General features: G+C 44.9%; 2 protein-coding genes across 5 annotated transcripts; one reads left to right on the top strand and one right to left on the bottom strand.

The window, feature by feature from the left end:
* Positions 1-49,873: 49,873 nt before the first annotated feature.
* CDCA8 (cell division cycle associated 8) lies at positions 49,874-104,957 on the bottom strand. Of its 4 annotated transcripts, none has more exons than XM_040421911.1 (13): positions 104,889-104,957; positions 102,724-102,793; positions 101,573-101,681; positions 99,115-99,243; positions 93,507-93,547; positions 90,875-90,941; positions 89,739-89,818; positions 88,567-88,640; positions 75,137-75,235; positions 55,320-55,446; positions 55,006-55,092; positions 50,604-50,754; positions 49,874-50,024 (listed from the first exon to the last, which is right to left on the bottom strand). In XM_040421911.1, exons 3-12 carry the CDS (start codon positions 101,664-101,666, stop codon positions 50,719-50,721), a joined length of 834 nt encoding a protein of 277 aa, XP_040277845.1. In that variant the 5' UTR covers positions 101,667-101,681; positions 102,724-102,793; positions 104,889-104,957; the 3' UTR covers positions 49,874-50,024; positions 50,604-50,718. The 4 variants fall into 4 exon arrangements, with proteins under 4 accessions (XP_040277845.1, XP_040277847.1, XP_040277848.1 ...); XM_040421913.1 differs by lacking the exon at positions 104,889-104,957 and adding an exon at positions 104,868-104,885; XM_040421914.1 differs by lacking the exon at positions 102,724-102,793 and having other exon boundaries at positions 104,889-104,948.
* A 212-nt stretch (positions 104,958-105,169) lies between these two features.
* DNALI1 (dynein axonemal light intermediate chain 1) lies at positions 105,170-137,044 on the top strand. The gene is made up of 6 exons (XM_040421910.1): positions 105,170-105,459; positions 108,501-108,634; positions 109,325-109,494; positions 111,719-111,897; positions 124,708-124,872; positions 136,642-137,044. The coding sequence occupies exons 1-6, from the start codon at positions 105,379-105,381 to the stop codon at positions 136,675-136,677; spliced, it is 765 nt and encodes a 254-aa protein (XP_040277844.1). The 5' UTR covers positions 105,170-105,378; the 3' UTR covers positions 136,678-137,044.
* Positions 137,045-144,179: the final 7,135 nt, after the last annotated feature.

Genomic DNA, 144,179 nt, shown 5'->3' with positions numbered 1-144,179 from the left:
CAGCACACCTAGCCTGCTACATCTATACACATGACAGCTGCCCAGCACATTCAGCTCTACTATATATATATGACAGCTGCCCCAGCACACTCAGCTCTGCTATATCTCTATATATGATAGCTTCCCCAGCACACTCAGCTTTGCTACATCTATACGCATGACAGCTGCCCAGCACACTCAGCTCTGCTATATCTCTATATATGATATATTGAGGGGTGGAGATGGCACTATGATACTGGCACATGGGAGGGGAGGAGAGAGGCACTTGATACTAGCACATGGGGGGAGATGGCACTATGATACTGGCACATGTGGGGGGGGGGAGAGGCACTTAATACTGGCACATTGGGGGGGAGATGGCACATTGGGGGGGAGATGGCACTATGATACTGGCACATGGAGGGGTGGGAAGGAGAGAGGCACTTGATACTTTCACATTAGGGGGGGAGATGGCACTATGATACTGGCACATGTGGGGGGGGGGGGGGGGGGGGAAGGAGAGAGGCACTTAATACTGGCACATTGGGGGGGAGATGGCACTATGATACTGGCACATGGAGGAGTGGGAAGGAGAGAGGCACTTGATACTGGCACATGGGGGGGAGATGGCACTATGATACTGGCACATTGGAGGGAGATGGCACTATGCTACTGGCACATAAGGGGGACTACTGGCACATAAGGGGGGCTACTGGCACATAAGGGGGCTGCTGGCCCATAAGGGGGGCTACTGGCACATGATATGGGGGAGTACTGGCACATAAGGGGGCTACTGGCACATAAGGGGGACTACTGGCACATGATAGGGGGGGCTACTGGCACATAAGGGGGGCTGCTGGCACATAAGGGGGACTACTGGCGCATAAGGGGGGCTACTGGCACATGATAGGGGGGGCAATCTGGCTACTGGCACATGATGGTGGGGGGGCTCTTATTACTGGCACATGATTGGGGGGCATCTATGGGGGCACATCTTACTGGCACATGAATAGGGGGCATCTATGGGGGCACATCTTACTGGCTCATGATTAGGGGGCATCTATGGGGGCACATCTTACTGGCACATTATTGGGGGGCATCTATTGGGGCACTTATTACTGGCACATTATTGGGTGGCACTATAGGGGCATCTACTGAGGCAAAAAAGAAGGGGTATTTTATATGGGGGGCTCTGTATAGGGGCATTTTATACTGGGACACATTATGGTGGGTACCATGGGGAAGGGGGGAGAGGAGCACTATGGGGTCATCTACGGGGGCACTGAGAAGGGGTATTTTATATTGGCACATTATGGGAACATTAGCTCAACTGGGGGCATTACAAGGGGGTATAATTTGCACATTATAAGGAGAATTATTTCTACTGGGGGGGCATTATGGTGGGCTTTATTACTTCCCCATGGTATGACCCCCTAGTAGCAGCACCAGCCTCTCCCTGCTCTGCTATCCCTCTGCCCTTTCTCCAAATCCTTATTATGAAATCTTTCTCCTTAGGATAAAGCACATCAGCTCCACCGAGCCCCCGGTGTTGAAGTGTTGAAGTGGTGTCCGAGATCCTAAGGGCCAAGCCAAGTAACTGTAAGTTTTCATGTTGAGTATGTTTATGTTATACACATATAGCCTGCACTGTGCCACACAATATACAGTATACCTCTACACTGTGTAGGGGTTATACTGTTTATTGTACAGAATGGCACTGAGGTTATTTTGTCCGGCATGGTGTAACCTCCATACATTTTATGTACAGTATACAGTAATCCGCCTTGCCATCTATGCTTTGAATCTGGTTTTATATGTTACTTGGTTTTTGTACATTTACTTGCGTGTGCTAGTTGAGACCTGCTGTGATTGGGTTTTAGTTAGTTATTAAATGCTAACATGACAATTTTTTGGTTTTGCACATTATTGATGATTGTATTTCATGACTACTCTTCTAAGGGTATTGCCTTCCTTTATACTGCAGTTCTCCTGTACCACTCTGCCTGCGACTTTTATCAGTTTATCAGTAATTTTCTTTTGCTCTCAATAAATCTTGTGTTAAGCAAAAAAAATATAAAAATATATGGTGAGACGGTTGCAAGTACTCTTCTGATATGATTTCATCGAGCAGTTTTAATGGGGGGGGGGGGGGGAGTTTTTTTGAGAGAAATTTTACCTAGAAACTGCACTGTTTAAGACCACTTGAAAAATGGCAAAAAATCATCTTTAGCATGGTTGGATCTTAACAAGGTTCCAAGTAGAGCTTCAACATGCAACAAGAAGAAATTGGAGTGAGACAAAACATTTTTTGAGAATTCAATTTAATAAAAACAACGAATAAACTGAAACAGGCTGTTTTTCAGCTGATCAAAAGTTTAGGACCACACCTCCAAAAAAAACCTAAACCCCCCCAAAACAGAAATCCAACTTCCAAACATGAACTCAGTAATGAGTAGCTCCGCCGTTATTGTTTATCACTTCAAAAATTCGTTTCGGCATGCTTGATGCAAGCGTTTCAATGAGGTGAGTGGGAACATTTCTCCAAGTGGTGAAGACGGCCGCACGAAGGCCATCTACTGTCTGGAACTGTTGTCCATTTTTGTAAACTTCCCTTGCCATCCATCCCCAAAGGTTCTCAATTGGATTTAGATCAGGGGAACACGCAGGATGGGCCAAAAGAGTAAGGTTATTCTCCTGGAAGAAGTCCCTCTTCCTGCGGGCATTGTGTACTGTAGCGTTGTCCTGTTGAAAAACCCAGTCGTTACCACACAGACAAGGGCCCTCAGTCATGAGGAATGCTCTCTGCAACATCTGGACATAGCCAGTGGCCGTTTGACGCCCCTGCACTTCCTGAAGCTCCATTGTTCCACTGAAGGAAAAAGCACCCCAGACCATTATGACGCCCCCTCCACTGTGGCGCATAGAAAACATCTCAGATGGGATCTGCTTGTCATGCCAGTAACGTCGGAAACCATCAGGACCATCAAGGTAAAAGAAATTCTCATCGGAGAATAAAACTTTCTTCCACCTTTGAATGTCCCATGTTTGGTGCTCTCTTGCAACGTCCAAACGAGCAGTTCTGTGGCGTTCAAGGAGACAAGGTCTTTGAAGACGTTTTTTGAAGCCCTTCAGTCTCAGATGCCGTCTGATGGTTATGGGGCTGCAGTCAGCACCAGTAAGGGCCTTAATTTGGGTCGAGGATCGTCCAGTGTCTTGACGGACAGCCAATTGGATCCTCCGGCTCAGTGCTGATTAAATTTTTTTGGGTCTTCCACTTGACTTTTTTGTTCCATAAATCCTCAGGATCATTTAAGAAATTCCAAATGACTGTCTTACTGCGCCCCATCTCAGCAGCGATGGCGCGCTGTGAGACACTGCTTATGCAATTCAACAACCCGATAACGTTCAAAAAGGGAGAGGTTTTTTTGCCTTTGCCATCACAACGTGTGACTACCTGACAGAAAATGACAATGAATCCACATCTTTGCACAGATTTGGCCTTTTAAAGGCATGTGGTCCTAAAATTTGGATCAGCTAAAAAACAGCCTGTTTCAGTTTAATCGTTATTTTCAATTAATTGAATGCTCAAAAAATGTTTTGTCTCACTCTCATTTCTTCTTGTTGCTTGTTGAAGCTCTACTTGGAACCTTGTTAAGATCCAACAATGTAAAATATGATTTTTTGCCATTTTTCAAATGGTCTTAAACCTTTGATCAGGACTGTACAAGGTGGAGTACCAGCGCGTCGGGCTGTCACAAATCAGATGTCTCACGGACAGGTGATGTCGCCACTGAACGTCAGCAAGGCGAGCCATGGCTGTGTAAGATCTTCTAAAATGGCCAGAGATTTTCCTAGCCTGCCGCAAGACGTTCTGGACCCCGGGGTATTTGGCAACGAATCACTGCACGACTAAGTTCAGTACGTGTGCCATGCACGGCACGTGTGTCATTTTGCCCTGTTTCAGAGCATTCAGCAGATTGGCACCATTGTCGCAGACCACTTTACCAACTGTCAAATTGAGCGGGGTTAGCCACTAATCGGCCTGTGACTGCAGAGCTGAAAGGAGTGCAGGACCGGTGTGGCTCTTGGCTTCCAGGCACAGCAGCCACAGCACAGCTGGGCAATGTCTCACCTGGCACGTCGAATAGGTTCTGGGGAGCTTTGGGGGCGCAGCAGAAGAGGTGGTAGCAGTGGAAAAGAAGGAGTCAGCCGAGAAGGAGACGGAGGATGGAGTAGGAGGAAGAGAAGAAGAGGCAAGACTGCATGCAATGCGTGGCGGTAACACCAAATCCACACGGGAGCCATGGATTACATGCTTGACGGCCGTCATAAGGTTAACCCAGTGTTCAGTAAAAGTTATGTACCTTCCCTGCCCGTGTTTGCTAGACCACGTGTCTGTAGTCAGATGTATCTTGGCACCGACACTGTGTGCCAGAGATATATTTACTTGCCGCTGAACGTGGCCATATAGCTCTGGGATGCCCTTTTGGGAGAAATATTTCCTTCTGGGGACCTTCTATTGCGGTGTGTCAATGGCCACACATTTTCTAAAGACCTCTGAGTCCACCAGTTTATATGGCAGTAGTTGGCGGACTAGCAGTTCTGACAAGCCAGCGGTCAGCCGTTGGGGAAGAGGGTTACCCTGCGTCAACTTTTTTTCCCCGAACATTTGGGCCACGGAAGCCTGCCTACTGCCAGATGAACACAACGACGCCACGGTGGAAGGTGGATAAATGGAAGGAGAGAGGAGAAGGAGAAGAGTCAGGACGTGGAGCACCAGGAATGTAGCTTTGTGGGTTCTGACGGCTTTGCTCTCACTGGCCTCGGTGATGGGAGGCCAGGTGCCTTCTTAAGTCGGTCGTCCCTAAGTGAGTCTTGGGCTTACCACGACTTATGCGTTGACAGCACAGGCTGCAGATGGCAACACTATTGTCAGCAGCTGACACGTTAAAAAAAGCCCACACTGCGGAGCCATGTGCCAGCGTCCTGGGAGCGCCAGAAGTGACTGTGCATGGTGGATGGCTTGCTCCAGCTACATTTGCAGTCTGCTTTTTGCCTCCTGTGCCCTGCGAGCTCTGCCTGCTTCTCCTCCCTCTCTGCTTATCCGTCTTTCCCACTGAACTCCCCTCCTCTTCTTATCTTGTGGGCACTCACGTGACATCCATTGATACGTCATCATCGTCACCTTCACCACCACTGACATTTGAGATCTCGGAGTAGGCAGCAACAGCGGGGACCTCCCTCCTTGGGCTGATCTGGGTACTGTGGTCAGACCTCTGAGTGGCGGCCGTTGCTACCTCCTCTTCCTCATCCGATGTCAAGAATGGCTGCGCATCGGTAAGGTCTGGGAATGGATGGGAAAATAATTCCTCTGACTCGAGTGGAGGGACTATGGTGTTGTGGTGGTGATGGTGTCTTTGGCCTCATTCAATATTTTGAGGAAGCAGGTATATCAAACCCCTTAATCAGTTATTTGTGGAAGCAGGTATATCGCAGGCCTCAATCAATATTTTGTGGAAGCAGGTATATCAATCCCCTTAATCAGTTATTTGTGGAAGCAGGTATATCGCAGCCCTCAATCAGTATTTTGTGGAAGCAGGTATATCAATCCCCTTAGTCAATATTTTGTGGAAGCAGGTATATCGCAGGCCTCAATCAGTATTTTGTGGAAACAGGTATATCAATCCCCTTAATCAGTATTTTGTGGAAGCAGGTATCTCGCAGGCCTCAATCAATATTCGGTGGAAGCAGGTATCTCATTCCCTTTAATCAGTATTTTGTGGAAGTAGGTATATCGCAGCCCTCAATCAGTATTTTGTAGAAGAAGGTATATTAGTCCCCTTAATCTGTATTTTGTGGAAGATGGTATATCGCAGACCATAATCTTTTTATTTGCCAGAACAGTTATATCACACCACCCTGTTTATTTGGGGCAACAGGTATATCACAGCCCTCAATCAGTATTTTGTGGAAGATGGTATATCACACCCCTCAATCACCCGTTGCAAATAGTTGTTCCAATAGCGCTTGTCCCTCTATATAGCTGCGGTATCGCAGCAGAACCGCACACAACTGCTACACAATTCAAATGCACTATATACTTTCTATGTTAGAAAGTATATTATAGGTATATCACACCCCTCAATCATTTTTTTGGGCGCAACAGGTATATCACACCCATTGCAATTAGTTGTTCCAATAGCGTTTGTCCCTCTGTATAGCTGCGGTATTGCAGCAGAACCGCACACAACTGCTGCACAATACAAAAGCACTATAATATACTTTCTATGTTAGAAAGTATATTATAAGTATATCACACCTATAGATAGCACACTTATACCAGTCCTTAAAAGGACTTTTGTGGCCCTATTAGCTTGCGTTTGGTGTCCCTAACAGCCTGTCCCTGCTCCAAAAAGCAACATCTTCCTACACTGGCAAAACACAGAATGTAAAATGGCTGCCAGATCGGGTTCTGTGATAGGGTGGGGGGGTGTCCATGTGCTGAAACGTCTCAATTGGCTGTCCTGTCCTACCTGGTGGATGTGTTATGGGTCGAAGTTCGGCGCAATGCAAAGGAATATGGCGCTGGCGGACATCGCCGTATGTTTGCGAGTTCGGCGAATCGCAAATGTGCAAAGTTCGCTACGAAACGACCTCCGGGCGAACCGCAAGGCCATCTCTAATGACAAAGTCCCATCTCGATGGAATACTTCTGAGATTGCCAGGTACAACAATACGAACTTGACTTGCTTTTAAAAATGTCTTGCGACACTTTTTTACCTCAGCTGAGCAGTTGTTGAATAGGAGCACACAATGGAATCTTAATTACAGTCCATTATTTGCCTGCTTGTAAGATGGCTGTTTCGTGGAGTAGTCTAAATTTTTATCCATAACTTCCCTGGGTCTCTGGCGACAGAACTTTGGAGGGTGACTTGTTTGAGGTTCTTCCATGATGCTTGTAGGTTGGGGCCAACTCTGTGTGCTCTTTCACCTTTGCCTCTTCCTGCTGTCCTGAGCGCTTCAAGCAGGTCGCATTCAGTTAAAGTTGCAAGGTCTTGTGAGAAAGATTCCGCCAACCAGTGGCGTAACTACCGGGGAAGCAGGGGAAGTGGCTGCTTCGGGGTCCAGGCTGACAAGGGGCCCGGCGCCCGGCATTGTGTCAGTCATATTATTTAAAGAGGACCTTTCATGGGTCTGGACTTTGTTAGCTAAGTAGCAGGACATGTAGAGCAGCGCCCAGGGATCTTCCTGCACTTGCTATTATATCCCCGTTACCGTCTCCCGCGCTGTATGATAATTACTACTCTCAGAGCAGGGAGGAGGAGACTGCCCTTTTTCTCAATGGGCGTTTCTTCTCCCTGGCCGTAGCGCTGTCCAATCAGAGCGTAGAGCGTCACAGCCAGGGAGAAGGAACGCCCATTGAGAAAAAGGCCAGTCTCCTCCTCCCTGCTCTGATAGTAGTAATTACCATACAGCACGGGAGACGGTAACGGGGGCCACAGCGGGCGAACGGATATAATAGCAAGTGCAGGGAGATCCCTGGGCGCCGCTCTACATGTCCTGCTACTTAGTTAAAGGGGTTGTCCGAGTTATGAAAAAAAATAATATAGCACTGAAAATCTGATATATAACTGAGCTAAGCAAGTTTTATGCAAAAAAATATATATTTTTCCTCATTTCCCTGGTTCATTTCTGGCCCTTTGTTTACATGCAATAAAAACCATCTCTGCCCCTCCCCCTGCTCTGCTAAGTGAGTGAATACAAGAGCTGCCCTGAGTGACATGTCTGCCCCTCCCCCTGCTCTGCTAAGGTGACTGAATACAAGAGCTGCCTTGATCGACATGTCTGCCTGCTGCAGCATGTTGACAGACAGACTCTGCAGCATGTTGTATGTGTAGGGCTACAAGTACCAGCTGTACAATGACACTGCTAAGGGAGTGGATACAAGTGCTGCCCTGAGTGACATGTCTGCCTGCTGGGAGACTCTGCAGCATGTTGTACAGTACAGACCAAAAGTTTGGACACACCTTCTCATTCAAAGAGTTTTCTTTATTTTCATGACTATGAAGGCATCAAAACTATGAATTAACACATGTGGAATTATATACATAACAAACAAGTGTGAAACAACTGAAAATATGTAATATTCTAGGTTCTTCAAAGTAGCCACTTTTTGCTTTGATTACTGCTTTGCACACTCTTGGCATTCTCTTGAGGAGCTTCATAAGGTAGTCCCCTGAAATGTTTTTCACTTCACCGGTGTGCCCTGTCAGGTTTAATAAGTGGGATTTTTTGCCTTATAAATGGGGTTGGGACCATCAGTTGTGTTGAGGAGAAGTCAGGAGGATACACAGCTGATAGTCCTACTGAATAGTCTGTTAGAATTTGTATTATGGCAAGAAAAAAGCAGCTAAGAAAAACGAGTAGAAAATTGGGAAAACTTTGAAAGTAAGGGCTATTTGACCATGAAGGAGAGTGATGGGGTGCTGCGCCAGATGACCTGGCCTTCACAGTCACCGGACCTGAACCCAATCGAGATGGTTTGGGGTGAGCTGGACCGCAGAGTGAAGGCAAAAGGGCCAACAAGTGCTAAGCATCTCTGGGAACTCCTTCAAGACTGTTGGAAGACCATTTCAGGGGACTACCTCTTGAAGCTCATCAAGAGAATGCCAAGAGTGTGCAAAGCAGTAATCAAAGCAAAAGGTGGCTACTTTGAAGAACCTAGAATATGACATATTTTCAGTTGTTTCACACTTGTTTGTTATGTATATAATTCCACATGTGTTAATTCATAGTTTTGATGCCTTCGTAGTCATGAAAATAAAGAAAACTCTTTGAATGAGGTGTGTCCAAACTTTTGGTCTGTACTGTATATTCTTTTCAACTTTTCTTTTGTACAATTATACAATTGCACAATTATGAACCAATAAAGTGATGGTTTCAATATTATTGTTTTCCTCTGTAAAGTTTTCCGAGACTTTACTATTGATGACCTATTCTCTAGACGGGTCATCAGTATCTGATCATGGGGGTCTGACACCTAGGACCCCTGTCGTTCAGCTATTTGAGAAGGCACCAGCGCTCACAGTAGGGCTGAGGCCCTCTCACAGTTTTGATTAGGCCAAGTGAAGTCACATTAATCCATCACATGGCCTAGCATTAGCTCAGCCCCATTGAAGTGAATGGAGCTGAACTGCAACACCAAGCACAGCCACTATCAAATGCATGATGCTGTGCTTGGTGAGCTGAGAGAATGCCACTGCGAGCACCGGAGCCTTCTGAAACTGTTGATTGGTGGGGGTCCCGGATCATGGCCCCCTACCAATCAGATACTGATTCTTTTTGGGTGATATAATCATGTTGACAAGGGGCTAAGCAGTATGAAGTAAACTCCTAAGCTCCCCCTAATGGTGGTTACAGACAGCTAGAGTTGTATAATTAAAATTTTTCCTCATTTACATCAACTTTGGAAATCACTACTAAATAAATGCATATGTAGCTCCTTGATCATTTTCTAGAATTACATACATGCCTGCTTTTTTCCTTTTTTATTTTTTAAGCATGGTGATACTGCTTTTTTCTGCTGCACCACTACTATGTGCAAGGACAGATTTACCTAAGCATATGCCAAACATATTATCTGCCCGTATTAGTGGTGTGTGTAATGGCCCAACAGTGCATTTAACTGACTCGAACTCACAGCATCATAGGAATCAATGATGCTGTGAGTTCAGGTCAGTTACATCTGCAATGAAGCCAGCATAAGCTTGTGTGAACCTTGCTTTACCCCAATGAAAAATAACAGCCCAAGAAATACAATGTGAAAAAGGAATTTCTGTGACCTTAGGGACATCAAAGCACTGTGTTAAAATCCTGAAACCGGCAATGCAATAAGCCCTGTGTGAACTTGTCTTTAGAACGTTTTGATTCACCTTCTTTAGAAATTGTAATAAAAAAAACTAGCAGGGTACCTAGTCATTAAGTCCTGATTTAAAGATGAAAAATACATGAACAACTCTAGGTAAAACTAGAAATGACATCCCCAAACAGGCACACAGCACGTGCATTTCTTCACAGCATAACACCTGTACGAAATATTCCTGCCAATTACAGAAGATAAATCTCCTTGTACTGAAGCATCTGGGAGAACAGTGTTTGAGCACTTATCTAGTTTTCAGGCGATGCACTGGTAGTCCCTAGAGTAACACATGGGATATGCTCGGTAACCTCCTCTGGGCACTCAAATTCATCAAAATCTGTCCACTATCTGTATTGATGAGATATTCCCAGTGCTTTCTCCATATCTTTTCAGCAATCAACGCCGTATTGAAGGAAGAGATAATGAAGTGTCTTGTTTTGCCTTTCTTCTGGGATACAAACATTTCGTTCCAAAAGCAGAGAACATAATTTAAGGTGGCGAGATCTATAGTACAGATGTCTTATATCAATGACATTTACAACCCTGGGACAAAATGAGGCAGATTGAATCTCCTTTATTCTCCAACCTTTCAAGACTCAACCCCCTGAAGGCTCAGTGGACGTGAGACAAGCTGCCCTTGTCAGATAGGAATTCAGGTAAATGCTTCTTGTCCTTGGGAAGCGAGGAGTCCATGGGTCTTTCTGAGAACAAAGAGCTTCTCAGTTTTCTAGTGAGTCACAGCATGTCTTAAATAATTTCTCTCATGGGAAAGGGCATAAGACTAATGTGGTAGAGCACTAGATTACGATTGATAATGTATTTGATGCTTTTTTTTTTATAATGTATGTTTTATTTAGTTACAATGTGGCATTTCTGAGGGACTCTAAAAAGGTTGCACTTTGGAGAGTCTGATGCACTTTGGGCCTCATCCGTGAAAGTAAATGCAGACAAGAACTGAAGGTGTTGCCCACCACAGCAATAAATGGGATTTCAGCTCTAATCAGGTTGGAAAATCAAAGCAGTTATCAGATTTGAGGCAATGGAAGGTGTTCATGATGTCTTGCTTGCTGCATATACAGTGGATATCAAAAGTCTACACACCCCTGTTAAAATGTCAGGTTTCTGTGATGCAAAAAAATTAGACAAAGATAAATCATTTCAGAACTTTTTCCACCTTTAATGTGACCTATAAACTGTACAACTCAATTGAAAAACAAACTGAAATCTTTTAGGTAGAGGGAAGAAAAATATAAAAACAAAATAATATGGTTGCATAAGTGTGCATACCCATAAACTAATACTTTGTTGAAGGACCTTTTGATTTTATTACAGCACTCAGTCTTTTTGGGTATGAGTCTATCAGCATGGCACATTTCGACTCGGCAAGATTTGCCCACTCTTCTTTGCAAAAACACTCTAAATCTGTCAGATTGCGAGGGCATCTCCTGTGCACAGCCCTCTTCAGATCACCCCACAGATTTTCAATCACATTCAGGTCTAGGCCATTCCAAAACTTTAATCTTCTTCAGGTGAAGCCATTCCTTTGTTGATTTGGATGTATGCTTTGGGTCGTTGTCATGCTGAAAGATGAAGTTCCTCTTCATGTTCAGCTTTCTAGCAGAAGCCTGAAGGTTTTGTGCCAATATTGACTGGTATTTGGAACTGTTCATAATTTCCTCTAGCTTAACTAAGGCCCCAGTTCCAGCTGAAGAAAAACAGCCCTAAAGCATGATACTGCCACCACCATGCTTCACTGTGGGTATGGTGTTCTTTTGGTGATGTGCAGTGTTGTTTTTGTGCCAAACATATCTTTTGGAATTATGGCCAAAAACTTCAACCTTGGTTTCATCAGACCATAACACCTTTTCCCATATGCTTTTGGGAGACTTCAGATGTGTTTTTGAAAAATATAGCCAGGTTTGGATGTTTTTCTTAGTAAGAAAAGGCTTTCGTCTTGCCACTTTACCCCATAGCCCAGACATATGAAGAATACGGGAGATTGTTGTCACATGTACCACTCAGCCAGTACTTGCCAGATATTCCTGCAGCTCCTTTAATGTTGCTGTAGGCCTCTTGGTAGCCTCCCAGACCAGTTTTCTTCTAGTCTTTTCATCAATTTTTGAGGGACGTCCAGTTCTTGCTAATGTCACTGTTGTGCCATATTTTCTCCACTATGATGATGACTGTCTTCACTGTGTTCCATGTTAGATCTAATGCCTTGGAAATTCTTTTGTACCCTTCTCCTGACTGATACCTTTTAACAATGAGATCGATCCCTCTGATGGTTTGGAAGATCTCTGTGGACCATGGCTTTTGCTGTAGGATGCGACTAAGAAAATTTCAGGAAAGACCAACTAGAGCAGCTGAACTTTATTTGGGGTTAATCAGATGCACTTTAAATGATGGCAGGTGTATGCTGACTCCTTTTTAACATGATTTTGAATGTGATTGCTTAATTCTGAACACAGCTACATCCCCAGTTATAAGAGGGTGTGCACACTTATGCAACCACATAGTAACATAGTACATAAGGCCAAAAAAAAGACATTTGTCCATCCAGTTCGGCCTGTCATCCTGCAAGTTGATCCAGAGGAAGGCAAAAAAAACCCTGTGAGGTAGAAGCCAATTTTCCTCACTTTAGGGGAACAAAAAATTCCTTCCCGACTCCAATCAGGCAATCAGAATAACTCCCTGGATCAACGACCCCTCTCTAGTAGCTATAGCCTGTAATATTATTACACTCCAGAAATACATCCAGGCCCCTCTTGAATTCCTTTATTGTACTCACCATCACCACCTCCTCAGGCAGAGAGTTCCATAGTCTCACTGCTCTTACCGTAAAGAACCCTTTTCTATGTTTGTGTACAAACCTTCTTTCCTCCAAACGCAGAGGATGTCCCCTCGTCACAGTCACAGTCCTGGGGATAAATAGATGATGGGATAGATCTCTGTACTGCCCCCTGATATATTTATACATAGTAATTAGATCTCCCCTCAGTCGTCTTTTTTCTAACGTGAATAACCCTAATTTTGATAATCTTTCAGGGTACTGTAGTTGCCCCATTCCAGTTATTACTTTAGTTGCCCTCCTCTGGACCCTCTCCAGCTCTGCTATGTCTGCCTTGTTCACAGGAGCCCAGAACTGTACACAGTACTCCATGTGTGGTCTGACCAGTGATTTGTAAAGTAGTAGGAATATGTTCTCATCACGGGCATCTATGCCCCTTTTGATGCAACCCATTATCTTATTGGCCTTGGCAGCAGCTGCCTGACACTGTTTTTTGCAGCTTAGTTTGCTGTTTATTAAAATTCCTAGATCCTTTTCCATGTCAGTGTTACCGAGTGTTTTACCATTTAGTATGTATGGGTGACTTGCATTATTCCTTCCCATGTGCATAACTTTACATTTGTCAGTGTTAAACCTCATCTGCCACTTATCTGCCCAAGCCTGCAATCTATCCAGATCCCTCTGTAGTAGTATACTGTCCTCTTCAGTGTTAATTACTTTACACAGTTTAGTGTCATCTGCGAAAAGTGATACTTTACTATGCAAGCCTTCTACAAGATCATTAATAAATATATTGAAGAGAATAGGGCCCAATACTGACCCCTGAGGTACTCCACTAGTGACAGTGACCCAATCTGAGTATGTACCGTTAATAACCACCCTCTGTTTTCTATCATTGAGCCAGTTACTTACCCACTTAGACGTTTTCTCCGAGTCCGAGCATTCTCATTTTATATACTAACCTTTTATGAGGTACAGTGTCAAATGCTTTGGAGAAGTCCAGATACACGACATCCATTGATTCGCCGCTGTCAAGTCTAGAACTTACCTCCTCATAGAAACTGATTAAATTAGTTTGACATGACATTATTTAAGTTTTCTGTTTTCTTCCCTCCACCTAAAATATTTCAATTTGTTTTTCAATTGAGTGCTACAGTTTATAGGTCACATTAAAGGTGGAAAAAGTTCTGAAATGATTTATCTTTGTCTCATTTTTTTACAGCACAGAAACCTGACATTTTAATAGGGGTGTGTAGACTTTTTATATCCACTGTATAATCCTTTTTGGGGGAGGCAAAGTAAGTTAGTTAGCATCCCCTTCAAACTGAAATAAATGTGTACATCTGCTGTGACTGCAATACAAATGCAAACATTGAATATATTGATCATTTGAAATTGCTTTATCGAGTATATATACTTTTAAATGTAAGGTCCTTCATGCACATTTTGATCAACTAGAACTAGATCAAATAGCACCCAAATGGACATTGGAGCAGCAGGGTACATGTTCGCATACCACTTAGTGGTCTTGGTGATTTATCATCCAGCATCAGACACTGTGATAAATTTGGTGCATCTTTAGGCTGTCTAGTCTAAGGGGGTAATGAATAAAGTTTGCTGCACTAGAAAAGTGGAGTGATTGTGTTTGTTTTGTCAGTGGAGTAGGCATTTGCACCATTTTAGGGTGCTTTGCTCCATGCCTGGCAGTTTGCTTTTACTAAGGGGCGGCCACATGTTTTTTTTTTTTGGTGCGGAGCTACATTTTTAGCCGGAGTTAAAACTGTGATTTTTGCAAAAAGTCGCAAAAATAATGGCAAACATACTCCAGGTCCCCTGAGTGTGATGCAGCTTTTGTAACACATATGACAAGAATTTAGAGTGAAAAATCTCCAGGTATAATTTTAAAAAAAGACGTCCAACATTTTGTAAATTTATCACAAAAACTAGTTTAAACCAATCAGACACCCCAAAGAGCAAAAAGTCTCAAATTGATACATTACGCCGAAGTATACAGTATCTAAAAATTAGGATTAGTAAATCTGTCCCTATGTTAACTGTTTAATGTGTGTGCGCACATGTATGGTATATGTAAATGTAAGCAGGTATATGTGTATGTGTGTGCAAGATTAGTGTACCACAGGTTTTTAATAAAAAAATGCCAGCTCCAGATGTTTAAATTTTGGAATTCTATGAGAAATATGAAATGCATCCCAATTGTTATATTTCATCCCACATGCTTTATTCAGATCTACTGTATACTGCTCAGTACTTATTTGTAATGTCCTATATGCTGCTTCTGAGTGTTTCAGAGTGAGTGAGAAAGAGTTGGGGTGCAGAACTTGCTGTCTCCATGTGTATTCCATGGGGAGACATGATAAGCAGCTAGTCTCCACCCACCAGCTCAGAGACAACTAAGAATTAGAGATGTAGCATGCAAAGGAGAAAAATGCCAGATACAAGTAATATAATGGGCAGATACAGTGCTATCATTCATGTTATATACATATCAGCTTATTCTGTAACATCATCTGAAATGAAATTGTAATTTATTAGAGGTCTGTAGCCAATTCTGCAGGACCTTACTCCAGTGTAACTGTAGTACCTGAGACCTGGGGGGCACTACTATTGTGTTCTTGATTGCTGCATTTTACATGTTTCTTATGCAATCTGTTGTGAATTTCAGGTGTACCATGTCATTTTATGCAGCAGGGGAGATACTGGTTAACCCCCCCCCCGTTGCACCCCTCCTGTTAAGAGTGGGCTGGTTCGAGTTCTTGCCAGTAGGGGAAGTCTAAAGTAGTGGGTGAGTCAAGGGAAGTGCTTGGCGGAGAAGAGAAATGTGAGTAGGAGAGGTGGGAAGTAGCTTGTAGAGCACTCAATCCTGGGAACTGTATCTCGGTTGAGTATCGAGTTGAGAAGTAGCTTGTAGAACACCCACTTAAGAATCATGCTGAAGACACTGCTGTGAGGCTATGAACTTTAGCCAAGCCATCCGTCATCAATCAATCATTAAGCTAGTATCATCTAACTGCAGCAATTCAACCTCCCACCATACCTTATCCTCTGGTGGCAGAGAAGAATTGTACTTAAAACCTGCTGCTACTGTATGTATTTCAAGTTCTACATTGCACTTAGTCAAAAAAGAACTTTGTTATGTTCAACTCTGGCCTCATTCTTCCGTACTATAATTTCACTGCAACGGATCTGAGGGAGCTACGGCATAAGATAAAAAAAACTTGACACAACAGCACTACATCACAGCCACTACCACTCCCATCCTTTACCCCAGCTCACTGCACAACCAGTATTGTCATCTGCCAGCCTACATTGCTGTGTATTGAGGAGACACCATCACTTCCACACCTATGATTTTGCAGCTGAAGATAGCATTGCATACACATGGTTTTAAGAGCCTTTTTTTTCTTGTTTTTCCTTTTGTACAAGTGATTTAGAAATATGCTATTTAAAGGACTCACAAGAAACATTTTGTTTCCCTGCTGGATGTTTTTCTTTGATGTCACATTCATCTTGCAGTTTAACATTCTGTAAACTCTACATGTGGTATATTTCATACTTGCATCTCAGAAACGAAAAATATTGAAAATAAGAACAGTATGTTTTTTTAAAATCTGGGATCCATTGGTCCTAAGATTCTAAAACTCTAGTGATTCTTTCTAGCACAGAACTGCAATATACAATCTCAGTTTTCTGCACTTAGGTTTCCTGAGGCCTCTTTCCACGCGGGTGCAATACGTGAGGTGAACACATTGCACCCGCACTAAATCCGGACCCATTCATTTCTATGGGGCTGTGCACATGAGCAGTGATTTTCACGCATCACTTGTGCGTTGAAAATCACAGCATGCTCTATATTGTGCATTTTTCACGCAACGCAGGGCCCATAGAAGTGAATGGTGCTGCGTGAAAATTGCAAGCATCCGCAAGCAAGTGCGGATGCGGTGCGATTTTCACGCATGGTTGCTAGGTGACGATCGGAATGGGGACCCGATCATTATTATTTACCCTTATAACATGGTTATAAGGGAAAATAATGGCATTCTTAATATAGAATGCAAAGTAAATTAGGGATGGAGGGGTTAAAAAATAAAAATAAAAAATGAAACTCACCTCATCCACTTGTTTGCGCTGCCTGGCTCGTCTTGAGTTTAATTATTTATTTATTATTTTTAACCCCTCCAGCCCTATTTTACTATGCAGTCTGTATTAAGAATGCTATTATTTTCCCTTATAACCATGTTATAAGGGAACATGATAAAATTTACACAACACCGATACTAAAGAAGTCCGGCTTCGGGTCTGGGTACCAAACACGCTGATTTTTCTCACGCAAGTGCAAAACGTATTAAAACGCTTTGCACTCGCGGGGGGAAAAAAAAAAATCCCACATTTTCCCACACGTCACACGAAACGTGTGACGTGTGGGAAAATTTGCGGAAAAATGTGGGATTTTTTTTCAACCAGTACTCTTTAACTGGCCCGTGTGAAAGAGGCCTAAGGGTGAGTTCACACAGTTTCATTGTGGTTTTTTTCTGCACTTTTGCATTTGTTAATTTTTTTTGTTGCAAAACTCCAAATGTTAGTTGAAAGTCTATAGGGAATATGAAGCCGTATTTTTGCTTTAGAAGACGCACCTGATAAGATGCACCCCAGGTTTTAGAGGAGAAAAAAAAATAATAATCTTTTACATCAGATCCTGATATCAGATCCCCAAATCAGGAACTCACATCAGACCTCCATTTCAGAGCTCACATCAGACTTCCATGCCAGAGCCCTATCAGACCTTAGATCAGAATTCCATACCAGACCCCAGATCAGAGATAAAATAAAGAATTTTACTTACCTCTCCTGCTCCTCCAGTTGCACTCCCTTTTCTTCTCCGGCCCGCGCTGCACTGTCACCTGACTGTGTGCAGCGTCTGGTCATAGTGCATGCACTACGTCCTGATGCTGTCTATATGCGCTAGAGACTCAAGCAATGCATTTGGAAAGTCTTCAAACCCTTTCACTTTTTTCACACTTTATGTTGCGATCTTGTGCTCAAATAAAAAAAAAAATTCAAGTTTTCCCCCATCACTCTAGACTCAATACCACATAATGAAAAAGTGAAAACAGAAATTGAGAAATGTTAGCAAATTTATTAAAAAAGAAAAACATTTTGCATGGTTATAAGTATTCAGACCCTTTGTTATGACACTTGAAATTTAGCTCTGAGGGCCTCCCAATTATCTTGATCATCTGAGAAGTTTCTACACCTCGTCTGGAGTTCACCTGTGGTAAATTCAGTTGATTGGACATGATTTGGATAGATACAACCCTGTCTATATAAGGTCTCACAGCTGACAATGCATATCAGAGCAAAAAACCCAAGTCATGAGGAGGAAAGAACTGCCTGTAGAGCTCAGAGACATGATTGTGTGGAGGCACAGATCTGGAGAAGAGTACAAAAAAAAATTCTGCCTTAGGCCTCATGCACACGGCCATTTTGGTCCGCATCCGAGCCATAGTTTTGGTGGCTCGGTTGAAGACCCATTCACTTCAATGGGGCCGCAAAAGATGCTGACAGCACTCCGTGTGCTGTCCGCATCCGTTGCTCCATTCCGTAGCCCCGCAAAAAAAAATATAACCGGTCCTATTCTTGTCCACGCTTTGCAGACAAGAATAGGCAGTTATATTAAAGGCTGTCCGTGCCATTCCGCAAATTGCGGAATGCACACAGACACCATCTGTGTTTTGCGGACCGCAAAACACACAACGGTCGTGTGCATGAGATGAGGCCTTACTGAAAGTTCCCAAGAGCACAGTGGCCTCCATAATTCTTAAATTGAAGAAGATTGGAACAACCAGTACTCTTTAACTGGCTGCCCAGTAAGTAATCGGGGGGAAGGGCCAATGTAAGAGATGTGACCAAGAATCCAATGGTTACTATGGCTGAGCTCCAAAGATTCTGTGTGCAGATGGGAGAATCTTCCAGAAGGTCAACACCGATCTGGGCTTTACGGCAGAGTGGCCTGAAAGAAGCCTCTCTCCTCAGTAACAGACACATGAAAGCTCATCTGGAGTTCACAAAAAATTCCTAAAGGATTCTTAGACTGAGAAACAAGATTATCAGGTCTGATGAAACCAAGATTGATCTGCAGAGAGGAATGGCAGCAAATCCTTAAACCCATGTGTGCAAACCTTGCAGCATCATACCCAAAAAGAGTGGAGGTTGTGATCGCTGCTGAACATGCTTCCATTAAGTACTGAGTAAAGGGTCTGAATACCTATCTCAATGCAAGATTTGAGTTTTTCCTTTTCAATATATTAGCTAAGCTTTTAACAGTCCGTTTTCACTTTGTCATTATGGAGTATTGAGTGCAGAAAAACTTGATTATTTTTAGCAAAAGGCAACAACATAAAATCAGAAAAAAGTTAAAGGGTATTGTGATTTTCAGAATGTATTGTATTATTACATGTATGGCTGCCATATATCATATTCCTCCTACAGTGACTGCAATAGGGGGAATGTTGCCCAATCCCTCCCTTCTGTATAATCCGTTTATTACTGGGGGTTCAGGAGCTGGATCCATGACTATTGTGAGACAACCCCTTTAATGCTTTACTCCAGGAATTGTACTATATTAACCACAGGACCAAGCTGTTATTTATCAGAGTTCTTATGTGTTTTTGTTGAGGATTTTATGTGTATGTTAACAACCCCACTGACGTCTATGGATAAACCCACTCTACAGAAGGTGCAGAATCTCACAAACAATTTACATGCTGCGGCTTTTAAAATCCCCACACAGGTCAATTTCTGCACAGAAGAAAAAAAAAAGTGCACATGAAATTTGTCAAATCTCATTCACTTTGCTGGTACTGTATTAGGCTACATTTACACAAACCCATTTGGTTTCCGTGTCCGTTCCATTTTTTTGCGGATAGGATGCGGGCCCATTAATTTCAATGGGTTCGCAAAAAATGCGGACAGCACACAGTGTGCTATCCGCATCAGTATGTTCGTTACGTTGCCCAGCAATAAAAAAATGTATCATGTCCTATTCTTGTCCGTTTTGCGGACAAGGCTAGGCTTTTTTTTTTACAATCGATCCGCAAAAAATAAAATAAATTAAATAAAAAAAGTCATAAAGACGTCATCCATATTTTTTTGCAGATCCACATTTTGCACACCGCAAAATACATACGGTCGTGTGAATTTAGCCTTATGCTGCATTTTTTTCTGCATGAAAATCCACACTGATAAACCTCACTTAGGCTACATTCACACGTCCGTGGTGTGTTGCGGACCCGCAAATTGCAGGTCCGCAACACACCAGCCCATCACCCCCATTGAAATGCCTATTCTTGTCCGCAAGCTGCGGACAAGAATAGGACATGCTCTATCTTTTTGCGGAGCTGCGGACCCAAAATCGGGGCCGCGCTCCGCAATTGCGGCTGCAGACAGCACACTGTGTGCTGTCCGCATCCATTCCGTCCCCATAGAGAATGAATGGGTCCGCACCCGTTCCACAAAATTGCGGAAAGGATGCGGACCCATTTTGCGGACGTGTGAATGGAGCCTTACCCTAGAGCTGTAAACCATGTACTGTAACACATGCCACATACTCCAAACAGCCCTGCCCTCTGCATAACAGAGGTAGGTCTAGGGGGTCAGCAACCTCCGGCACTCCAGGTGTTGTGAAACTACATCTCCCATCATGCACACTTAGGCTACTTTCACACTAGCGTTCGGAGCGGATCCGTCTGATGTTTCATCAGACGGATCCGCTCCGATAATGCAGACGTTTGCATCCGTTCAGAACGGATCCGTCTGCATTATTACTTAGAAAATTTTCTAAGTCTGAAAGTAGCCTGAGCTGATCCGTTCAGACTTTACATTGAAAGTCAATGGGGAACGGATCCGCTTGAAGATTGAGCCATATGGTGTCATCTTCAAGCGGATCCGTCCCCATTGACTTCCATTATAAGTCTGGACGGATCCGCTCGCCTCCGCACGGCCAGGCGGACACCCGAACGCTGCAAGCAGCGTTCAGGTGTCCGCTCACTGAGCGGAGCGGAGGCTGAGCGCTGGCAGGCGGATGCATTCTCAGTGGATCCGCCTCCACTGAGAATGCATTGGGGCCGGACGGCTGCGTTCAGGACCGCTCGTGAGCCCCTTCAAACGGAGCTCACGAGCGGACACCTGAACGCAGGTGTGAAAGTAGCCTTACTTGGCTGCTCTCTGAACCCCCACGCAAGTGGAAAGAGCATGCTGGGAGTTGTAGTTTCACAACAGCTAGAGTGCAGAAGGTTGCTGATCCCTGGTGTAGAGCATTTTGCTCATTTGCCGTAATAGAGCCATGGACCATGATTGTCATAGTTTTATCACACCAGTCACTAAATTATAAAGGTTACCCGTAAGTGATAAATACTCAAACTACTTTTGTGGATGTTCTTTGAGCAGGCATAATAAAGTCTAAATCAAGCGTACAATACCATATTTAATTATGAAGGTCCATTTCATTAGGACAGTTAGGCTTCTGCCTGGATCACTGACTTGCACCTTTGCTTATTATTACTACATGCTAGGTCAACAGTAACTATTTTCTTGTTGATTTCTGAAAGCAGTGTGGAACGCAAAAAGTAAAGAGGTAGAATAAACAGAGATAGTTTGCCAACAGCTCCCCCTGCAGGAAAAATTGTGGAATTTCTCCAGAATCACTAGTTTTAGCAGTAAACGGACACAAATGTTATAAAATGAGGATCTGTTAGAAATATTTTTGAGGCTTCAAAAACTACCATGCATGTAAGATGGTCATCACAAATCTGCTACACCTTGCAAGAAAGCTAAAAGTGAACTATGTTTGATGTGAATTACTTTATATCAGGGATGCTGAACCTGCAGCCCTCCAGCTGTTGCGAAACAAACTCCCAGCATAGACATGCTACTCCCAGCATAGCCTACAGCTATTAGGGCATGCTGGGAGTTATAGTTTTGCAACAGCTGGAGGGGCGCAGGTTGAGCAGCCCTGCTTTATATCTTCAGGCAGCTGAAAAGTACAGCCACATGCAGTGATCAGGGCTTTCACATAGCTTGTTAACGGATCACAAGATTTTGCAGATAATACTGGAGTTTTCCCGCAAAAGATTTTTGTTCAAGATTATGGATCCCTATAGACCAGGGATGCTCAACCTGCGGCTCTCCAGCTGTTGTAAAACTACAACTCCCACCAAACCCTGCTGTAGGCTGTCCGGGCATGCTGAGAGTTGTCGTTTTTCAACATCTGGAGGGCCGCAGGCTGGGCATGCCTGCTATAGACTTTGGGTCAGTGAAAACAACAACGTACTAGTCGGAACCGAAGCAGAGTTCAGTTTCAAGTTTTAAAGTGTTTTTCTGATGTTATTCCCCTAAAGTGAGGAAAATTGGCTTCTACCTCACAGTTTTTTTTTGCCTTCCTCTGGATCAACTTGCAGGATGACAGGCCGAACTGGATGGACAGATGTCTTTTTTCGGCCTTATGTACTATGTTACTATGTTATTCAACAAAGTGACATGCAATTTTCTGAATAACTTAGGTTCATCAGAGCCCATACATTTTAATACTGTACGGAGATCTCCTTACAGTATTAATCCGAAGTGACTTCGGACATAGCATCCAAAGCTAGCTTCGCTCAACACTAATTGGCACCAATGCTGATCACAGACTTTTAACCCCTTAGGTGCTGTGGTCACAAATGACCACGCCAGCTAAGGGGTTAAAAGTCAGTGATCGGCATTATCCGAATGGTCTTTCCCCGGGAAGGCTTCACTCTTGGTGCCTGAATGTCTACCCTGTGCAGATATCGAGATAGCCGTTCACTTGCTGTGGCAGCCTTCTGACCTTCTGACCAGCCTGCTACAGCAATGTTTTTATGGAGCCCTTTCGGAACATAATGAAACACCCATAGGCTACAATGGTAAATCATTGCAGTCTTTAACCACTTAAGGACCACAGGTTTATACCCCCCTAAAGACCAGGCCCTTTTTTACAAATCGGCACTCCACAACTTTAGCGGTTTATTGCTCAGTCATGCAACTTACCACCCAAATGAATTTTACCTCCTTTTCTTCTTACTAATAGAGCTTTTATTTGGTGGTATTTCATTGCTGCTGTCATTTTTACTTTTTTTGTTATTAATCGAAATTTAACGACTTTTTTGCAAAAAATGACATTTTTCACTTTCAGTTGTAAAATTTTGCAAAAAAAACGACATCCATATATAAATTTTGCTCTAAATTTATTGTTCTACATGTCTTTGATAAAAAAAAATGGTTTGGGTAAAAGTTATAGCGTTTACAAACTATGGTACAAAAATGTGAATTTCCGCTTTTTGAAGCAGCTCTGACTTTCTGAGCACCTGTCATGTTTCCTGAGGTCCTACAATGCCCAGACAGTAGAAAACCCCCACAAATGACCCCATTTCTGAAAGTAGACACCCTAAGGTATTCGCTGATGGGCATAGTGAGTTCATAGAACTTTTTATTTTTTGTCACAAGTTAGAGGAAAATGATGATTTATTTTTTTTCTTTTTTTCTTACAAAGTCTCATATTCCACTAACTTGTGACAAAAAATAAAAACTTCCATGAACTCACTATGCCCATCATGAAATACCTTGGGGTGTCTTCTTTCCAAAATGGGGTCACTTGTGGGGTAGTTATACTGCCCTGGCATTTTAGGGGCCCAAATGCGTGCGAAGTAGTTTGAAATCAAATTCTGTAAAAAATGGCCGGTGAAATCCGAAAGGTGCTCTTTGGAATGTGGGCCCCTTTGCCCACCTAGGCTGCAAAAAAGTGTCACACATCTGGTATCTCCGTACTCAGGAGAAGTTGGGCAATGTGTTTTAGGGTGTCATTTTACATATACCCATGCTGGGTGAGCTAAATATCTTGGTCAAATGCCAACTTTGTATAAAAAATGGGAAAAGTTGTCTTTTGCCAAGATATTTCTCTCACCCAGCATGGGTATATGTAAAAAGACACCCCAAAACACATTGCCCAACTTCTCCTGAGTACGGGGATACCCGATGTGTGACACTTTTTTGCACAATAGGTGGGCAAAGGGGCCCACATTTCAAAGAGCACCTTTCAGATTTCACCGGCCATTTTTTACAGATTTTGATTTCAAACCACTTCTCACGCATTCGGCCCCTAAAATGCCAGGGCAGTATAACTACCCCACAAGTGACCCCATTTTGGAAAGAAGACACCCCCAGGTATTTCGTGATGGGCATAGTGAGTTCATGGAAGTTTTTATTTTTTGTCACAAGTTAGTGGAATATGAGACTTTGTAAGAAAAAAAAAAAAAAGAATCATCATTTTCCGCTAACTTGTGACAAAAAATAAAAAATTCTAGGAACTCGCCATGCCCCTCACGGAATACCTTGGGGTGTCTTCTTTCCAAAATGGGGTCACTTGTGGGGTAGTTATACTGCCCTGGCATTCTAGGGGCCCTAATGTGTGGTAAGTAGATAAATGACCTGTGAAATCCGAAAGGTGCTCTTTGGAATGTGGGCCCCTTTGCCCATCTAGGCTGCAAAAAAGTGTCACACATGTGGTATCGCCGTATTCAGGAGAAGTTGGGCAATGTGTTTTGGGGTGTCTTTTTACATATACCCATGCTGGGTGAGAGAAATATCTTGGCAAAAGACAACTTTTCCCATTTTTTATACAAAGTTGGCATTTGACCAAGATATTTATCTCACCCAGCATGGGTATATGTAAAATGACACCCCAAAACACATTGCCCAACTTCTCCTGAGTACGGCGGTACCAGATGTGTGACACTTTTTTGCAGCCTAGATGCGCAAAGGGGCCCACATTCCTTTTATGAGGGCATTTTCAGACATTTGGATCCCAGACTTCTTCTCACGCTTTAGGGCCCCTAAAATGCCAGGGCAGTATAAATACCCCACATGTGACCCCATTTTGGAAAGAAAGCACCCCAAGGTATTCAATGAGGGGCATGGCGAGTTCATAGAATTTTATTTTTTTTTGGCACAAGTTAGCGGAAATTGATTTTATTTTTTTTTCTCACAAAGTCTCCCTTTCCGCTAACTTGGGACAAAAATTTCAATCTTTCATGGACTCAATATGCCCCTCAGCGAATACCTTGGGGTGTCTTCTTTCCGAAATGGGGTCACATGTGGGGTATTTATACTGCCCTGGCATTCTAGGGGCCCTAAACCGTGAGAAGAAGTCTGGAATATAAATGTCTAAAAGATTTTACGCATTTGGATTCCGTGAGGGGTATGGTGAGTTCATGTGAGATTTTATTTTTTGACACAAGTTAGTGGAATATGAGACTTTGTAAGAAAAAAAAAATATTTCCGCTAACTTGGGCCAAAAAAATGTCTGAATGGAGCCTTACAGGGGAGTGATCAATGACAGGGGGGTGATCAGGGAGTCTATATGGGGTGATCACCCCCCTGTCATTGATCCCCCCCTGTAAGGCTCCATTCAGATGTCCGTATGTGTTTTGCGGATCCGATCCATGTATCCGTGGATCCGTAAAAATCATACGGACATCTAAATGCAGCCTTACAGGGGGGTGATCAATGACAGGGGGGTGATCAATGACAGGGGGGTGATCAGGGAGTCTATATGGGGTGATCACCCCCCTGTCATTGATCACCCCCCTATAAGGCTCCATTCAGATGTCCGTATGTGTTTTGCGGATCCGATCCATGTATCCGTGGATCCGTAAAAATCATACGGACATCTGAATACAGCCTTACAGGGGGGTGATCAATGACAGGGGGGTGATCAGGGAGTCTATATGAAGTGATCACCCCCCTGTAAGGCTCCATTCAGACGTCTGTATGTGTTTTGCGGATCCGATCCATGTATCCGTGGATCCGTAAAAATCATACGGACATCTGAATGCAGCCTTACAGGGGGGTGATCAATGACAGGGGGGTGATCAGGGAGTCTTTATGGGGTGATCACCCCCGTCATTGATCACTCCCCTGTAAGGCTCCATTCAGATGTCCGTATGTGTTTTGCGGATCCGATCCATGTATCAGTGGATCCGTAAAAATCATACGGACATCTGAATGCAGCCTTACAGGGGGGTGATCAATGACAGGGGGGTGATCAGGGAGTCTATATGGGGTGATCACCCCCGTCATTGATACGCCCCTGTAAGGCTCCATTCAGACATCCGTATGCGTTTTGCGGATCCGATCTATCTATCAGTGGATCCGTAAAAATCATGCGGACGTCTGAATGGAGCTTTACAGGGGGGTGATCAATGACAGGGGGGTAATCAATGACAGGGGGGTGATCAGGGAGTCTATATGGGGTGATCAGGGGCTAATAAGGGGTTAATAAGTGACGGGGGGGGGGGGGTGTAGTGTAGTGTGGTGCTTCATATTGCTGAGCTGCCTGTGTCCTCTGGTGGTCGATCCAAACAAAAGGGACCACCAGAGGACCAGGTATATTAGACGCTGTTATCAAAACAGCGTCTAATATACCTGTTAGGGGTTAAAAAAATCACATCTCCAGCCTGCCAGCGAACGATCGCCGCTGGCAGGCTGGAGATCCACTCGCTTACCTTCCGATCCTGTGAACGCGTGCGCCTGTGTGCGCGCGTTCACAGGAAATCTCGGCTCACGCGAGATGACGCCAATCGGCGTTAGCGTAGCCTGGGAGAGCCGCCGCGATGACGCCTTTCGGCGTTAGCGTAGCGGCAAGTGGTTAAGAAAAGTGATCAGATGATTGCATGTCCCTTGGGGGAGAAAGTGTAAAAAAAAAAGGTTAAAAATATAAATCTAAAAATTCTAAATCACCCCCGTTCCCCATATTAAAAATAAACAATAAAAAATAAAGATTATAGGCAAGTCTGATAGTGCAGGTTCCATCTGTTGGAAGCCACCTTGTCGTAGGTAGATGGGCCAGACACAATTTGATCAAAAATGCGCGCAAAGAGCTTCTTATTTTCATATAGTAAGTATAGCAGTAAGGATAAGCGAATCGCTTCTACCGGATTGAGATTCATTCCAAATTTCTCAAAAAGTTCAGATTCACATGAAGCCAAATTGTGGAACAGAGGATGTTTCGTATAGTATTTGTTTGCACATTTTCCACGTAACCAATTAATATGGCATCACTGGCCTAGGAAGGGGGTCTAAGAGTTCAAGGTAGCTCTGTTGCCTCTTCAAACAATTGATTGTGGAACCCCAGCGTTCTGATATTGATATAGGTCATCAACATTTTATTCCAAGAAAACCCCCTCTTGCAACTTTTTGAAGCCAGAATTCTGTAGTGCAGTTCTTCATACATTCCCCTCGTTGTTCACAGGCATGTGATCAAATCTCAATCAGTGCCAGGACCTTAACCCTTAGGCTTCTTTCACACTTTTTTTCCCCGTTTTCCCGTTTTTTGCGTTCCGTATATGGAGCCATTCATTTCAATAGTTCCGCAAAAAAACAACAAAAAAAAAAAAACGCAATGTACTTCGTATGCATTCCGTTTTCGTATTTCCGTTCCATTGAAAGATAGAACATGTCCTATTATTGCCTGCAAATAACGTTCCGTAGCTCCATTCAAATCAATGGGTCCGCAAAAAAAAAAAATGGAACACCTACGGAAATGCATCCATATGTCCTTCCGTATCCGTTCCGTTTTTGCGGAACCATGTATTGAAAATGTTATGCCCAGCACAATTTTTTCTATGTAATTAATGTATACTGTATATGCTATATGGAAAAACGGAAAGGATCCGTAAAAAACGGACCGCAAAACACTGAAAGCCATACGGTCGTGTGAAAGAGGTCTTAAAGTAGATGGGAAGGACTGGCCATATTGGCAATCAGTTTTTTCAACAATGGTTACTTGAAACTAACATTTTCCTGGAGTGAATAAAGAATCTTGCTCTAGATACAGTCCATTGTATTAATGTATACACCTATATATTAGCAGTAGGGTTGAGTGAACCCGAACTGTAAAGTAAAAGTTCGGGTTCGGTGATTTCTTAGCGCTTTTTAAAAGGCTGCAGAGCAGCCAATCAACAAGCGTTTAAAGGGAACCTGTCACCTGGACTTTGGGTATAAAGCTGAGGACATGGGTTGCCAGGTGGCCGCTAGCACATCCGCAATACCTAGTCCCCATGGCTCTGTGTGCCTTTATTGTGTAAAAAAAAAAAATGATTTGATGCATATGCAAATTAACCTGAGATGAGTCCTGTACGTGAGATGAGTCAAATATTTTTTACACAATAAAAGCACACAGAGCTATGGGGACTGGATGTTGCAGTTGTGCTAGCGGCCATCTAGCAACCCATGTCCTCAGCTCTATACACAAAATCCCGGTGACAGGTTCCCTTTAACTGTCTGATCTTAGAAGCCATCACAGCCATGCCTAATGGCATGGCTGTGATTGGCCAGTGTAGCATGTGACCCAGCCTCTATATAAGCTGGAGTCACGTAGCGCCGCACGTCACTCTGCTGTTACTAGTGTAGAGAGAGGATGCTGCTGGTGATTTCAGGGAGAGAATAGGAGAGAATCTGTGATCAGAACTCAAATCTAACTCAGCGATCTACATACATTTAGTTGTGTAAGTGCAGGGCACAATCTTTTTACCTTGCCCTGAGCCTACTGACAGAAAAAAATAACTTCTATCCGTCTGTTAGGCGGGCGGCGGCGGCCATTTTATGCAAGCTCAGTGCACCAGCTCTGCATCTGAGCTTTTGTGACATTCAAATTCAAGCTTGAAATACTGCACTAATAATCTGTTTTTTTTTTTAAAATAACCCTTTTTTGGCAATATACGACATCTGGTGCATTTGCAGGATTAGTCAGTGTGCAATTTAAGCTGGAAATACAGCCATAATTTTCAGGGTTTTTAAAAACACACTTTTTTGGCAAAATCCACTTATACTGTCCTCATACACGTTAGCACGGTGTGTAATCTGACATGTAGCTAAACCTTCTGTCCTCTGAGGGAAAAAGAGACTGTTCAGCTTTAAGGTTCTCTTTATTGCTCGTAGACTGACAGGAAAGGTGAAACTACAGAATAAACAGTAGTATTTTAGAACATAAATATCCATGGTACATGGCATAAGACACAGAATAATCTGCTATACATTCAGTATATGAGATAATACAATGATAGTGAGCTATCAGATACAATAAACATAATAAACTGCATTAAATGACACATAGATAGTGCTCTTACCGACTATGCTCAAAAACAGGCTGAATAACAGATGATGTGGCAGGAAAACCAGTGAGAGTGTATGGCTCCTGAGACATAAGATGGTGGCTGCTTGCTGTACCAGCACAAGACTAGCAAGAACCAGGAACTACCCACAATGCTCTGGGACTCCCATAATGCATAGAGAAAAACAGGCTAGATGAAATACCTAAACTCATCAATAGATGGTGCTGTTACCACACAATGTAATGCAAATGAATTACAACACAGTTAAATGCATTGTCAATTGCTAAACAGACAGAAACAACTGGATCTTTATCTGGGGACAGAACACTCCCCGCTTGACGTCAACCGACGTCACTATTGTATTTGTTTGGTGGAAACCGTAGAACGAGTTCTCCTACTGTAAATGGGATACAGCGGCTCACCCCTATCACGTATGGATAGGTGCTCACCCTCTAGTCCTACCCTCAGGACCACAAAGAGTGCAAAATGTATAAAGAAAATGAGGGGGCACACACACCAGGGAAACACTAGATGGATGAATAATGTGGTTTTTTTTATTTATTTAATACTCTAAAAGCAAACCCCTAAAATCACATAAAACGTACATTAAATAACTACAATAGCAGCCTATGTAACATGTACATATAACACCACAGATATCTGTACTGTGCAGTCGGTGTAGTGGTGTAGCACTACTGTGGGTAATATATATAGAAGTTCAATGAATAGCAGTTCATCCGAACAGTGTCCCAAATCATACAATGCTGCACAGAATAACCAATTGATGGTAGTATAGGAAGTCCTGGAGATAGCCTCAACAAGTGTATCGGACGAGGCAATGAAAATGACACAATGTCAATGTCCGGTAATGGAAATAAGTGCAGAGATGCGTACGGGTAAAGCGCACAGGCACTGGCCTTCAGATTACTTACAATGTCCAGCCGCTTTCGGTCTCCCGGTCTCACTCCTCCTTGCTGCCTAGCCGCAGCACGATTTCCCAGGTGGCCGAACACGGCCGTCTGTGGCGTCCCACGTGACCTGGTGCTCTTGGGTTCCGGGTAGACGCTTAGATGACGTCACTGTTTTGCGGCGGTAATTTTGAATCTGAATCTGGATCCCTTGCGCTTTCAATTTGAAGTATAGTGTCTTTATCCTTTATCCTTTATCTTCTCCTTGAATCCACGCTCACTCTGTATGCCAGACGCGTTTCAGGGTCTTGCGCCCCTTCCTCAGTGGCCACCGAGTGAGTGGATTCTCACTCCTTATATATGGTATTAGCCCACCCTCAATTGTGCTTTGTTCAGCTTGTTGCAATATGTGGGATGGATTTAATTACTGCTGCATTTCTACTAACACTTAAAATTCAAATTAAAAGGCATAATATATAATACTCCCCTTTAATACATACAACATTAAAAAATGTTAAAAAATGTTAAAAAATGTTCTTGGTATAGGACTGCAGGGTCAAAAACTGCATTATGGGGAAAATCGCATTAGAAACGCTTCAAAGACGCAACAGTGTGAATTGCGTCTTCACTGCGGTTTTTGTATTTTTATATTGTATAAAGTGGGACGACCCCACCTAAAAGATTCGGACCATAATTGTCAGTATAGCCTTCACATAAACAGATGTAGGGCAATGGTCTTCATCAGAAATCATATATTGCAGGGGTAGTTCATAATTGTATTGTTGTATATGTAGGGAGTCGTCCGGTGGGGAGGTGAATCACAGTGTCAATAGCTGACCCTCCTGTGATATCTCATCCCCACCGGACAGCCCCCCCCAAGGATATTTACAGGAACCCGAACACCTCCATCTCAGCATTGAGACCCCTCGGCATAATGGTGTCATATTCAAAAATTCTACGGGATTCCTGTCGTGACATGTGGGCAATATGATTCCCTCCTCTCCACATTTTTTTGACCCTTTCTATGGCAGTGAATTTTAAGCCAGTTGGGTCACTATTATGTTGAATTTTAAAATGTTTAGATAGGGAGTGTGTTTCTAGACCTTTTTTAATATTCGCCACGTGTTCGGCTACCCTCTTTTTAAGTGTCCTTTTAGTCCTGCCTATGTATTGTTTCCTACATCCACATTCCAGTAGGTATATGACATCAGTGGAATCGCACGTAAGGCACTCTTGTATTTCTACACTAAAAGAATTTGTAGTAGATTTCACCCTAGTTGTTTTTTTGGGAAAACTGGTGATTTTACAATTCGTGCATCTACCACATTTAAAAAAGCCATTGGTTGTTAGCCAATTTTTTCTTTGTTGTTGTTGGCTATCCTTTTTAGCTTTAACGGTTGGGGCTATTTTACCTGCCAGATTATTTGCCCTTGTATAGGTTATTTTTGGGACATCACTCAAAAGTGGGCCAATTATTTTATCATCTAACAGGTGTGCCCAATGTTTTCGAATGCTCCGTTCCATTATTCTGTATTGTGAGCTAAAAGGGAGAATAATTCTCAACGTTTCTTCTAGCGGTTGTGATGGGCCTATCTCAAAGAAGCCTTTTCGTTCCATCTTTTTCACTTTCTCCAGTGATTTATCAATTATCTGGACGGGGTAGTCTCTCTCCAGCAGTTGTTGTTTCAAGTGTGCAGCCTCTTCATCAAACTTGCTATCTACCGTACAGTTTCGCTTTAGTCGGCGAAACTGACTGGTAGGTATATTAATTAGCCACCGCGGAAGGTGGCAGCTAGCGAATCTGATGAAGCTATTTTTGGCTACAGGCTTGAAAAACGTGTTGCATTGTAGCTGGTTGCCCCTAATCCATATCTCCAGGTCTAAGAACTCTACTTTTTCTTGACTGACAACTGGACTGAATACTAAATTTTTATCATTTTTGTTGAGGCTATTGAGGAACAAGTGTAAAGATTCAGTAGTGTCACGCCAAATGAACAAAATGTCATCAATGTACCGCCGCCACAGCACCAGATCCGTCCCCAGCCTGGGTAGGATAGTATCTCTCTCCCATTGAGCCAAAAAAAGGTTGGCATAGCTGGGGGCGAATCTGGTGCCCATGGCGGTTCCGGTACACTGCAGATAGAACTCCTGCTCGAAAGAGAAATAATTATGAGTTAAAATGTATCTCACTCCCTCCAGCAGGAACTCTAATTGTTCCACAGGCAATCCGGCAGCTCCTGACAGTTGCTCATATAGTGCCTGTATTCCCCTGCTATGTTCAATAACTGTGTAGAGTGATCCAACATCCAGTGTCCCCAAGATCCACCCATCTACCCACTTGACTTCCTCCAATGTCTTAATAATGTCAGTGGTGTCACGAATATACGATGGCACCTGCTTGACATACGGTTGAAGCCATTGATCGATGTACTTGGATAGGTTACATGATATAGATTGGATACCTGACACTATCGGACGACCTGGAGGTGCTTCCAGGTTTTTATGGATCTTGGGGACACAGTAGAACATTGGTATTCTTCTCTCAGTGTCCAAAATGAACTTGGCTTCCTGATCGGTGAGAAAATCTGCTTTTATCCCCTTTGCACAGTAATCTTTCAAGATATTATAATATTCCTGTGTCGGGTCTCCCTTTAATTTTTGATAGGTGTTCTCTGATCTTAATTGCCTATAGCATTCCTCTATATAATTTGTTGTATTGAGAATAACTATGGCGCCGCCCTTGTCCGCTGGCCTAATTACAATATTGTTTTCCTCCTGTAGAGATTTTATGGCCTTGATCTCTTCTCTACTTAAATTTGCATTGACCCTACGGCTTTTTATTCTTCTCAAGTCTCGTTCAACATTGTTCTTAAAGGTGGCCATTTCACTGCTTATCTCCTGTCTAGGTAATTTTTTCGATCTAACTTTGAGATCTGTGTGTGTGTATTTCTTTGCATTAATTCCCATGTCTATCTCCCTATTGATGGGATTTTTAAGAAAATATTTTTTCAGACATAGGCGTCTGATGAATTTCTCTACTCCTATGTATGTGGCAAATTTGTCCATAGGATTAGTAGGGGCAAACTTTAAACCTTTATTCAGGAGCTGCACCTGAGTTTCTGAAAGTGTAATATCACTGATGTTTATAACATTGGTGGTTGGTGTTTTTAATTTTTGTGTTTTCTCCTTTTGTGCATGTCGTCCTCTCCGTATTCTTCGTTGTGATGGTGCCTTTGTGACCTGTTGGTTGTTGGTGTATAATGATGTGTCGTGTTCTGGTAATGTCTGTGCTCCTGTCTGTGTGACTGATAGTGCCCTCTGCCCTGTGGATATTCCCTCGGACGCTCCCTCAGGTTGTAGTCGTGCACATATCCCTGTGTTTTGTGACCGTGTTTCTTTATCTCTTGGCGTGGTGGGGTGGGGGTGCGTGTGCTTCTTATTCGTGTTTGGTGATGTGGCGGTGTAAAATCTAAAAAATGTGGTGTAGCCAATACTTCATACCTGTTTGAGATTTTAACATTCTCAAACTGTGTATTGACGTGTTCAACCTCCCTTTGTTCATAAGCCTCAGTGCTTTCTTTCCTGTCCATGTATTGTAATTTCTTGGATTTTTTCCCTATTATTTCCCTTTCTAGTATATCTAGATTTTTGCAGATCCTCTCGTGCCATTTATGAACTGCATCATTGTTTGGGAATGTTTCCATTTCTTTTTTTAGGGTATCAATTTGCCCTGACATTTCTTCTATCATTTGTGTCCTCCTTTTAATGATCATTTGGACAAGGGCCTCTGACTGTGATCTCAGAAATCCATCCCATTCCTTTTTGAATCTGTCATTCACCAGATCAGAAGCAGGTGTCTTGGTGAGTGTCAGACCCTTAGGGATGTAGCCCCTGTCCAAATATTGCGTAAGTGATCTAATCTCCCATTTATTGCGTAATTGACGCTGCAAAGTCCTCTCAAGAACTTTAAAAACATCATCCATAGGCCTTGTCACTTCTGTTGATGCTTCCCCTTCTATATTGAAGGTGAAAGCCTCAATCTTTTTGTACTTATTATCTAAGTGTTCCCAGATGTCCATATCGGTACAGGAGGAGCTCAGCTGTTGAGGGTACAGAGTAAAAAATTGTAAATGGGATACAGCGGCTCACCCCTATCACGTATGGATAGGTGCTCACCCTCTAGTCCTACCCTCAGGACCACAAAGAGTGCAAAATGTATAAAGAAAATGAGGGGGCACACACACCAGGGAAACACTAGATGGATGAATAATGTGTTTTTTTATTTATTTATTTAATACTCTAAAAGCAAACCCCTAAAATCACATAAAACGTACATTAAATAACTACAATAGCAGCCTATGTAACATGTACATATAACACCACAGATATCTGTACTGTGCAGTCGGTGTAGTGGTGTAGCACTACTGTGGGTAATATATATAGAAGTTCAATGAATAGCAGTTCATCCGAACAGTGTCCCAAATCATACAATGCTGCACAGAATAAACCAATTGATGGTAGTATAGGAAGTCCTGGAGATAGCCTCAACAAGTGTATCGGACGAGGCAATGAAAATGACACAATGTCAATGTCCGGTAATGGAAATAAGTGCAGAGATGCGTACGGGTAAAGCGCACAGGCACTGGCCTTCAGATTACTTACAATGTCCAGCCGCTTTCGGTCTCCCGGTCTCACTCCTCCTTGCTGCCTAGCCGCAGCACGATTTCCCAGGTGGCCGAACACGGCCGTCTGTGGCGTCCCACGTGACCTGGTGCTCTTGGGTTCCGGGTAGACGCTTAGATGACGTCACTGTTTTGCGGCGGTAATTTTGAATCTGAATCTGGATCCCTTGCGCTTTCAATTTGAAGTATAGTGTCTTTATCCTTTATCCTTTATCTTCTCCTTGAATCCACGCTCACTCTGTATGCCAGACGCGTTTCAGGGTCTTGCGCCCCTTCCTCAGTGGCCACCGAGTGAGTGGATTCTCACTCCTTATATATGGTATTAGCCCACCCTCAATTGTGCTTTGTTCAGCTTGTTGCAATATGTGGGATGGATTTAATTACTGCTGCATTTCTACTAACACTTAAAATTCAAATTAAAAGGCATAATATATAATACTCCCCTTTAATACATACAACATTAAAAAATGTTAAAAAATGTTAAAAAATGTTCTTGGTATAGGACTGCAGGGTCAAAAACTGCATTATGGGGAAAATCGCATTAGAAACGCTTCAAAGACGCAACAGTGTGAATTGCGTCTTCACTGCGGTTTTTGTGTTTTTATATTGTATAAAGTGGGACGACCCCACCTAAAAGATTCGGACCATAATTGTCAGTATAGCCTTCACATAAACAGATGTAGGGCAATGGTCTTCATCAGAAATCATATATTGCAGGGGTAGTTCATAATTGTATTGTTGTATATGTAGGGAGTCGTCCGGTGGGGAGGTGAATCACAGTGTCAATAGCTGACCCTCCTGTGATATCTCATCCCCACCGGACAGCCCCCCTGCATTCCCTGGATTTTATGTGGCTGTCATGGCCCATGAACAGGTAGGAACAAGAGTTAGGGACCACTCATGAGACAGCCTTGACGCGGTGAGTGGCTTACTATGCTTTGGTCTCTTCCCTGTCTATGTATTTTCAATTCTACTTTGCATATAATTCCGTCCTTACTTTGGAATGTCTTAGTCACAAGACCTAACGGCCACTCGTTTCTTCGTGACTGGTAGTCTTTCATTAGGACTACATCGCCGGTCTGGAGGTTAGGCTTGCTGGTTTGGCACTTTCTCCTCGGTTGCAGAGTGGGAATGTATTGCTTTTTCCACTTGTCCCAGAGTTTGAGAGACTCTGTACTTGTCTCCATCGATTCTTGTAAAGATCTTTGGAATTAAATTCTCCGGGTGGAGCACAAATTTGTTCAGTCTTTAGGGTAAGCAGTGTGGCGGGTGTGAGAACTGTTGGGTCATCAGGATCGCTAGAAATCTGAGTTAGCGGTCTGGCATTTATGATTGCCGATACTTCCGCCATGAATGTAGTCAGGCTTTCATGAGTCAGCTTTGAAGATCCTTCTTGTAAGAAGATTGAGTCGAGGATTCTCCGTGTGATGCCTATCATCCTCTCCCAAGCACCTCCCATGTGAGAAGAGTGTGGTGGGTTGAAGGTCCAAGTGCATCCTCGTTCACTGAGGTATCTTTCTATGTTGTTAACATCCAAGTTGGAAGAGAGTTGTAGTTCTCTCGCTGCTCCGACGAAGTTTGTGCCTCGGTCAGAACGAATGTGTTTGACAGGTCCTCTAATGGCATTGAAACGTCGGAAAGCATTAATGAAACAGGAAGTATCCATAGATTCAATTACTTCAATATGGACAGCTCTGATGGACAGACAGGTGAACATAATCGCCCAACATTTACCGCGTGCACGGCCTCCCCTGGTTTGCCGCACAACCACAGGCCAACATTGGTGAAGGGTGGATCCATACTTAGTCAGTCATACGGGAGGTTTGCCATCTTCGGTGCCTGTGACATACCACAAAGTTTCCGACAGGTAACACATTTAAATATGAATCTGCATACACATCTTTTAGCTCCAACTATCCACAGTCCAGCTGTTCTTAGAGCTCCTTCAGTAAACAGACAACCTTGGTGCTTTGTCTGTTCATGGTCATGTTGCACGAGCAGAGTAGCTATATGATGGTGTCCAGGAACTATCACAGGATGTTTCTCTGCTAGGTCTACATTGGCTTCCATAAGGCGTCCACCTACCCTTAAAGTATAACTGTCGTATTATTTTTTTTTGGAGTATTGGATTGTGGTGATTAATATCTCCTTGGTGGCCCTATTTCAACTTTTCACTGTGTGTTCAATTACCCCTTAATTCCACAGTTTTGTTCCCTGTACTGCCTACTTTTACCTGTGCTTAAAATAGGGTTGCTAGGCATGTTCCGTCCTTCTGTTGCGCAGCGTGCAAGGTCAGATTACTGACAGCCAGGGACTGTAAGTAAATGATTAAAGCCAGATCCTCCCCAGCAGCTGATAACAATGCCTGGGCTGTGTGCACTTCTCCCTGTCCTTGCACTTGGCAGACGCTCCCTCACTCAGCACAGCTGGAGAATGCAGAGTTGAATCAGCGCAGACCAGGGAAGGGAGATCTGCCGTCTGCTCAGTGTATAAATGAAAGCAACATGTGGTAAGAGGACCCCTTTGTGCTGCAGGAGATTAACCCTTTAGGGTGAGGGCTCTGGTTACTGACACTTTTGGGGGCTATTGTTACTGGCTAGTGAGGGCAGGCGGGATTAGCCTCAGGGTGAGGGCAGTGGCGGCCATCTTAACTGAATAGTGAAATTGCAGTTTTATGCAGACTGGTTGCTAAGGGCTAAATCTTATTAAATATGGGGTAAGTCAGTCTAATAGTAACCGATTCTGGAATATCATGTTATTAGTAACTACATATATGAAAATTGAAATTAGGGTCTAAGTGTGACAGTTATCCTTTAAGAGCCCATCTTCATCGATCGCTGGGTCAAGTTTCCTTAAAATACTACCTTTGGGCACGGGTCTTTGGCTGACTACACAGTCGATTTAGGTTTCATGCTGTACAGCCTGGATAATTACATTTTTTGACCGCTCTAGATCGAGAGCTGTGTAGACATGTTTACAATGATAAAGACACAAATGCAATAGCACTCTGCAACCAGCATTCTGCCCTGCCTCTATGCTGGATGAGGCATTGGTGTACATTTTGGCCAAAGCGTAATAAGCCACTCACCACGTCAAGGTCGCCTCTATGGAGTGGTCCCTAACACTAGTTCCTACCTGTTTATGGGCCATGACAGCCACACAAAGTCCAGGGAATGCCGGTGCACCATACACGCCAAGCACACTCTGCTTTTAACCCCGTCCGGTGCCATTACAGCTTTCATCGGATCCAGGGATGCAAGTACCAACATGCATGCTGAGCCCACTATATACTTCTCCTGGAGCCAAATGGCTACTGGTAGGTGCTATATAAGCAGACTCAGTTTTATACTGACTTTAAAACCAGCCTCCAGGACAGATTGACTGGTCAGGTGTGCATGACTGCATGGAGATCGCCACGCCTCCAATATATACTACAAAGATAAAATGTGGGGGATTCAATCAGCACAACCCTATATGCAGGTGCACATCGCTATGGCGAAATACATACAGGGAGTGCAGAATTATTAGGCAAGTTGTATTTTTGAGGATTAATTTTATTATTGAACAACAACCATGTTCTCAATGAACCCAAAAAACTCATTAATATCAAAGCTGAATATTTTTGGAAGTAGTTTTTAGTTTGTTTTTAGTTTTAGCTATTTTAGGGGGATATCTGTGTGTGCAGGTGACTATTACTGTGCATAATTATTAGGCACCTTAACAAAAAACAAATATATACCCATTTCAATTATTTATTTTTACCAGTGAAACCAATATAACATCTCAACATTCACAAATATACATTTCTGACATTCAAAAACAAAACAAAAACAAATCAGTGACCAATATAGCCACCTTTCTTTGCAAGGACACTCAAAAGCCTGCCATCCATGGATTCTGTCAGTGTTTTGATCTGTTCACCATCAACATTGCGTGCAGCAGCAACCACAGCCTCCCAGACACTGTTCAGAGAGGTGTACTGTTTTCCCTCCTTGTAAATCTCACATTTGATGATGGACCACAGGTTCTCAATGGGGTTCAGATCAGGTGAACAAGGAGGCCATGTCATTAGATTTTCTTCTTTTATACCCTTTCTTGCCAGCCACGCTGTGGAGTACTTGGATGCGTGTGATGGAGCATTGTCCTGCATGAAAATCATGTTTTTCTTGAAGGATGCAGACTTCTTCCCGTACCACTGCTTGAAGAAGGTGTCTTCCAGAAACTGGCAGTAGGACTGGGAGTTGAGCTTGGCTCCATCCTCAACCCGAAAAGGCCCCACAAGCTCATCTTTGATGATACCAGCCCAAACCAGTACTCCACCTCCACCTTGCTGGCGTCTGAGTCGGACTGGAGCTCTCTGCCCTTTACCAATCCAGCCACGGGCCCATCCATCTGGCCCATCAAGACTCACTCTCATTTCATCAGTCCATAAAACCTTCGAAAAATCAGTCTTGAGATATTTCTTGGCCCAGTCTTGACGTTTCAGCTTGTGTATCTTGTTCAGTGGTGGTCGTCTTTCAGCCTTTCTTACCTTGGCCATGTCTCTGAGTATTGCACACCTTGTGCTTTTGGGCACTCCAGTGATGTTGCAGCTCTGAAATATGGCCAAACTGGTGGCAAGTGGCATCTTGGCGGCTGCACGCTTGACTTTTCTCAGTTCATGGGCAGTTATTTTGCGCCTTGGTTTTTCCACACGCTTCTTGCGACCCTGTTGACTATTTTGAATGAAACGCTTGATTGTTCGATGATCACGCTTCAGAAGCTTTGCAATTTTAAGAGTGCTGCATCCCTCTGCAAGATATCTCACTATTTTTGAATTTTCTGAGCCTGTCAAGTCCTTCTTTTGACCCATTTTGCCAAAGGAAAGGAAGTTGCCTAATAATTATGCACACCTAATATAGGGTGTTGGTCATTAGACCACACCCCTTCTCATTACAGAGATGCACATCACCTAATATGCTTAATTGGTAGTAGGCTTTCGAGCCTATACAGCTTAGAGTAAGACAACATGCATAAAGAGGATGATGTGGTCAAAATACTCATTTGCCTAATAATTCTGCACGCAGTGTATACAAAGAAAGACACAAATGCAATAGCACTCTGCAACCAGCGATGTGCACCTGCATATAGGGTTGTGCTGATTGAATCCCCCACATGTTTACAATGATGCCAACCTCTACAGATATCTTTATCTGCCGATGAGGTTGCTTTGTACGACCGAGCAATGTGGGTCAGGCAAGTGATGGCACGGACAAGAGATCTCCAAGTAGAGAACCTACTGAATCTGTGAGATTTCAGGTGGTGGTCCAGAGTCTCCGTATGTAACACAGATACCCGAGGACGTATCTCAACATCAGCATGTGGTCTACTAGTTCAAACATAGCAGTTTCTGTTGTGTTGGGCGTCGGTTTATACAAAAAGGTGGGGCCTGTAAACCAAATCGTATCCTTGAGTCAGCAGCGACGGATATGGTTGCTTGGTCTGCAGGGTTGAGATGAGTAGGTACATATTTCCATTGTTCAGGAGAGGTAGGTCTTCTGATCCTTAGAACTCGGTTGTTGACGTAGACATAGAACAGATATATCCCAGTACTGTCTTGCTATCTGTATAGAACTCAGAGTCTTTAATCTCCAGGTCCATTTCTGCAGCGTTGAGTTCGGCTAACTCCACCGCGGCACATAATTCCAGGCGTGGTATTGTGTGTTCCTGGAGTGGCGTTATTTTCGCTTTACTCATGACGAACCCTACATGGCATTGTCTGCTGGTATCTAACGTCTTCAAGTAAGCTACAGCCGCAATTGCTTTGACTGAAGCATCGCAGAAAACACAGTTTTTGTGTCTCAACCTTGGTAGTTGGTACAGAAACATATGGACGAGCTATGTCAAGATCCGATAAGGCTGTAAGGGAATTCTTCCAGGCCATCCACGTGGTTCTTTCCTTCATGGGAAGGGGAGTGTCCCAGTTCGACCCTTCTCTGGTGAAGTCTCTTAACATAGCTTTACCTTCGATGAGTATAGGAGCTGCAAATCCCAGTGGGTCATATAAACTGCTTATGGCCGACAGTACTCCTCTGCGAGTAAAGGGTTTTTCTTCTCCGCTAACCCGTAAAGTGAAAGTATCAGCTTTTATGTCCCATAGTAGGCCAAGGCTCCGTTGCATCGGAGGCGAGTCAAAGCCTAGGTCTAAATCCTTCAAGTCTTCTGAATGGTCCTGAGAAGGAAAGGCTTCCAATTTCCGGCTGTTAGAAGCGATCTTGTGTAGCCTCAGGTTAGACAGAGAGAGCATCTCTTGGGTTCTTTTAAGAAGACTGATTGCAGTATCATCTGAGGGCATTGATTTCAGACAGTCATCCACATAGAAGTCCTTCTCTACAAAGAGTCTAAAATCTGCTCCGTACTTTACTTCTACTTTCTGAGCTGCGCGTCTTAATCCATAGATGGCGACTGCAGGAGAAGGACTATTGCCGAAGATGTGAACTTTCATACGATACTCTAACATCTTTAGAGGGATCGTTGTCCTTGAACCATAGGAATCTCAAGAAATTTCTATGTTCCGTCTTAACTAGGAAGCAATAGAACATCTGTTGGATATCAGCTGTGAATGCAACGGAGTCTCTGCGAAAACGGAGAAGCACTCCTATGAGCTTGTTGTTTAGATCCGGGCCTGACAGCAAAACGTCGTTCAATGATACGCCTTCACACTTGGCACTTGAGTCAAACACTACTCTGATCTGACCTGGCTTCTTCGGGTGATACACTCCAAACATGGGCAGATACCAGCGCTCTTCCAAGTCTCAAAGTACAGGTGCTAGCTCTGCATGACTGTTCCGGAATATCTTTTCCATGAAGGTACAGAAGTGATCTCTCATCTCAGGTTTGCTTCGTAGGTAGTGCCTGAGAGAGACAAATCGCTTGAAAACTTGCTCTCTATTGTTGGGTAAGCGTCTTTGAGGCTTAAAGGGTAGAGGTGCAACCCAGCTTCTTGTTTTGTCCTGCACCATTCCCTGCTCCATTATATCTAGGAACAGTCTATCTTCGAATGACACCGCTATACGATTGTCGTCTTTAGTCTTTCGGAAGACTGTGGATCCTAGGTGGTCTTGATTGGCATCCCAGACGAAGTCATCGTAGGTGGGACCTGCAAAGGTACCTGGTGATTAAGTGCTTTGAGGCAGTTCCTTGATGAAGAAGTGATTTGGTTGGAGAAGAGATGGGCGTCCATTCTCAAGTGTACTGGTAAGCATGCTGTAGACAGTTGTTGGTTTGTGTACACCACCCAAACAGACTTTTTTCCTACAATGACCCATCCTAGGTTAAGTCTTTGGGCGTATGGAGCGTTGTGAGGTCCATTAATCTGCTGTCTAACCTTGTGGACCTGTAGGATATCCCTCCCGAGGAGTAATACTATCTGAGCTTCAGGATCAAGGTTCGGGATCAGGTGTCTTATACGCTTCAGGTGAGGCTGATGCGCTGCTACTTCTGGCATGGGTATCTCGGACCTGTTGTCAGGAATCTGGTTACATTCCAGTATAGTTGGTAAAGGCAGACGCACTTGACCATCGCTGGACTCAACTATGTAGCCGCTTGCCTTCCTTTCGGTGGCTTCCACAGTACCAGCACAAGTTCTTAGAGAGTAGGGGGCACCGGGTCCTTTGATGTCGAAGCTATCAAAGAAGGCAGACTTCGCTAACGACCTGTTGCTTTGATCGTCAAGAATTGCATACACTTTGATGGCTTTGCTTCGGTCGTCTGCTGGGTAAACCTTCACTAGGGAGATTTTAGAGCAGGATCTGCCTCCCCTGAGGTCTCTGCAAACCTCCGTACATTTAGAAGTAACTGCCAAAGTGTCAGTATTTGTGTCCTTCAGCTCCCCGCTATGCTCTTGGGTTTTGGGTGAAGCCCACGATGGTGGCCCAGGGTGTAGAAATGTGTTATCGTTTGTGCTGTCACATTCGGCACACTTTGCACTAACCTCACAGTCCCTGGCGAAGTGCGAAGTTGAAGAGCAGCATTTAAAACAGATGTTGTTCTCCTTGAGGAAGGTCTTGCGGTCTTCCAATGACTTTTCTCTGAAGGTTCTGCACTTAAGTATAGAATGAGGCTTCCTGTGTAAGGGACACTGTCTGGTCGGGTCCTTGGGTTTGTCTCCTCCTTGATAGGAGCTGAACTCTTTATGGACTGAACCTGTGGAAGAAACGTTAATTTTGTGGACCTCCACCATTGCCCTTTGAGGTTTACTGACTGAGGTGGTGGCACATGACATCAAAGCTAGGATCATTTCTGATTTTTGCTTGTTCAGAGACAAAATCTACAAACACATTAAATGGAGGAAATGGTACATTGTAAGTCTGTTTATACCGAGAACTATATATGACCCACTTCTCTTGCAGGTTGTATGGGAGCTTCTGAACTATGGGATTCACACCTCTAGCAGTGTCAAGGAATGTCAATCCCACCAGATCCCCTTCTGCCTTTGCTACACTCAACTCCATTAATAAGTCAATTAACTCTCTAAGCTTTGAATAGCCTTTGTTCGCTATTTTAGGAAAGTCCTCAATTCTCTTAAATAAGGTGCTTTCTATGACCTCTGCTGCGCCATAAACCTCATCAAGTCTATCCCAGATCCTTTTTAGACCAATGTCTGGATAATTTACATTGATGTCTCTAATCCTTCTAGCGTGTTCGGCGGACTCACTTCCCAGCCATTTTACCAGGAGATCCAGTTCCTCACTACATGACAGACCTAAGTCTCTGATGGCATTTTGGAAGGAAGCTCGCCAAGCTCGATAGTTCTCAGCACAGTCGCTGAACTTTACAAGTCCCTTGGTGACCAGCTCACGTCGAGCAAGGAACCTGGCAAAGTCCATTGTGGCTTGATTGGCGCTGGAACCGGCTGGTGGTGTGTTGTCAGAGTGAATGTGTGGTGCATGGCCATACCAGTTGGAAGTCTCTGGTTTAATCCGGTCTGTGTAATACCGTTCTGAAGCAAAGGGCATCTCTCTTAGCAGGGGCAGATTTCTGATTCTCTGTTCTGGAGAGAAGTTGTTGTAGGCAGTTTCACTCTGATGTGTATTCTCTAGTCTGCTGCAAGGAGACTGATAGTCGACTTTCTGATGATCCAAATAAGCAGGTTGGCTTGGCTTGTCAACAAACCGCTTTGCATTAAGCTGTGGATCTGGGTCGTCGTCTGACTTGGAATGTTGATAGACGTATTGTAAGGTACACTGTTCTGGATCTTGGCATTCAACTTCTGGATGGACAATGCTGCGATGACTCTTTGTTTCTTGAAGTTCCGTGGCTTCTAGAAATTCTGCTTCTGCTATGGCAGTTGCTGTCTCTCTACCTGCGGCGAGTTTTTCTAGAGTCGCTTCGAGTTGCGCTTTCTCCAGCTTTATCTGCATCTCTTGTACTGTGAAGCTGGCTTTTGCCTTTGCAGCTTCTGCGCGGGCAATGGCGGCAGCTTCTCTGATCGATGTCCTATTAAAGCCACTTATCTGAGACCTTGTCTTAATGGAAGATGCTCGACTATTAGACATGTTGTGACGGTTAGGAGACTGCTGCGATATCCGTAAGTAGGCTCTGCGTGGATAATGGCGGGCTCCGTATAGTCAGATATTCGGTGCGACTGTTAGGAGACTGTTGCGACATCCGTATGCAGGATCCGCGTGGATAATAGCGGCTCAGTCCGTCTGATCTTCAGAGTTTGTTCTCAGCAGTCGTTTCACTGCTGTCTTTGGCAGTTATTCACTGAGCTTGTCCTCAGCAGTCATTTCACTATACTGTCCTCATACACGTTAGCACGGTGTGTAATCTGACATGTAGCTAAACCTTTTGTCCTCTGAGGAAGAGAGACTGTTTAGCTTTAAGGTTCTCTTTATTGCTCGTAGACTGACAGGAAAGGTGAAACTACAGAATAAAACAGTAGTATTTTAGAACATAAATATCCATGGTACATGGCATAAGACAGAATAATCTGCTATACATTCAGTATATGAGATAATACAATGATAGTGAGCTATCAGATACAATAAACATAATAAACTGCATTAAATGACACAGTGCTCTTACCGACTATGCTCAAAAACAGGCTGAACAGATGATGTGGCATCTTTACATACTGTCGTTCTATTCTGCTATTTAACACCCATTTAGGGCAAGATCCTAAATTTGAGAAATATGAGGAGAGCGTCAAATAAGGGACGTGGTGCTGCTGGTGGAGCTCCTGTTGCAGGGAGAGGACGTGGTCGATCTGTGCCAGCTACACACACAAGTGAAACCCCTTCCTCAGGTGCGAGTAGGCGACAGAACCTGCAGCGGTATTTGGTCTGGCCTAATGCAGCTCTACGAATGGTGAGGCCAAAACAAGTACAGGCGATAGTAGATTGGGTGGGAGACAATGTGAAGGAACTGGGTGCACTGTCAGCAACCCAGTCTCCTGCTGAAAGAAAGATCAGAAAGAGTTGGCACCTGCAGCCGATGTCCATCAGTCTTTCACCTCACCCCCTTGCAAATCAGCCAAGCAGTCTGAGCCCGAAGTCATGCAGCAGTCTCTTCTGCTTTTTGATGACTATGTAAGCAGGGTTTTCCAGGGCCATCCTCCTATCCATGCCCCAGAAGTAAGAGATTGAGTGCACCGATGCCCAACCACTTATGTTTCAAGATGAGTACATGGGAGGATCATCGCAGCACGTCTCGGATGATGACGAAACAAAAGGTGCCAACTGCTGGGGCTTTCGAAAGTGTGCAGACTGACAAGGAGTGCAGGAGTGAAGACTGGGTGGAAGATGATGTGGAGGACATTGAGGTCCTCGACCCCACATGGAATCAAGGTCATGAGAGTGACCGATTTAGTTCGGATGAAGAAGCGGTGGTCGCACAGAGCCACCAGCACAGCAGAAGAGTGAGCAGGGTGCAAAAGCGGAGCGGCCGTCCCCTAGACAGTACGCCTGCTACTGCCCACCGCAGCAAGGGACCGAGCACACCAAAGCCAGCTCCAAGGAGTTCCCTGGGGTGGCAGTTCTTCAGACAATGCGCTGACGACAAGACACGAGTGGTTTGCACGCTGTGCAATCAGAGCCTGAAGTGAGGCATAAACGTTCTAAACCTGAGCACAACCTGCATGACCAGGCATTTAAGTGCAAAAGCACGAGCTGCAGTGGAGTAGACAACTCAAAGACCAAGAGAGGTCTCTGGCTCCTCCTGCAGTCTCAGCCTCTTCATCCACCTCTGGAGTGACAGTGCCACCTGCCAACCCCGCAAACAGAGGATCTGCCAGCAACACCACCACCTGGGTCACCAAGCATCTCCACAATGTCCCACGGAAGCGTTCAGCTCTCCATCTCCCAAACACTGGAGCGGAAGAGGAAGTACCCCCCTACCCACCCACGATCCCTAGCCCTGAATGCCAGCATTTCAAAATTACTGGCCTTTGAAATGCTGTCATTCCGTCTGGTGGAGACGGAGAGTTTTAAAGGCCTTATGGCGGTGGCTGATCCACAGTACGTCGTGCCCAGCCGCCACTACTTTTCCAGGCGTGCCATCCCTTCCCTGCACAACCAAGTGGGGGACAAAATCAGGTGTGCACTGCGCAACGCCATCTGTGGGAAGGTGCACCTCACTACGGATACGTGGACCAGTAAGCACGGTAAGGGACGTTATATCTCCATAACAGCACACTGGGTAAATGCAGTGGTGGCTGGGCATGAGGCGGATAGCAGTTTGGTGCATGTCCTTCCACCATCGAGGATTGCAGGGCGCTTCAGTTTGCCTCCTGTTGCTTCCTCCTCCTACTCTGCTTCCTTATCCTCTACCAGCTCCTCATCCGGTCAGCGTAACACCTTCACCACCAACTTCACATGCTGGCCAGACTGTGCGAGCAGCAGCAGGCGATGGTGGAGTTTCAGCTGCAGCACGCACGGGTGAGTCGCTCCGCGGAACAGCACCACTTCACCACCAATGACTGGGCCTCCATGCGAGACCTGTGTTCCTTGTTGCGCTGTTTCGAGTACTCCACCAACATGGGCAGTGCTGATAACGCCGTTCTCAGCGTACCTATCCCACTTCTATGTCTCCTTGAAAAAACGCTGCTGGTGATGATGATGGAAGAGGATGTGGCACAGGAGGAGGAAGAGGGATCATTTGTAGGGTTTCCGGCCAGTCATTTGCAAGTGGCTCCGAGGGTGGGTTCCTGCACTCAAAAACGCCAGGTACACAAATGTCCAACCAGGGCACAGTTCTGGAGGATGAGGAAATGGAGGAGGAGGAGGAGGAGGAGGAGGAACCATGTTCAGAGCAGGGTGGCACCCAGACCAGCTCATGGCCATCACTGGTGCGTGGCTGGGGGGATACAGCGGACACAGACGATACACCTCTCAGAGGACAGCTTTTCGTTGCCTCTGGGCAGCCTGGCCCACATAAGCGATTACATGCTGCAGTGTCTCCACAAAAACCGCTGAGTTGCCCACATTCTAACTTGTGATTATTACTGGGTGGCCACGCTGCTGGATCCCCGTTACAAGGACAACGCACAGTCCTTAATTCCCTCACTGGAGCGTGATCGTAAGATGCGCGAGTACAAGCGCACGCTAGTAGACTCTCTGCTGGTGGCATTCCCAACTGACAGCGGGGGCACAGTGGAAGCACAAGGTGAAGGCAGAGGAGGAGGAAGAGGTCGCCAAAGCAGCTGGGGCACCGCCAGCACCTCAGAAGGCAGGGTTACCATGGCCAAAATGTGGAAAAGCTTTGTCAGCACGCCACAACAACCAGCACCACTGGCTGATATGGAACGTCTTAGCAGGAGACAGCATTTCACCAACATGGTGGAGCAGTATGTGTGCACACGCCTACATGTACTGAATGACGGGTCTGCCCCCTTCTACTTCTGGGCCTCCAAATTGGGCAAATGGCCTGAGCTTGCCCTTTACGCCTTGGAGGTGCTGGCCTGCCCTGCAGCCAGTGTATTGTCTGAACGTGTGTTTAGCACGGCAGGGGGCGTCACAGACAAGCGCAGCCGCCTGTCCACAGCCAATGTCATTAAAATAAACCAGCATGGATCCCACAGGACTTGTCCGTACCTTGTGCAGAATAGACATGTGTACCAGCACTAACCAGCCATTGTTATACTGCAGCGCAATTGCTCATTCTTGTATTTTGGATCTCTCACTCTTTTGGAGTGTACCCTAATTAAAAAAATAAAATAAAACCAAAAACCAGTGTTGGCTACCTCGTCCTCCTCCACCGCCTCCTCAAACTCCATATGGAACTCCACCTCATAAATCAAATATATATATATTTTTTTATTTGTACAAAGTTTTTTTATTTTACGTCATTTCACTACTTTGTTACATTTTTCGGTGAGATTCACCAATTTTTGGGTGTGATGTACCACTGCTATACCTAGTAGACAGCTTAATAAATTTCAATAGTATTTTCGGGTGACAAACAATTTTTTTCTGTCATAGACCCCTGCTCTACCAAGTAGACAGGTTAATAAATTTCTGTAATTTTTCAGTTACATTCTTGGGTTGACATTTTACAATTTTAGACGTGAATAAACCCCTGCTCTGCATAGGGGACGGAATAAAATTTCTGAAATTCTTCTTTAATTGATGCGCGCCACCTCCTTTCATTCAATGAATAAAGGGAACCTGTCATGTGGATATTTGATTATAATAGAACTATTTATATACAATCATTAACTACTAAAAAGTACCTTAGATGTATTCACTTACTGGTGTGACAGATGGTTACCTCATAATATACACACAAAGATGCCACATGCTAATGAGCTGATTTGAGTTCAGCGTGATGTCATTGAGTCCAGCGTTTTTTTTAATTCAGAGCTATAGCCACTCCCCTGCCCACCTGCTGCTGATTCATATGGAAAATAACCAATCAGCAGCAGGTAGGCAGGAAGAGTCAGGAGATCATGAATATTCAGGACTCATTATGAGCTGGAGCTTTTCAATACAAGATGTTGTCAGATTGACTGGGTCAATTAAAGAAAGTGACCCAGCATTTTGCTAAGAGAATCAGTCACTTATTTATGTTGCCCTTAGTTAGGACACCATAAAACTGGTGACAGGTTTCCTTTTAACGTTAACAAGTTGTCCCACATTTGCGCTTTACTCATTTGTCCCACATTTGCGCTTTACTCATTTTTACAACATTCGTGCTTTAACAGCTTTTCCCACATTTTCGCTCGATCCCAAAAAAAAAAAATGTAATCCATTTATCTCCCTTGGATGTGGTGTCTTTCTCACGCTCCCTCTCCGGCGTGAAACCCTGATTCGCCGATAACCGTGATCAACATGGTAGGCACAGAAAAGAACATTGAAAGTTGATAAAGATATCCAAATGGATGGTGGACTTCACACTATTGTTATTTATCGTCACTACCTCCCAGAGTCGGGAGTGGGTAATTGCCGCGCGCCCCCTCCTTAACTTGGAAGCTTATGCTTCAATACTTTGTCCTTGCATGTGGTATCCTTTTATCAGGGTCCCTCTCCGGCCTGGAACCCCAATTCCCCGCCACCCGTGATCACCATGGTAAGCGCATAAAAGAACATCGAAAGTTGATAGAGCAGATATCAAATTGGATCGTGAAAATCACGGGGACGTGCGACATGGTGGGGCAGTAAGTGTGCACACAAATTGACTGAAAGGGGTCAGCCCCTGCAACATCTGAGTCTCCAAATTGGGCACACGGCCTGAGCTTGCCCTTTACCCCTTGGAGGTGCTAGCCTGCTCTGCAGCCAGTGTATTGTCTGAACGTGTGTTGAGCACGGCTGGAGGGGGTTATCACAGGTTATATTTCCCAGTGTTTTGGAGTGTACCCTAATTTAAAAAAATACAAATAAATTTTAAACCAAAAAGCAGTTTTGGCTACCTCCTCCACCGCCGCCTCAACCTCCTACTCCATATGGACCTCGTCCTCCTAGGTCAAGATTATTCTTTTTTTTTTTTTTACGTATTTTATGTTATTTAAAGTCATTTCCCTAGCCACATTTGTTTGCAGAGCACTTGCCATGCTCAACCAAATTTTGATGCCATTTGCAGCCCTCTAGCCCTTTCCATGACATTTTTACAGCCATTTTAGTGCTCAAAAGTTCGGGTCCCCATTGATTTCAATGGGGTTCGGGGTCAAGTTCGGGTCCCGAACTCAAACTTTTTTTCTGAAGTTTGGCCGAACCCGAACATCCAGGTGTCCGCTCAACTCTAATTAGGAGCTTTCAGGGGATGGTAAAGAGCTGTGCGGTTACAGAGCTAGACATGATTACATACACTTTACCTTTGCACATGGCAAATCGTGCAGTGCCAATTCTAGAAGTTAAAAAGCTTAGCATTGAACTATACATAACTAGGTATTACATGAAAACACAGACAAAATAGTTCTTTTAAAACCAGTCATTTTATATACATCATACAAGGTATCCAGTGAATTACAATAAAACTGTTGCCCAGGTGATATGTGGGCTTATTGGTTTACAAGTATTAAGACCTAAAGCAAAACAGTTAATACAAAATGTATTTTTCCATCTGCAAAAGTAGCTTAAAGGGAACCTGTCACCGGGATTTGATGTATAGAGCTGAGGACATGGGTTGTTAGATGGCCGCTAGCACATTCGCAATACCCAGTCCCCATAGCTCTGTGTGCTTTTATTGAGGGGAAAAAACGATTTGATCCATATGCAAATTACCCTGAGATGTGTCCTGTACGTGAGAGGAGTCCAGCGTGAAGGAGCGCAGCACCGCCCTGTATCCTCAGAATCTCCTCCTTGCTCCCAGACAGCCAGAGCGCCGTAGTCTCGCAATGCGCGAGCGCTGTTCCTTCCCTGAGGCCAGCACAGGGAAGGAACACTATGAGGACACTGCGCATGCGCTAGCTCGCGCATCGCGAGATTACGGCGCTCTGGCTGTCTGACGTCTGCGGAGCAAGGAGGAGATTCTGAGGATGCGGGCGGTGCTGCGCTCCTTCACGCTGGACTCATCTCAGGGTAATTTGCATATGGATCAAATTGTTTTTTTTCCACAATAAAAGCACAGAGCGATGGGAACTGGGTATAGCGGATGTGCTAGCGACCATCTAGCAACCCATGTCCTCAGCTCTATACATCAAATCCCAGTGACAGGTTCCCTTTAATGCAATAGTTCTACAGTAATAAACCGGGAATAGAAGTATTTACAGCAGTACTCAAAACACTACAAAAAAAGCTGTAACAAAAATAAAATAAAAGGGATTCAGTTATTTTAGTGTCTTACAGATTTTTTCCAGGCGACTCTAAAAAGAAAAAAAAAAAAGAAAAAAGATTACTTTTTTGCTTATACATGTAAAATGCAATAGTTTATTTCACATTTACACTAAAACCTCTCCAAAAGACCACCTCCTTGAAAAGACAGACACTCATCTAGAACAGAGTCCTTGTGACAGATTCATTTCCACCATATATGCCATCTTTGAGAGGAGCACCCCCTTGGAGACCACTTTCCAATACAACTTAGTATGAACATCTCAACAAGGTTTCACTGTAATATCTATCCATCGTAAAGGTGCCTTGATGGAATACATATACTCTTCATGATCCAACTTAAAATATTGGGGGTGGGGGCATAATCCAGCAGACAGGGTTCTGGAAGGTTTTAATAAAGTAATGTGTTTTTGATGTATACACCAATAGCTCCAATACAACATCAAGTCAGCACTACTCACTGAGTAATCCCAGACAATCCAATACGTGGCGGTTTCCCACAGTGTCAAGTCCCGGCCTCCGGGTCTCCTCACAAAACCATAAGATGAATAAAACCACAGCACTCCAATGATTCCAAAATTTCAAGGATTTATTCTTCACTGAATGCAGCAATTGCTGCTTGAAATTTTGGAATCGTTGGAGTGCTGCAGTTTTATTCATCTTACACCAATAGCTGTAACTGCTGAGGCACTGCTTCTCACTCTGCATCTCATCTCCCTACATGTACTATCAAACTGTTCTCCATAGCAACCAATCGGAGCACAGTTTTCAATCTGCGTGTGGGGCGTCAGAAAATAAGGTCTTTTGTCTTGTCTAAAAGACAGTTTGTTGCTCATAGCAATTTCTTACAATATTGAAGACCTATGTATTCCAACCTGTGGCACAAATACAACTCCCATAATGCCCTGCAGTTGTGCAACAGCTGGTGAGCCACAGGTTGGTAAACCTAAATCTTCAGTATTGTAAGAAGCGCTGTAGTAAAAAAGAAAGCTTTGCTGTGATTAGTTAGTATGGGCAAAAATTAAAGTTTTCATATAAATCATTGCTATGGGCAACAAACTGTCTTTTAGACAGTACATGCAGGGAGATGAGAGGCAATCTGAAATGCAGGGGAGATGAGGGGCAGAATAAGAAGTGTCTCAGCAGTTACATTAGTGTATAAAATGTGCACTGCATCATTGGTTGCGATAGGCAACAGTTTGTCTTTTAGACAGCACGTGTTGGGAGGCTACCACTATGAATCAAAGTGATGCTGGCTGTGCCTGAAATAACTTTTAACAAATCTCCTCCCAGCAAGGATCTTTGTTATTGGTTGGGTATTGGCGAGCCAGAGAAATACAGGTTGGGTCAGGCAGGAAATGCCGGCGGGAGCTGGAAGGAGGAGGGGCCGGCTCCCGGGGGTGGCTGTAGTAAGGAGAGCAGGGCGTGCTGCCCAAGGACCCTGGAAACCATGACAGGGCCACTGGAGAGCTAAGGAGCCGCGGACTCGTGTGACTGGTCTGACCCCCCTGGCAGTGTTGTGGCAGTGAAAAGCCCAGCCTGTCAGTCTTAAAGTGATTCCCCCCTCCCCCAATTATGGTTCCGTCCAGTCTCCGAGTTCTCTGCTCCCCCCTCCTCCTGTCACCCCACTAGTGACCCTGCTCCCCCCCCCCCCTCCTCCTTACTAGTGACCCTGCTTTTGTCTGGTCTTTCAACAGAATCTGCAACAGAGGCGCCAAACGCAACCTCCGACGCAGATGTGAGTGAGTGCAGGCCTATGTATTATGTATTTTAATTACCAATACTTTCCTACTCCTCAGGTAAAAATATTCCTCAAAAATGGTCAGGGGAGTATTTTTACTCTTCTGGGAAAAAAACGGTGTGCGACCTCTAATTGTATGCCATACTAAAATTGTGGCATTAGAAAGTACAACTTGTCCCGCAAAAAATAAGCCCTCAAAGCTATGTGAACTGCAAATTTAAAAAAGTTATGGCTCAAGGAAGATGGGGAAGAAAAATGGAAACGCAAAAAACCTCCAGTACCCTAAGGGTTAAAGTTACAATCAAATGTTATATGACAAATACAAATTTTACATCAGTATCTTTGGTTTTGTCATTTCTGGTTTTAAGTTAGGTTGTAGTATATTAGTAAATAATAGGAAATGTGAAGAATAATTTCTCATTATAGTTCAATATATGAATATGTAATTGATAGAAATAAACAAATTATTAGATATATAAAAAAATAAAATAAGGACCTTATTTTCTGCCAACATGCAGGGAGAGGCAGATTGAGAACTGCTGTAATAAAATTAATGCTGTGCTGTGATTGGTTGCTACAGGCAAAAATGAAAGCTGTACTGTGATTGGTTGCAATGGGAAACAGTGTGTCTTTTAGACAGTACATGTAGGGAGAGGAGGCAGACTGAAATGCAGGGGAGACGCAAGATCCAACAGCCTATGGAAAGGCACATTCCCAAAACAGGTGGAAAGATGGGCAGTGGTAGAGTTTGCAGGAATAAAGTGTTGTTCACCAAGGGCGGCCACACACATTCAATAGCTGTTGGCCAAACGATCCGTTACATCTCCCGACTGCCTCCCAGCTCCCCCATACACAAAAAATATATAAATATATTTAAAGGGAATCTGTCACCTCCTTTTACGATTTTAAGCTGGCACCATCGCTATGTTGACTAAAGTACCTTATTTCCAGGACTCTTCTTTTTACTTTATTTCGTTTAGTAGTTTTGATGAAAAAACGATTTTTATGTTATGCTAATTAGGGTCCAAGGTGCCCAGAGGGGCGTTTTTCTCACTCTCCGATGCCCAGTGACGCCACCCTGCAGTGCCCAAGAACGCCTCCTGATCATCAAAACACCTCCCACAGCCCGGCAAACGGTTCCGCCCCCTCCGCACATCATAATCTACCTTATAGATATGCCCCGTTCTCCTTCCTGGCTGCAGCCAGAAAACTCGCGCAGGCGCAGTACCGCCTGCGCGATCATCAACCTCCTGAGGGCAACAGCCTCAAAAGTCTCACTGGGCATGTGCCGAGCCCAGTGATGTGACCTGAGCGCTGTTGCTCTCAGGACGTTGATGATCGCGCAGGCGGTACTGCGCCTGCGCAAGTTTTCTGGCTGCAGACAGGAAGGAGGACGGGGCATATCTATAAGGTAGATTATGACGTGCGGAGGGGGCGGAACCGTTTGCCGGGCTGTGGGAGGTGTTTTGATGATCAGGAGGCGTTCTTGGGCACTGCAGGGTGGCGTCACTGGGCATCGGAGAGTGAGAAAAACGCCCCTCTGGGCACCTTGGACCCTAATTAGCATAACATAAAAATCGCTTTTACATCAAAACTACTAAACGAAATAAAGTAAAAAGAAGAGTCCTGGAAATAAGGTACTTTAGTCAACATAGCGATGGTGCCAGCTTAAAATCGTAAAAGGAGGTGACAGAATCCCTTTAAAGAAATAAGATTTAAAAAATGGGCATTTTCTTTAACTCTAATTGGGTCAAAACAAGGAACTGCCTGAGAAAATATTTATATAGATATACACCCAGGGAACACTGGGCATATATGCTAGTACAAATTAAAGGGAGTCTCTCTCCTAAAATAATTATAGAACACTAACTTCAGGGTCTCCATTACATTCCCCATATTAGAATGCTACCTTCCATATTGCTGTCGATCGACAATTTTCTCAGAAAAACACTTTTATTCAATGTTAATTAGCTTCTATAGGTGCCCTGGGGCAGCGTTCATGCGGCCGGTGCCAACTCCCCTCGATGCTTTTCCTATGAAACCCCTCCCCTTTTACCCCTCTGGCCTGCCCTAGGTTTTTCTGATTACGTCCTCCTCCTCTTAGTGAGAAATCCAGCGCCCTTCAACAGACTCACCGTGCCTGCGCACTTCATTCCCCATTATGGGCAGAAGCACAAGAGCGTTTAATGCACATGTGCCGGCCTGGCGAATCTGTTGAACGGCGCTAGATTTCTCACTAAGAGGAGGACGTAATCAGAAGAACCTAGGGCGGGCCAGATGGGTGAAAGGGGAGGGGTTTTCGTATGAAAAGCAATGAGGGGCCTGGGCAATGGCTGCATGAACGCTGCCGCTGGGCACCTTCAGAAGCTAATTAACACATTGAATAAAAGTTTTTCTGAGAAAATACTCGATGGACAGCAATATGGAAGGTAGCATTTTAATATGGGGAATGTAATGGAGATCCTGAAGTTAGTGTTCTATAATGGTGATTTTAGGTGAAAGGCTCCCTTTAAAACACTAAATTACAGGACACGATACTTACTGATAAAAGTTTAATATTTTCAAATGCTTTCCGGTCAAGATTGCGCAAGTCTATACCATCCATGTCATTAGCAGTCAGTCGAATATTCTATGAGAAAATAAAATAAATATTGTATTAAGCCAAATCCATTGATATGAACTTTGAGATCGATATAAAAATAAACACTGACATTTTTACTCCCGCTGGACCCAGTTATAGTCAATACGCGTTTTCTCGGCATATGCCTAACCCAGAGAGCTCCAGTAGGCTGTTCTCTACCACAGCAGCCTGCCAAAACTCAAAGTGAACGTGAAAGAAGCCTAAGAGAACGTTACCTTTCCATTGTCTGTTGGCAGGTTAATGAACAAATCATCCATTCCTGCTAATGGACTGCCGTTGGCTGAGAAAGTATAGACTGGCTCTCGCATTGCTGGTGTCCTAAGTGCTGGAGTTTTAAATACCCTTTAAAAAAAAAAAAAAAAAAAAAAATGTTAATCACAACATATGTAAACAATACTAAGATTGCACTAGTGGCAATACGTTTTTCATGAGCCCATGAAAGTATCTGTGAAATCATCTCCCATACAGACAGGAAACACAAACCTCCAAGATAGCTTTAACAGGACTACCAGTCTTCTAATCATCAGTCTGTAGTAAGATCCATAGCCCTATAAGGGTGGGTTCACACTAGTGTTAAGGATTCCATTATGGCTTTCAGTTATAGTCCTGTAGACAGGACTTTGTTTTCTGTCTTGCATAACGGGACCTAGACGGATCGGTTATGCTTTACCATAGACTTCTATTAGGACAGAAAGCAAACTAAATGCCTTTTAAAGGCTTCCGTTTTGCATTCTGTCTGGGCATTCGTTTTTTTCTGTAATAACGAAATGCCATAATGGAATCCCTAACGCTAGTGTGAACCCACCCTTCGTGCTCCAGACTAAAAAAATATTAAGGAGCCATTAGCTCCTAACCTGAAAAATTTAGCAGCCAAATGAAATTAGCTGCCAAATTTAAAATACATATAATCTAGCTGGGATGCTTAGGGGCATGGGGTTTTCTAAGCCAGTGGTCCCCAACCTTTTTTGCACCAAGGACCAGTTTCATGTAAGACAATTTTTCCAGGGACCGGGTGGGGCTTAGGGGATGGGCGGGGTTTATGGGGGTACTGGTCGGCGCTGACTGATTCCCACGCACGACAAAACACAAGGTGCATATTAAAATATATAACACTATATAACGATTACATTTATTATTTAAATGTGACTCCAAAAAAAAGTATTGCAACACCAATTCGATACCATGAAAAAAAAAAAATACTCACACGTTAACCACATGTTGCATGGGGTTAACGTGTGAGTATTTTTTTATTTTTACTTTTTGCAAAGTATCAATTGCCCATTATGTGAGGAAGTACTTGATGGGGTCACTTACTATTAATGTGAAGCAAATAGAGGTCCAAATTGTTAAAGCCATGTGCCTCATATTAATAGTAACACCAGCAAGTACTTCCTGACATAATGGACATTGAGCAGCATGGGGTTAATGTGTAGGCTGGTGTTGGGTACTACAGTATGATAAGGTTACTGGCTATTAATATGAGGCACATGAAGTCTAAATTGATGAAAATATGTGCCACATATTAATAGCAACCTCGTCAAGTACCCCGCTTAACATAATGGACAACATGGGGTTAATGGCATCAGGTACATGCTGCTAATATGAGGCACATTGTTTTATCAATTTGGACCTGCATGTGCCTCACATTAATAGTAAGAAACCTCATTATGTGTACAGTGGGGGAAATAATTATTTGACCCCTCACTGATTTTGTAAGTTTGTCCAATGACAAAGAAATGAAAAGTCTCAGAACAGTATCATTTCAATGGTAGGTTTATTGTAACAGTGGCAGATAGCACATCAAAAGGAAAATTGAAAAAAAAACTTTAAATAAAAGATAGCAACTGATTTGCATTTCATTGAGTGAAATAAGTATTTGAACCCCTACCAACCATTAAGAGTTCTGGCTCCCACAGAGTGGTTAGACACTTCTACTCAATTAGTCACCCTCATTAAGGACACCTGTCTTAACTAGTCACCTGTATAAAAGACACCTGTCCACAGAATCAATCAATCAAGCAGACTCCAAACTCTCCAACATGGGAAAGACCAAAGAGCTGTCCAAGGATGTCCGAGACAAAATTGTAGACCTGCACAAGGCTGGAATGGGCTACAAAACCATTAGCAAGAAGCTGGGAGAGAAGGTGACAACTGTTGGTGCGATTGTTCGAAAATGGAAGGAGCACAAAATGACCATCAATCGACCTCGCTCTGGGGCTCCACGCAAGATCTCACCTCGTGGGGTGTCAATGGTTCTGAGAAAGGTGAAAAAGCATCCTAGAACTACACGGGAGGAGTTAGTTAATGACCTCAAATTAGCAGGGACCACAGTCACCAAGAAAACCATTGGAAACACATTACACCGCAATGGATTAAAATCCTGCAGGGCTCGCAAGGTCCCCCTGCTCAGGAAGGCACATGTGCAGGCCCGTCTGAAGTTTGCCAATGAACACCTGAATGATTCAGAGAGTGACTGGGAGAAGGTGCTGTGGTCTGATGAGACCAAAATAGAGCTCTTTGGCATTAACTCAACTCGCTGTGTTTGGAGGAAGAAAAATGCTGCCTATGACCCCCAAAACACCGTCCCCACCGTCAAGCATGGGGGTGAAAACATTTTGCTTTGGGGGTGTTTTTCTGCTAAGGGCACAGGACAACTTATTCGCATAAACGGGAAAATGGACGGAGCCATGTATCGTGAAATCCTGAGCGACAACCTCCTTCCCTCTGCCAGGAAACTGAAAATGGGTCGTGGATGGGTGTTCCAGCACGACAATGACCCAAAACATACAGCAAAGGCAACAAAGGAGTGGCTCAAGAAGAAGCACATTAAGGTCATGGAGTGGCCTAGTCAGTCTCCGGACCTTAATCCAATCGAAAACCTATGGAGGGAGCTCAAGCTCAGAGTTGCACAGAGACAGCCTCGAAACCTTAGGGATTTAGAGATGATCTGCAAAGAGGAGTGGACCAACATTCCTCCTAAAATGTGCGCAAACTTGGTCATCAATTACAAGAAACGTTTGACCTCTGTGCTTGCAAACAAGGGTTTTTCCACCAAGTATTAAGTCTTTTTTTGTTAGAGGGTTCAAAAATTTATTTCACTCAATGAAATGCAAATCAGTTGCTATCTTTTATTTAAAGTTATTTTTTCGATTTTCCTTTTGATGTGCTATCTGCCACTGTTACAATAAACCTACCATTGAAATGATACTGTTCTGAGACTTTATTTCTTTGTCATTGGACAAACTTACAAAATCAGTGAGGGGTCAAATAATTATTTCCCCCACTGTACCTCATATTAATGGTTAACCCAATGTTGCCCATTATTTGATGAGGTACATGGGGGTACTGAAGGAGGAGAAGGAGGAGAAGGAGAAGGAGGAGAAGGAGGAGAAGGAGAAGGAGGAGAAGGAGAAGGAGGAGAAGGAGGAGAAGAAGGAGAAGGAGAAGGAGGAGAAGGAGAAGGAGGAGGAGAAGGAGGAGACTGCTGCCGTTTGCCGAGCACACTAGCTGAGACGGTGCAGCGGTAAACCCTCCCCCGTCCCTCCTCCTACTTTGATATTAGACATATTCATTGGTGGCAGTGGTGCGGCGCCTCAGAGCCCGCTCATTGTATTGGGCTCTGCAGCGGCCGCGACATGGGAGGGATTCCCTCCATCTCCACTAATGTTGGCAACATGTAAGCGTCGGGCGTGCATGCGCCTGGCGTCTGCGCTCCTCTCTCCTCTGCGGCCCGGCAACATATCTCCCAGGGCCCAGTCTTGGGCCGCGGTCCGGCGGTTGGGGACCGCTGTTCTAAGCTACAGCCCACAGAGTTAGAGTTTAGCACTCATTTCCATGACCTGTTAGAATAGCCCGATTTGCGTTGGTAATCCCTAGGTGCTGGGTCCTGGCTCATTCACTTCCAGGCATCCACTGCATATCTTGGGTTTCTCCATGAAAACATTTGGCTGCAGTGGCATCAAGACAATCACTGGCCACAGTGGAGATCTGCTTCCCTTGCATCACATGACCATTTAACATAATGCAAGGGAAACAAACAGGAGACCAAGGGTGCAGCCACTGGCATCTAATGTGTATGAGGACCTTAGTCCTGAAGAGGGGCGTCACCCGATATAGCGACTGTGACCGGACTATCAGACAGAACGGCTATGGCTGTGACCGGCCTATCAGATACAGCAGAGGGCGGAGCTATGGCTGTCACCGGACTATCGCGGGGCTGACCGTCACCAGGTTCCCAAACACAGCGAACACTCCTGACAGAACGTCACCTCCGCCCCACTGCCCGTATCCTGCACAGTAGGGGTAGTCAGAGGCACCAATCAGAAAACTCCAGTGGGACACTTAACCTAGCACTGTGACCCTTGGGTCTATGGACTGGTGGGGGCCCCAGTGTGAGAAAACACCCTTCATTGCTGTAAAACATGGCCGTTATGATGTAGGAACCCAGGATTGTAAAGGGGTACTCCAACCTGGAACATAAAACTAGAAGACGCCATAAACGTCCGACAGCGGCGGGTTCTGGAATCTCCAAAATAGGGGCTGCCGAAGGAAAAGCAGCTTCCCCCCCGTTCATTTACTGCTATGGGAGCCTAGAAAATACAATGCTGGCTATTGCCGGCAGTAACATATCCCTGAACGGAGGCGCCACCAAGTGTGTCTGGAGTTTTCCGACCCCATAGGAGTATCCTAGAGGCACTCCTATAGCGTCAGTGTCTTAATGACGTCATGGGGGAATAATTATATAATATATACACATACATTACTATATCTATCTAAAAATATAGTAAAATAAAAAAAAAAAGTTACATCTCCAGGAGAGCAGAATTATATAAAAAAAAAGTGTGGTTATCATTAACACCATTGAAGTCTCCATCTCCCGAGCAGCCTCTGAAGTACCTGATCCTGCGGCCATCAGGTCGAACACAGGACCCAGGAGCTCCCCATGTCTGCAGTGCACACCGGCACAGGCGGCTCTGCCGAATCAGTGGAAGGAGCTCTCCTCACTGACCAGACAGGCAGATTGTGGTTCGCGGGTTAGACCCGGCAGCCAATGGCAAAGCGTGTAGGCGGGGTTTTCTCCTGACGCCCGTTTTTTCTTCCGTGGTCCCTTTTACTTTAAAGGAAGTGCTGTCATGGGTTCATGGAAACGGGTAAGTGTAATCTTAGCATTTCCATTACACCCATGACAGCACTGCTTAGAGAATAAACTAGATTAACAATGAATTCTGATGAACTATATTGTGACCGCATATTGCATTACTGGTATTATCATATTATTGCTATTTAGGCGTACACTGTATTGTATTAGATTTTTATGGTAGAATAAATAAATAGTTTTATTGTCCATTTAGCCAAATAGCGAGTACCCCCCTTTTTTTATATTTTTAGATCAACTAGGGTGGGACCACTGCCTAAAAATAACTTTTCTGCCAAAAGACAAGTTGACACTAGATTGAACCTCTAGCCTGTAAGGTCTATAAACAAAACATCAGGAAACCTCCAAGTGGCTGCTCTACAGATCTGGTCAATTAAGGGACAGTCTCTCTGAGCCCCACAATTCCCCTATGGACAGGAAACTGAAAATGAGAGGAGCAGTAGTCCTATTAACCCCTTAAGGACCGGGCCATTTTTCACCTTAAGGATCAGACTGATTTTTGCAAATCTGACCAGTGTCACTTTATGTGGTGATAATTTTAAAACGCTTTTACTTATTCAAGCCATTCTGAGATTGTTTTCTCATCACATTGTACTTATGTGGTTAATGTGAATCAAAATATATATTTTTATTTATAAAAATAAAAAAAATACCAAAAATTTGGAAATACTTGCAACTTTCCAAATTTCAATTTCTCTGCTTTTAAAACAGATAGTGATACCTCATATATAGTTATTACTTTACATTTCCCATATGTCTACTTCATGTTTGGATCATTTTGTGAATGCCATTTTATTTTTTGGGGATGTTAGAAGGCTTAGAAGTAAATCTTGATATTTTTGAGAAAAATTCCAAAACCCACTTGTAAAGGACCAGTTTAGGTCTGAAGTCACTTTGTGAGGCTTAAATGATAGAAACCACCCAAAAATGACCCCATTTTAGAAACTACACCCCTCAAGGTATTAAACTGATTTTACAAACGTTAACCTTTTAGGTGTTCCACAAGAATTAATAGAAAATGGAGATGAAATTTCACAATCACTTTTGCAGATTTTCCATTTTAATAATTTTTTTTCCGCTACAGTAACAAAGCAATGGTTAACAGCCAAACTAAACTCAATATTTATTGCCCTGATTCTGTAGTTTACAGAAACACCCCATATGTGGTCGTAAACTGCTGTACGGGCATAAGGCAGGGCGTAGAAGAAAAGGAACGCCATATGGTTTTTGAAGGGCAGATTTCACTGGGATAATTTTAACTTGCCATGTCACATTTGAAGACCCTAGAAACTACCAAAAAGTGACCACATTTTAGAAAATACGTGATAAGGTGACAGTTTTATTGGTACTATTTTAGGGTACAGATGATTTTTGGTTGCTCTATAATACACTGAGGCAAGGTAACAAAAAAATTGCTGTTTTGGCACTGTTTTTAGGTTTTGTTATTTACAACATTCATCTGACAGGTTAGATCATGAGCTATTTTTATAGAGCAGGTTGTTACGGATGCGACACCACCAAATATGCCTACTTTTTTGGTTGTTTGTTTCAGTTTTACATAATATAGCATTTTTGAAAAAAAAAGATTTTTTTGTGTCACCATAGTCTGAGAGCCATGTTTTTTTTTTGGGGCGATTCACTTAGGTAGGGTATCATTTTTGTGGGATGAGATGACTGTTTGGTACAATTTTGGGGTGCATATGACTTTTTGATCGCTTGGTGTTGCACTTTTAGTGATGTAAGGTGACAAAAATGGCTTTGACAGTTTATTTTTTATGGTGTCTATCGGACAGGGTGGATCATGTGATATTTATAGAGCCGGTCGTTACAGACACGGTGATACCAAATAGGTGCGTTTGTCTTTTTTTTCTTCAATTTTTTATTATAAAATCAGGGGAAAGGAGATTCTCTTTTTTACTTGAAACTTTATTTTTTACTCAAAACACTTTTTTAAACTTTTTTTGTTTATCTTTATCCTACTCTGGGACTTCAACTTTTGGGGGTCTGATCCCCTCTGCAATGCATTACAATACATCTGTATTGTAATGCATTGCCTGTTAGTGTATGACACTGAGTCATACACTAACAGGTTGCCTAGGAGACCCAGCTGGATCTCCTCGGCACCGGTAGAAGGCAGGTCCCGATGCCGTGCAAGGCATTGGGCATCCTCTGCACAGCATCGGGCTGCCTTCTGAGAGAGTCCCTGCCACAGCAGCGCGGGGACTCGATGCGCTCCCTCACCCGCCAGAAACAACTTCTATGTTGCGGTCAGCGGCATAGAAGGGGTTAATCCGCCAGCATAGCTGTAAACAGCTTTGTCGGCGGATACAGCAGGTGCCCGGCTACCAGGGACTGCCGTGCCCCTGCAGTGATCGGGCGCGCACTGCTCCGGTGCCCGCCCGATCAGCCCGCCGTGCATGTACGGCGGAATGCATTCTGGCAATGCATCACCGCTGTACATGCATGGCGTTTTGCGTTAAGGGGTTAAAGCTATCTTGGAGGTCCCTTTTTCTGTCCTGATAGGGGATGGTCCCTTCACAGGTGCTGTCATGTTGCATAATGGAAAACTAGGTTTGAAAGGCCTTTTTTTTACCTTAACCACCTCCGGACCGCTGTACGCACAGACGCGTCCTGGAGGTGGTTGATTCATTCCTCCTGGACGCGCCGGCGCGTCCTCTTGCGAGACGCGAGATTTCCTGTGAACGCGCGCACACAGGCGCGCGCGCTCACAGGAACGGAAGGTAAGAGAGTTGATCTCCAGCCTGCCAGCGGCGATCGTTCGCTGGCAGGCTGGAGATGTGTTTTTTTTTAACCCCTAACAGGTATATTAGACGCTGTTTTGATAACAGCGTCTAATATACCTGCTACCTGGTCCTCTGGTGGTCCCCTTTGTTTGGATCGACCACCAGAGGACACAGGTAGCTCAGTAAAGTAGCACCAAGCACCACTACACTACACCCCCCCCCCCCCGTCACTTATTAACCCCTTATTAGCCCCTGATCACCCCATATAGACTCCCTGATCACCCCCCTGTCATTGATTACAGGGGGTTGATCAATGACAGGGGGGTAAAGCTCCATTCAGACGTCCGCATGATTTTTACGGATCCACTGATAGATGGATCGGATCCGCAAAACGCATCCGGACGTCTGAATGAAGCCTTACAGGGGCATGATCAATGACTGTGGTTATCACCCCATATAGACTCCCTGATCACCCCCCTGTCATTGATCACCCCCCCTGTCATTGATCACCCCCCCTGTCATTGATCACCCCTCTGTAAGGCTCCATTCAGACATTTTTTTGGCCCAAGTTAGCGGAATTTTTTCTTTTTTTTCTTACAAAGTCTCATATTCCACTAACTTGTGTCAAAAAATAAAATCTCACATGAAGTCACCATACCCCTCACGGAATCCAAATGCGTAAAATTTTTTAGACATTTATATTCCAGACTTCTTCTCACGCTTTAGGGCCCCTAGAATGCCAGGGCAGTATAAATACCCCACATGTGACCCCATTTCGGAAAGAAGACACCCCCAGGTATTCCGTGAGGGGCATATTGAGTCCATGAAAGATTGAAATTTTTGTCCCAAGTTAGCGGAACGGGAGACTTTGTGAGAAAAAAAATTAAAAATATCAATTTCCGCTAACTTGTGCCAAAAAAAAAAAATTTCGATGAACTCGCCATGCCCCTCATTGAATACCTTGGGGTGTCTTCTTTCCAAAATGAGGTCACATGTGGGGTATTTATACTGCCCTGGCATTCTAGGGGCCCCAAAGCGTGAGAAGAAGTCTGGTATCCAAATGTCTAAAAATGCCCTCCTAAAAGGAATTTGGGCACCTTTGCGCATCTAGGCTGCAAAAAAGTGTCACACATCTGGTATCGCCGTACTCAGGAGAAGTTGGGGAATGTGTTTTGGGGTGTCATTTTACATATACCCATGCTGGGTGAGAGAAATATCTTGGTCAAATGCCAACTTTGTATAAAAAAATGGGAAAAGTTGTCTTTTGTCAAGATATTTCTCTCACCCAGCAAGGGTATATGTAAAATGACACCCCAAAACACATTCCCCAACTTCTCCTGAATACGGCGATACCACATGTGTGACACTTTTTTGCAGCCTAGGTGGGCAAAGGGGCCCATATTCCAAAGAGCACCTTTAGGATTTCACAGGTCATTTACCTACTTACCACACATTAGGGCCCCTGGAAAATGCCAGGGCAGTATAACTACCCCACAAGTGACCCCATTTTGGAAAGAAGACACCCCAAGGTATTCCGTGAGGGGCATGGCGAGTTCCTAGAATTTTTTATTTTTTGTCACAAGTTAGTGGAAAATGATGATTTTTTTTTTTTTTTTTTTTTTTTTTCATACAAAGTCTCATATTCCACTAACTTGTGACAAAAAATAAAAACTTCCATAAACTCACTATGCCCATCAGCGAATACCTTGGGGTCTCTTCTTTCCAAAATGGGGTCACTTGTGGGGTAGTTATACTGCCCTAGCATTCTAGGGGCCCAAATGTGTGGTAAGGAGTTTGAAATCAAATTCTGTAAAAAATGACCTGTGAAATCCGAAAGGTGCTCTTTGGAATATGGGCCCCTTTGCCCACCTAGGCTGCAAAAAAGTGTCACACATCTGGTATCTCCGTACTCAGGAGAAGTTGGGGAATGTGTTTTGGGGTGTCATTTTACATATACCCATGCTGGGTGAGAGAAATATCTTGGCAAAAGACAACTTTTCCCATTTTTTTATACAAAGTTGGCATTTGACCAAGATATTTCTCTCACCCAGCATGGGTATATATAGAATGACACCCCAAAACACATTCCCCACCTTCTCCTGAGTACGGAGATACCAGATGTGACACTTTTTTGCAGCCTAGGTGGGCAAAGGGGCCCATATTCCAAAGAGCACCTTTCGGATTTCACAGGTCATTTTTTACAGAATTTGATTTCAAACTCCTTACCACACATTTGGGCCCCTAGAATGCCAGGGCAGTATAACCACCCCACAAGTGACCCCATTTTGGAAAGAAGAGACCCCAAGGTATTCGCTGATGGGCATAGTGAGTTCATAGAAGTTTTTATTTTTTGTCACAAGTTAGTGGAATATGAGACTTTGTAAGAAAAGAAAAAAAAAAAAAAAAAATCATCATTTTCCACTAACTTGTGACAAAAAATAAAAAGTTCTATGAACTCACTATGCCCATCAGCGAATACCTTAGGGTGTGTACTTTCCGAAATGGGGTCATTTGTGGGGTGTTTGTACTGTCTGGCCATTGTAGAACCTCAGGAAACATGACAGGTGCTCAGAAAGTCAGAGCTGCTTCAAAAAGCGGAAATTCACATTTTTGTACCATAGTTTGTAAACGCTATAACTTACCCAAACCATTTTTTTTTTTACCCAAACATTTTTTTTTTAATCAAAGACATGTAGAACAATAAATTTAGAGCAAAATTTATATATGGATCTCGTTTTTTTTGCAAAATTTTACAACTGAAAGTGAAAAATGTCATTATTTTGCAAAAAAATCGTTAAATTTCGATTAATAACAAAAAAAGTAAAAATGTCAGCAGCAATGAAATACCACCAAATGAAAGCTCTATTAGTGAGAAGAAAAGGAGGTAAAATTCATTTGGGTGGTAAGTTGCATGACCGAGCAATAAACGGTGAAAGTAGTGTAGGTCAGAAGTGTAAAAAGTGGCCTGGTCTTTCAGGGTGTTTAAGCACTGGGGGCTGAGGTGGTTAAAGGGCTTCTGTCACCCCACTAAAGTGTTTTTTTTTTTTGCTACTTATCCCTATACTGCGATATATCAATAGATAATGTTAATCATTTTCGTTCAGTAGATAATTCAAAAAACGGACTTTTATCATATGCAAATTACCTGTCTACCAGCAAGTAGGGCGGCTACTTGTTGTGCTGGTAGCAGCCGCATCCTCCTCTCATACGTACCTTCAGTCGGCGCAGGCGCACTGAGGGGAGGACGCTCGCTCGGCCGCTCCTTCCTCAGTGCGCCTGCGCCGGGTGTAGATGTAACGTCACCGGCGCATTGAGGATGGAGCGGTACATTAGAGTTTTTGATCATTCATTATTACACTTATGGGGCAAGGTGACCAAAAAATTGGTTGTTTTAGCAGTTTTTATTTATTTTTACAGCGTGTTAGGTCATGTGAAATTTTTATAGAGCAGATTGTTACGGACGTGGCAATATGTATATTTTTCTTATTTATTTAAGTTTTACACAATAGCAGCATTTTTGAAACCCAAAAAATTATGTTTTAGTGTCTCCATAGTTGAGAGCCATAGCTTTTTTATTTTTTGACCGATTGTCAGTTAGGCCCTAATTTTTTTGCGGGACGAGGTGACTGTACTATTTTAGCGGTAATACGCCTTTTTAAATCGCTTGGCGTTGCACTTTATGTGATGTTAGGTGACAAAAAATAGCTTTTTTGGCGCTGTTTTTATAATGTTCATCTAAGAGGTTTGGTCAGGTGATATTTTTTCATAGAGCTGGTTGTTACGGACGCAGCAATTCTTTAAAGGTCTACCTTTTTTTTTTTTTATTTCACTTTAACAGCATTTTTTAAACAAAAAATGCTCTGAGAGCTAAAGTTTTATTTGAGCGATTTTCTTATGCAAGGCCTCATTTTTTGTGGATGAGGTGACGGTTTTATTGGTACCATTTTGTGGGACATATGCCTTTTTGATCACTTGGTGTTGCACTTTTTGTGATGTAAGGTGACAAAAATGTTTTTTTTTTTTTTTACATAGTTTCTATTTTTTTATGGTGTTTATCGGACGGGGAGGATCATGTGATATTTATAGAGCTGGTCGTTACAGAGGCGGCGATACCCAATATGTGCGTTTTTCTTTTTGGCTTATACTAAGGATAGGACATTGAAATCAAAATCCTGGATAACCTCTAATCCTCTGCCTTCTAAGAGCCATAACTTTTTTACTTTTGAATTGACAAAGCCGTATGATGACTTGTTTAGTGTGAGACATGTATTTTCATAACAAAAAACAGCGATGGAATTGCTTTTTTTCAGAGTTTTGTTTTAGGCCTATTGCACACGACCGTATGGCTTTTTCAGTGTTTTGCGGTCCGTTTTTTCACAGATCCGTTGTTCCGTTGTGTTCCGTTTTTCTGTATGGCATATACAGTATACAGTAATTACATAGATAAAATTGGGCTGGGCATAACATTTTCAATAGATGGTTCAGCAAAAAACAGAACGGAAAACATACGGATGCATTTCCGTATGTGTTCCTTTTTTTGCGGACCCATTGACTTGAATGGAGCCACAGAGCGTGATTTGCGGGCAATAATAGGACATGTTCTATGTTGGAACGGAAAAACTGAAATACGGAAACGGAATGCATACGGAGTACATTCCGTTTTTTTTGCGGAACCATTGAAATGAATGGTTCCGTATACGGACCGTAAACGGAAGGCAAAAAACAGCCAGTAAACGGGGGAAAAAAACGGCCGTGTGCAGGGGGCCTTACAGTGTTCAATATGCAAAAATGACATGACTACCTTATTCTCTGGGACAATACAATTACAATGATACCAAATTTGTATAGTTTATGTTTTACTACTTATAAAAAAAAAAACTATGGATATCAGAATATTTTAAATTTTTATCGACAGAGCTGGTTGTGCAGTAGTTTTTATTTGTACCATTTTTTAGTAGGTACGACTTTTTGTTCACTTATTACTTTTTTTCGGGGGCGAGGTGACCAATAGACAGCAATCTAGGCATTCTGATTGGTTTTCATATGTACAGGTTAAATATTTTTATAATTCAACACCGACGGTGTAGACATACCAATCGTGTATTTTATTCTTTTTTTTAGATGTAAAATTGGAAAACAAGGGATTACATTTCTTTTTCTATTAAAAAAAATGTTTTTTTTAGTCCACCTAAAAAACTTCAAAATACAATTATGTATACTACAGAATGCAATAGTATACTTACTACTTTTTTTTTCTTCACAGGCTTCTTGCACCAGGAATTAATAGGCAGTTTACTAAGGCAAGACTAGGAGCCATCACAAAATTCCAGGCCTCACCACCCCATGATATTGTTGCATGGGTGCCAATCAGAGGGAACCCCGTCCCTCTTACTAACCGCTCAGATGCTGTGGATGGTATTGACTGCAGCATCTGACCAGGATTAGAGTTCTCCAATCCTAGTCATGTTGGATGAGTTTCAGCTGTTTTGCACCGCTGGCAACCTCGCATTCGGAGTGAGCTCAGCTCCATAGACTCCCTCTAGCACCAATGATTCATCATTACAAAGACTGGTCATGAAAGGGTTAAGGACTAAACTAATTTCTCGCCCATTTTTCTTGGGGGACACAGGAAACCATGGGTATAGCTCTGCTCCCTAGGAGGCGTGACACTAAGTGAAAGCTGTAAGCCCCTCCTCCATCAGCTATACCCTCAGCCTGGAGAGAGAGACTGCCAGTTTTTGCTTAGTGTCCAAGGAGGCAAGACACTCCCTGCTTAGGCAGGGTCGCTTTCCTATAATTTTTTATTTTTTGCGTTATTTGTTGTTTTTAATTCGGTTTTTTTCTACTTGCAGGGACAACAGAGGCGCACTAGACCCCTCTGTTTCTCCCGGGGTTGAGTTGCGCCAGTGCCGGTAATTCCGCACTGCCGCCTCCCCCACAGAAGACAAGGTGGACCAGGACAGCCTCGCTCCCCTGCGTCCCGCCAGCTCAAGGGTCGCCCGCACGCCAAGTCCCTCCCCCGGCTTCCTGCCACTGCGGTGCCAGTAGCTGAAGGGGCGACCCTGCTGGATGGATTGAGGGTGAAGACAGCGGATGGTGAGAGTGGCTGCTCCAGCCTCCCCCTTTCCCTCCCACCGCTGCTACGACCCACAAGCGTTTTCCATCCATCATCATCCTCCCCCCAACCCCCCCCCTCTCCTCTCCCTTTCAGGGGCACATTTTCATTGGGGGCACCTTAATGGTGAGGGGGAACTTCAGTTAGACCGCCTCCCCACATTCCCTACCATCCCAGCTGGGAGGTTCGGTGCCCCTTTTCAGGGACACTTTTTCTCTTGGGGGCTCTTATGGGCATAACAGGGCCGGCAACTTACCGGGCATCCTTTGGGGGGGACTTCGGTCTTCTCCAGCGGCAGGGCATCAGGGGGACGGCTGTGGGCAGGAGGTCGCCTGCCTCATCCAGGCGCGGCGGGGGCCGCGTACTTGGTGCGAACTGCGCCATTTTAGCTTGGCCGGCACTTCATCTTTTTTGGGGGTTAAATCATTTTGCCGCGCGCGGCTCTGCCTTCTCCTTCAGCGCGGCGGGGGGGGCGGAGCTTCCCCACATGCGCTCCACTGCTTCCTGCTTCGTCGGGCAGCACATCTCTAGTGCTGCGTGGAATCCTCTGCTGCCGTCCGATCCTGAAGCTCTTCATCTTTCCTCAGGAGTCACCCTCCGTGCCTGCTGCCACTCCTCCACAGCCTCCTTCAGTCTGCTGCCCTTACTACTGCCGCTTGAGCTGTCCGCGGGTCTGGTAGGACTGTTAACCCCCTCCGTGCCACCAGTGCTGCTGCCTGAGTAATCCCTGTTCCGTTTTTTCTCTGGGGTCTCCCCCTTTAAGTGCAACATTTTTTTCACCATGTCAGACCCTTCTGCAGCCGCCAAGCCTTGGTACCATGCCTGTACCGCTTGTAGGGAACCTTTTCCCCGGGGGCAGTCTGATCCGCACTGTCCTGCATGCCGGGCTCCACCGCAGCCTCAGTCGCCTGCTGTGTCGCTCCCTGCTTCCTCTGACCCGCCTGACTGGGCTAGATCCCTGTCCCAGGCCGTGGAAAGCCTCACCCATGTCGTGGGCCGCCTAATAGACAGGCCACCTACCCCGCAGGATGCAACTCTTACTGTCGCACCCTCCGGGTCCACCGCTTCTGCCGCTGCGGCGGGTTCACCCTCTCTTAGTGACCCTTCCCGAGCTAGGCACTCTCAGAAGCGTTTTAGAGTAGAGCGCGCCTCCTCCTCGGATGCCTCTCTCTCCGCCACGCGTGCGCACTCAGACGGGCCTCTCCTCTCCAAAGGTTTCCCCCTCTGAAGGTGAATTGGCGGCTTCGGATTTGGAAATGGACTCGGCCCTGCCGTCCAAGCTAGCCTCAGCGATGGGTCAACTCATCTCTGATATTCGTGACACCTTTAAAGTGCAAGATGACCCCCCTAGCTCTGACGCAGCTAGAGTCTCCTTTATCAGAACCAAGCAGGCCTCCAAAGTCTTTCCAATCCACTCTGATTTCTCTTCCGTGGTGTCTAAGGCTTGGGCTCGCCCGGACGCCCGTTTTGTCAATCCCAAGAAGCTGGATATTTGCTATCCTTTTCCAGCCGATGTCGTGGCCACCTGGTCGTTCCCACCCAAAGTGGACCCCCCTGTGGCCCGTCTGTCAAAGACCACGGCCATTCCTGTTCCCGACGGGTCCTCTCTTCAGTCAGCGGAGGACCGTCGTATGGAGTCCCTTTCCAAGGGCATTTTTGCTGCCTCCGGTTCTGCCCTCAGACCGGTTTTTGCCTCTGCCTGGGCGGGTAAAGCAATCTCTGCTTGGGGTATGCAGCTGGAGCAGGAGTTGGACTCGGACGTCCCCATCCAGGACCTACGTTCCTTGGCCCAGCTTATTGTTCGGGCTGGAAATTTTGTTTGTGAGGCCTCCCTTGATGCGGGAGCCCTTATAGCACGCTCCTCCGCCCTGGCCGTTTCCGTCAGGAGGGAACTCTGGCTGAAGGTTTGGAAAGCGGACGCTGCCTCCAAACGTTCCTTGGCGGGGCTACCTTTTGCGGGTTCCCGCCTTTTCGGGGCCCGCCTAGACAAGCTTATTTCGGAAGCCACGGGTGGTAAAAGCACCCATCTTCCTCAACCCCAAGCCAGGGGCGCCCCCCGTGGACGCCCTGGTGCGTCTCGTTTTCGGTCCTCCCGCAGGACCTCTGGGGCTCGCCCCGCAGCTGCCGCTTCGGCCCCTCCCCAGGATAAGCGTAGGAAGCCGTTTTTTCGGGCGCAGCCCTCCTGGCGCAGGCCGCAGGCTGCCCGCACACCCGCAGCAAAGCAGTCCTCTGCCTGAAGGTGCGCCCCCACCCACCCGGGTGGGGGGCCGGCTCCTCCTTTTCAGGGACGTCTGGATGGCTCACGTCTCCGACGCCTGGGCTCTCGAAATTGTGTCTTCCGGATACAAAATCGAATTCGCGTCCTTCCCTCCAGATCGGTTCTTTCGCTCCCGCCCTCCGCGGGACCCGAAAAGCGCGGCCGCGTTCTGCGCGGCTGTTCAAGCCTTACTGGACAGGGGGGTGATTACCCCCGTTCCTCTAGAGGAAAGGTTCCAAGGGTTCTATTCGAACCTCTTTGTAGTTCCCAAGAAGGGAGGTTCGGTGCGGCCCATTTTGGACCTCAAAAGGCTCAACCGTTTTCTCCTCCTTCGACGGTTTCGGATGGAGTCCCTCCGTTCCGCGGTGGCTTCCCTGGAGCGGGGAGATTTCATGTCTTCCATCGATATACAGGATGCCTACCTCCATGTTCCGGTAGCCCGGTGTCACCATCGCTTCCTCCGATTCGCCGTGGGGGACCTTCACTTCCAATTTGTCGCCCTTCCCTTTGGGCTGGCGACAGCCCCCCGGGTGTTCACCAAGGTCCTGGCCCCGGTTTTGGCCTTACTCCGCTCTAGGGGTGTTTTTCTGCTGCCGTACTTGGACGATATCCTCATCAAGGCTCCTTCCCTTTCTCAAGCGGCTGCCAGCGCGGATCTCACTCTAGAGACCCTGGCGAGGTTCGGTTGGGTCATCAACTTCCCCATGTCCTCCCTTCCCCCCTCCAGACATCTGGTCTTCCTGGGAATGCTTTTAGACACGGGAGCGGCGGAGGTACGTCTTCCCTCGGAAAAACGTCTGACCCTCCGTCGGGCGATTCGGGGTCTCCTTCTCCACCGTCGACCGTCCTTCCGCTTCTGCATGCGGGTCTTGGGGCAGATGGTTGCCTGCTTCGAGGCGATCCCATTTGCGCAGTTTCACTCCCGCCCTCTCCAACGGGCGATCCTCTCCTCCTGGGACAAATCGCCGGAGTCTCTGGACCATCCCTTCCGTCTATCGCCTCCGGTGCGGTCATCTCTCCGCTGGTGGTTACAGGCCCCTCTTCTGGGCAAGTCCTTTCTGCCGCTCAACTGGCTGGTGGTTACAACCGATGCCAGTCTCTTAGGCTGGGGAGGCTTGTTTCCTCCCCGATCCGTCCAGGGCATTTGGTCTCCATCGGAGTCCAAACTCTCGATCAATGTCCTGGAGCCGAGAGCGGCCCTTCTGTCTCTGCGACACTGGACTCATCTGCTGCGGGGTCATCCAGTTCATGTGCAATCGGACAACGCCACGGCCGTGGCGTACATAAACCACCAGGGGGGCACTCGCAGCGCAGCAGCGATGCGGGAGGTCACCAGCATTCTCCTTTGGGCGGAAGCCCACGTCCCGGCTCTATCTGCAATTTTTATTCCAGGGGTGGACAATTGGGCGGCGGACTTCCTCAGTCGCACCACCGTCGACCCCGGCGAGTGGTCTCTTCACCCGGAGGTGTTCGAGGCCATTTGCCTTCGTTGGGGCATGCCGGACGTGGACCTCATGGCCTCCAAGTTCAATCACAAGGTCCCCGCCTATCTGTCCAGGGCCAGGGATCCGGGAGCTTGCGGAGCCGACGCCCTCGTTCTTCCTTGGCGAGGCTTCGCACGTCCATACATATTCCCCCCCCATCCCACTCCTGCCCAAGGTCCTTCGGAAGATCGCGGCGGAAGGAGTCTCAGTGATTCTGGTCGCTCCGGACTGGCCCCGCCGGTCTTGGTACGCAGACCTCATGCTGCTCCTGGCAGACGCGCCCTGGCCGCTGCCCGCCAGGGAACATCTTCTCTCTCAGGGACCGATCTTCCACCCGCGTTTAAGGTCCCTACGTTTGACGGCGTGGCTGTTGAGACCACCGTCCTGACGCGTAGGGGTTTTTCTGCGGACGTCGTCCGCACCATGATCCGCGCTCGTAAGCCGTCCTCTTCTAGGATCTATTATAGGACCTGGAGGACCTATTTGGGGTTCTGTGCCGATCTGGGGATTCCTTCGCTCCGCTTTTCTCTCCCCACCGTTTTGTCTTTCCTTCAGAGTGGCCTTGCCCAAGGTCTGGGTCTTAGTTCTTTGAAGGGTCAGGTGTCTGCGCTGTCCATTTTGTTTCAGCGCCCACTGGCCCCCCTTGGTCCTGTCAAGACTTTCCTTCAGGGCGTGGCTCACGCGGTTCCTCCGTACCGCCCTGGGACCTGAACCTGGTTCTCTCTGCGCTCCAGGCTTCTCCTTTCGAGCCTCTGCGGACTGTTTCCTTGCGGCTTCTGTCCTGCAAGGTTATTTTCCTTGTAGCCGTCACCTCTCTTCGGAGGGTGTCCGAATTGGCTGCACTCTCCTGTCTGGAACCTTTCCTAGTGTTCCACCAGGACAAGGTGGTTCTTCGTCCGGTCCCTTCCTTCCTTCCTAAGGTGGTCTCCACCTTTCATCTGAACGAGGACATCGTTCTCCCCTCCTTGTGTCCTTCCCCTTCCCACCCCCGGGAGAGGAAGCTTCATCGCCTGGACGTTGTCAGGGCGCTGAAGGTTTATCTGGAGGTAACCAGCTCTTTCAGGCGTACTGACTCGCTCTTTGTGGTTCCGGAAGGGTCGCGCAGAGGGATGGCGGCGTCCAAAGTTGCTATCGCCCGTTTTGTCAAGACGGCTGTTACTGAGGCTTATCTCGCCAAGGGCAAGGTTCCGCCCCTTGGTGTTACCGCTCACTCCACTAGAGCGGTCGGGGCTTCCTGGGCTCAGAGGAATCGGGCTTCTACGGAGCAGATTTGCAAGGCGGCCACTTGGTCCTCCTTGCACACCTTCACCAAATTCTACAGGGTGCATACTCATGCGTCGGCTGACGCTGCTTTAGGCCGTCTGGTGTTGCAGGCGGCAGTTGATTGATGCCTCTGGGTGTTGGTCTGGTTGTTCTGGTCCCTCCCTTCTGGGACTGCTCTGGAACGTCCCATGGTTTCCTGTGTCCCCCAAGGAAAATGGGCGAGAAAAGGAGACTTTTGTATAACTTACCAGTAAAGTCTCTTTCTCGCTCTTCCTTGGGGGACACAGCACCCGCCCTTCATTTGAGTTTACAGTTGTGGTTCCGGCTTGGTTGCCCCCGTTGGGGCTTGACAATTGTTTTTTTCCGGTTGGTGGTTATCTTTCACTACTTGGACACGCAACTGGCAGTCTCTCTCTCCAGGCTGAGGGTATAGCTGATGGAGGAGGGGCTTACAGCTTTCACTTAGTGTCACGCCTCCTAGGGAGCAGAGCTATACCCATGGTTTCCTGTGTCCCCCAAGGAAGAGCGAGAAAGAGACTTTACTGGTAAGTTATACAAAAGTCTCCTTTTTCATACATGATTTTAAATAGCCATAACTTTTTTTTTTCCATTTGTAGTAGCAACATGAGGGCTTATTCTGTGCATGAGTTTTTATTGGCACCAATTAATGCTCCATAAAATGTGTTTGGAAACTAAAAAAAAACATTTGTAGTGTGGAATGGGAAAAATTGCAATACTTCTTTATTTATTAGAATAGATTCAATGTGAAAGACAGTTTGGATCTATATTGTTTGTCTTGGCAGCTGTACCACCCAGCAAGCCACTTAAGTTCCTCCATGCCCACTATAAGATCAGTTTGGGGAATACAACTACAGCAATACTTTACCTATGCTATAGAGGGGGTGTAGGTGTTCACAATAATGGCTGAAATGTTGCCACCTTCTACAGCTCATTGGCATGTTGGTTATCCTGTGTTTGTTTCAAGTTTACTAACTTTTCATACTTGTTAATTACCTGGTATCAATTTTAGGTGTGATCATAGGAGTGTATCCCACCATTGAAGAGTCTGCAAATCTGCTGTTGGAGGGCGTTGCACGTGTCCTTTTACTTGTTCTGCAATAGACAGACCTTGCATTATTTCAAATAGTAAGTATTAAATACTTTGACATTCCAAGGTGAAATTGACCTAAAATGAATAGATATCAGACACTACTGAACAATATACAGCACACTGAAATTTGAATGCACCACCTTTAGGCTACATTCACATGTCCGTGGTGTGTTGCGGACCCGCAAATTGCGGGTCCGCAACACACCAGCCCGTCAACCCCATAGAAATGCCTATTCTTGTCCGCAAGCTGCGGACAAGAATAGGACATGCTCCATCTTTTTGCGGAGCTGCGGACCCAAAATCGGGGCCGCGCTCCGCAATTGCGGCTGCAGACAGCACACTGTGTGCTGTCCGCATCCATTCCGTCCTCATAGAAAATGAATGGGTCCGCACCCATTCCGCAAAATTGCGGAAAGGATGCGGACCCATTTTGCGGACGTGTGAATGGAGCCTTAGTCTCATGTTTAATAATTCATCCATTTACGACCATAACTGAAAATATACACCCACAGTTGCAAAGTTGTTGGATGGAAATATTGGATTACACTTAACAGTAATCTGTTTTCTTTGAGCCTATGACAACACCCCTGGAGAGTGAGCCCTAAACCAGGAGGGCGGAACAACTCCCTTAGAAGAGTAGGCTAAGGAAATGGCTTGTCTAATCCACCTAGCAATAGATGGAGAAGAAGCTGCAGATCCCTTCTTAGCTCCTTGAAATAAAAGCAATCAGCAGACGTGAGGACGACCTCCAAGGGTGTGACCTGTAGATATTGCAAAATACTCCTAACATCTAAACAGAATTCTGATTCCTTCTTATTTTTAGGGGAAGCACAAAAGGAAGGTAACACCATCTCCTGAGAACTGTGAAAAAGTGAAGAGACTTTTGGTAAAAAAAGAAGGATCAGGAGAATCACCATCCGATCCTTCAAGATTACCAAGTAGGGAGGGTCAACCGAGAAAGCAGAGATCTCATTAACCCTTCTAGCCGAAGTAATGGCCAGAAGGAATGCAAGTTTAAGGGAGAGCATCTTTGGGGAGATCAATAGGCTCGAAGAAGGGGTCTGAAGTGAAAGTAGAGCGGACCAAATTTAAATCTCCAGGGAGGAAATTTATTTTTACAGACCGAAGATAACTTGGACACTGCTGTCACAAACCTCTTAACCCAAGGATGTTCCGCTAACAAACTCAAAGTGCTTAAAGCTGAAATTTTGACCTTCATAGTGCTAGGCCTAAGGTTTTTCTTCCATCCCTCTTGAAGGAAATCTAATACGAGTGGGATGTCAGGAACTTCTAGCACATCCACAGGTTTTTTGGTGAATCTGAAAAAGGCCCTCCAAACTCTCAGATAGATATCAGAAGTGACCTTCTTCCGACTGGCCAACAGTGTTCGTGTCGCTATTGACATCTTGCGGAGCCAGGAAAACCACATCCATCTCGACCAAAAAGGAGCTAAAACTATCACCGTGACTCCCTCCAATCGGATTTTCCTGAGAACCCTTGGTAATGACTTTAGGGGGGGGGGGGGGCCATAAAGAAGGCCGTGCTGCCATGATTGGGCCAATGTGTCCACTGCTCTCGGATGCTCCCGCAGAATCTGAAGGAGCCTTGAATGATACTGGGCCCATTCTACTCGCGGAAAAGCGGCTGTCATGAGAGCCAGCACAGACATGGCCTCTCTTAGGGTGACTGATGGATGCTGAACCCTTAAATCTGATAAGTAAAGCTTTTTGAAGAGGTAACAGGCACATCTGGGAACTGGATTCCAAAATCATTCCTAGGAGGCTGCATCTCTGGCTCAGGCATAAACTGGATTTTTCTAGGTTTATCTCCCATTTCAGTTTCTCTAGAACCTCCCTCAACCAGGCAATCTGTCCCTGAAGAATCTGACTTGACCGGGCCATTAGCAGAAAATCGTCCAGGTATGGTATAATGACGATCTCCTTCTCCCTCACATGGGCCATCATCTCAAACAATCTTCGTGAAGTCCCTCGGAGCCTGTGAGAGCCCAAAGTGTAAGGCCTGGAACTGAAGATGCAGAACATCTCTCTAACTGGACTGCTACCCTCAGAAACATCTGGTGGCTGGGATAGAGAGGGACATGATAGTACACATCCCTCAGGTCTACTGTGGCAATAAAGCAGTCTGGGAAAAGATTTTTAACAGCTGACCTGATGGACTCCATATGAAATCTCTTGTACAGCAGATACCGGTGCAAACACTAAGTTTATTATTGCCCGAAACAAGACATTTGGTTTTTTGACAACAAAAAGGGTTGAATAAAACCCCTTTGTCATTTCCTGCTCTGGAACTCTTACCAACACCTTTTTCTCTATTAGGGAAAAAAAAAGCTCTGAGATGATGTCCGACTGCTTTGTGGGATCTGAACGGTAATCTGTAAATCACAAATCTCCCTTCTGGAATGCTCAGAAAATTTAAGCTTTAGGCCCTCCCTTATGACAGGTTGTTGGAGATCTTCTGCCATTGAAGAGAAGGAAGAAAAGAAAAAAAAAAAAAAAAAAAACAGACAACCTCCGACAGGGGCCCTGGCATAATTGGGACTGCTTTTTTGAGGCATCTGATCCGGGGGAAAAAGAAATCCCTTATTTTTCCTACCAGCACCTGTAAACTGCTTTGCTCTTTCCTTTCCCTTAAAGCTCTCTTTATTAAATCTGGGACGGAAAGACCTCCTGGGGGGCTGACTAACAGAGGGGAAAGCCTTTTTTCTTGTCCGAGGCCTTTTCGAGTAAATAGTCAATGACCTGCCCAAACAAAAACTCACCCTGACAAGGAATAGCACAAAGTTTAGCCTTGGAACTACCATCCCCATTCCAGACTACAGAGTTAGGCAGAGTTAGATAAGGCGGAAGCCCTAGCGGAAAAATCTTAAGGAGTCTGCAGAGGAGTCTGCTAAGAAATCTAAGGCATTATTTATAGTAGGTTAGAAACCCTCTTAATGTGAGCCCCTAACTCCCCCATCCACACTTGGGGACCTAGCAACAGACGTAGGGGCAATAGCAGGTTTAAAAGCCGCCGCAGGGGCTTCCCAGTTCTTTTTAAAATAATCCCCTGCCGTCTTGTCCATCGGGTCGTTAAGTGAACCAATATCTTCAAACGGGAGTGCAGCTTTTCTGGACATTTTCGCCACAGGAGCTTTAGGGCCCTATCCCACGGAGCGGAGATCTCTCTAACGGAAACTGCCGCTTCACAGAAGGAACAAAACACTTCCTATCAGTTTTTTTTACACTCTGGCAATCACCGCTTGAATGTTTTTATGCACTTCAAACACCTTTCTTTTCTTGGGATCTAAACCTTCAAACAGAGTCCTGGATTGATTGCTGTGGCTTCTGATCATCCAACCCCATGGCAGCTCTAACCGCCTTGACTAGGGAGTGAGTTTCTTAACATGAAAACAGTGGTTTCACTGCGGCCTTTTCCTCAGAATACTCATCTGATGACACCCATTCTCCTTCTTCCACACCAGAAAGTATATCACTGTCACTGAAGGGGGAATCCTTAGGTGCAGAAGTACTGGGGCGGCTTTTAATCAAACCGCTGACAGACTCTCTGACCTCTTCACAGATCATCTGCTTAATGCTGCCCATTAAAGATGGAGCTTCCTTCTCCATTAACTTGCTGATACACACTTGACATAGGGGTTTTGCCCAGGCAGGAGGTAGCTTATTTTTACACACAGCACATCCCCTTACTTTTGCTCTGGAGGTCTTCCTGGAAGACTCCTTAGACACCTAAGCACAAAACATGACCCCATTAGCACTATTATAAAAAAAAAAACATGCTGGGGTATAACCCCCTCTTACCCCACCCTGGTTCCGATTTATCATTGGTGGCTTCAACGCGCTGAGCTGCTCCATATCTCACAGCAAACCAAGCTAGAATGGAGGAAAAACTGCCAACCTACTCCACTCGGCATGGCAGGGAGCTGGCTGGGCTTTTCTCCTCGGCACACGCAAGCCGGCTCCCTCCCCTTCCGAATCGCGGCTTCAGCTTCCTCCCACTGCCGCAACCCACAAGTAAAAGGAATCCAGCACGCTGGCCAGCGGCCGAACATGCAAACACGGCCGCAGAGGTTCGCAGGAGCCTAGAAATGCCGAAACCTCCCCAGGACCGGGAAATGAGAACGAAAGGGGTAGTGAGAGAGAAGGGAGCCCAGACTTCTGCAGCAGCTCCTAAAGGAGTCTTATGCCACACGGGGTGACCCTCCTCACACTAACAATAGCCTAGGCCCCCGCAGCTCCATCTTAGTCTTATTCCAGCAGATCCAATTCCCTCCTGCCCCTTAGGACAGGAAACAGAACTGGAGGTAGAGGGGATGATCCCTCTTTTAAAAGGCGGTTCTGGTTTCTGTTCCCTGTCCTGAGGGGGTGGAGGCGGTCTCTCCAGGGGTGCTGTCATAGGCGAAAGTGAAAAGAATCTGAAGACATTTTTCCGACATTTCCATAATGCATGGCCACCTGCAATATTAATCTGTAAAGCACAGCCATTTTTATACATGTCTAGATTTTAAAGGGGTTGTCTCACTTCAGAAAATTACATTTATCATGTAGAGAAAGTTAATACAAGGCACTTACTAATGTATTACGATTGTCTATATTGTCTCCTTTGCTGGTTTCATTCATTTTTCCATCACATTATACACGGCTCGTTTTCAGGGGTTACGACCACCCTGCAATCCAGCAGCAGTGGCCAGGTTCGCACACTATAGAAAAAAAGGGCTGGACTCTCGTGGCTAGGACCGCAGGAGTGCACACAGTCCAGCACTTTTTCCTAAAGTGTACAAGCACGACCACCACTGCTATATTGCAGACTGGTCGTAATCATGGAAATGAAAAGTGTATAATGACATTGGAAATTTTATCAAGCCAGCAAAGAGGGCAATATGTACAATCACAATATATTAGTAAGTGCCTTGTATTAACTTTATCTAAATGATAAATACTATTTGCTAAAGTGAGACAACCCCTTTAAAGGGGACCCGTCACCTCTCCAGACATGTCCGTTTTAGTAACTACTTGCATTTCCCATATACTGTAAAAAATTCTGGAGCATCTATTCTTATGACTCAGTGTTGTACCACTCCTTTGTTATTTGTACTAGAAGTTAAAGAATGAATTACAAGCAGCTTGCATTAACCCCTCTTAAAGGGGTTGTCCGGGATTTGGGACCTTTGTCCTATAGTACTGCAGGGTCACCCACATCAACAACACCCATGTCCTACCTGATGAACTTACTTCTAATGCCCCCTTTTGCTCCAATAAATTCTCTGCCGGAAGTGAAGGTTTTCTTTCACTCAGTGACGTACCGGGTCCCTTGCAGAGGAGGAAAGCTTCCTCTTCCGCTGCTCAGGGAGCCTGGTGACGTCACTGCCAGCCTAGCTAATTATGCAAAAGCCTTGCCGAGATCCCGCTAAGCTCCGCACCCTCCAGTCCAGTGACATCACCGGGTGCCGACAAGGGACCAGAGTGGCCCGTTGCCCACGCTCACTCCAATTGGTTGGTCTATGCAGACCAACCAATTGGAGCGCGGTACTGTGAAAATGCTGGTTTCAGGCTGCAATCTCCACTCATAGTCTATTGATTCTAAGGCTTCATGCACACATACATGGTTTGTCTCCGTATCCGAACTGAATTTTTCTATGTCTCTGGTACGTACACAGTCACCGCAATACATGCAGACAGCAATCCGTGTGCTGTCCGCATCCGTTGCTCTGTTCCGTGACCACAAAAAAAATTATATTCTGTCCTATTCTTGTCCGTCTTCCTGAAAAAAAAGGTGTTCCTATGAGGGCTCATTCACACGTAGGTGTGCCGTTCCGTGATACATCCGTTTCACATAACAGTATTGCATGAACTTTTTTTTTCCGGTGCGGAGGCATGGCTAGAAACGCCATAGTGCTTCCACGGGGTTCCGCTGCGTACTTCTGCACCGCATCTCCATGATTGCGGACACTTTCAAGCTTGACGTGTATTGTGGACCCACTGTATGTGGGAGACAATACGGCCATGGCTGGGCAGCCGCAGTGTACATGAGCCCTAATGGACTGACCGTTTGTTTAGACATATTTCTGACGGCACACAAACGGCATTTGTATTTTGAGGAACCGCAATGTAACGCCCGCATAAGGCCTTGTTTGCACGACATGGTGCAAGCCGTGCTCGTGCTGTAGACCGCAAATCTAGGTCCAAAATGCACTGTGATGCACTTGAATGGGTCCGCGATGCGTCTGTCCTGCAAAAAGATAGAGCAAGTTCTATCTTTTTGTGGTGCTGAGACACAGAATGGAACCCCATTCCCCGCTTCTGTTCCGCATCTCCGAATTTTCAGACCCATTGAAGTTAATGGGTCTGCATCCGTGATGTGGAATGCACACGGAACGGTGCGCGTATATTGCAGATCCGCCAATGTGGACAGTTGTTTTTCCCGGGGTCCGTTCTGTTTATTTTTCCGGATAGGATGGGGACCCATTAAATGAGTCTGTAAAAAAATTATGATAGGTGTTCTGCATTGTCCGTGGTTTCCATAAGAAAAAATATATAAAATTAGGCATGTCCGACTTTTTTCTCATTTGCGGACAAGGATCTGTGAAAAAAAACTGATCCTACGAAAAAAAAACTGGCATCATTTAATTTTTGCTGATCCCCGATTTGCGGACAGCAACAAACAACTGTCGTGTGCATGTAGCCCAAGACTACTTTCACACTAGCGATTTGGTTTCCGTTTGTGAGATCCATCATGGTTCTCTCACAAGCCGTCCAAAACGGATCAGTTTTGCCCTAATGCATTCTGAATAGATAAGGATTCACTCAGAATGCATCAGTTTGTCTACGATCAGTCACCATTCTGCTCTGCAAGCTGCTTCCTGCATTTTGGTGTCCGTCTGACGAAACTGAGCCAAAGGGATCCGTCCTGACACACAATGTAAGGTAATTAGAGACAGATCCGTTTTCACTGACAATATGGCACAATAAAAAAAGGATCCGTCCTCCATTGACTTTCAATGGTGTTCGAGAGGGATCCGTATTGGCTAAGGTAAAGATAATACAAACGGATCCATTCTGAGCAGATGCAGACGGTTGTATTATAGATGCGGATCCGTCCATGATGTATCCACACCAAACACAAGTGTGAAAGTAGCCTTATCTGTGTAGCAGAGAAAAATTGGGGACATTGTAAAACAACTTTATCATTGCTTGGATAGATTACTGTAAATTGGTTATTGTAATGATGAATGTAAACCTAAAAAGGAATGCAGTATAAATGATGTACCGTTCTGTATGTGGAGTCACTGTCTGCCTCTCTGCTCTGCAAGCACATGACATGTGCAAGGAGGAGTTTATGGGGGAGGAATATGTAAGAGGAAGCGGATCTATGGAGGAGTGGATGATGTGCAGGAGGCTGAATATGTATGAGGGGGCGGATCTATGGAGGAGTGGATGATGTGCAGGAGGCTGAATATGTATGAGGGGGCGGATCTATGGAGGAGTGGATGATGTGCAGGAGGCTGAATATGTATGAGGGGGCGGATCTATGGAGGAGTGGATGATGTGCAGGAGGCTGAATATGTATGAGGGGGCGGATCTATGGAGGAGTGGATGATGTGCTCTAGGCTGAATATGTATGAGGGCGGATCTATGAGGAGTGAATAATGTGCAGGAGGCTGAATATGTATGAGGAGGGCGGATCTATGAGGAGTGCATAATGTGCAGGAGGCTGAATATGTATGAGGGGGCGGATCTATGAGGAGTGCATAATGTGCAGGAGGCTGAATATGTATGAGGGGGCGGATCTATGAGGAGTGCATAATGTGCAGGAGGCTGAATATGTATGAGGGGGCGGATCTATGAGGAGTGCATAATGTGCAGGAGGCTGAATATGTAAGAGGAGGGCGGATCTATGGAGGAGTGCATAATGTGCAGGAGGCTGAATATGTAAGAGGGGGCGGATCTATGAGGAGTGAATAATGTGCAGGAGGCTGAATATGTATGAGGAGGGCGGATCTATGAGGAGTGCATAATGTGCAGGAGGCTGAATATGTAAGAGGAGGGCGGATCTATGAGGAGTGCATAATGTGCAGAAGGCTGAATATGTAAGAGGAGGGCGGATCTATGAGGAGTGGATGATGTGCAGGAGGCTGAATATGTATGAGGGGGCGGATCTATGAGGAGTGCATAATGTGCAGGAGGCTGAATATGTAAGAGGAGGGCGGATCTATGGAGGAGTGCATAATGTGCAGGAGGCTGAATATGTAAGAGGAGGGCGGATCTATGAGGAGTGCATAATGTGCAGGAGGCTGAATATGTAAGAGGAGGGCGGATCTATGAGGAGTGCATAATGTGCAGAAGGCTGAATATGTAAGAGGAGGGCAGATCTATGAGGAGTGGATGATGTGCAGGAGGCTGAATATGTATGAGGGGGCGGATCTATGAGGAGTGCATAATGTGCAGGAGGCTGAATATGTAAGAGGAGGGCGGATCTATGGAGGAGTGCATAATGTGCAGGAGGCTGAATATGTAAGAGGAGGGCGGATCTATGAGGAGTGCATAATGTGCAGGAGGCTGAATATGTAAGAGGAGGGCGGATCTATGAGGAGTGCATAATGTGCAGGAGGCTGAATATGTAAGAGGAGGGCGGATTTATGAGGAGTGCATAATGTGCAGGAGGCTGAATATGTAAGAGGAGGGCGGATCTATGAGGAGTGCATAATGTGCAGGAGGCTGAATATGTATGAGGGGGCAGATCTATGGGGGGGAGGAGTGAATAATGTGCAGGAGGCTGAATATGTAAGAGGGGGGCAGATCTATGGAGGAGTGAATAAGGTGCAGGAGGCTGAAACACCCCATATGTGGTCGTAAACTGCTGTACGGGCACACAGCATTGCACAGAAGGAAAGGAACGCCATGCGTTTTGTGGAAGGCAGGTTTTGCTGGACTGGTTTTTTGACACCATGTCCCATTTGAAGCCCCCCTGATGCACCCCTAGAGTAGAAACTCCAAAAAAGTGACCCCATTTTGGAAACTACAGGATAGGGTGGCAGTTCTGTTGGTACTAGTTTAGGGTACATATGATTTTTGGTTGCTCTATATTACACTTTTTGCGAGGCAAGGTAAGAAGAAATAGCTGTTTTGGCACAGTTTTTATTTTTTGTTATTTACAACATTCATCTGACAGGTTAGATCATGTAGTATTTTTACAGAGCAGGTTGTTACGAACGCAATATCAAATATGACAACTTTTTTGGGTTGTTTCAGTTTTAAATAAAGCATTTTTTTTTAAAAATTCTAAATATTAATTTTCAGTGTCTCCACATTCTGAAAGCAGTCTTTTTTTTGTGAGTGTCTTGTGTAGGGGGCTCATTTTTTTCGGGATGAGATGACTGTTTGATTGGTACAATTATAGGGTGCATATGACTTTTTGATCGCTTGCTATCACTTTGTGATGTAAGGTGACAAAAATAAAAAGGCTTTTTTTATGGTATTTCACCTGAGGTGAATAGGTCTACTTTTTATTTATGTACGTTTTACACTGATTTTTTTTTTTTTTTAAAAATTAAAACACGTTTTAGTGTCCACATTCTGAGCCATAGTTTTATTTTTATTTTTTGGGCGATTGTCTTAGGTAGGGGCTCATTTTTTGCAGGATGAGGTGACTGTTAGATTGGTACTGTTTTGGGGGGTATACACCTTTTTGATCGCTTGGTGTTGCAATTTAAGTGATGTAAAAATGACCCCAAAAAAATTGGTTTATTAAGCACAGTTTTTATTTTATTTTTTGGATGGTGTTCACCCGAGGGGTCATGTGTTAGTTTTATAGAGCCGGTCGATACGGACACAGTGATACCGAATATGTGTACTTTTCTTTTTTTCCCCTATTTTTTTCCCCTTTATTTTGGCAAAAGGATATTTTTTCATTTATTTTTTACTTGAAACTTTAAAACTAATTTTTTTCACTTTTTTTTACTTTATTTTTTGGCCCATTCTGGGACTTCAACTTTTGGGGGTCTGATGCCCTTTACAATGCATTCCAATACTTCTGTATTGGAATGCATTGGCTGTATGTGTAATATAGTGTGTATTGCACATACAGCTTCCTGCCTGTGAGATTCAGGGGGCTGGATCTCACAGGCTCTCCCCAAGAAGGCAGCCCCAATGCCTAAGGAAGGCATTGCACCGTCTTCAATGCCATCGGGTCCCCGTCACAGCAGCACAGGGACCAGATTGCAGCTCAGATACCCGCGAGGACATCGCATGTGCCGTGGTCAGCGCTGACCGCCGCATATCAAGGGTTAATGCGCAGGCATTGGCAATTTCACTGATGCCGGCGCATGCAGCAGGTGTCCGGCTATCAGTGACTGACGGACCCCTGCCGCGGATCGGGCAGGCGCATCACCTTCACTCGCCCGATCACAGCGCCGTACATGTACGGCGCTGGTCCTCTACGGGTTAAAGGTGAGGGTGGGTGTTACCAGTTGGTGGCATGTCTCTGCACAGTCTGACAGCACTGATTGGAAAGAGTAAGACACACCCAGTACTGTTAACACCCAGCTGCCACAGCCCCTCCCATGACAGAGGTGAGAAGATCAGGGAGATTGTCAGCCTCACGTGCTACCAGTCTCTGCTCTCACCTTGCAGTTTTTTTGTTTAGTGATGACCACACCCCTTGTCAGGTGTTGCCTGTGGTCAACACAGCCTCTATTTAGTTCACTCTCACACTGCTTACTATGCAGTTGATATTTCCTGCTTGGTGTTTGTTGAGCTGGTTTGTTCCTGTGGATCACAGTCTTCTCCATTCCCTCTTTAAAGATAAGTGCTTTTGTTGTGCATTTTGTTGTGCCTCTTGTGTGTTGTGTCAGGGAGACGTTGGGTCCTTCACCTGTGACAGAACCAGTAGTCTCATTCCCTGCCACCGTTCCTAGGGCTTCCAGGGTCTAGGTTTCTTCTGTACGAGTTTTTCCACCTTCAGGGTCTACTCATACTGGCAGGAGTCAGGGAGAGATCTAGGGATTCCTAGGAGGTCACCATCCCTCTTCCTTAGCTTTGAGGTCTAGACTCTGGTTCATTTCCTTCTGTGTGTTTTCTTGTGTTGGCCCCTCCCCATTACGTGACATTAACAACCGCCGAAAAATCATCATTTTGTTTGTGCCAGTACAGCTATGGATACGGTTTCTGCACTGGCCAATCATTTGCAGGGACTGTGTTTCGAGGTGGCTGACCTCCGCATGGCCGTCTCGCTGTGTCAGACCAGAGGCAGTGCTTTCCGCAGCGGGAACCAGGCCTGCCCTGAACCAAAGGTCGCTTTCCCGGATAGGTTTTCCGGAGGAAGTGACAACTTTATTCGGTTCAGGGAGTCGTGCAAACTATAATTTTAGACTACGTCCTAACTCTTCTGGGGACGAGAGTCAAAGAGTGGGAATTATTATTTAGTTACTGAAAGGTGACGCGCAGTCTTGGGCTTTTTCTTTGTCGACCAGATTACAATCCCTCTGGGTCGGTAGATTATTTTTTTTCAGAGCTCTGGGACTTATCTACGATGACCCAGATCGGGTTTCCCTGGCCGAGACTAAGTTGCATGGCTTACGGCAGGGAGAGCGTTCTGCGGAGTCCTATTGCTCTGAAATTAGGAGGTGGGCAACAGATACTGAGTGGAATGACCCAGCCCTCCGTAGTCAATTCTGTCAAGGGTTATCCGAGAACCTGAAGGACGCATTGGCATTTCACGAATATCCAGTCATTGGAGGCAGCCATGTCGCTGGCTGTACGTATTGATAGACGCCTGAGGGAGAGATCTAAGGTTCCTCTCGCTCGGGACGCACTATCATATGGGGAAGCTGCCTCAGACACTTTGGGTAGTGAGGCACTTGAGCTCATGTCTAATGATGAGCCAATGCAGTTGGTAGAGGTCACTCCTGGACCTGGTGATAAAGACGTTAGGGTTAAGAACAGACTCTGCTTTTTCTTTGGTAAAGGGGGACATTTTGTGAACGTATGTCCTTATGTTAAACGTCAAGGTGAAAAAGAAAGAAAAATATATGTATTTAGTACTCTTACTCTTGGTAGTGTGGGTGGGGAATCAGAGAATGTACTTTTGTCTTTTACCGGTAGTACCAGATTTCTCCTGCCTGCCAAGGTGGCGCTAGACTCCAAAACTGTGGGAATTTAAGTATTTATTGACAGTGGGGCAAGGGTTAACCTACTGGATGGCCAGTTCATCCGTATGCATGATTTGACAAGCGCATTAGACAAAAATATTTCAGTATTTGCAATTGATTCCGCGCCACTCTCACAAAAGTGTTTATTACAAATGGTGCAGGACATTCACCTAAAAAGGTGGGAGATTCTCATCAAGAATCCATTTAGTTATTTGTGCTGGAGGGTCTGCCTGCTCCTCTGGTGCTAGGGTTAGGGCTCTTTCACACTTGCGTTCTTGTCTTCCGGCATAGAGTTCCGTCGTCGGGGCTCTATGCCGGAAGAATCCTGATCAGGATTATCCTAATGCATTCTGAATGGAGAGAAATCCGTTCAGGATGCATCAGGATGTCTTCAGTTCCGGAACGGAACGTTTTTTGGCCGGAGAAAATACCGCAGCATGCTGCACTTTTTGCTCCGGCCAAAAATCCGGAACACTTGCCGCAAGGCCGGATCCGGAATTAATGCCCATTGAAAGGCATCGATCCGGACTTAAGCTAGACGTCGTTTCGGCGCATTTCTTCGATAACCCGAACTTTAGACGGCGAACTTAAAAACACAAGTTCGCTCAACACTACTGGTGTGTTATTCCTGTAAATCACTGTCTTCTCCATTACCTCTTTAAAGATAAGTGCTTTTGTTGTGCCCCTTGTGTGTTGTGTTTCTAGGCCTCAGGGAGACGCTGGGTCCTCCACCTGGGAAAGAATCAGTAGTCTTATTCCCTGCCACCGTTCCTAGGGCTTCCAGGGTCTATGTTCTGGTGTATGAGTTTTTCCACCTTCAGGGTCTACTCATACTGGCAGGAGTCAGGGAGAGATCTAGGGATTCCTAGGAGGTAACTATCCCTCTTCCTGTCACCATCCCTCTTCCTTAGCTTTGAGGTCTAGACTCTGGCTTATTTCCTTCTGTGTGTTTTCTTGTGTTGGCCCCTCCCCATTACGTGTGACACCAGCAGGACCATTACTGCAGACTGTTGTAAACTTCTAGCAGGAAAAATACAGGAATGGTACAACATAGCAATTCAAGAACATCTATTCTTATGACTACTACATGGGGAATGCAAGTAGTTACTACAACTGACATGTCAGGAGAGGTGACAGATTCTCTTGAAGGTACACTGTTCAAACACTTACCTCTTGGCGGTAGTACTTGCAGCAGAAATTCTAGCTTTCCTTGCAGTGCCAAGTTTTTTTGTGGAAGTTTTATTCTGATAAAAGCACAGAACAGACAAATAACTTGCATTAATAAACCTTATGACAAAATGTAAGTACTGTATACACTGGTATCCCTGTCACAGTAGTGGCACAATCCACAATGCTGGTTCTAGACATACAGTTAAGCAGAAGAGTCTACCAAGGAGTTCTCCAAGTGCTCAATCTCTTCACTCTGGCTATTTATAGGTCCAAACAATATCCAAATGGGTAATGTGCACCAGGATGACTTTCTTGGGGGAGAGTTCTATCCATTAAATCCAACTTACCAGATACAGACAAGACAGGGATTTGGGTGGGTGTCTGCCTGGACCCCAACCAGTCATGAGAACAGAAGTCCCGTATCTGAATGGAGAGCTAGCCAAGCATGCGTACTTACACTCCAAAGTCAAAGGAACTGCTGGAAACACCTAAGCACTGTACTCGCCATCTTAAGCTATCCCATAGAGATGAAGTGGCAGTGCATATGCTCGACCTGCTGCTCCATTCACAAATGGGGAACATACTAACACATCCTGTGTGAATGTACAGCAGTCCCTCCAATAGCAGCAGGGGAACAGGGGCAGCAAGAAAACAAATAGTAGCAATCGGGACTCCTTATCTGAAGTACTACCCATGAATTACTCCAGATTGTCACCATGATGTGGGACAGATTCCCTTTAATAACTGGCTGCAGCAGTCCACTGATTATTATGACACATGACCAGCACCAGGGAAACTACAACCGGATGGAACTGGAACCAGAACCACTGGATTTGAAAAATGAGTATGTGCTTTTTTTTTTACCCAATGAAGTTCATATAGGAGTTTCCAAAACTCTTCTGAATGGGGTTTCTGTTACGTGGAAGGTAGGTTCAGCCAGTATGATTTAAATGGGCGAGCACATGTTTTTTCCATTGCTCTCATATACACTGCAGTCTTATTTATATATTTTAGCCTACAGCATACATCTGCTTCTACCAGGACAAGAAAGAATATTCCAAGCAAAATTATTCCTCCAGGTTAGTTTTTGGTCTCCCTGCCCAATGGGCAACCACATTAAATCAACTTCATTGGGCAGGACAAAAGAATGCACCAAACATTTAAAAACTCACATTTGTTCTTTGTCTGAGGACACTGGTCACTGAAATATTTTCCACTAGATCTTCAATAGAGTTGGCCTTCACTTTCCTTGCTGTACATAGAAATCAAGGAGGAAGTGAAAAATACATGTAATCAGGTCTACACATCTACAACATGCACTGTTTTTATGAACAGGCATGTTCAACCTGCGGCCCTCCAGCTGTTGCACAACTCCCAGCATGCCTGAACAGCCTACAGCCATCAGCAGGGCATGGTGGGAGTTGTAGTTTTACAACAGCTGGAGGGCCGCAGGTTGAACATCCCTGTTGTAGAAAAAAAATCATCAAAATATTGTTCAGAAAACAAAATGACTGGATTCAAAAGATCTATAAAAGTTCTTGGCCCATAAGAAAACGCTCATCAACTGCCAGTTACCCAGCTTTAGAAAAGCTGAACTTGAGTCACTTTGCCGCTGTCCATTTGGCATGGGTAGTTTCAGAGTGGCTCCAGCAGCGCAATTTTGTGACTTTGCGAGTATGAACATTCATCCCAGATAACCTGACTGTCTAAAGGTGCAACAGATCACCCCATCAACAAGCGAAATTCTCGTTCATCCAGTGAAACAGTCGTTTGTGCAGGCAAGTAAATTGTTGTTTCTGGGCAGCAGGTTGTGCTGTCTAATCAGTGATCTGCTGCCCAGAAACCGGTGATCACTTCCTTCCCTCCCGATAATCTGCTGCTCCTCGGAGCGTGTAAACCCGCCATTATACTATGGCTGATCGAACCTCTGACCTTGTCCACATTGATTGGGACAACTCGGGTTTACACCCATTGACGTCGGGATGTGGAGACCGCTCATTTCTCAATCTATTCAACACCATATAGAGTTGTTAACCCTAACAGGCAGCTATAACGGTATACATCTTAGGCCCAAGTTAACACTTTAGTTATTTCCATCAGTTATCTTGAGCCAAAACCAGTAGTGAAGCCTCCACAGAGATCAGGTATAATTGAGAAATTTCCTCTTCTATGTTTGACTCATTATAACTGATCAGAAGTGTGACTTTGGTCTTCTACTAGAAGTGGTTGTAACAAGTAGTGACCAACAAGGTTAAGGGGTCAATATTCTTAAAACACATCCATGCACAGACTAAAATTATATACTGACCTTTCTTGGCAGGCTTAAAAGGTGTCTGAGAAACGCTTGATGTTACTTTCTCAATGTCCGCATTCACCTAATTCAAACAGAACGTGACAAAACAATCTTGAGTTTATTGTAGACATTCATGAGATATACATGACCGCGTACATTGACCCCTAAATGCCAACAGAAGTCACCTGCAATACCTTTTCTAACTATCACGCCAAAAAGTATAGCAAGAACTCACCAACACTTCAAAGGCTTTCATCATAGGACATGTACCGTATTTATCGGCGTATAACACGCACCTTCATTTTAAGGGAAATTTCAGGAAAAAAAAATAATTTCAAATTGTACTGCTATGGAGTGGGGGGATCTGTGGATGGAACTGTTATGGGGGGGGGGATCTGTGGATGACACTGCTATATGTCATCCACAGATCCCCCTCATAACAGTGTCCCCCAATACACCGGCCCTCTGCTCACCGAAGTATTTATAAACGTGAATCCTTATCCTGTTATTAAGCTGCCCTCTCCCATGTTCCCATGTCCCCCCTGTATCCCCACAGCACTTACGATTCACACGCTTCCATAGCAGGCAGGGCTGACGGCACCAGTAACGTCACTCACTGACGTTGTGCGCCTGCTCCGCCTGCTTCATTCATAAAGGGGGCGGAGCAGGCGCTCTACGTCAGTGAGTGACGTTACTGCTGCCGTCCGCTCTGCCTGCTATTGAAGCTTAAGTAAGTGCTATGGGGATACAGGGGGGACATGGGAACATGGGAGAGGGCAGCTTAATAACAGGATAAGGATTCACGTTTATAAATACTTTGGTGAGCGGCGGGGCCCGGTGTAAGAGTACAGTGACTGCACCGGGCCCCGCCCCTAGTTACGGACTCCAGCCCTTCCTCTCTCCCGGCTCATACAGCGCAGTCTGTGATGCTGCATCTTTGCCGGGCCACAATGAATATCGGCGTATAACACGCATACATCATTTGCCCCCTTTTTTCAGGGGGAAAAAGTGCGTGTTATACGCCGATAAATACGGTAATTGGCATCGCCCAGCAAACAACGCTTTATACTGCAAGGATAACCAGTTTATCTAAAGAAGGCCAATTACTTCAGACAAGTAATGTGTGATCGGAAAGGCTTTTAGGGCAGCTACGTTATAACTTAAGATCTGCCCGAGCATGCCAGGGAACACTATATCCATTATAAAGAAGTACAATTAGCTAGCCACATCATAATGGCTGCTACCAACCTTACTTATTCTCTAACTTTATTTTCCAGTTTCTTAATACAGAGCAGGGTAAAAGGCGGCACAGGGCAGGCGGAGGTTAGGACAATCCGTTACAAATATTCTATTATAGCAAGCTACAAATCAAGAAATCCTGCTATAAAAATACCGTCACCAGCTAGTAAAGGTATCTTCGAACCAATGGAAGGGCATTCAGCACCCCACACTGTCCTATTCTACAACAGACATTCAGTAAGTGTATGAAGACTAACAGACGCGGCCTCAGTTTTCACTTCTTATAGTGCTGTGATTGGTCGCTATAGTCCAAAGTTTAGTTTTGTGGGTTTTCATAAATCTCCCTCAGATTAGACATTGCCAGTATCGGCGAATTAGTCACTACGGACAAGCTGTGAAATGCAGGACAGCCTTATACGTCTGGGACACCAGAGGTCCATTACTCAATGCAAAATAGAAAGTCAATCTATACAAATCTTCACCTAGTCCTTGAATTTCACCATTATGTCAAATCATTTCATATTCTATTTAGCAGTTTCTGGAAAACCTCGGTAATCACAGGGGTCGTCACTTAGATTGCCTCAAATTGTGAGCAGCAATTGTGCCTAGTTATGCAGAATGAGCGCATGCACCAGTGCATAAACTAGGAACTTCTGCCATTTACTGGGACATCAGCCATACTGGCCACCAACTAGCAGAAAAGTCTGAACAGGCCTATTTGTGATCACCACATTCATGTCCTTTATGCATAGAGGTCCTATTTAAAGCATTTAAAAAAAAAAAATGTGTTGAGCGAATCGAGCTTCGGATCCTAGATCCAAAGTCGATTCACTCCAAACTTCATTTCAATGCTGTACGGAGATGTGTCTCCATACAGCATTGAAATGTATGGGCTCTGGGGAGGCGAAGTGCGTTATTCCCAAGTCTTGAGATACTTTGGGGAATAACTTCAGCCATTAATTTTTAAACTTTAAAACATGGATCTGAAGTCTGCTTTGTTACAGACTGGTAACTCAGTACCGAAGCCGACTTCGGATCCATGTTCTAAAGTTTAAAAACGCAAAGCCCTGTGAGACTAAGATTTGCCTCGTCGGGGTCCATAAATTTGAACACTGTACACAGATCATTAGTACAATCCCTCCAATGATTACATGAAAAACTGGGAACAAAAAAAAAATATATAATACAATACATTTATTCACCCATTGGTGACGCAACGTTTCGGCTCCAACATGAAGCCTCTCAAGCTTGAGAAAGGCTTCATGTAGGAGCCTAAACGTTGCGTCACCAATGGGTGAATAAACCACAATTTTCCACATTATCCTGAGTGCTGCTCTATTTTTTGGACTATATATTTTATATATACAAAGTCAATTAGTTGCAGAAGCAGAATTTGCCTTCAACTCACCATTGCCGCTGCCTCTAAAGCTTTTAGGCTGCCTCCTTTTGCTAGAAAAAAAAATATACATATAAAGTTTCAGTTATATGATATCAGGCATTTTTTTTTTCTTTAAAAGACTTAAGCTATAGCTAGTGTCAGGAGTCATCACATGACAAACACTTTCAAGAAAAACAAGAACCTCAGAAAGAGTTAAAGAAAATAAAAGCGGTACCAATCCCAACACTTTTTTTTTTTTTTATCCAGTTTAAAAAAAAAGGAGTTATCCAAAAGATATTGATGACCTAACTCCAGGTTAGATCAGATCTGCAGGGGTCCAACACACAGGAACCCGCTGAGCAGCTATTAGAAGAGGTCGTAGCCTCTTCCTAGGCTAATGGATGTCACTGTACATCGGTCACATGGCCTAGTTGCAGCCCAGGCTCAGTATAAAATTTACAATTCTTTATTTCTTAATTATAAAATCCATAGGCTGACCAGACAGGCAAGGTCTACGCGTTTCGACTGCACATCTTAATCATGACCCACTATATAGTGTACGGCACTGTGTTTGGAAAGCTGCTGGGAGCCTAAATCACTCACCAGAGCTCCGGGGAGCGGAGCGGCTCCCTGAAACAGTTGATCAGCAGGGGGGCTGGGACTCAAATCCTCGGCGATCTGATAATGATGTGAGATCATAAACCCACAGGCCATCCAGCATATCATAGATTGGAGAGCTTTCACCCGAAATACAGTAAGGCCAAGTTCACACTTCAGTTATTTCCATTGGTGAGAAGATTGTCGTGGAACGCTAACCCATATTTAACAACCACAAAAGACTAAAGGAAATATTACCTCTTCTGGCATACAAACCAGACTTAAAGGGGTTGTCAGTTATTTTTTTGTTCTTTGTATGTTTCTAACTAATCAAGTGTAGCAGATTTACCATGCACTTACTGCATCTGTAGTTGCTGCTTTCTCAGATTTCACTGATGGTCACATGATCTGTGATGTCAGCTTCTCTCCCTGCTCTGATAATGTTTGGTGCACAAGCCTGAGAGAGCAGATATGTCTGTACACCAGAAGTCACTGTGCTGGCCACACACCCCTGCCCTGCTGTCTGCCATCTCACTTGATTCTTCAGGAGACTTTAACCCCTTCTGCAGCACAGACTCCGGGCTGAAGGCTTTAACAAGTAGCTGCAGGCAGTGAGGAGACAAATGCTGGGCACAGGAGCTGACAGAGGAGTTCTGACGAGCATTGCACAACAGGAAGGGGGAATATCCTGTGTGTATCAGCAGTGTCATTGTACAGCTGGGACTTGTAGTTCTATACATACAACATGCTGCTGAGTCTCCCAGCAGGCAGACATGTCACTCAGGGCTGTACTTTTATTCACTCCTTTTGCAGAGCAGGGGGAGGGGCAAAGATTGTTTTTATTGCAGGTAAACAAAGGGCCACAAAAGAACCAGGGAAATGAGGAAATATACTTAGCTGGCTTAGCTTAGTTATACATTGCTGCCCATCAGGTTTAGGGCTGTTTCACACAAGCAAATTCCGTACGTGTCATCCGCAGCGTGAATGAGAGCCAAGCCCCGCTCTGGACAGCAGACACACGGAGCATTAAAGGGAACCTGTCACCTAAAAAACACCTCCCAAACAACCAGCAGTATGTTCCTAAAGATCCTTTTCTTCCTCTGGCCAGATGCACCAAAATCTTGAAAAATTAACTTTAATCCCCTGCACACGCTATGTAACAGCAGAGTTAGAAGTCAAGGGGGAAGCGGCTTCCTCGCTTCAAGTCAAGATAACCACGCCCCTTTCCTTTTGATTGACAGACAATAGCTTTTGGCTGTTCAGCAAAGCCGGCTGAGTGTGAGTGTGCGTCAGACGGTCACGTGCGCGGCTGTCAGAGGTGAAGGGGCAGGGAAAGGGGGCATGGTTATCTTGACTTGAAGAGAGGAGGCCACTGCCCCCTTGACTTCAAACTCTGCTGTTACATAGCGTGTGCAGGGGATTAAAGTAAGTTTTTCAAGATTTTGGTGCACCTGGCCAGAGGAAGAAAAGGATCTTTAGGAACATACTGCTGGCTACTTTAAAGGTAATGATGGTGGTTTGGGAGGCTTTTTTTAGGCGACAGGTTCCTTTTAACATGATTGATAATGCCCTGTGTCTCTCTCTGATCTTTTTATTACAAAATCACAGAGAGATAAAGTTATCACTGTGATTTTGTAGTAAAAAGGTCACAGAGGCAAAGAGCATTATCAGTCATGTTATTGCTCCGTGTCTCTGCTGTCCAGAGCGGGGTTTGGCTCTCTTTCACGCTGCGGAGTCCACGCACGGCATCCACTCGTCTGAAAGAGCCCTTACAGTGCTTATTTTTTTTCATAACTCGGACAACCCCTTCAAAAAGGAATCTCCTTGTCAGAAGTGCCCTCATCACCACAACATTTCTGTGCAACAATAAAAAAAATACAAGGCCTTCAGGTGTCTTCTCCATAATACAGTCCATATACCCAACAGACCTAGAACATCTCATGTGCATCCCCAATGTAGTGTACATGATACTTTGTACGAGGTGTCCTAATGGAGGACTTTATACAGGGAGTGCAGAATTATTAGGCAAGTTGTATTTTTGAGGATTCATTTTATTATTGAACAACCATGTTCTCAATGAACCCAAAAAACTCATTAATATCAAAGCTGAATATTTTTGGAAGTAGTTTTTAGTTTTAGCTATTTTAGGGGGATATCTGTGTGTGCAGGTGACTATTACTGTGCATAATTATTAGGCAACTTAACAAAAAACAAATATATACCCATTTCAATTATTTATTTTTACCAGTGAAACCAATATAACATCTCAACATTCACAAATATACATTTCTGACATTCAAAAACAAAACAAAAACAAATCAGTGACCAATATAGCCACCTTTCTTTGCAAGGACACTCAAAAGCCTGCCATCCATGGATTCTGTCAGTGTTTTGATCTGTTCACCATCAACATTGCGTGCAGCATCAACCACAGCCTCCCAGACACTGTTCAGAGAGGTGTACGGTTTTCCCTCCTTGTAAATCTCACATTTGATGATGGACCACAGGTTCTCAATGGGGTTCAGATCAGGTGAACAAGGAGGCCATGTCATTAGATTTTCTTCTTTTATACCCTCTCTTGCCAGCCACGCTGTGGAGTACTTGGACGCGTGTGATGGAGCATTGTCCTGCATGAAAATCATGTTTTTCTTGAAGGATGCAGACTTCTTCCTGTACCACTGCTTGAAGAAGGTGTCTTCCAGAAACTGGCAGTAGGACTGGGAGTTGAGCTTGACTCCATCCTCAACCCAAAAAGGCCCCACAAGCTCATCTTTGATGATACCAGCCCAAACCAGTACTCCACCTCCACCTTGCTGGCGTCTGAGTCGGACTGGAGCTCTCTGCCCTTTACCAATCCAGCCATGGGCCCATCCATCTGGCCCATAAAGACTCACTCTCATTTCATCAGTCCATAAAACCTTAGAAAAATCAGTCTTGAGATATTTCTTGGCCCAGTCTTGACGTTTCAGCTTGTGTGTCTTGTTCAGTGGTGGTCGTCTTTCAGCCTTTCTTACCTTGGCCATGTCTCTGAGTATTGCACACCTTGTGCTTTTGGGCACTCCAGTGATGTTGCAGCTCTGAAATATGGCCAAACTGGTGGCAAGTGGCATCTTGGCAGCTGCACGCTTGACTTTTCTCAGTTCATGGGCAGTTATTTTGCGCCTTGGTTTTTCCACACGCTTCTTGCGACCCTGTTGACTATTTTGAATGAAACGCTTGATTGTTCGATGATCACGCTTCAGAAGCTTTGCAATTTTAAGAGTGCTGCATCCCTCTGCAAGATGTCTCACTATTTTTGACTTTTCTGAGCCTGTCAAGTCCTTCTTTTGACCCATTTTGCCAAAGGAAAGGAAGTTGCCTAATAATTATGCACACCTGATAAAGGGTGTTGATGTCATTAGACCACACCCCTTCTCATTACAGAGATGCACATCACCTAATATGCTTAATTGGTAGTAGGCTTTCAAGCCTATACAGCTTGGAGTAAGACAACATGCATAAAGAGGATGATGTGGTCAAAATACTCATTTGCCTAATAATTCTGCACGCAGTGTATTAGGGAGAACGTCCAGAAACTGCGACCCAGGATGAATTTACAGATACACTATAAAACACAACTGTGGGAAACCATTTCTCTGAACCAGGACACTCCATGGGCGACTTAAAGGTTTTAGTTCTCAAAGGGAATTTTAAGATAGAGAAAAAAGGAGAACGTGGGAATTTAAACTGACTACAATCCAATCATTCGGCCAAGGTTTATATTTAAAGGGCTATAAACCTGGACATAAGCTCCCCTTCCTCATTTAGCATGAATGAGTGGAGCATCAAAGTATTTCCTGATCCAATGTACAGGTCTTGTAGTAACATCCTCCAATTGTTGTGCCCGTTTCTCACTCTTCTATTTGTAATTTTGCCAGAAGGAGCCTCTGTGCTCAGACAGCTTGCAATATGATTGTTGCTGCATGATGTCAGTGTTATTCAATAGGTTCCAGGTCTCGCAGGGACACAGCACTACAGGTCAGAACAGGAACTCGCACCGCCACACGCAGAGAGTTTCTCGCATTGAACTTGCTCATCTGTGTCTGGCCTTAATACGGCTTAAAAATCAGATGTCTAGACCTAATGCACATGGACGTTGACTGTATTGTGGCTCACAAACAGCAACATATGGGGGACCAGCCACGTGCACATCGCATCATGATGCAGACCCATTCACTTGAATGGTCCGGTGGGGAACAGAGGCACCACGAAACCCACAGAAGCACTACGGAGCTCTTCCGTGGGGATTCTCTCCGTGCCTTCGTACCACAAAAAAAAAAAAATAGAACTTGTTCTATCTTTTTTGCAGTGTGGACGGATCATATTGCAAGATGAATGGGTCTGGATCAGTCGGCGGCAACCGCAAGGATGGTGCCGTGCATTGGGGACAGCAAATTGTGTGTGCATGAGGCCTTAGAGAAACCTAGTCACATAAAGCCAGGGAAATACACAGCTTGCTGTATTTTTGTGCCAATATGCCATATATCTCATCCAACGCTATAAAGGGTAAAATCCACATAAGTTTTGCTGCATATTTCTGTCACTATCCACAGTGTTCCCCATAAATCATATCCCCTTGGATGACAGAAACTGAAATGTTATCTATGGGTTTATGGCTGATGTTCGGACGCATAAAGAACCAATATGTAAAGATTTAAAGTCCTGCAGAAAAAAATAAAGTTATGAAGAATAAGTGATAAAACGGAGACTAAAAATCTCAGGGAAACAGGCAATTATATGCATCAGAAGTCAAAAGGGGACATTAAAGATTTTATTCCACTATTGCGGCATAAAAATGTTGCACATTAGGTCTCACACCACATTTGTGCCATAATATGTGACTGAGCTTCTCGTCCCTTTTCTGGTGGTGCATATTACTCAAGCACAGGGAGATGAAGACGTACATATGGGAACGCCGGTCTTATAAACCTCCCCCGCAGTATTTCTTACAAGAGATGCAAGTAAGAATTTTAAAGGGAAATAATTCTGATAATCGTCTTACCGAAGAAGTCAATCCAGCGCATCTCTCGGATCGCTACGGGGAGCTTGATAATTTCAATGTTGTACAGGCTATCCACTTCCTTCAGATTGCTCACAACGTTGGCTTTTAGTTCTTCTACTATTGTCTTGACTGGTAGAAAGAGGGAGAACAGTTTACAGCATTGGTTTCCAGCTCAGAATTTCACAAGAGCAGATATTTTCTTCCAGAACGTTCTCTATGATCAAAACTCATTCCCAGAGAAGCCCTTTAGGGGGGTTGTCCCATCTCGCTACGTAGCTTTCACTCGGTTCTTAGTCTAATAAACTTACCCTAGCCATGTTATTTTCACTATGACCTCCTTCTCTCCCTAGTCAATTTTTAGTTCCCATTGTTTATTACTCGTTGTCAAGGGTTACAGCCATCGTTGCGATATTGCAGTAGTGGCCGCGCTTGCGCAGTGTCTTTGTTGCCTTATTCTTGCCTGTGCTGGCCGGGACCACAGGAGCATGCACAGCATCTTCCAACCCGCAAGCAGCTGCTGTAGATGCTGCTAATAGACTTGGTTAGCTATTAGATGCATCGGGCGTACGCTTGTACAGGGAAGAGACGTCAGCAGAAGGTACCGCCCACAGAAAGTGGTGCGCTTTATCGGGGAAATGAGAGATGGAACAACCCCTTTAAGACTCATGCACGGACCCACAGGACTGTGCGCCTTCATGAGCACCACCTTCTCCCATAGAAGCAATATTCATAAGTAGGGACGAACGGAATCTACTTTGGATGTTTCATCAGAAATCGATTCGCTCATCCCTATTCATAAGGAAGGATACCTCAGGAGTATGGCAAGTACTGCAGCATGCCAGGAGTTTGTTTTTACAGAATCCATGGAGAAAGCAGTCTGAGAACATGAAATTACAGCATGGAGCCATAGAGTTCTATGGGAAATGTGTTCATATTACAAAGAGCTGGACACTTAAGACTGTAGTCACATTTGGGGCTTTTTGAACCGAACACAGGAGTATGAAGTAGATGTGAAGTATCTGTCTCCCTTTATATTTTCCCTTCTCTTTGGAACCACCCCTGGTTTTGGCACAATAACAAATGCCATGTGTGGTTCTAGCCTAAAGAATCCCTTGCCCAATTACCTTAGTTTTCAGCATCATCTAACAGTGGGTACTTCTGATGGTTAAGCATCCATATAGGACGTGTATAGCCACTAGTTATGGGATCACTTCTGACTGACAACTCTGGCACGAAGAAAGGTATTCAGAAGCCCCTCAATACAGTTGCCAACAGATGTTTATGATGGCAGCATAAGCAACTATGGCCATACTCAGCAAGAAGAAAGCAAGCCAGGGACCAGAAGATGGACAAGCGGAGGTTAGCAGCCAAGTATCTTTCTATAGGTGGTACAGGCTATGGGATACAAATAAGTGATTTATTACTGGAGAACTCCTATAGGTCACTGTCTCAAGAGTGAAAATGCATTTTGAATAATTGGACTAAAGGGGTTGGGCAGCGGCTTAAGGGGTTTTCCGGGAGTTTTATACTGATGGATAGGTCATCAGTATCTGATTGGTGGGGTCCAACACCCCCTCTGATCAGCTGTTTGAGAAGGCAGCGCTGCTCCTGTGAGCGCTGCAGCCTTCTTTCAGGTTTTCCTAGGCCAGTGATGACATATTCACCAAGCACAGCTGCTATACAATGTACGCCATTGTGCTCGGTAAGCACAGAGAAGGCTGCAATGCTCACAGGAGCGCCAGTGCAGTCTCAAACAGCTGATTGGTGTTGGTCCCGGGAGTCAGACCCCCACTGATCACCTATCTAGGTCAGGGATGGCCAACCTGCGGCTCTCCAGCTGTTGTAAAACTACAACTCCCACCATGGCCTGCTCTAGGCTGTCTAGGCATGCAGGGAGTTGTAGTTTTGCAACAGCTGGAGGGCCTCAGGTTGGCCATCCCTGATCTAGGTGAAAGGTGATCAATAATAAAATCTTAGAAAACCCCTTTTAATATCCATCACCTATCTTCAGGACAGGTCATGGATATCAGACTGTTGTGGGTCAGACTCCCAGCACCCCCACCGATCAGCTGTTTTAAGGGGTAGCAAAGCTTGTGTGAGCGGCTTCCTATTCAAAACTACCTGCGCTTTGTCTCCTGTGTAATTACACAGCATGGAGGCGGCGCGCTGATAGTTCTGAAGAGGTGGGAGCTCACACAGGCATAGCTACCCTTTCATACGGTGGGATGCTGGGAGTCACCACTGCAGCCATGTGAACAGCTCCCAGAGGGGTGGACACCCCATGTAAGTCTTCATTATTTATCCAATTACATCTAGTGGCATTGGGGAAGATTTTAAAGAAACTCCCATCTTTATATACGGTAAGTCTTCATCTGTGCCATTGTAGGGTGGCATCAATACAAAGTAAAGCCTCCATCACAGGCATTACAGCAGTTGAGTGGGGAAGACTCATTCTTACCTTGACTGTCAAAGTCCTTGATAAAAGATGCCAGCTTCTCATTCTTCATAGTGCGAGTCTTCTGTCCACGGTTGGTTCTTTTCTTTGGCGCCATGGTGAGAACCAATGTCTGTAAAGATTATTGGAGAAGGATGTGAATCTCTGATCTTATGCGGCCACATTAGAGAATTGCTATGGACAACGCTCCTGATCACGACGACACTATGGCCCCGGTACTGGATAGCCATATACATTCAACAGCTGTTGGCCTCCCGACTGCCCACACACATGCATGCTTGGCTTGACCCAGGAGTGTGTTCTTGAAGCTTGAAAACAAAGGATCGGGCATACTTAACTTTAACATGCCCAATCCTTTTCTTCATGAACTTCAGAAGACACTAGATGGGCGGCTGATTCAGCCTGTATTAGGCCAGTGTGCATGGAACCAGCTTGCCGCAGCACTGAGGTCTGTGAGGTCACCAAGGACCTGGCGGGGACCAGGAAACACCAGAAGAGGGGATTGGAGAGGCGAGTAAAACTGCTTTGTGTTTGGGGGCAGGCCGACATCCCCAAATATGTAGCAGTGGGGGAGAGAACGGTCCTGATAAGGGGGTATTCCCATCTCAGTTAATCCACAGCGTGGGTTCCATAGGTGCTACTCCATTTCCAGAAAAAGGCCCCCCCTTACTGACTGCAGTGTCCAGAGGTGGTCGGGACCATGGAGTTACCCAAACACGGCACCACAAATTCACTTGTATGGAAAAAGTATAGCATGAGACTATGGATCCTCCTCTCGCCAATGCAAGACCTATATCTTCAGAAAGTTGGGAATTATGTGGAAACATACAAATGTATTATATGGTAAAACCGCCATGTACCTAGGTACTATGCATCTAATTGATAAAATAATAATTGATACAAATATATAATTGATAAAAATTCATAAATTAAAACATCAATTGATCACTCTAGGTCGAGTTCTACTTTGGTTCTCTATAGAGACATGTCTGTATAGGTAGAAATCCCGGTGGTAGGTGCCATGTAATCAGTCTGTATGTATAGGACTTCTGGTCTTTATGTGGAAGGACACAGTTCCTACGTAGTCCCAAGCTTTCAGAGTCAATAGGCTTCACCCGTTTATAGAAAATGGAATGTACACATTTGGTACTCACGATACGTTGCGCTGATCAAAAACTCTTTTTGCGTGTAGAGGTTCTTTCAGTGGCGTCCCACAGCTCCACACTGGAACACAGAGCTTCAGATGCTAAACCCGATGTGAACAATTAAGTACAGATGAAGAGAGTAAAAAAGTTAAGTTTGAGACCACAGGTGACCCACTGAGAAAGAGATAAGCTATCTCGAAACGCGTCTGGACGGAATACCTGTGCGTTAAATCAACTACACAATATACATGGCCATGTACTAAACTTCAGTCAAGAAATACAATATCGCTTTACTTACGAAACTTACAGACGGACCAAGTCTCACGAGAATTGGGACAAGATCCCGAAAGACGCTGCAAAACGAAACTAACATTGTTGGAGCTGTGGGACGCCACTGAAAAACCTCTACACACAAAAAGGTTTATGATCAGCGCAACGTATCGTGAGTACCAAATGTGTACATTACATTTTCTATAAAACGGGTGAAGCCTATTGACTCTGAAAGCTTGGGACTACGTAGGAACTGTGTCCTTCCACATAAAGACCAGAAGTCCTATACATCCAGACTGATTACATGGCACCTGCCACCGGGATTTCTACCTATACAGACACGTCTCTATAGAGAGCCAAAGTAGAACTCGACCTAGAGTGATCAATTGATGTTTTAATTTATGCATTTTTATTAATTATATATTTGTATCAATTATTATTTGTATCAATTAGATGTATAGTACCTAGGTACATGGCGGTTTTACCATATAATACATTTGTATGTTCCACATAATTCTCGGAATGTTCTGAGTGCCGCTCCAACTTTCTGACTATACAATTGAGAACAAGGGGTGTTTCTTTTTGACCTGAGCACCAGTCGTGGTTATCCAGTGAGCCATCTGTAGATTGTACTCAAGACCTAGATCTACTACCCATATATGGCGGAGGGCTCCTGCACGCCAACATTTTTTTGACCCGCATCCGATCCACATCTTTTGCAGGTCAGATGCAGACCCATTCACTGTCTGCATCAGTATGTTCGGTTCGCGGCCCCGGAACAGAACATGTCCTTTTCTTGTCCGCATTACAGACAAGGACAGGACTGATGGGCCAGACGTTCCGTAAAACAAGGAGCGCACGCGGCCGGTATCAGTTTTCTGTGGATCTGCAATTTGCGGACCGCAAGACAATGGCCGTGTGCATGAGCCCTTAACCTGTGGAAATTCCTTAAATGTCTGCAATGTATAACCTTTTGTAAGTGGTATTCTGGGACTGACTGATGACCTAACCTATCAGATTAGTGGGGGTCTGACACCTGGGACCCCACTGTTCAGCAGGGGGGCGCTAGGAGTCAGGCCATTAAACACCCCCCCCCAAACCCCTAACCATCCGATATAGATAGGTCCTGGAAACCCTTCCACTGCCATAAAACCCGCAGTACAGTACCAGCAAAGCATGAGCTTAAGCAAATCTCTGCAGATCTTTTCCGTGTGGATTTCCAAATCCGCAGCATGGCAAATAGGTTTGCGGTTTTAACAGCGGATTTCCAATGGATGCGGCAAACTGCATGTAATCAGCACTTAACACGCTGCTAGAAATTGCGGATCTTGGTGTGGATATGGATGTAGAGAAACCTGCGTGGAAATCCGCGCAGATCGTATGTGTGTTCACCGTCAGTCCTGTGCAGGCGGTCTAAGGCTACCTGCGCACGTTGTGGATCAGGAGCGGAAACGCGCAACAAAATCCACAAGCAGATATTGGAGCAAAACCGCTGAGAAATCCGCAGGGCATGCGCAGGCACCTTTCCTGTCCAGCGCATGCGCAGAAGTGGATCTGTTTATGGGCAGCAGTGGGGTCAGCCATGTATGTAGCATCTTCTAGCTGTATACACAATGGCCAGAAGAGGCGCCCCACCTACTGCCAGCCAGGGGACCTCAAAGACAAACCCCTGTCCAGAGGGACAGAATAGATGGGGTCCGCCGCTGTCAATAAGCCGCTGTTCACACCTGCTTTATAAACACAGGCCCACGTAAAGGCCTCGTTCTAGGAGTACACTGCTAGCGGCGCCAAGAACACAGCGCTGCCTCCGTGACGACGTAAAGCTAAAAGCTGAGCAGTCTCCATGAACCCCGCCTGTACCGGGCCCCGCACCGAACATGTACCCGCTAATCCCGGGAGCTCACCTCACACAGCCGTTCACCAAAGCCGGAAACTAACAGAACAGATTCAAACCCAGCCGCCGCCAGCGCGCGGCCAATCGCGTCCTTTCAATGCGTCACGTGCTCGCCAGGAGGCCGCGCTCTGTTTTAAGCCAATAGAGATACGAGTTCCGAGGATGCGGCCATGTTGTGGATGTCATGCGTTTATGAATTGCCAACCACAGCTGACACGTCTTAAGTCACCCTGAACCTTGCGAGGAATAATAGTATTGCTGGAAGACATTATCATGTGTTAACGCGTTTTCGTACTAAGCGGCTGTATTTTAGCAATTTTACACAGGAGGTGGACAACTAGTAACCGCCGCGTCTCTTGGATACAAACAGAAGGGGGAGGGCCGTTAGCGCATGCCCAGTGCGGCCCTTGTGAAAGGCGTCCTGTTGTCTAGGAGACGGCTGTACACAGGCAGTGTGCTAGCTCCAGTGTGCAGCAGTTTGGCGATCGGCTCCAGTCACCATGATCCCCCCGGCAGATTCCCTCCTCAAGTATGACAACCCGGTGCTGATCAGCAGGAACACGGAGAGGAGATCACCCAAGGTAAGCCTTATACCAGCCATGGGGAAGATGCCACTGCATTAGCTGGCGGGCCAATGCGATAAAACATACACAGGCTAGAGTGTACCCCCTCTTTACACAGATGTGCTTCCCAAAATTAAGCAATTTTAGGTCTACATGTTCATCACTGATGTTTTGCTGCATTTAAATAGGTTTTCCAGTAATTATATATTGATGTAGTGGGGGTGTGACTCCCAGACATGCCCCCTGAGCTGTGATCAGGAGATAGCTGCAGCAGAAAGGACACGCCCCTGAGCTGACAGGGAGAGCGCTGCAGCAGAAAGGACACGCCCCGAGCTACGATATGGATAGTTTCAGCTGAAAGGACACGCCCCTGAGCTGTGATCGGGAGATAGCTGCAGCACAAAGGACACATGTCCCTGAACTGTAATAGAGAGAGAGCTGCATTAGAAAGTACACCCCCCTGAGCTGGGATAGGGAGAGCACTGCAGCAGAAAGGACATGTCCCCTGAACTGTGTGAACTGCAGCACAAGGGCCACCTCCCATGAGAAAGGACACGCCACTGAGCTGTACTAGGAAGATAACTGCAGCAGAAAGGGCATGTCACCTGAGAAAAAAACACAACCCCTGAGCTATGAAAGGGATAGAGAAGCAGCAGAAAGGAAATGCCTTTTTAGAAAGGAAACACCAGCTTGATATAAATCTAGCTACCAGCTTGATATAAATCTAGCAGAGCAATGAAGGGAGATCTCTGGATCCATGTGAGGTACAGGGCTGGGTCTAGCTTTGTTAGAAAGAGATAATCTTGTACTATATGATGTCGGATTTTAATTTTTTACAAGTCCCTCAAGAACAAGCAAATATATATTAATCTGCTCCACTCCTCCTGCTCTATAATATGGTGGTTTCAGAGTGCATTGAATTTTGTGGTGACAGGTCTTCTTTAAAGTCATTAAAATGAAAGCTGATAATTCTGAGGACAAAAAATGTGTAAGCAAGACAGCAAAGCGATCCAGGAACTGGGGAAGGTGTGTGTGTATATGGGGGGGGGGGGGGGAGATAAATAACTGAAGGACAGTGGGCGAAGAAACTCTGTGGTTGTGGACCTCAAATGATGGGAATGAGAGCGTTATGGTACTGAGGGAATGACCTGGAAAGTACATTCCACCACCATGTCTGTTCTCAGGCCAGGGGGTATGAGAAAAAATGTAAGCAACCCTAAGACAGAGCAGCAGGAGAAGCATTGTTAGATTGCTGAATCCAAGTTTCAGTGAGAGCCAGCAGGTTAAGAGAATTAGTAAGAAAGAAGTCACGAATGTAGGAGAGTTTGTTGCACACTGACTGTAGGTTCCAAAGTGCACAGTTAAAAGAGGGGAGAGAAAACATACAATTGTTTGTAAGATTAGCAGGGTTCCTATATGAGATGGAGAAGGGGTTGAAATTAAAGAGGGTGGGCCAGGATTAGGTGAGATATCTCCTGAAGTTAAAAGCAAAAGTATGCAAAGAGCGAATGGTTCTGTAATTTTTAAGGCTACTTTCACATCAGCTTTTTTATTCAGGTTTTGAGATCCAGCAGATGGAATTAAAATGCTTTTTTTGATCAATCCTGCTTCATCTATTATACACAAGGACACCTGTAAAAAAGAAATGTAAGAGGTAATGGTGTCGGTTCAGCAACGTCAAACCAGCTGACAGGTTCCCTTTAATTAGCACCTGTCACTTCTCCTGACATGTCTGTTTTAGCAACTGCTTGCATTCCTCATGTAATGTTATAACTCTATGACGTGCCATGTCTTTATTACTTCTGTTAGAAGTTATATATGAATTACTAGCAGTTTGCATTTAGGCCCAGATGGGAATTACCAGTTGGGGGTGTGTTATTGCCCAGTTTGATGCTATCAAATAAGACTGTGCAGGGACACAAAGTCAAACTGTGCCCCCCCCCCCCCCAAACTGGTAACACCCTTCTGAAACTGCTAGCAATTCATTCATAACTTCTAGCACGAATTATAAAGGAGGGTAGATGCTCCAGAATTGTTATTACACTGGGGAATTCAAGTAATTACTAACACAGAAATGTCAGGAGAGGTGACAGTTTCCCTCGGTTGAGCCCGTACATTGCTTCAGGTGATGAGTATCACTACAGGTCTCTGTGATTAGGATGGCTTCTGAAACTGAAAATCCGTTCCATACACTTTAATGGGGCTCATAGAAATCCATGTGTCGCCGCTAGGCTTGAGTGAGTCAAGCTTCGGACCCAACATAAAGACACACAACGTCTACGCGTTTCAGACCAGGAGTATACAATCCTTAAAAGGGGTTTATCAACTGAGACAATAGGGGGAATATCGCTAGGATATGCCCCCATTGTCTGATAGGTGCGGGTCCTAAACGGAGCCCTGAATGTGGTGGAGGGCACACTGTGTATGCGCAGCCACCCTCCATTCATTTCTATCGGGCCGCCGAAGCAGCTATTTCTGTCGGGCCCATAGAAATAAATGGGAGTGGTGGCTGGTCATGCGCAATGCGCTCCCATTCACTTCTGTGGGGAGAACACGTGGTGGTGGCCGGACTGGTGTCCTCCAGCCACCACTTTGCCCGCTCCATTCTCGATATAGGTGAGGGTCCCAGCAGTGGGACCCGCACCTATAAGACAATGGGGGCATATCCTAGCGTTATGCCCCCACTGTCTCAGATGAGAATACCCCTTCAAAGGATCGTATACTCCTGGTCCAAAACACGTAGTCGCTGTGTATCTTTATTTTGGTTTTTTAACTAAGTAAAGGTCCTCACTTTTATCGGAAGTTGGACTTTCTTCTTGTTTTCTGGATTTCCTGGTGCTGAGTTCCAAGCACTTTCCGTGCCTCTGACTATGATTTCGAACAGGTGAGTGCAGCAATCATACTCTTCAATCTCATTAATGTCCACCTTTAGGGACCCCATGTAGGTAAAGATTGATAAATAATTTTCCATTCTTGTCGTAGAAACATTCTCTTCCCTTATCTCAGTGAACATCTGAAAGACATCATCCTATAAGGATATTTTATTACCTTTCTCCTAGTCCCGTGCTCTGAAAGCCATTCCTCAGCAAACTATTACATCTTCTCCTGTACCACCACCTCCAAAGTCAAAATCCCCTCCTCTAGATGCTTCTAAGCCAGCAGAAGAAATTTTAAATGCCATCCTACCACCCAGGTAAGTTCTTTAATACAGGTACTTTTCCAGAGAGTTCATACACTCATTTTTTCCCATGACTTTGACACCTTAGAGCAGTGGCCTCCAACCATTGGCTTGGGAGACAAATGTGGCTCACGACATACAAAAGGTTGGGGACCTCCACCTAAGAGAAAGCTGTAGTATTTATTACCTTTCTTTGGGGCTCACCTCTACCTATTAGTGTATGCATGGCGTTTTCCTGTAATCTGAATACTGACTCTGCGATCTACAGCCAGAAGCTGCTTTCAGGGGTGTGCACCAACCATTAGATATGGGAGCGGTAATAGGGCCCCCATGGTTGTGCAGGAGCCTCTACTGTTTCTGTATAAAGCCAAAAGAAAAGTACATTGTGCCAAGCTCCATCGGACACATCAGTCAGAGACCGAATGGCAGTGTGTCCTTTTGGCCTCTGACTGGCCGATGTTATATCAGATATCAGTATACTGCAAAGAAACTGTTCCATTCAACAATATCCATTGGAAAACATATACTTTAAAGGCTCTGCACCAGAGGAATGAACAACTACTTCCTCAGGATTTCCTTGTTCTTTCTTTACTACGCCCCCCCATAGTCTGTCAGGAATGGCCCCTATTTTATACTTTCGTATGTATTCCCCCTGTACTCATCTTCAGAATACTATAACTATGGCTTACTTGTTCCTTCTAACAGAGAATGGATGGAGAACAATCAGTTGTGGATCCAGCAGGTGTCAAGCACGCCCAGTACGCGGATAGATGTCGTCCATTTACAGGAAGAGCTGGATGTGAAATTACAGCAAAGACAAGCTCGGGAGACTGGGATCTGTCCTGTGCGCAGAGAGCTCTATTCACAGTGCTTTGGTCAGTTTGTCATCCCTCTGCTCAATGAGTCCACTACAAGCTTGTCCACCTCTGCACTGGAGACTGCATTATTCCATTGGCAGAATCTATTATTTGTGATGGTAGTAAACAGCGCTCCATGCAATGCTATATTTCCCAAAAAAATTACGAACACCTTAGCTGCATCCAATCGACCCTATTAGAAGTCACTGGGGACCATTGAGTTTTGTAGCTTCTATGAAATACAATGCAGATGTGAACATAGCCCAAGAAGGCCTGTGAAGTGTAACCTGGTTGTCCGCAATCAGAGGGACCCAAGATTCCCTAATCTCCTTCACTTCTCTAGGACTTCTGAAACTAGCCTAGTAAGCGTACGCAGCTATTTTCGGAAGTCCCAGAAGAGTGAGTGGAGAGAGTAGGGCAAGCGTGGCCACCTCTCTATTCCTGGTGGTGTTAGACAGGGTCCCGTTTTTGAGGCAGGAGCGAGTGCCAGGGGGAGTTCCTGCACCTATTAGACATTTAGGGCATATCCTGTGGATACATGTGTCCAGATAGGAATAACCCTTCAAATAACATTTTCATGATGAGCGATCGCTTGTCCCTATACAGTGGCAGAGATTGCTGCATGTAATAGCAGCTGTCTCCTCAGCTAACAAGCAGGCGATTGCCGAGAAGGAACGCTTCCTTCCAGACAATTGTCTGCAGGATCTTACGTCGCTATACAGCCTCGAAGGGCTGAGACAGCTTTACAATTCAGATTCCTGCACAGCATGCTGCTAGACATAATGGAACCAAAGGAGCATGTTGTTCAGCAACTGCGAGGGAAGGGATCCAAATGAGCTCTTAACAAGCTCTGCCTCTAATACCACCAGATGTAAGACAGCTATCCTAGAAGTCAATGTCTGACCCTTCAATATCAGATCGGTGGGGGCCCGACACCCCCACGATCAGCTGTTTGATGAGAACGCAGCGTTTGTGTGAGTGCTGCCTCCTCTTCACTATTTAGCTGCCCGACATCCCCAAACGCTTCCTTCCTCTGCTCCTCCCCAGTGAAGTGAATGGGACGAGGCAGTGCTCACACAAGCGCTGCGTTCTCTTCATACAGCTGATCGGCGGAGGTGCTGGGAGTCAGGCCCCCACCGATCTGATATTGATGACCTATCCTGAGGAGAGGTCATCAATATGGAAACTGCCCACAGATGTTACAGCTGTGCCTGTAGAGGTCTCATAAATGCTCGATTGGCAATAAATCTGGTGACCGGGCAGGCCAAGGAAGTGTTGCAATCTAGCAAAGAAGCTCTGCCATGAGAGAAAACACATGTGGATGTCCTGCACATATCGTTGAGCTGTTAGTGCTCCTCGTATTGCTACTACTGGAGGGGGGGGTACTGTGATATGTGATGGATGCCCAGATCATATGCCAGTGTGTCACTCCACAGCAAAGGTAGGATTCAAGCACCACGAGACCTCCATACTCAAACCCGATCCCAAATAGAACCTGGATTCGTCACTAAAGACGATATTGTTCCAGTCTGTAGCTATCCAGGTTTTCATACACAACACCACTGCAAATGAAGGTGACGGTGGCTGGCTTTCAATGACAGGACATGCAATGAGCGCCGTGACATCAAATTTCATTTAACAAAGTGCCTGAAAATGGTCCAGCCTTAGACAGGGATATGTTGTGAAGGTGCCATCTGTATCTGGATGGTGGTTATGAAACTGTGGGAGCTGCTTGTGCTTGTCGGCGAATCAAATAATCCTCTCTGCTGGTGGTGAAGTACACTACCCAAAAGTAGCTTCTGAGAGCCTTTTTATAGGGCAGTGGCCAGCAGGGAAGCATTTTTACGCCCTCTTGTGGCAAGACCCAGTGTCTAAACAGATCACACCTGTAATCATTTATATATCTGCCTGAGAGATAACTGCATTTCTATCTGGGTGCCTTATTGTTTTTTGTCAATGAGTGTGCGTACATATGTATAGTATATATATATATATATATATATATAAACCAAAAGAGTAACAGCAGCACAGTGAAAAAGTAGTAGTTAGGGTGCAAATCCACTGAAAAGGTGGACAACCTTTCCTCCAATGTAGTATATCCAAAGAATAGGCAGCACTCCAAATGTTTATTCCCAGGCATCACCCTTGGGCCATCACATTTGGAGTGCTGCCTATTCTTTGGATATACTATATATATATTTGAAATGAGTTCATGATATATTTTTCTTTTTCATGCCTGTAGATGAGCTTATCAGACAGGTGACCATCAACTGTGCCGAGCGGGGTGTCTTACTGCTGAGGGTGCGTGATGAAATACACATGACCATCTCTGCATACCAGACGCTATATGAAAGCAGCGTGGCTTTTGGGATGAGGAAGGCGTTACAGGCAGAACAAGGCAAATCAGACATAGAGAAAAGGGTAGGTTGCCTCTGATTATTGGTTTTTAACCTACTAACTATTTAATTATAACTTAGCCTGCTCCAACATGTTGTACGTCATTATTTTCCGCTCTTAGCTCTTCTTCAGTAAGCCACTAGCTTAAATTTCCTTTCTATTGCGTAAAGTCTTCGTAAATCCAAAATCTCAAACTTACTTAGTGACCTCAAGTTTCCTTAGGATTACATTAATGTAAAAAACAGCTCCCCGTTATAAGGGCTCATGCACACAAACGTATTTTCTTTCCGCTTCCGCTCCGTTTTTTTTGCGGACCGTATGTGGAACCATTCACTTCAATGGGGCTGTAGAAAATACAGAAGTTACTCCATGTGCATTCCGTTTCCGTTTGTCCGCATGGCCGTTCCGCAAAAAAGTAGTGCATGTCCTATTATTGTCCGCAAATCATGGTCCAAGGCCCCATTCAAGTCAAGGGGTCCGCAAAAAATACAGAACGCACAAGGAACAAATCCGTATTTTGCGGATCCATACTGTAGAAATTCTATGCCTAGCCCATATTGCTTATGTGTTTGGTGATTAGTAAGTTACTGTTTCTGTATACGATCCGCAAAAAACGGATCAAATACGGAAACCATATGGATATGTTTTGTGCAATAACGGAACAAAAGAGGACTTAAATCAGAGAGAAAATAACTCAGATACGGAACAACGGATCAGTGAAAAACGGACTGCAAAACAACAACGGTCGTGTGCATGAGCCCTAAGTCTGAATAAACTGGCCATACACAATAGATAACAGTTGTCTGAACCTGCCAATTTCAGCAGGATTACCAACAACCTAATTTCAGGGCTACTCTTCCCTGGGAGAAGATGTCAGGGGGAAAGAAGGATCAGCATGCTGGATTGTATTATTCTTTGTTTCCTCTCCCACTGAAATAAGTATGCACCAGTTTCACCACCTGGATAAAAATGTACAATTGTAATCATTCTGACAGGTTAAAGGGGTTTTCCCATCTCAGACAATGGGGGCATATCGCTAGGATATGCCCCCATTGTATGATAGGTGCGGGCCCCCATTGTGTGATAGGTGCAGGTCCCACAATAAGAACGGAGCCAGGAAAGGAACGGAGGGCGCACTGCGCATGCGCAGCTGCCCTCCATTCATTTCTATGGGGCTGCCGAAAATAGCCAAGCGCTGGCTCGGCCATTGCCGTCTGCCCCATAGAAATGAATGGGAGCATGGGCCGCGCATGCGCGGTGTGCTCCCATTCACTTCTATGGGAGCAGCGTTTGGTGGTGGACGGACCCCGGGAAATCCAGGGTCCTCCAGCCACAGCGCTCCCCGCTCATCCTAGCGATATGCCCCCATTGTCTGAGATGGGAATACCCCTTTAAAGGGGTTCTCTGGGAATTAAGAAAATGAAAATACTTAAATATTCATTTATTATAAATATATTCTAAAATACCTTTCATTATTTATAATGTCTCGTTTTGTCTGTGGAGCAATCATCAGGGGAAACAAAATGGCTGCTGTCCCATAAGTTCACACAATACCTGTCCTGATCACACATGAGGACAAGTTACTTCACAACACTGAGGTAAAGAGCTGCCTCCTCATCCTCCTCTCTACTTGTCAGGAATTATGATTCTGAATACAGATAAGATCTTCAGCTGAATCTCTGGGGAATTTAGTTCATGAGAAGACATGAAGTACAGAGAGGACGGACAGGCTGTGGTAATGTAGACTGCATACAAGAGCTGCTGCTCATTAGCCACACCTCAGCCTCCTCTCATGTCTCATCATCTTCTCCATTCCCACAGATTCACCTGTATTCAGGATCATGATTCCTGACAAGCAGAGCAGAGAGGAGGATGAGACAGCATTATGGCTCATTGTGGTGAAGTAACTGTGTGATTAGGACAGGTTTTGTGTGTACTGATAGGACAGCGCCCATTTTATTTCTCCTAATGATTGCTCCTAGACAAAACAAGCCATTCTAAGTAATGAAAGGTATTTGTGAATATATTTATTATAAAATAATATTTAAGTATTTCATATTTTTTTTATTCCTGGAGAACCCCTTTAAGTAGATGACAGATTACACCAAGCGATTTTCGGTTTTTTACCCCTGGCCTTCCCAGAGCCAAATAGTTTTTTTTCTTCCATTCACATAAACATATGAAGGCTTGATTTTGGGGGGGGGGGGGGGGCAATTTGTACCTTATAATGACATGATTTTATATTGTATATAATTTAGTGAGAAGCTGGAAAAAAATTCCAAATAGGGTTGCCTGTGTTGTTTTTACAGTGTTTTGCAGTAAAACTAACCTGTTACTGTCATTATCCGGGTCAGTACAATTACATTGATACCATATTTGTATAGTTTTTCATGTGTTTTAATACTTTAAAAAAATAAAAGTTTTTTTTTCTTTACATCACCATATTCTAAATTGCTCCGATGCTCAAGTCAGGGGGGCTGCCTGGTTGAAAATGGAGGTATGTCCGGGTTCAGCTCTGAACCCGGACAACCCCTTTAAAGAGAAGACTTGTGCTGTACATATATGTCATTAATATATTTTTTGCCAAGTGTTGTATACAGTAAAGCATAGCGGGACATTTAGATGGGACTGAGCTGTACAAAGGCTATGTGACTGATGAGCACATGCAGAATAGGCTGCAGAGATCAACCGAGTGCCGCAGCCTCTTCAAACAGCTGAGTGGTGGGGGCGCTGAGAGTTGGACCCCACCAATATGATATTGATGATCTATCCTAAGGAAAGATGATCAATATTTAAAGGGCATCTGTCAGCAGATTTGTATCTATGGAACTGGCTGACCTGTTACATGTGCTCTTGACAGCTGAAGGCATCTGTGTTGGTCCCAAGTTCATATGTGCCCTCATTGCTGAGAAAAAGGATGTTTTAATATATGCAAATGAGCTTCTTGGAGCAACAGGGGCATTGACATTACACCTAGAGGCTCTGCTCGCTCTACAACTGCCACACCCTCTCAAATTTGATTGACAGGTCCCAGCAGTGTAAATGTCTTCACGCCTGGCCCTGTCAAACAAAGTGGAGAGGGTGCAGCAGTTGAAGAGAGAGCAGAGCCTGTAGGTGTAATGGCAACACCCACATTGTTCCTAGAGGCTCATTTGCATATATTAAAATAATATTTTTCTCAGCAATACGGGCACATATGCACATGGGACCAACGCAGAAGCCTTCAGCTGCCAAGCGCACATGCAGCAGATCAGGCAGTTTCGTAGGTACAAATCTGCTGAGAGATAAGTTCCTGCAAAGGCGTGCTGTGTCTGTTGTCTGCCAGTGTACTGACCTTCTGCCTGTTTACTGTATTCTGATCCACCACCACCTGACCTGTCTGATCTCTGTATTGATCCTATGCTGCCTGCCCTGACCTCAGACCAGTTTCCGTATTGCATACACTCCACCAGCCCTGACCTTGGCCTGTCCCCGACTACGATTCTGCCTGACCATTCGGTTCCCTGACCATGGTGGATCAGCTGTTAACCACACAGAGACTACTCCAGGAGGTAGTGGCCTGGTGGATCCCCTGCAGCGAAGTCCAGATCCCTGTACAGTGGTTAAAAGGGGAATATCAGGGGACTGCCAGGATAACAACCAAAGCCATATATGTTGGTTAACACAGCGGTTACACACCCACTGTCCATAACAAAACTGAGGGGATCCTAGACAAAGTCCTGCCCAGTCCATAAAAGTAATCTGTCCTTAGAAGCAGCACTGGATTCACACATATTTGGGGCAGTTTCTGATGCAGTTCCCGTTTTTATTAGTGAAACACAGGATCCCCCTCGGTTTATGGCATATTGCCAGGTGCATGGTCCCTTCTCTGGGACATACTTCTATCTCAAGAATTGGGACCCTGAAGTGAACGGCGAGCTAGCCGTGCATGCATGGTCACCCTCTATTCACCACTATAGAACTTCCAAAAATAGCTGAGCACTGGCTCAGTGAATGGAGAGTACGCACAAAACAAAATGGTTTTCATATTTGGTGTGAAAGAACTCCACTGGCCTGCGTCGAGCTCAGTCTACAATCCCAAGGAACATGTTTGGCATTAAAGGGCAATGGCGGGCAGGGCAACTACCTTTGCTTCCAACATGCCTAAATAGTCACAAATCCACTCATCCTAGCCTCAAAATCCAGTGGAATGTTGCCTATCTTTTTTTGTTATGTCTAGCATTGCTATGAAATAGCAAATTGTTATATGTTACAGTTTTAATAATGTCCACTAGATGGTGGTAGAGTTCTGCCTGCCCACAGGATGAAGAAGAGCCCAAAACTTCAAAGCAGTTAAACTTTTTATTTTGATGGGCTGCATACAACTCAACATTTTAGCATTTTATGTTTGAAAGAGTAATGCAGCCCATACATATTAGCTGTCAGACAGCTATCTCCCCCAAATTTCCATACACATGTATGCTTGGTTCGGCTGTGCGTGCTTGTGAGGTCAATGATGAAATCCAAAAGCCAGATCCTTCTGCCGTTGGGGAGAGTCTGGAGGCCCCCACCCACATTGAATGGTCAGCTGGTTCTGCCAACATCTAAATGTCCAGCTTTACATTTATAGGGACCGTGTCAGTATAAATTACAGCATCAGTGTGATGTCCTGATAGAGTTACACTAATGGTGTGATTGGATCTGCCAAGTCACATGGCACATCACATGTCCTTACCAGCTAATCAGTAGCCCTGAATGGGATCATGTGATATAAAATTCATTAGTCACACACTGCAGCATGTAATCCTTGTCATGGCTGCCAACATGATCTAAATGACACTTTGCATCAATGTCCATATCTCCGCCACTATTCAAAGTCCTGGATCGTAATGTAGATAAAAAGTATAGAATATGCCATAAAAATCTGATAGATGCTTTACGTATACCTATATTGATAACGGAATTTCCCCGACCCCTCCTTCTCCTTGGTGGGCACAGACACCACCCCACTCACCCTCCTGCTTTCTGTCTGTTGGCCCGGACCTGCTGGTCTTCCTCAGCTTCCTTGCGGCGGGCCCAGCTGCCAGAGTCAACTGACTCATCTCCCTTGTTGGCAAGACCTTTCCCTGTGCCTTCCTCTGGCTCCTAAAGGGCCAGTATGTGCACCCTAATTCACACCAGCTTATGGCTGGCCACCTTTAGGTACTTAAGGCACCTTCCCTTATGGGAGGGTGCCTGAGCAATAGGCTGTCTAGCTTGTTAGTTCCCTGCTAAGGTGTGCTGTATCCATTTGTCTGACCATGTACTGCATCCTGTCTGATTCCTGGATTCTGACCATCTGCTGCCTGACCTGACCTGTGTCTGACCTCCGTTTTAACACTTTGGTCTCTGCTGGTTTTCGCGTGGCAAAAACTGCATATAATACACAGAAAAAAACTGAAACACAGTAAAAATAGCAGTAGATTTTTCTTCTGTATTTTCAGGTACCCTTCAATGCTTGCCAGGTACAGCTTTGTACTTTTAGTAGTGGCTGCGCCTGGTGTTACAGTTCACTACAGTTTTGTCTCATTCACGTGAGTAGGTCTGAATAGTAATACCAGACACAGCCATTATCACAAGTATGGTAAGCAGTAAAGGGGCCATGGAGTGCTGAAGCCCTTTCAGCCTTTGGGCAGGGGTGCCAAGAATTGGATCCCGACAACCTAATATTGATGACCTATCTTAAGGATAGGCCATCAGTTTTGAAGTCCCAGATAACTGGTTTTCAGTAAAGGTGTAATCTTTTTACAGTAAATGAGGGTATCTCTAAGATGCTTTAATAACTCTTACAGGCAGGTTATCTCTAAGATGCTTTAATAACTCTTACAGGCTTATAGGCAGAGAATTGCTCCTAGAATGTACACCAAATCATATATCCATATAGCCTATAATGGAGCAATCATTTGTCCTTTTGGCAAATGTCTTGCCAGCAGTGATGGCCAGTTTGTATTGTTCGCCCGCGAACATATGCGGGCTGCCATCTTTTTTCACAAGTCTGGCGAGGCACAGGTAAGCCCTTGCCTGTGCCTGTGCGCGAGCTGGTCTGAAAACAAGTGCAGTCAGCGGGAGCAGGCAGTTCCGAGAACAGCCCGATGAAGGCCCCCGGTGGCTGTTCTCGGAACTGCCTGCTCCCGCTGACTGCACTTGTTTTCAGACCGGCTCGCGCACAGGTAAGGGCTTACCTGTGCCTCGCCAGACTTGTGAAAAAAGATGGCAGCCCGCATATGTTCGCGGGCGAACAATGCAAACTGGCCATCACTGGTGGCCAGTATACATCAACATACTGTACAGACACATATAGTGAACTACATTCTCCAATAGAAAAGAGAGGTGCGTATGGCATGCAGTCACACATGGGACACACCAAACATGGTGTGAACAGGGGCTAAGCTAGTCAAATATAACCACCGGTTGTACAGCGACATGACTATAGCACCAGTTAGGTGACAGAACACATGCTTGCCTATGGTATCCCAATTTGCAGTTGTAGAAGCCATCGAAGAGGTGTTCTTGTCCCCTCCAGCTAACTGTTATTAGTTCATCAGATGTGATTCCGTAATTTGGAAACTTTGATGGAGCTATGAAGTTAAACTCGCCACATTGGCGTGTAGAATGAGTGATCAGCTGTCACCGTGTCACAAACAAAGCAGTTCTTCAAGCAAACTCTTCCAGCCCCTTCAGCGTCAGACAGCCACCATGTCTAATCCTTCTGGTTAAGTGCTGTGAATCTCCGCATGTAAAGCCAGGATCTGGAATATTAACTTCTTCAACCATAGCTAATACACAATGAAATTGCCTTTTCTATGCTCTAAAACGGTTCCATATCTCAACACTGACTTCATAGCTTTAGCATAGAATGGTCATTGCCTTAAACATGATTTCATTTCTTTTTTAACCAATTTTATACCTGAATCTCTAATTTCATGGTCGACAAACTTGGATTTTAATCACATTATCAAAGTTTTATAAATATGAAACAGCACTGGAACGGCTTTTTAGAAAATTGCCAAGCAGTTCTAAACAAATTGCATCCTGGATAGATGGTTGTGGGTGGGATTTTTTTTCTTTCCTGCCGTTAACACATCATTGGCTAATATGATTCAAGAGGCAGAAATGACATTAACTGTCTACTAGAGAGGAACCATGACCGCCGCTGTCTCCACGAATGTTCATTTTCCGATTAGCCTTCTAATACTATTAAAGTGCAATGTCCAGAAATAGGGTCTGAGCAGATGTGGAGAAGCTAGGCATTAAGGTGTCCTATCAGCCACAGTAGTAGCGTTGTGCCAGCTGCCATTTGTCTCCACATCGCAGGACAAGTCATGGCGCGGTAATCCGGCTGATTAATGATATCTGAATGTAAAGGAGGATTAGGGTTATTGATTGATGTAGCTCCAACATAGTGTGCAACAATGTACAAAGAATATACAGTGCCTTGCAAAAGTATTCACCCCCCCTTGACTTTTTTTGTATTTTGGTGCCTCACAACCTGGAATTAACATGGATTGTTTGAGGATTTGCATCATTTAATTGACAGTTTAATGCCCACAACTTTGAAGATGTTTTTTTTTTTATTGTGAAGCAAATAAGACAAAATAAAAGAAAAAAAGTCAATGTGCATAACTATTCACCCCCCTAAAGTCAATACTTTGTAGAGCCACCTTTTTCTCCAAGTTGCTTTGGATAAGTCTCTATGAGCTTGCCACATCTTACCACTGGGATTTTTGCCCATTCCTCCTTGCAAAACTGCTCCAGCTCCTTCAAGTTGAATGCTTTGCGCTTGTGAACAGCAATCTTTAAGTCTGATAACAGATTTTCTATTGGATTGAGATCCGGTCTTTGACTAGGCTATTCCAACACATTTACATGTTTCCCCTTAAACCACTAAAGTGTTGCTTTAGCAGTGTGTTTGGGGTCATTGTCCTGCTGGAAGGTGACCCTCCGTCCTAGCCTCAAATCACGCACAGAGTGGTACAGGTTTTGCTCAAGAATATCCCTGTATTTAGCACCATCCATCTTTGCCTCAACTCTGACCATTTTCCCAGTCCTGGCTGCTGAAAAACATCCCCACAGCATGATGCTGTCACCACCATGTTTCACTGTGGGGATGGTGTTCTTTGTGTGATGTGATGTGTTGGGTTTGCGCCAGACAGAGTTTTCTTTGATGGCCGAAAAGTTCAATTTTATTCTCATCAGACCAGAGCACCTTCCACCATACATTTTAGGAGTATCCCACATGCCTTTTCCCAAACTCACAACGTGCCTTTTTATTTTTATCTGAAAGTAATGGCTCTCTTCTGGCCACTCTGCCATAAAGCCCAACTCTATGGAGCGTACGGCTTATTGTCGTCCTATGTACAGATACTCCAGTCTCTGCTGTGGAACTCTGCAGCTCCTCCAGGGTTACCTTAGGTCTCTGTGCTGCCTCTCTGATTAATGCCCTCCTTGCCCGGTCCGTGAGTTTTGGTGGGCATTGTCCCTTACTTGTTTGGAGAGTTCCTTGGTCTTCATGGCAGTGTTTAGTTAGTGATGCCTCTTGCTTAGGTGTTGCAACCTCTGGGGCCTTTCAAAAAAGGTATGTATATGTAATGACAGATCATGTAACACTTACATTGCACACAGGTGGACATCATTTCACTAATTATGTGACTTCTGAAGGTAATTGGTTGCATCAGAGCTTTTTATGGGCTTCCTAACAAAGGGGGTGAATACATACGCACAGGCCAGTTTTCTGTTTTCTATTTCTGAACAATAGTTTTATTTATATATTTTTCTCATTTCACTTCACCAACTTAGACTATTGTGTTCTGATCCATCACATAAAATTCAGATTAACAAAACATTGAACTTAAAGGGGTTCTGCACTTTGTTTTAACTGATCTATCCTTTGGATAGATAATCCGCTTCTGATCGTCGGGGGTCCGACACCCGGGACTCCCGCCGATCAGCTGTTTGAGAGGACAGTGGCGCTCCAGTAGTGCCGCGGCCTTCTCACTGTTTACCGCCGGCCCAGTGACGTCACGACTAGTATTAACTAGCGTGGGCGGGGCTAAGCTCCATTTAAGTGAACAGAGCTTAGCCCCGCCCACGCTAGTTGATACTAGTCAAGACGTCACTGGGCCAGCGGTAAACAGTGAGCGCCGCGGCCTTCTCAAACAGCTGATCGGCGGGGGTCCCGGGTGTATGGACTCATAGCGGATTTTCCTGCTTCCTGTGTACATTCCCTAAAGCTGCATACATGATCGCACAGTGGGTGGTGTCGCAGATTCTGCGCATTTCATAACGACTATATAATGATCATGACATGAATAAACCCTTTATTAAGGACGGAGTTTCAAATGCCAGTCTAAGGGCTCACGGACACGGCCGTAGCCGTTTTTGCAGTCCGCAAATTGCGGATACCAGCTGAGGGCCTACTGCCATTTTTTTGTGGGGTCACGGAATGGACTTAAAGATGCGGACAGCACACGGGTGTGTTGTCCACATCTTTTGCGGCACTATTGAAATTAATGGGTACGCATGGGTCCCAAATAATGGGGATCGGATGCCGAACAAATCTACGACCTTGGGCATGAGCCCTAAATCAGAGGAGCACTGGAGTAAGATAAAAAATTTAGGCACAGGCCTCTTTAAGAGGTTCTCCGGAATTTCCATAGAATAGGTCATCACATGGATCCAGAGATCTCCCCATTCATTGCTCTTCTAGATTTATATCAAGCTGAAAGCTCAAAGGGCATGCACTTTCTCAAGAAGTGTGCCCTTTCTGCTGCAACTGGTGGCAGAGGAAGGATGGAACTGAGCATGTATGTCAAACTCAGTGAAGGACACAGAATTTACAAAAAGGGCAAACAGCAGGTGGCGCTATGAGATAGATTTCAGTGAATAACCCGTTGGCTATACTACATTTTTTTATCACATGTAATTACAAAAGTATTTAGATCCAAGTGCTGGTTTGAAAAATGTAGAATATTTTTTGTGGGACAATCCCTTTAAGGAGCTCCTCACAGCTCACCAAGCAGAACACCATCCATTGGAAAGCAGATGTGCTTGGTATTGCAGCTCAGTCTCATTCACATGAATGGATCTGAGTTGCACCTAGGCCACGTGACCCATGAACATAATATCACATGGCCTAGGAAGAGGCCTAACCGCACAAAGAGCGCTGCGGCCTCTTCATACAGCTGATCGGCAGGGGTGCCAGGAGTTGGACCCCCATCGATCTGAAATTGATGACATATCTTGAGTATAGGCCATCAATATCAAAATCACGGAGAACCCCATAAATTTGGCACATCTTCTGGCAGTTTGTGCACCAGAAAAGCAAATCAGTTTGTTGTGTAAATCATGGTAAATGGGTCTGGCCGTGAAGGTCCCACCCCTCCTGCTAAGCCCCACCCACTTAGCATGTGGTGGAAAATTCTAAAAGTCGCACTAAATGTATTATTCTTCTACTACAGAATATTGGTGTAAATAGATTAATACATTCCACCCCTTGAATTTTATATGGCTGCTTTGTGGAAGATGAGATAGCTGACAATTTATGGATTAAAAGGGACATTTTCTCTGCCTTTAAATTTCTTAGTGTAGTCAGTTGTGTCCAAGCGATTGATAAGGTTATAGGTGCCATGGAAACTAAAAGCAATTGTTCCTAAATTTTAAGTCTGTCACCTACTTTACACACTGCCCTATAGGTGATATAAACAGTTAACGGATGGTACCTTTCTTTCTCCCTTCTGTGTATTTGACGTTGAAAAAAAACTATGTTTGAAGATATATCCAAATGACTAGCAAATGCCCAGGGGCATTCCTCCCCGAATGCAAGTGCCCATGCCCTCCGGAGGCTGTGGTTTATCTCTCCTCCCATATTTCACTGTAAGCCTGCCCAGTGCCCTTAAAGTTCATCTGTCAGCAGATTTGTACCTATGACACTGGCTGACCTGTTACATGTGCGCTTGGCAGCTGAAGACATCTGTGTTGGTCCCATGTTCATATGTGCCCACATTGCTGAGAAATAATATATGCAAATGAGCCTCTAGGTGCAACGGGGGCATTGCTGTTACTCCTAGAGGCTCACCTTTATCTGCAGCTGCCGCACCTTCTGTACTTTGATTGTCAGAGCCATGCAGATGTGAACACTCTTACACTGCCTGGCCTTGTCTATAAAAGTACAGAAGATGCAGCAGCTGCAGAGAGAGCTGAGACTAAGTGTAAAGGCAACGCCCCTTTTGCTCCTAGAGGCTAATTTACATAAATTAAAACATCCTTTTTCTCAGCAATGCGGGAACATATGAACATGGGACCAACACAGATGCCTTCAGCTGCCAAGTGCACATGTAACAGGTCAGCCAGTTTTATAGGTACAAATCTGCTGACAGATGTTCTTAAAGTCACTGCTTCCTGAAATCCTGCGCCAACTCACTTCACCGCCAATCCCGAGCATGCACAGTCAGTTCACTGATGCAGCTGCCCACAGTAGGCAGTGTACAGGGCTGGCTGGACGAAGCAGGGGGGAGGAGTCAGGCGCAAGTAAGGCGGGGAGCACTGGGCACTTGCGATATCTAATTTGCATAGCTTTAAAACTTCATTTTTGGTGCTTTGGAAACTCTGAAAAACTAAACCAAGGTACCATCAGTGTTATGTATTTGCGTCCCACAGAGTTATATTATCAGTTTAAAATATGTCATATAGGTGAAGACTCCCTTTAACTGCTTATATCAGCTACAGGGCAGTGATGACAGTTTAATATGTGTAAGGTAGGGATGCCACCCTCACCACTTTCCAAAAAGAGGGCGTAGTGGGGTCTATTGGCCCTGACTCATTTATCGTCATTTACATGATTTTTCTGGCATAAATGATGACTAAAATCTATGACTACGAGCTTGTGTAAATTTCAGTCTAAGCCCACGGACCGCCGGAGGTTGCGCTTAACTTAAGTTAAGCACATCCTTCGGCAGCATCCTAATAAATGATCCCCGATGTGTTTATATGGGATGGATGGGAGCAACTGAACAATTGTCCATTCAATAGCTATCATGCTCAAATTTAGAGACTGATGGTAGGGCGGGAGGGCACATTCACATTTTGGAACTTTTTCCTTGGGCACCAGGGGGCTTGTTCTGTCTGACCCCCCCCCCCCCCCCCCCCCCCACACACACACACACACACACACACACTCCCCTCCGCACGCAACATAACAAACTGTCTGTTGAAGTCAATCGACAGCTCCATTTGTGAAGTCAAAAGGTTGGGTGGTGGAGAGAGGGAGGTCTGTTCCTTGTAAAATCAGCATGAGATAACTATTGGTCAGCCTTGTTTAGCCAACAGGTATCTCTCCTGATCCTCTCCCATACACATACATGCTTAGCTTGGCTGAGCATGGGTGTTGTGGATAGTAGAGGGGATTAAGCCACTTCCAGACACTTCTGGTTGGTGGGTTATTTCCGTGAGAACAAAAGGATGGGGCATGTAGAAATTCAACCTTCTCAAGTCTGACATGTGCCATCATGAAAAGTCGAAAGGTCCCCATACACTATAAATGGTCTGCCAATTCCACTGAAATGGCCAGGTTCAGCCGGATACATCTTAATATCTATGTCCAGCTTTATTTCTGTTAACTGACATCTATTGTCTGATCAGATTCATGTATACATGTTCATGTTTGCATATATTTGTACGATATATAAAACTCAATAAAAAGATTACTAAAAAAAGTATTGACCGGCAAGAAAGCCAACATGTGCTACTAATGTGAGAATTTGTCGTTTACCATTGTTTCTTCTTTATTTCCATTTAAAAGTCATCATTTATCGTCTACAGATTGCAGAATTAGAGCAGGAGAAGAAAGATCTTGAGAGGCAGGTTAATGAACAGAAAGCCAAGTGCGAGGCCGTTGAGAAACGGGAGGCAGAGAGGCGGCAGGTAGAAGAGAAGAAGCATGCTGAGGAAATACAATTCCTGAAACGGACCAACCAGCAGTTGAAGGTAAGAAATGTCAATTTTTCAGATTTTTCTGGTACTAGAAGAATACTATTTCATACTCACTTCATGCATAAAATGTATTTACTGTATGATTAAAGGCCCTTTTAGACTGCCTAATGTTCCGGCAGATTATTGTTAACGAACAGTGAAAAGATGCTTCGTTTGTCAGGTAATAGGATCTTTGGTGAGGACACCTAAATCATTGATTATTGCCAGCAGTAGATCGTGCCATCTAAACACGCTCTTCTCCAAGAAAACAATGATTCTGTATGGGGTGAGCGATAGCATTAGCAATCACTCCTCCCCATACTGTGGAGGAGATCAGTCTGCTCAGTTGTAAAGGAGCCTTTTCTCCAGGTCCAAAATTCTAATAAGATGCTGTATTGCGTTTGCTATCTTTTCATTGCTCATTTACAGCAGGGTTTGGGAGAGGCATGGGCGTCCGCAGAAATTTTTCCGGGGGGGGGGGGGGGGGCATAATTTTATTGACATCCATGCTCTGCTTGTTTCTGAGAATGTAATGAAGGGGGGGGGGGGGCATATTCATTATCACAAAGTATAATAACGCATGAGCTGTGCAGTGGCGGATCCAGAGCCTGGTCTTGGGAGGGGCACGGCCAGATTATTTTCTAACCGCCACCACAAAACAATGGTGCTTATAGAACAGACTACACAGTGTAGCGGTATACTGTACATTGTGTGGCACAGTGTAGCGGTATACTGTATATTGTGTGGCACAGTGTAGGCTATACACTCCCCTAAAGAATTATTAGGAACACCTGTTGTATTTCTCATTAATGCAATTATCTAGTCAACCAATCACATGGCAGTTGCTTCAATGCATTTAGGGATGTGGTCCTGGTCAAGACAATCTCCTGAACTCCAAACTGAATGTCAGAATGGGAAAGAAAGGTGATTTAAGCAATTTTGAGCGTGGCATGGTTGTTGGTGCCAGACGGGCCGGTCTGAGTATTTCACAATCTGCTCAGTTACTGGGATTTTCACGCACAACCATTTCTAGGGTTTACAAAGAATGGTGTGAAAAGGGAAAAACATCCAGTATGCGGCAGTCCTGTGGGCAAAAATGCCTTGTGGATGCTAGAGGTCAGAGGAGAATGGGCCGACTGATTCAAGCTGATAGAAGAGCAACGTTGACTGAAATAACCACTCGTTACAACCGAGGAGTCCGAATTTGGCGTAAACAGAATGAGAACATGTATCCATCCTCTGATGGCTACTTCCAGCAGGATAATGCACCATGTCACAAAGCTCGAATAATTTCAAATTGGTTTCTTGAACATGACAATGAGTTCACTGTACTAAAATGGCCCCCACAGTCACCAGATCTCAACCCAATAGAGCATCTTTGGGATGTGGTGGAACGGGAGCTTCGTGCCCTGGATGTGCATCCCTCAAATCTCCATCAACTGCAAGATGCTATCCTATCAATATGGGCCAACATTTCTAAAGAATGCTATCAGCAGCTTGTTGAATCAATGCCATGTAGAATTAAGGCAGTTCTGAATGCAAAAGGGGGTCCAACACCGTATTAGTATGGTGTTCCTAATAATTCTTTAGGTGAGTGTATGTGTATAACATAAACATACTCCATAGGAAAACTTACAATTACTTGGCTTGGCCCTTGGGGATCTCGGACACCACTTCAACACTTGGCTGGGGGGCTCGGTGGAGCTGATTTAGTGTTTTATCCTAATAAGAAAGATTTCATAATAAGGATTTGGAGAAGGGGCAGAGGGATAGCAGAGCAGGGAGAGGCTGGTGCTGCTACTAGGGGTCTTATACCATGGGGGAGTAATAAGGCCCACCATAATGCCCCCCCAGTAGAAATAATTCTCCTTATAATGTGACAGTGCAAAAAATACCCCCTTGTAATGCCCCCAGTTGAGCTAATGTCCCCATAGTGCCCCCATAATGTGCCAGTATAAAATACCCCTATATAGTGCCCCCAGTAATTGCCTCCATAGTGCTCCTCTCACCCCGTCCTCCTAGTGCCCCCCATAATGTACCAGTATAAAATGCCCCAGTAGATGCCCTCAGTGTCCCCCATAATTTGCAAGTATAAAATACCCCTTCTTAGTGCCCCCCGTAGATGACCCCATAGTACTCCTCTCCCCCCTTCCTCATAGTACCCACCATAATGTGTCCCAGTTTAAAATTCTACTGTACAGAGCCCCCCATATAAAACACCCCTTCTTTGTGGCCTCAGTAGATGCCCCTATAGTAACCCCAATAATGTGCCAGTAATAACAGCCCCCCCATCATGTGCCAGTAATAACAGCCCCCCCATCATGTGCCAGTAATAACAGCCCCCCCATCAGGTGCCAGTAATAACAGCCCCCCATCATGTGCCAGTAAGGACAGCCCCCGTTATGTGCCAGTAAGGACAGCCCCCCATTATGTGCGAGTAATGACAGCCCCCCATTATGTGCGAGTAATGACAGCCCCCCATTATGTGCCAGTAATGATAGCCCCCCCCCATTATGTGCCAGTAATGACAGCCCCCCCATTATGTGCCAGTAATGACAGCCCCCCCATTATGTGCCAGTAGTGACAGCCCCCCCATTATGTGCCAGTAGCCAGAGACCCCCATTATGTGCCAGTAGCCAGAGACCCCCATTATGTGCCAGTAGCCAGAGCCCCCCATTATGTGCCAGTAGCCAGAGACCCCCATTATGTGCCAGTAGCCAGAGCCCCCCATTATGTGCCAGTAGCCGGACCCCCCCCATTATGTGCCAGTAGCCAGACCCCCCCCCCCCATTATGTGCCAGTAGCCACCAGTATTGTACACCAAAAAACACTTATACTTACCTCCTTGGCAGCGATGCGATGCAGGCCTCTTCCAGCCTGTGTCCCACGCTGTACGGCTCAGGCGGCGCGAAGAAGTCATCGCGCCGCCTGCGCCGGCCTCTGATAGGCTGCCAGCCTAGTGCCTGCAGCCTATCAGAGGAAGGGAAAGGGACACGCCTCTCCCTCCCCTGCCTCAGCACAGTCATCTGTATCGCTGTCCAGAGGCAGAACTCAGTTCACAGATTTCCAGGGCCCCGGGGGGGGGGGGGGCAGTCTCAGTTATTCAGTGCTGTTATTTAATTGTCCAAACCCATTCATTAAAAAAAAATAAAAATTGCTCTCAATGCAATAAAATAACAAAAGAAGTAAGGGCTGTATTACATTAAAAGATCAGGCAGACGATTGTTGGGAGGGGAGTATTCCTTCCCAGCAATCACTTTCTTGTCAGCGGAGGACACCTGCTACTGCATGCAGCGATCTCCTCCACAGTATGGGAGTTATGCCATTGCTCGTCCCCATACTGACTAGTTGTTAGCCGGCTGCAGATCATGATTAGACAGCACGATCTGCCGCTGGCCAACAATGATTTTTAAGAATGCTTAAAAATCTGGCTTGCCGGATGAACTGATTCCTCGGGTAATCAGCTGCAGTATTACACTGCCATATCATCGCTAACGCTGTTAAATACCACAGTGCAGCACAGTATACCTCTCCAGAAGCTGTCCCTCTGTGGTGGCCATCAATAGCTGCCACATTCTGTCCTCCTTCCCCTCCAGTTGTGTCTAATTAAGATACAGAGCAGGGGACTTAGGGGGTGAGATAACACTAAGCCAGTCCTACCTTCAGCATGCTGCCTGGACTGCTCCAAGTAGTGCCCCCAGTAGTATGTTCCACAAGACTCACAGTGGCCAAGGAAAGAGTTAAAAAGGCCTGTTCCAAGTCACCATCTCCAGTGCAGGCCTGTGGCCTGTAAAGCCTGTGTCCCTGCTCTATTTGTACATTGCCTCATATAGTGGCCTGTGGTCTATGAAGGTGAACAGCAGGGCAGGGAGCCATGGGCTCCCATGTCCTGCTGAGATATTCAACTGTATCACCATCCTGAGGATAGGAATACAATTCAAGAGGGGACCAGCAGATGTTGGCCTGGTATATGAGTATCTGATGCTCCCAGTATTAACGCTGAGAGCATCAGGTCATTATGTACCCGGCCAGTGGCAGTAAGGAGGCCCCTTGGGCATCAGCCTGCAGGGAAATTCCACATGGTAGTCCTCATCGGAATTTAGGTTTATGTAGGAAATACTTCAATTGCTACTACTGGACTATAGATAATGCGCCCAATACATGTGTAGAAAGCATGGTCACTGATATAGTAAGCCCTTAAAATCTACCTCAGATTTTCCTTTCCATAATTCAGTTTCTTTCCTCCTTCCCTTTACCTCCTTAAAAGGGGTTTCCCACTAACAATACTTGCTGGAACCCCCTGTGGTCTTGAGAAGAGAGGTGCTAAAGTTCCTCATGCTCTTCAAGACCTCCTTTCTCTTGATGGCTGGAGGTTCCAGAGTGGTTGGACCCCTAGAGATCAGATGCTTATCTTGTGGATAAGTATTGTTAGTGGGGAAAACCCATTTAAATGTTCACTTATTCTAAATCACTGATCAAAAAGACAGCTTTTTAGCTTCACTAACAGAACCAGTTTCATGCTGTCCATAAAAGTCTACAGGAGGTGGAGGAAGTTGCTGCTAGAGGGACACAGAGACAGAAAGACACTGCTGACTCTAGAAAGCTGGATTAACAGCAACACTGCTTAGGACTTCTGTATAATGTCCTCCTTGCTGCTGCTTGTGATGGGGTGCTACAAGGAGACAGAGGAATATACAGAATCTCCTCTTCTTGCTTTGTGCAGTGTATGGTAGACCTCATAGCAGCTGGTATCCTACCCCGGCCCCTACTTTCCTCTATGGAATTCTATAGGCAGCACATAACCTGATCTCTCAGTTAGCCACTGAATTGCAGATTTGAAATCTGCAGCATAAATATACATACTTTGCAATGCATAGGGTAAAATCCACAGAAAATCTGCAGAAAAATCCTCAATAAATCCACTATGGAATCACTGTAGAATCCACAGCAGAAAATTGCCCCATGTAGCCTTAAAGGGATTGTCTGGTTTCAAGAGGAAAACAGACAACTCAGAGGATCGACCTGTAATAAATAATAGATGATTAGTTACCTGACATATATCCCACATCGCCACTCCAGTTCTCCTGGAACGGCTATGTTTTCATGGCTGCAGTAATCTTACGTTTGCTGCAGCTAATCACTGGCGTCAACGATGCACTGAAGAGGCCACTGATTGGCTGCAGTAGTCCCCTATTATTGATGTGATCTCGCTGGTCTAGCCAGGAAAACAGAGCCCCCCTGGAAGAACACTGAGACTACAAGTCCTTTAAGGTTGAGCTGCTACATGAAAAAGAGGCAATTTTATCTAAGTCTACGAAGGTTTCTTATCTTCACTTGTACTATTGATTTACGGAAAGCTTTTACAATCAGAGACACACTTTAACAGCTGGGGAGAAAGAGACAACAGAACATGTAGAAGGAAAGACCTGGTGGCAAGATATTTTAGTTTTATTAGACTATAGAAAGTGGTGATAGGTGGCACTTTGTTGAGCAAAGCTGACATGTAGTCCATCATTGGTTTGTGCGCCATTTGGTAGATCTATCTCCTTTACAAATCATTGCTCTGTTTCACCTAATTAAGTCTGTGGTGCCTGACTGTCATAAGATTCCTTATATTGATGGTAGTGCAGATGCTGCAAAATATTCCTCACTGCCCTCTCCGTCTAACAGAGAAGGCAATGATGAAGGATATGGCCACATTTAAAAATCATGAAATAATCAGTGTAGAGGTACCCTTGTATTTTAATGCCATCTACAAAGGGCAGTCCGCCTGTTGCAATAAATATCCCACGAGCAAAATATATACCAATGCCTTAAACCGAGAACAAAGCCAACTTACTGTAGTGAATGTTCCCCAGTCTAATCCACCATCTTTCATCTTTTCTTTTTTTTTTTCATAAAAATGCCAAGCATTTTATTTTCCAATAGCAGAATTTTAAGTCAACTGAGGGCATAGCCTGACATAAGAAAACTGTTATGCCTTCATGCGTAGATTTCACTCCGTGTTTTCTATAACAGTCAGAAAGGAAATCAAAATCACCTCTTCAGATGTTTCTTATGCACTAAGTTGCAGGATGAAATACCAAGTGCCTAGATATTCTTGTGGTGCACATAGAGAGATACTGCATCCACAATCTTCTAGTTCAAAAATGTCCGAAACACCAGAGACGTTCTGGGTGCGGGCTAATATTTGGTGGCAGTGCACTAGAGTTTAGGTTATAAGTGTCATCCCGCTTGGCCCTGTCAAAGTGGAAGATGCGGCAGTTGCAGAGAAAGCAGAGCCTCTAGGTGTGACGGCAACCCCCCCCCCCCCATCATTTTTCTCAGCAATGTGGGCACATATGAACATGGGACCAACACAGATGCCTTCAGTTGCCAAGTGCACGTGCAGCAGTTCTACCAGCTTCGGAGGTACATAACTGCTGACAGATGCCCTTTAAAGTGTCTGTACAGAAATTAGGCCAGGAAGAAGTACTTGTGAATAGTGCAGAATTGAGTATGAAGCTCCAGATTACACACATCTGTCCAAAGAAAAGATGTTAGACTGGTGGGTGTCCAGCTGGGATCCCATCAGTCGCTGAAACAGGGCTTGCTCCTTCCTACTAGTAGATCTGTGGTAGGGAGGAGGTTTGTGGGCTGTGGCCAGCCACGTGCGCTGCTCCATATAACGTTATGCACAGGTAAATACAGCTGACTGTGTGGATAGATGGTCCTGTGTGGAGGACAGTACATTTAGTATGTGCTACTCCATATGTGGGGCAATTTAGAAGATTAATATCTGACCATTTCTGGTCAGGGACTTCAAGCCCTTAACAGAAATCTATGGGGGGAAAAAGCCAGGAAAACACCTTACCCAGAATTTCCTGTGTTCTGAAGAAAAAAATTACAAAAATGCATGTAGACGTTTCAGTGAATTGCCAAAGACTTAATAGAAACATCTGGCTGAAGCATTTTGCTGTTAAAAACAGCAACAAAACCTATGCAAAAAATGCTGCCAAACAGTGTAAAGGGAGTAATGTCACACAAAGCCTAACAAGACTTCAGTTGGAAACCTGTGTCCATATATTGCTGCGAAAGTCCACCAAAGGTATCCAGTGCATTTAGGTGGATGTTCTAAAAGGGTATGAAAAGAAGACAAGGGGGTGCCAGAACAACTGTGTATCTAGATACAGGAGCATCTTTTTGACAAAATCTTTTCAGGTGAGCATTTGTTAAGTATGTTTTAACAGAGAAATGAAATAAAAATTGGACTAAATCTTTTAAGTGTACCTGTACTTAAAGAAAAATAACTTTTGGTATGTCATAGTGACATATGAAAGGTTTTGATTGAGTTCACTAAAATGAGGAGTTAAAAGCGCCAATAAGAGCACTGCCTCCCCTTACTGTTGGAGAGAGACAAAAAAAATGTATTCTCTGACCTGCTAGAAAGGTGCATGATGTAACCTGTAGTGAATGTAATCTTCTCATCAGTGACTATCTCTGAGCTATCCCCTCCCTTCTGATCCTCAGCTGTGTCATGTGACCAACTCCTGGATCTCCAACTGGTACAGGACAGGAAGTCAGTTACTTCTCTATTCATTCCTATGAGACTGACAGTGAGGCTCCCATAGGAATACATAGAGAAAATGACTGCCTGTCCACACATATCATGCTGTGTCAAGTCTGATTGCTGGTCACATGACACAGCTGAGGATCAGAAGGGAGGGGATAACTCACAAATACAGACACTGGTAAGAAGATACATTCACTACAGATTACATCATGTACATTATAACAGGTCAGAGAATAAAAAATTTTGCGGTGGCTTTGGCAGTGAGGAGAGACAGTTTTGTGTGAGTGCTTCTGGCTCCTCGTTTTAGAGATACAAGGGAGAGGGGGGGGGGGGGGTCAGCACTTGGAACCCCAATGATCAAACTTTTGATATGTCACTGTGATGTGTGAATAAGGCCTCACTCCAGTAAAGTGGTGGGGTAGAAAATGGAGCAACTTCTCAAGACAGAAGTGTTACTTAATAATACACAATATAGAATCAAGCAATAGTCCCCATTATAGTCAATAGGGATCCGGCGGATGTAATGAACTCCAGCAGGTTGTTCTCTGCTGGAGCAGCCTGCCGGATGTTATCACCAGAGATGTGAAAGTGGCCTTAGACCTTACTTATACAGTGGGATGCGAAAGTTTGGGCAACCTTGTTAATCATCATGATTTTCCTGTATAAATCGTTGGTTGTTACGATAAAAAATGTCAGTTAAATATATCATATAGGAGACACACAACGTGATATTTGAGAAGTGAAATGAAGTTTATTGGATTTACAGAAAGTGTGCTATAATTGTTTAAACAAAATTAGGCAGGTGCATAAATTTGGGCACTGTTGTCATTTTATTGATTCCAAAACCTTTAGAACTAATTATTGGAACTCAAATTGGCTTGGTAAGCTCAGTGACCCCTGACCTACATACACAGGTGAATCCAATTATGAGAAAGAGTATTTAAGGGGGTCAATTGTAAGTTTCCCTCCTCTTTTAATTTTCTCTGAAGAGTAGCAACATGGGGGTCTCAAAACAACTCTCAAAGGACCTGAAGACAAAGATTGTTCACCATCATGGTTTAGGGGAAGGATACAGAAAGCTGTCTCAGAGATTTCAGCTGTCTGTTTCCACAGTTAGGAACATATTGAGGAAATGGAAGACCACAGGCTCAGTTCAAGTTAAGGCTCGAAGTGGCAGACCAAGAAAAATCTCAGATAGACAGAAGCGACGAATGGTGAGAACAGTCCGAGTCAACCCACAGACCAGCACCAAAGACCTACAACATCATCTTGCTGCAGATGGAGTCACTGTGCATCGTTCAACCATTCGGCGCACTTTACACAAGGAGATGCTGTATGCGAGAGTGATGCAGAAGAAGCCTTTTCTACGCCCACAGCACAAAAAGTGCCGCTTGAGGTGGGCTAAAGCACATTTGGACAAGCCAGCTTCATTGTGGAATAAGGTGCTGTGGACTGATGAAACTAAAATTGAGTTATTTGGCCATAACAAAGGGCGTTATGCATGGAGGAAAAAGAACACAGCATTCCAAGAAAAACACCTGCTACCTACAGTAAAATATGGTGGTGGTTCCATCATGCTGTGGGGCTGTGTGGCCAGTGTAGGGACTGGGAATCTTGTCAAAGTTGAGGGACGCATGGATTCCACCCAGTATCAGCAGATTCTGGAGACCAATGTCCAGGAATCAGTGACAAAGCTGAAGCTGCGCCGGGGCTGGATCTTTCAACAAGACAACGACCCTAAACACTGCTCAAAATCCACTAAGGCATTTATGCAGAGGAACAAGTACAACGTTCTGGAATGGCCATCTCAGTCCCCAGACCTGAATATAATTGAAAATCTGTGGTGTGACTTAAAGAGAGCTGTCCATGCTCGGAAGCCATCAAACCTGAATGAACTAAAGATGTTTTGTAAAGAGGAATGGTCCAAAATACCTTCAACCAGAATCCAGACTCTCATTGGAACCTACAGGAAGCGTTTAGAGGCTGTAATTTCTGCAAAAGGAGGATCTACTAAATATTGATTTCATTTCTTTTTTGTGGTGCCCAAATTTATGCACCTGCCTAATTTTGTTTAAACAATTATAGCACACTTTCTGTAAATCCAATAAACTTAATTTCACTTCTTAAAAATCACTGTGTGTGTATCCTATATGATATATGCCCGCGGTCCACAATACGACAACGGGCATCACACGTTCGTGTGAACGAGCCCTAAAACCGAGCCGAATCTGCTCTCACATCATCTCCAATTATTTTCAAGTTCCTGCAGTGAGGGTATTTGCCGTGTGGTTTTTCACAAAAGTACAGGTCCATTTTTGCCATGGCTACTGCGCGGGCCCCTCACAAAGCCGTAGAGGGAGCCCATTCAATGGCGCTAAACCTAGGGCGGGTCCACATGAATTCCCACAGCAGAAACATCAGCACAGTGTAACAGTTCCTGCAGTGGGATATGCTGAGGAATTTGTAGCGGACAAACTGTAAACACACAAAAAACTGTATTAGGGCTCTTTCACACCTGCGTTATTGTCTTCCGGCATAGAGTTCCGTCGTCGGGGCTCTATGCCGGAAGAATCCTGATCAGGATTATCCTAATGCATTCTGAATGGAGAGAAATCCGTTCAGGATGCATCAGGATGTCTTCAGTTCCGGAACGGAACGTTTTTTGGCCGGAGAAAATACCGCAGCATGCTGCGCTTTTTGCTCCGGCCAAAAATCCGGAACACTTGCCGCAAGGCCGGATCCGGAATTAATGCCCATTGAAAGGCATTAATCCGGATCCGGCCTTAAGCTAAACGTCGTTTCGGCGCATTGCCGGAGCCGACATTTAGCTTTTTCTGAATGGTTACCATGGCTGCCAGGACGCTAAAGTCCTGGCAGCCATGGTAAAGTGCAGTGGGGAGCGGGGGAGCAGTATACTTACCGTCCGTGCGGCTCCCCGGGCGCTCCAGAGTGACGTCAGGGTGCCCCAAGCGCATGGTTCACGTGATCACATGGATCACGTCATCCATGCGCATGGGGCGCTCTGACGTCATTCTGGAGCGCCCCGGGAGCCGCACGGACTGTAAGTATACCGCTCCCCCGCTCCTACTATGGCAACCAGGACTTTAATAGCGTCCTGGGTGCCATAGTAACACTGAAAGCATTTGGAAGACGGTTCCGTCTTCAAATGCTTTCAGTACACTTGCGTTTTTCCGGATCCGGCGGGCACCTCCGGCAACGGAAGTGCATGCCGGATCCCAACAACGCAAGTGTGAAAGAGGCCTTAGAAATGCGTCAGCAAAAAATACTTGACAAAAAAAAAACTGATGTGGATTCCAAATTAGGTTTTTATCATAGCTGAAAATACTCCATGCAAACATGCACTTATACATCTGTGTTAGGCCTCTTGCACACGGCCGTATGGCTTTTTCAGTGTTTAGCGGTCCGTCTTAAACGGATACGTTTTTCCGTTTTTTGTTTCAGTAGTGTTTCTGTTTCTGGTCCGCTTCCATTCCCTTTTGCCGTTCCATTTTTCCGTTTGGTTTCTGTTTTTCGCAAGCATGGCATATACAGTATATAGTAATTACATAGAAAAATTGGACTGGGCATAAAATTTGGAATAGATGGTTCCGCAAAAACGGAACGGATACAGAAGACATATGGATGCATTCTTTTTACAGCCCCACTGACATGTTCTATCTTTGAACGGAAATACGGAGTACATTCCGTTTTTTTGCGGACCCATTGAAATGAATGGTTCCGTATACGGAACACCAAAAAAACGGAACGTAAATGGAAAAAAAAGGTTCCTTTTTTTTTTTGCGGACCGTATACGGAACTATTTATTTCAATGGGTCCACCCAAAAAACGGAAGGTGCTCTGTGTGCATTCCGTTTCCGTATTTACATTCCGCAAAAGAAAAATGTCCTATTATTGTCCGCATTACGGACAAGGATAGTATTGTTCTATTAGGGACCAGCTGTTCTGTTCCGCAAAATCCGGAATGCACATGAATGTCATCCGTATTTTTTGCGGATCCGTTTTTTGCGGACCGCAAAATACATACGGTTGTGTGCAAGATGCCTTAATGCCTCATTTTTGCTTCCAAATACTGACCAAATTTGCAATATGTAAAGAAGTCAATGCGAACAATCCAGTGGCACTGTTATTTTCACATTGTTAATATTTTTCATTTGCATATCCGTGCACTCAGGCTTTGTATGTAACGACTGTAATATTGCTTTCTATCACAGGCACAGCTCGAAGGAATTATTGCGCCCAAGAAGTAACATCTGCTGACGAGATGTGTCTGCAGTCTGGATTCGATGCTAGTGCTAATGCCAAGAAACTAATATTTGTACCTCTGGGTCACATTTCTAATTATATTTGGCTTTTATATAAATATTAAAACGCCCCCTGACAAGAAGAATGTTAGGACATCGCTCATCCTATAATGAAACACCTCAATATATTCAATATCCAAGTTCTTTTGATGGTAAAATTGTTCTAACCTCTTTCCAAGTATTGTATATTGTGGGTTCTCACATGACAGCGTTCTGTTGGACAGAGTTTAAAACAGATTTCTGGCATGTAACGTGCGCCAGTCCGATATCCAAACTACTACAGTACAATGTCCGTGATGGCTGGAACAGACAATTCCTGTGAGCCCAGGCGTTTACTGCAGCAGGTCATAAAAGACTGATCTTTGGGGGTCCGACCATTGCTGGCAGCTTCCTTCCCATTCATTTCAAAAGAGAATGACCAGATCAGGAGGTCTTGTTTGGACCACCACCAACCATGATATCATAAAAAAAAAACACAAAAATGTTTATATTTGGACCCAGAAGTTAATAAAATTCTTGCTGTTTAACTTTTGACAAGCGGATACGTTTACACATACAATAAAAAATACATGATACAATGTGAAATCTTTCCTTTTTTTAAATAAAGATTTGAAGTGTATAAAAGGAAGTATCTGGATAAAAACGGATATGTTTAACGGAATCCATCTCCCAATGTAAAAAAAAAAAAAATTCTATACGTTTTATTTTTTCTGGACACAAAACCGCTGTATGGTACATCATTCTGCAAAAAGAAATACAGAAATGTAAACAGTGACAGTCAAAAGTTTTTGACGTACAGCAAAAAGGAGATGTGAACAGCCCTAACTGCACTAGATGACAAAGATCCAGTAAAACTAGATTTAAAGGGGTATTCCCATCACATACAATGCTTTGCCCCCATTGTCTGATAGGTGCGGGTCCCACCTCTGGGACCCACACCTACAAGGAGAACGGAGCGGGGAGAGCTGTGGCTGGAGGACCCCGGATTTCCCAGGGTCCGGCCACCACCAAGCACTGCTCCCCGCTGCTCCCATACAAGTGAATGAGAGCGCACCACACACCCATTCATTTCTATGGAGCAGACGGAAATAGGCGAGCCAGTGCTCAGCTATTTTTGGCGGTCCCATTGAAATGAATGGAGGGCGGCTGCGCATGCGCAGTGCGCCCTCCATTCATTTCCCCGCTCCGTTCTCGTTGCAGGTGCGGGTCCCTGAGGTGGGACCAGCACCTATCAGACAATAGGGGCATATCCTAGCAATATGCCCCCATTGGATGTGATGGCAAAACCCCTTTAATGTGTAAAACAATAATGTAAACATCCTTACGGTGCTAAGTGACAAAAAGACGAATGGAAATGGCATAAATTCCCAAGAGCGACTCCGTACTACTAAATGAATGGATAAAAACAAGTAAAAGCAATTTTCAGAGTTGTGACATATTTAAAGGGAACTTTTTAGGAGGGCACACCCTTTTATATTGACATTTTACAGATGCTGTCATACTACAGAATGAGGCACACTAAACGTCTTCTCAATGTGCTTTTTAGAGGTCCCCATACTGTCTTAAATCTCTTAGCTATTCAACATATCTGGAAAACATAAAGTGACACTTAAAGGGGTTTCCCACGAAAAATATTCTACAGTTTTCAAGCCAGCACCTGGATCTGAATACTTTTGTAATTGCATGTAGTTCAAATTTAGTATAGCCACTGAGTTATTCAATGCAATGTATCTGTATAGCACTACCTGCAGCTTGTTTTTTTCTTATTTCTTTGACCTGCTCACTGAGAAGGCCGCACATGCTCAGTTTCATCCTTCAACTGCCTCCTGAGCTGTGATAGGGCGAGCATGGACACGCCCCCTTAGCTGCAGAAGAAAATACACTCCCCTGAGCTGTCAGCTTGATATAAATCTAGCAGAGCAGTGAATGCGGAGATCTCTGGATCCATGTGAGGTACAGGGCTGGTTCTAGGTTTGTTATAAAGAGGTTGTCATGTACTGTATGATCTCTGATTTAGATTTACGTTAGTCATGGGATAACCTCTTAAAGTCACTAGTATTTTAGAAATGAATTAATCTAGAATGTGTGTATAGTAGTCACAGATTGCTTACAGTTTCTTTGGTCTTGAATATCATGTACTGGTCCATATTAAAGGGGTGTTCCCTGATTTTTATACTGATGATCTATCCTTGTGATAGGTCATCAATATCAGATTGCCTCGGGTCGGACACCCCGCACCCCTGTCGATCAGCTATTTAGGGACTATCTCCGGCACACTTGTGTGTAATGGATACAGCCAGTTAGTGCAGTGCTGCAATAACCAGCCCCGTCCACTTCACAATAGACAGAGCTTCCGACACCAGAGCAACTTCTGAACAGCCAATCTGATATTGATGGCCAGTCTCGAGGCCATAAATAAAAAAAATCCCCAACAACTTTTTAAACTCTGTATAACCTCAAAGTTGTGCAGATCCATGATATGGCATCAATATACGGTACTTCTACTGTTATACTGCCAAATGTTTAAAAACAAACTGCTTTATTCAATCAATACATAATAGTATTGAAAATGAGCCTATATACTGCTCAAAAAAATAAAGGGAACAGTGAAATACCACATTCTAGATCTCAAAGAATCAAATATTCCAGTTGCAAATCTTTCTTCATTACATAGTAGAAGTCATTGAGAACAATCTATATATATAAAAAGCACGTATGTATATATGTACTGTATGTGTGTATGTATGTACTGTATGTATGTGTGTATGTATGTGTGTATGTTCCGCGATCACTCAAAAACGCAACCATTGATTTCAACTAAACTTGGTATACACATCCCTTGCTACCTAGAAAGAAATCTTGTGGGGGCCACAGCTGTCCATGTACGTTCCTGAGATATTCCCCCAAAAAATGACCTGCATTAGCCAATACAAGTCTGCAAGTCTTTCTCTTCATATCCCAACTGCCATACACACGGTCACATGTCCCTTATCAGCCAATAGAAGCTCGCAGGCCCTTACTCTCCATACACACAGCTTTACTCCAGGTTTCCATAACAACCCAGCCAACCCAAGTCGCACGACACATAGGGCACAACTACGCTGCTACATGCTGCTACATGCTACACTGTCGTGTCGCGGACGCAACATGTCGCATGTCACAATGCAACACCATAGCCTATCATTCTAAAAATTGTTGAGACAAAATGTTGCACAACACGTCGTCGTGTAGCCCTAGCCTTAAAGGGGCAGGGCCCTGTGGAGGTCACTGTTAAAGGGGCGGGCACTGTGGAAGTCACTGTTAAAGGGGTGGGCACCGTGTAGATCACTGTTAAAGGGGCGGGCACTGTGGAGGTCACTGTTAAAAGGGCGGGCACTGTGGAGATCACTGTTAAGGGGCGGGCAATGTGGATGTCACTGTTAAGGGGCAGGCACTGTGGAGGTCACTTAAAGGGGTGGGCACTGTGGAGGCCACTTAAAGGGGCGGTCACTGTTAAAGGGACAGACACTGGAGGTCACTGTTAAAGGGACGGACACTGCGGAGGTCACTGTTAAAGGGTTGGGCACTGGAGAGGTCCCTGTTAAAGGGGCAGACACTGTGGAGGTCACTGTTAAATGGGTGGGGTGCTGTATAGGTCACTGTTAATGGGGCATGCCCCTGAGAAGGTCAATGTCAAGGGAGTGAGGTTCTGTGAAACTCACTGTTAAAGGAGTGGACTGCTGTGAAGCTCAAAGTTAAAGGGTTTCTGTCATGGGAAAAATCGTTATGTAGCTGACTGACATTAGCGATGTGCTAATGTCAGCAGTACATAAACGTATGTTTGTTAACTTCCTGCCTGCCGCCGTTCTCTTAAAAAACAGACTTTTATAATATGCTAATGAAGCCTCTAGGCACTGGATTATGAGGACGATGCGGAGAAGAAGGACATCAATGAAGTGCACATGCGCGTGTAAAAAGGTGAGTAGACCGAGCCTCTAGGTGCTGCAGCAACGCCCTCATAGCACCTAGAGGCTTCATTAGCATATTATAAAAGTCAGTTTTTTAAGAGAACGGCAGCAGGCAGGGAGATATAAGTCATACAGTTATTTTCTGCTGACATTAGCACATCACTGTCAGCCAGCTACATAACGATTTTTCCCATGACAGAAACCCTTTAAGGGGACGGGCTGCTGTAGACATCCCATTGTAAGGAGGCAGGGCACTGTGGGGGGGTAAGTGTTAAGGAGTGAGGGGCAGTTGATTTCACTGTTAAGGGGCAGGGTGCTGTAGAGGTCACAGTTATGGGGGATACTGTCGATATATTTTAAGGACACACAGAAACATGAAATGAAATACATGAAATATACCCAATGCAAAGCCGGGTCCTTCTGCTAGTAAAACATAAAAATAATCAATGTAAATAAAAATTAATATTCCATGGAGGTCTGGATTTGGAATGATACTCAAAATTAAAGTGGAAAATCAAATTGCAGGCTGATCCAACTTCAGTGGAAATGCTTCAAGACAAGGAAATGAAGCTCAGTAGTGTGTGTGGCCTCCACATGCCTGTATGACCTCCCTACAACTCCTGGGCATGCTCCTGATGAGGCGACGGATGTTCTGAGGGATCTCCTCCCAGACCTTGATTAAAGCATCAGTCAACTCCTGGACAGTCTGTGGTGCAACGTGGCGTTGGTGAATGGAACGAGACATGATGTCCAGATGTGCTTGTTTGGATTCAGGTCTGGGGATAGGGCAGGCCAGTCCATAGAATCAATGCCTTTATCATGCAGGAACTGCTGACACACTTCAGGCACATGAGGCCTAGCTTTGCCATGCATCATAAGGAACCCAGGGCCCACTGCACCTGCATATGATCTCACAATGGGTTTGAGGATCTCATCCCGATACCCAATGGCAGTCAGGTTACCTCTTGCTAACAAAAGGACGGCTGTGCAACCCTCTAAAAAATGCCTCCCCACATAGGGTTGCCACCTTTTGTTCAAGCCAAACCCGAACACTTTAGCACCTCGCGGCAATTTTTTTGGTAAAGTATACACTATGCACGCAGGCAGCGGATCATGATCCATCGCCTGGCTTCCTGCTTTCCCGTGAAGACGGCATTCAAGTGAAAGAACACCGGCTTCAGAGGCAACCTAGCTTCCTGACCAATCAAGAAGAGGGGCGGCAAGTCATGATTTCAATCCGCTTCGTGATTGGCTAGGAAGCCAGATTCACTTTTTTGTAGGCAGCGTACCACTTTTTTGTAGGCCAGGACGCGAGTCATGACATGCTGCCCAGCTTGCTGATTGGTTAGGAAGCCAGGCTGCCTAGCAACAAGTGAAGCAGGCTTTCTAGCCAATCAGAAAGCCAGGAGGCGGATGATAACCCACCTCCCGGCTTCCTGATTGGAAAGGAATTTGGCTGTATGCTCCCTTGTCGCTGCCAGTCAGAGGAACATCTCCTTCCAACCGGAAGTTCCAATATCGGGGAAGGTATCGGAGCATTTTGGCGAGTACAAGTACTCGCCCAAATACTCTGTATCGGCAGCGATATTAGTATCGGTAGTTCGGCGGTACATCTATAGTGCAAATTCATTTTATTGATAGTTGTCATTGAAACGACAAGCGCATTTCTGGGCCTGATGAAGGGGACCCTGCATGGCCCCAAAAGCACCTGTCAATTGAACGACAACTATCAATAAAATTGATTTTTCACTAATATGAAATTTGGATGTCTGTATTGGACGATATGTATTATTGCACATAAAAGATGCCCCCACAAAACATGTCACTAGTTACCTGTGACATTTTTTTATAGGGGCATGTTTTATGTGCAATACTAACAAGTGCCGTGTGTGCCCCCCCTTTCCAATTAATATTTTTTTATTAAAAACTGTCTTCAAATGTTTTAACCCCCAGAAACCCAAATATAGAAAAAAAGTAAATTTTTTTTTCCAACCTTTCACATGTTGTTCTAGGAGGCTTGTGATGACTAAATCAGTGTTTTTTTTTTTTATTTTGACATTTTAGTAACTTTTGGGGAGGATGTTGTAAAATTGCAACGCTGGGCCTGTAGGGTAGCAGAATTTCAATAATATCACTCACACTCTGAACACATGTAAGGAACAATTAAAAGTTTATTTGTACTTTACAGCTTAGGCTACTTTCACACTTGCGGCAGAGAGATCCGGCAAGCAGTTCCGTCGCCGGAACTGCCTGCCGGATCAGGCAAAATGTATGCTAACTGATGGCATTAGTAAGACTGATCAGGATCCTGATCAGTCTTAAAAATGCCTGATCAGTCGAAAAAATGCATTGAAATGCCGGATCCGTCTTTCCGGTGTCATCCGGCAAAAACGGATCCGGCATTTATTTTTTCACCTTTTTTTCAGTCTGCGCATGCGCATACCGGAAGGACGGATCCGGCATTCCGGTATTCTGAATGCCGGATCCGGCACTAATACATTCCTATGGGAAAAAATGCCTGATCCGGCATTCAGGCAAGTCTTCAGTTTTTTTAGCCGGAGATAAAACCGTAGCATGCTACGGTTTTCTCTTTTGCCTGATCAGTCAAAACGACTGAACTGAAGACATACTGATGCAAACTGAACGGATTACTCTCCATTCAGAATGCATGGGGACATACCTGATCAGTTCTTTTCCGGTATAGAGCCCCTGTGACGGAACTCTATGCCGGAAAAGAACAACGCAAGTGTGAAAGTAGCCTTATAAAGACCCACATAAGTTTATGTATCTACACAATAAGAATAGTATAATAGAAAACAAAAGTAATTTTTATTATCAATTTAATACAAAAAATGAGTATCATATTTAAATAACACTGGATCCAGACTATATGTGCAAATCATGCTTGTTTTATTTGTTGATTTATTCAATTATGGTAGTCCCAAAAATAGTTATTTTGCTCTGAAAAGCAGAGGCGAACATTGCACTTCCTGCAAAGTGTGTTGGTGTAGCCTTTAGCACAGTGTCGACACCGTCCTCTATCGGCTTTGATGGGAAAATGTCCAATCATGTCCTTGCAAACTTCCTTTGGAGGGTGTGCATTTGACTTTTTGGCTGTCTTGGTAGCTGAAGAACCTCCATCATCTGTATACTGCCTCTTTTGGGAAGTCAAGGGGCCCCCCTGGATGTAACTGGGCTTGCAGATGGTCGCCCTCGCTTTGGCACTGATTACAGCAGTGTTGATCAGGATAAGAGAAGATGCCAACTGGGCCTGAAACAGTCTCCTCTTTAGCATCTGTTTCTTTGGGATATCCAAAGCTTTGCAGTCCCTTTTATACAGGAGCCAAGCATTGATCACAGCTAGGACAATGGTGTGCCAGAAGATGTAAAGGTACCAGCGGCAGGACTTCAGTGAAAACTTGTATTTTGCTGCAAATGAGTCTAACAAATCCACTCCTCCCATGAATTTGTTGTCTGCATAGATCTTGTAGTTGTGACCAT

The sequence above is a fragment of the Bufo bufo genome, chromosome 3 (genome assembly GCF_905171765.1).
Source record: "Bufo bufo chromosome 3, aBufBuf1.1, whole genome shotgun sequence".
In the NCBI taxonomy this organism is placed as follows: Eukaryota; Metazoa; Chordata; class Amphibia; order Anura; family Bufonidae; genus Bufo; species Bufo bufo.
Note: the sequence above shows the minus strand (reverse complement) of the source record. Positions and strands in the feature narration are given on the sequence as shown.

Coding starts and splice junctions, on each gene's coding strand:
- CDCA8 (XM_040421911.1), bottom strand. CDS start 101,666: ATGGCGCCAAAGAAAAGAACCAACCGTGGACAGAAGACTCGCACTATG. Junction 93,548..99,114: donor GCGCTGGATTGACTTCTTCG/GTAAGACGATTA, acceptor TTTTTTTTCTAG/CAAAAGGAGGCAGCCTAAAA. Junction 55,093..55,319: donor TGCCAACAGACAATGGAAAG/GTAACGTTCTCT, acceptor ATTTTCTCATAG/AATATTCGACTGACTGCTAA.
- DNALI1 (XM_040421910.1), top strand. CDS start 105,379: ATGATCCCCCCGGCAGATTCCCTCCTCAAGTATGACAACCCGGTGCTG. Junction 105,460..108,500: donor CGGAGAGGAGATCACCCAAG/GTAAGCCTTATA, acceptor CCTTTCTCCTAG/TCCCGTGCTCTGAAAGCCAT. Junction 108,635..109,324: donor AATGCCATCCTACCACCCAG/GTAAGTTCTTTA, acceptor TCCTTCTAACAG/AGAATGGATGGAGAACAATC.